This window comes from Mercenaria mercenaria, chromosome 2, assembly GCF_021730395.1.
Source record: "Mercenaria mercenaria strain notata chromosome 2, MADL_Memer_1, whole genome shotgun sequence".
Classification (NCBI taxonomy): Eukaryota; Metazoa; Mollusca; class Bivalvia; order Venerida; family Veneridae; genus Mercenaria; species Mercenaria mercenaria.
Window position 1 is genome coordinate 45,883,855 of NC_069362.1, and position 110,212 is coordinate 45,994,066.

A 110,212-nucleotide genomic window follows, 5' to 3' on the forward strand; every position below is an offset into this window, starting at 1 on the left:
TAGCCTCAAACCTTTGACTCTAAGTTGTGACCTTGACATTGAGCCGACATGGCTGACTCATGGGTTCTGCACATCTTCTTGATGAGGTGATCATTTGATTCATGTTTCATGATTATCCTTCAAGGGGTTTAGGAGATACAGAGCGGACACGAAATGGAAGGCTCAAACCTTTGACCTTGAGTTGTGACCTTGACCTTGAGCCGACATGGCTGACTCATGGGTTCTGCACATTGTCTTGATGAGGTGGAATATCTGACAGTATACATATAGCTGAAGTACATTTCAAAACTCGTTTTGTCGAGAATATTTTCAGCAAAGATATCAACATACTACTCATTTTGCCACTTATTTCTTTAAAAAATCAAATTATCACGCGTCACGGTCACAATTACATATTCAGAATATTTTAAATGACGTTGCCATGTAGGCTAGACATTTTAAAAATCTTTTTTCTTTATGTGTGTTATAATTTTTTAAAATGTGTGTCTGTAGCTAAATAATGTGAACATAAATTTGTTTGTATATATGTAGGCCTACGGAATGATATAAAACGCATACATGTGGCATTTTCCCGCCGAAATAAAACGCCGTCGATTATATTTTATATTCAGTTTATATATCAACAAAATCGTACAAGCATGTCCATAATAAATTCATTTTCAATACAGGCTTTTGAAATTCAATACTGGTTCAGTGCCTAAATCCGGACGGTGCTTAATAATTCGGACACCGTTTAAAAATGCTTTACGATCATGATTTTTTACTGAAATGAACAGGATCGACGCAAACGAAAGCTTTGATGACCAGCTGTCAACAACAATGTACGAATGTAACCTTTTTCAGAGAAAACTACCTTTAAATATCCGCACCGCATAAAGTAAACATTGTGTGTGTTGGGGGATGACGTCATAAAGCGCGCGCCGGTTCTTTGAGGTGCGACGAGGTACTGATTAATAAAAAATATTCTGCCTATTGCAGACGACTCTTTTTGTTTGCTGATCGAAACTGATGTAAAAAAACATATTATAGAATTCTGTACTACTCTCAGTATTTATTTAAAAGATTTAACCAATTTCTGTTATATATCAATTAATTCAATAGAAAAAAAATGCCAGCATTTTGCAGACAAGGGAAGCAATTCATTATATAAAATCGTCGCAGTGTCATTATAGTGATCCCCGTAGTTGTGTCAAAATGTAAAACAACAGCGACAGAATCTGCATGTAAGAAAGAATAATTAATTAACATTAATTTTTGCTCTAATAAATTTTATCATATTATTGTTATAGGCCTATTTGGCAATTATATAAAGTTAGAAACTAGTCCATATGATCACGTAATGAACAGGTAATAAAATTTTATTCGGACGGAGATGTATGTATATATTCACAGGACTGTATTTGACTGCTTTATTTTAAACGAAGCCGTGTTTATTGTTATTTTTGGGTGCACATATTCGTTGCATTTTATACCCAAATAGTGTCCGAATATTTAAGCACTCTGGACGTCAATTTTGACAGCTTTTACTGGCCCTGGCCCAATTCTGATGACATTTTTATGATGAAATCAGCAATATACGATTTTGTTGTTTTGCAAAGAGATTTATAAAGAACCTAAAATTATACAGTTAAAATTTTATGCACGCATGGTTTCATAATGCAAAGTTACTTTCAAAAACCCACCAAAAGTGTCCGGATTTAGGCAAAGGACCAGTATATAATATGATGAATGTTATCATTTGAGCTATATAACGTCTACATCAGGAATATAAAATACCTATTTTTATTTAGGGGCACAGCCTGTCAAAAATAAATATTTTACATTATGGGCACTTTCTCCAACAATTTATGGACCCAGTCCAAAATCTAGAGGCTGTGGGGTACTTGACCCTTGCTAATTTATATCCCTGTGCAGAGTACCAAAGGAACGTTGACAGAGGGATTCTGCAGATGATGACGAAATAATGCTATTCTAGAAATAAATATTTATGTATCGAGAAATATGCACGAGTTCTAAAGAACGAGCGCATGTTGCTCGATGCAAAGCCATTATTTTTATTACATAAATATTTACACAATTAGGTGTGGCGAAATCTGATCTTGACTTGCTTATCCATTTCTGTCAAGTGTTATTTTGTACTAATTGTCCGTATAATAGTTATATATTAAATTCTGGCCAAATTTCACTTGTCTATACAGGCTTTGGGACAACCTGGGCAATACCCTATATACGGACAACTGAATTTGCCACCCCTTGCAGCACTCGTGCATATTTCTCGATAAATCTAATAACCTATGATTATTGACTTTTCCAGTTCCACTGCAACTTAACGAAGTAGATCAACATGTTTAAAAGCTCAAAGACATGATGCCTAATTTCACTTTCATTAATATTTCTCAAAGGTTTGAATATTGCTGAATATACCAGAATGTTTTATTGAATCTATTGTTTTTAATCCCTTTGTGTGATTAACCATAACAGTTGAGTTCATTTGCAAAATTGCAATATTAAATGTAGTGCTTCTATACCATGTAAGTGGTCATAACATCTATCTGAAAAGCTGTATCATCTGGGTTTTCTTTTTTAAATAAAGCATTATGGACTTTTAATAACATGGAAGCTTCAAAACATATCCAGTCACTCATAACGAGCTAGATACATCAAGCTAGTTTGTAAATCTTAGGCATTTTAATAATGGGCTGAATTTGTAGATTGAAAAACGTCATTGACCAGTTAGAGTACAAGATGTAACTTCACGCTGCTATACCGCTAGACTGCTCAGGCCCGGATCCAGAAATTTTTGACTGGGGGTGCACCAGTCTAGAACGAAGATGTCACCGCCGAGGTGCATAGCGAGGTATTGGAGGGGATGCCCTTGCCCATGTTAGGGGTGGGTGGGTTGCGGGGTATGAAATGGTGTCCTCTGGTGCATTTATTGGTGGGTGTACTCCCCCATCTCCCCTGGAAATCTTTGAAATACAGGCATGAAATGGTGGCCCCTGGTGCAATTTTTGGTCTTATATTTGAGGTAATGGCGGGGTTACTCCCCTCTTGATGGGTGGGGGGTCAGGGGGCTCTCCCCTGGACAATTTTGAAAAACAGGTGTGAAATGGTGGCCTCTGGTATGTTTCTGGGTCTAAATTGTGAGAAAAAAAATATTTCTTTGCCAAAATAGTAGTCTTTGATGAGTAATATGAGTATAGGTCACTTCTCAGCCAACTTCGGGGTTGAGGGGGAGGGGGGGGGGGGGGAGGTACTGGATCCGGGCTTGCTGCTAACATCACGCTGCTAGGCCGCTAATTTCATGTTGCTAGGCGTCTTACTGGTTATTTCGCGCACATATTCTTGCATCAAGATATACCAACAGTATCTAATACAGTAGATATCTCTACCTGCATGCTCTGTCTTGGTTTTGTCATCTTCCAAAACAAAACCACAAATCGTGAAACCCCCGTTAGACGACCCTATCATTAGATTACAGCAACTGTTTAAATCTATACTAGATCTAATTAAATCAAATGATTTTCCTTATTTCTACGACCTCATAATTAACTATTGTTGATGTTTAATAAAAACATTTTCTACTCGCCTTCTGTCATCTATTGAAATCCTCCTGCCTTTGCCAATGCAAAAAAAAAATCTTCAACCAACGCAAGCATTGACTGTGACGTCACTTTTAAAACACGTGAATTACATCATATATTTTCTCTCGGTTGGTTAGTTAGGGTTTAGGGTTAGGGTTTAGATATTCCGATAATCACTGGAGTTAGGGTTAGGGTTTACATAGTCCGATAATCAGTTTTCGGAATTTATGTGTTGATGTAATAAAAATGTTTGTCAACTACTGTAGATTCTACTGGCACGGAGAAAAGTATGATACAATGACACTAAAGTAAAAAATAAAAGCCCTGAAAGCATTGATAGACAGTACATATTTAGTGATATTTCAGGGTCAGGGTTAGGGTTTCCTAGGATATGGCGCAACATTATGCTGTTAACCAATCAAAAAGATCAAAGCGCACGGAATTTATTTATTACTTTGGCGGTACATAAATTTATCAGAAATGCTAATCGTTTCCAGTGAGAATAGCGACGACTTGTTATTTCTAACAACACCTAACATTTTAATATTTATTATTAATCAAACCTCAATTTATCTAAAACTGATAGTTACTCCTGCCCCCGCCTAGCTTCTGGGAAACAGATCCATGAGGAAAAAATAGCAATATCAACATCATATCTAACATTAAACTAATTATATTTATCCTTTTGTTTAGTTTCAGTCATACTTTGGTCTTTTCTTCATTCTTTTGTAATACATGTTATAATTGTTTATTTCGTAAAAGTAGTTAATTTTATCTAATAGTTAATTTTCAAGGGAAGGGCCGTTTCCTAATGTTGGCAGAACTTGTGGCCCGACCCTGTTGCTATAATTCAATTAATTGTTAATACCTATATGTTGCTGTAATGATATATATACATGTATTATAAGCAATAAAATATGTTTAAACTTAAATTTATTTATCCGTGTAACTGTTCAACTGTTGCATTATAGCAGCATATTAATGCGCGAGACGAGAGTGGGTTCATGTAAAAAAAAAACTGACAAAAGACAGACTGAGCAGAGTGCTTCCGAATATTTCGAATGTGAATATAAAGATCATAATTATTCTAGAATCCGTTGCTGCTTGTTTCTGTTGTTTAAAACAGTAGACCTCAGTTGATAACACGCTCACACAATACCAAGATTATAAAAATGAATACGGGATTATTTTTACACGTCTACAGCTCTACTTGTTTTATATATAATAAATGAAATGAAATAGAATATAATGTGCGCAATTGATCTTGACGGACAAACAATGTGTAATATTGTAAAGTTGAATAATAACGAAGCATTGGGTAAATTCGGGTAGCTGAGGCACCCGGGTAACTGATTCAATACCGCTTATAGTATATACCCGAGTTTTTTCGATAACGGTTGTTTCTCCTATGTAATAGGGAATCTATCCTGTTGTTTTTTATTCCAAAATCTATCTTTAAATTGATACAAACGCATATTTTCTGGGAAAGCTGATGGACTGTAACAATATCCGATTGCCCGATTGAGGCATTGTATTTAAGTCCAAATGGATATATTAGTTTATTATTCTTCATCTTAGTCCACATGATAAAGGTGGCTCAGTTATCATAACTATGTTGGGTTACTGAGCCATTTTGGACAATTCATCACATTGCGTTTTCCGAAAACATCAAAATAGTATTTCGGGTACTTTTGCCCGAAATGTGATATTAACGTGTATCCAATAACTGAAACAATAATATTTGAGAGATGCTGCCATTTATTTGCAAGAAACAAGCTTCATAGTTCATGAAACTACTATTTCATAAAGTCATATTGGACCAGTAAACTTTTAAGCAATTTAAATGATTAAAAAAAAAAAGAACTGCATGCTTTGAAATTGCTTTGAAAGGTAATTGTTGAACCATCTGGAAATTTTGTTTTAGAAATCATATAGCAGGGCAATGTTAAAAAGTGTTTTAGACAGGCAATTCAATATAAATTGAATAATGAGCTTCCCAATCGGGAAGTTAAATTTATATACCCGGTGTTCTACGGAAACAAGCTTTTACAAGACTTTCTATGTAAGTTGAGACTGCCTTGATCTTGATTTTAGTGCATTTTATTTGTTGTTGAAGCGATACAACCAGCGAATTGCCGATTATAAGAAGTTGAACAAGGATTGCATCTTCCCCTTTAATCAAACATATTCATATATTCATGTATTTTGTAAAAATGAAATCTTACAAACCAGAACCGGTATGGGAATTTATAAGTGACATGTACATGTAGTACCATGCTACTATGAACAGACCAGTTATGATAATGGTATTCTTGCCAAGTTTAATTGCCAGATAACAAACCAGTACCAAGATATTAACCTGACCGGAAATTCCATCTATTCAACAAGAGGGCCGTCATGGCCCACTATCGCTCACATTCTCGTGAGTAATACTACACTAAACATGTGATTAAATCTGCGATTTTTGGAGTCATAACTCTAAGACACATTGCGTGATGTGGCTATTCTTCGAGAAAAGAATCAAATATCATAATGATATATAATTTCAATGCAAGTTTGGTCAAAATCAAATAATAAATGTGATGTCATGTTGACAATGCTGGAGTCAGCAAATTTTGTCATTTTTGTGCTAAAACTGCAGGACAAATGGTGCTATATAGCTGGTTTTCGCAAGGAACCGATATGTTATAGATATCGTATAACTTCTATACAAGTTTGGTCAAAATGAAATTATAAATATGGTCTCTATTGTATTCACAAGACTGAAATAACATAACATAACATGACATTTTCAGCCATAACTCGGATATAAATGGCGCAATATGGCTGGTTTAAAAGGAAATGAGATCCTATATAAGTTTTATAAAAATTGTCTTAAAGAGTTATGACCCCAAAAATATAGTCTCCACTGTGTTGACAAGGATACAATCAGCATTTTTTGCCAATTCAGGGGCTGTAATTCCAAGTCAAATGGTGCAATACGGTTGTTTTTGAAAGGAATCGAAATCTTATTAGTTATATAAGTTGTGTGCAAGTTTAGTCAAAATTAACAAAAAATGTGGTCTCTATCGCGTTCACACACATGATACAAATGCGATCTGTCACGAATGTGGTCCTACAGCGTTCTTTACAGAATTTTCCGATACACATGTGCAGAAGAAAGTAATTACTGAACAAGACTTAGTGCTATAATATAACAATGTCCTGAAAGCATGTTCAATAGAGTGACATCGGTCATAACTGGCGCGCTAAAATAGCAATCAACATGACATGTAAACTGGACAATAAAGTTTTTTATTACAAAATCTAGTGCATGATCTTAGGTTTCTGTTCTCTGTGTAACAAGAACGAAATGCAGCAAGCTGCGCTCTTAACCCTATACCCTGCTAAATTTCTATAATGAACTTGTCCATCTTTCAACTTGGACAGTACCATTAACTGTTAAAAGGGGCGCTTACAAAAAGATACAGACTGAATGGCGAACAGTGCAGACCATGATCTGACTGCACGGACGTGCAGGCATGCAGATCTTGGCATGCACTAGTCGCAAAAGCAGAAGCACTTGTCACAATCAGGGTAAAGGTTGAAACAGAAGAAAGGCATTATACATATATGTACTAGGTATTACCAGACGTTACACGTTAACGATTCTATAGGGACAAAACTTTCAGTTGTATTTTGACAAGATACTGCATGTAGTTTTGAATAAATATTGCCGAGTCAGTGATTTTTTGGCCATTTTTAGTGCAGAATATGGGCTGTTTCCCCTTGCATTTTTCCCAAAAATTGATCATTATTTCTCAAATATATTTCACATTTCCCCTTCTGATGGACATTGTTTTCAATCAAAATTCATAAAGTCTTTATCACAAAGTGAAAACGAGTCAGTCAAGAACTAACTAGTCTATTAATTCGTCTTACAGATATTTCAGTAGAAAAGGCAAACAAAAAAAAAAACACCAACAACCTAAGAAAAAAACAAGCTTGCCATTATTTTCCCAATTTCTGGATTTGTCGCGCTTATTTTCCCATTTCCATGGGCACAGGTAGTTTAATTATTTCCAAAAAAAAATCACTGCGAGTTTGTTTTCTAACAACTGAAAGCAAAATTGGTAAACGAACCTTATAGTTCAATGTGGAAGACAACATCGATAATAAGCGGTATTTTCCGCTTTTGAAAAAAAAAAATCTGCCATGACCGACATACGAAGACCAGATACATCAATTCAAAATAAATACATGAAACCAGCTGTGTTGTATTTTGTCGAGATAAAAATAAATTATACACATGTCGATCTTCAGACAGTTCAGACCTAATGTAAATAGATTTAAGTGTATATGCTGCGTAGGTATGTATATACCGGTATTATTGTAATGATTGTGCAGGATTACCTACGGGCTTCTTTGTTCCGATGAGGTCTATAAACACCTTATAGACCGCTTTAGAGGTCTATAACAATTTCCAGACCAGTCCTACTTCTACTGTCTACACAAACATCTCAAGTGCCTGTAGTGGGAATCGAACCCGAGTCGCTCCGATGCTAGTCCAATGCTCTAACCACTGAGCCAAATTGCCGACACACGTATGCTCTTGTCAAAGATTAAATTTAAAGTTATGCGTAAGCGACCGAAACAATGAAGTTGAATCATGAGAAGTCCGTGCATGACATTTGCGGTGAACGCGTAACTGACTCTGTAAATAGTATTAATTGTTTCAAAAAAGTACGTTTTTAAGTGAAAAAATCCGACCAGTTTTACATATCTTGAAATTTGATCTAAACATGACTTAACTGTAAAGTTTTAACATTCAAATCTGAACAGGTGATATTTGTCTGAAAGTTACTTAATACGGGCATACTCTTACGTCAGAGTGGAGAATACTTCATGAAGCAGGACATTTTATTTTACAAAGAAAAATATTGACAATGATATAATTGCAAAGAAATTTAAACTACTGTACACAAATTTCCTCCAAGTTGATTAATAATCTGCTAAAGAAAATTGTAACGATTTCTGTACAATTAACATGGAACATAAGTACCGAAGTTTATTTTTGAAAATAACCCAGTAAAATTATTGTGATACATTCCGAGCGTGTCTGAAATAAGCTGTCAGTTGGCAGTTTTTAGGTAGTGGTAATTGTTAGGAAACTTGTTTTAAAGTACATTTCTTTTATTCTGAAAAATGTTCTAATTTTGCTGAATGTCGTTAACTCATATCGAATTAACAGTTGACATTTTTATGTCTTTTAAATATTATTAGATATTTTGCACTGTACAAGGTTTCATTCTACACATGTATTGACATCCACAAGTATCATAGCAACTTCTTCACGTGAATCAGGGGTGGAGAACCAAAACGACATTAAACTAATATATAATGTTTATTCAAGTCGTTGCCATGTCAATCAAAACAGAGGCCTCGAACTACAAACCTCTTAATTAGTTGTACTCTTTACTTTCATTGTCAAGAAAACTAAAGCTTTTTATATCTTCTCGATGGTTTTAAGCACATTCCGTTGTGTCTTCTTGGCGTGTGCCAAAATAAGGGTATATTATGATACGCATTTCTTGTGATAATGTAATGATAAATCTATATCAATAGTTTTTATACGGCAATGTATATTTAAGGAGGTAGGTTACCTTCATATTTGTATGTGCGCATGTCCAACCGGAAGCTAATGTGACGATTTACGACGACATTTACGACAAACTAAATGTGTTTGTATATTCATTCTTCTGAAAACAAATCATGAACTTGTCTTCGATCTGATGCTTTATGGTTTAATAATGCAGAAATAATGAATAAATTGCCGCAGAAACGCTTCAAAACAATGTTGCCTTAAAATGACGTCATTGACGTCATGTCGTTACGTGTCAGTTACCGCGCAAAATTAATAGCTTTTATCTTGAAAGTACGTAATTCTGTACATTTTCTTTATTTTAACTATTTTCAAATAACCATTATTTGCTGAAATATTTTTTATGAGTCTTTTGCTCTGAATAATACTCAATATTTTGCTTCTTTTATGTAGTTATATTGAAATGTTATGCGGAATGTAAGAAAATAGATGATGGCAACCAATGTTATTTGGAATATGGTTGGGTGAAAGGTTACTTGTTACGGCCATTTTCAAATAAAAAGTCTAGCAGTTTGATTTGTAATACCTATTTTTCAGGTTCCATTGATAATTTGTTACTTACATACTGAAACTAAGATCTAAAATTGTTCAAATTTCAGTAGAAAATTGTGGTTTCTTGAATTGAATTGATGTTACCATGGAAACGAAGCCCGTGACCTATGTATCTAAATGTAAAATCCAAAAGCGTTGACACTGGTCTATTTAAGAAACACAGCTTCGGCTTTTTATTTTCATTTCAACACTATCCATGAGAATAATAGCAGCACGCTGAACGATTTTTCCATGCAAAATGACAGACGAGGGGTACTGCTGTACGTATTCTAAGCTGTGAAATTTGTTTGAATAAATGCAAATAACACGAAAATGTAACCTACGTTAGAAATAATATGTTTTAAAGCTACATCAACTAGAAAGATAATCTTATTCAATATTTTTTTTAAAGAAATTACGACAAACAGCAAGATATAAGCTATTTTAAACATCTCTGTTACCATGGTTACTTTAAAATTTAAGAAAAATAGAGTACCATGTAAGTGTTCTATTTTGCTAATAATATTACCCAAATATTTGGAGTTGTATTAAAGATGGCACTGATAGCCGTCGAATCGTATTTGTTATCATAGTTTTTAAAATGAGAGAAAATGCGTTACCATGGAAACACGAGCCGCGAAATATTTTAAGCTTTATATTGAGAAAGATAACGTGCATACCATAAAATTACAATTATGCAGAACTTCTTCGGATATCAATGAAACTAAAATACACTGAAAATGTTAAATATCCGTATTTTCCTTTTCTTTCATATGAAATACTCTGGAGGGTCATGTTCTTCAACCTGGATAAAAATTGAACTTGAAGGGACAGAGACGAACGAAATTGAGATTGTGCGCATGCGCGAATGATCTCGGTTTACGTAAAGTCGAAAATTTTAAGTGTGCTCGTATACATTGCCATTAAATCTGATCAAAATTGTTACGAAAATGTTCAAACTAGAGCGTTAAAATTGTCAAATATTGCAACTTTTTATATAACAGGGACAGATAACTTGGATTGTAGTTGAAAATGTCTGAATCTAGTCTTGCAAGACCTATGGCGTACCATGTTTTTTAGACAATTTTCTATTTATTCAAGATTTCTTTAAATAAATATACAGTTGTAAAAAATGGGTAATATTGCTATTTTTTACTATATCGGGGCGAATTACTCTTGATATATGGTCGGATCATCCATAATGCAAACATTCCAGATTATGTAGCCATGCATATTGTTTTTTACTTTGATGAAGATGTTATAGTAATATTCATGCTGGAGTGTTAACAATGCTATATAATTCATACTTTAACTTAAAAAAGTGGGTGGGGTAATTTACATCTTTTTTTATGATGAAATGTCAATGTAAATGGTTTGGAACTATTTTTGTATTAAATTATGTTTTGCACGCATGTTCATATTGTTTAGGCGCTTTTTTTTCATGAAATATTTGTTGTTATAGCTTATTTGCCAGTAAACCCAATATTCTAAATTTTGGTACTTTCATGATAAAATACAGAATTCTCTCTTATATGTCCGGTGACCCCCAATTTTTACCCTTATTTTGAAGCAATTTGAGACCATATATACAAAAAGTATTTCAAAATCTTAATTGTAGAAATAATGTTATGCTATCTTAGACTGATCAGTACTGGTCCCATGGAAAAAAGTGGTGGGTAATCTATATGCCTTGTGAAATGGTAACAGTTTATGTGAAATCATTAAAATTTCATACTGACTTCATAGCATATTCAAACTGAATTGTTAGAAATATAATTATTTTACAACTGATAAAGATAGTTTGTGTTTTGAAATGTACCCCCAATTTTTCCAGGTTTTTCAAATTTCACTTTTGTCTTGACAGTGTGTGTAGAAAATGGCCGATATAATGAAAAGGAGTTCGGTGACCTACCGTTTTTTTGCTTGTTATATGAAATAGATACTAAAGGTCTTCAAATGCAAAGTATTAAAAAATTCTTAATTGTAGAACAATTGGCCTGAAATGTATTATTCGCGTCAAATTCAGATTAATTGACTAGACACACATGGATGATCTCAGAGAGAGACTATTTCCCAAATGTGCACGGATTTTTCATGCAATACAAAATGTCATGTTCTAATTGCTGACAAATATATTTACAGGTTCGTAGCAAGTTGGGCATTTTGTTATATAAATAGTACCCGATAAATTGTGACACATATTGGTTGTTCCTTCTTCTATTTGTTTTTATCATATGCACGTTACAAATGTTCTTCAAATCCGAAACAATCTGGCCTATGTAAAAACAAAAATCATGTAGTAAGTCAGTTATCATTTTGGAATAGGTCGCATTGGTTATAGACCTGTAGGAGATTTGAAACCTCGCTCGCTACGCTCCTCGGTTCAACATCATCCCTCACAGGTCTATAAACACATGCAGGCCGATTCTCGAACAATAACTATGACTTATCTGAAATAAACTCCACAAATTTCACTTTTGTAACTAACACTTTACGAGGCCGATAGAATATACGTTTGGCGAGCAAACTATATTAATATTAGATCTACCTCTCAACCGATAGTAGTGACAGCTACGTCTATTTACTACTGCTTGATGCAAACCCATTCGGTGAGCTTTTCTGAAAATTGGCGTATATAACCTGGATGATATGGATCTTACAAAAAGACGGGATTAATGCACAAAAAAAAGCACTTCGGATTAGTGGAACAAATTTAGGCTCTTAATGTGATCTATTTTATGTCATGAAAATCACGAAATATTGTGGGGGACATTTAGTAAATCTACTGGTTACGCAGTGTAGTCTATATAATATTAACAAATTTAATAATAATAAATTATCAGTTAGAAACTTAGAATCTAGATACTTACAACTTATGTAGAGTCTATAAGGCGCCTCGAAAAGATGTTTCTGCTCTGTCGTCATAACACGTGCGATGACGTAGATAAAATGACGTCATCCGGCCCAGCGCTTTCGGCTGCAGATCTTCACCGCCGCCATTTGTCATATAATACAGCTAAGCCTAAGGTAAATTCACCTTTATATTTATGTAAAATCTAAATGTTTTGCGTATTTACACTGTTGTTTAGGCCTAAGAAATTATTTGAATCGATACCGAGCATCTTTGAGTTGATCTTTCGTCTGTTCTGGTTGTAGGCCTACCATTTTGATTAAATATCACTGGTGAAGGAGTTGCTAAAAAAAAATTCAGCCCAGAGATGTTTATATGCTGTTATGAATATCTTAGGGTAGAAATCTAGTGGTAGATTTAATAAATCTAAATAAGTTACAATATATCCCTGTTTCTCGTATTCTCAGGGTTTCTCATTAGTCTAAATAATGAGACCTCGGGTAGACCGATTTTACATTTTGATATTTTACGTTGTCTACCTAGAGGCGGATATCGACAAGTCAAAAAAATATAACGATATCCAACTCTCGAGTACAATTATTTGGACTAGGTTTCTCATATTCTCGTTTCGCGACTTAAAAGTGTCAAATAATTTAATGTTTGTTATTTTCTAAACAGGAACGGTACAAAACTGACACATAATGGTGGCATATTTCTGCATACGATACGGATAATCATAAACTTCTCATGAAAAGTTTATGAACTTTCGCGAAAAAAAAACAATACTTTTCGCGAAAATTTGAACAAACTTAGTACATGTTATATTTATTACACAATGGTAGATTCTGATTCAAATGTTTTAAATTCTACAACTTATTTGTGATGAAAAGTCAAATCTAAATCCACGGGAATACGAGAAACTCTTGGTCCATTTCTGCAGGTAGGGTGGTATCAAATACTGTAACAAAATAACGAAATGGGATAATTTCTGAAACATTTTATGACTCCATCTGAAAGACAAGTGAATTTTGTACAAAATAACACCCAAATATTGTTTATGAAATGGTTAATCTTTTACTGGGAATAAAAACAACCCCTTAGGCCCCCCGAGAATATGAGAAAACAGGATAGTCTATTTATAGTAATAACAAAGGGACGTAATTCAAAAAACAATGGTGCCTCACAGTGGCGAACATTTGTGCCAAGTTAAATCAAAATCCCTCCATGTATGAAGAAGAAATGCTCCGAACAATGTCATTCTTGTATCTGACATTTTGTCTCTATGTGTGACTTTGACCTTATACTTATGGGCCAGGTTCTTGCCAGCGATTCTATTTGCCCTTTTGGGAAAAGGTCCTGTACCGGATAAATTGGGAAAAATAGCGGGGTTTTTACTCAGATTGGGAATTTTTATAGTTAATTTAATGACCTCATTTAGAATGCTTCTTCCTTTAACTCCATGTAAATAGCATCAAACAAACTGTTTAAATGGTTAAATCATGGTGGATGTCAATGTAACTAAGTTTTTCTTCTGCAATCATCAAAATGCAAACTTAAAAAGATTGCATTTTTCAATTGGGAAAAGGTCTTTTTAGGGGTACTTTATAAAGAAGGAAAAAAATCGCTGCTTGCGCATGACACTCTATCTCATGTTGGTGAATATTTGTGCCGAGTAATTTCAAAATCCCTTTAAGGATTGCTGAGTTAGACTGGACAGGAATAAAACCCTTTTGGCTTTTGATTTCCAAGTGTTACAGAGAACAAGAGCTGTCTCCATAGGATGACACATGCCCCCGATGGCACTTTGAATGAATAGTTATGGCCGATGTTAGAGTTTAGGACCTTTGACCTACAGAGCTGGGTCTTGCGCGCGACACGTCTTACTGTGCCACACATTCATGCGTAGTTATTTTAAAATCCATGCATGAATGACAAAGATATGGACCGGACACGCCCATCAATGCACTTTCATGAAAAATGACCTTTAATGTCTAAGTGTGACCTTGACCTTTGAGTTACGGACCTGGGTCTTGCGCGCGACACGTCATCTTACTGTGGTACACATTCATGCCAAGTTATTTGAAAATCCATCCATGGATGACAAAGATATGGACCGGAAACGCCCATCAATGCACTATCCTTTAATGTCTAAGTGTGACCTTGACCTTTGAGCTACAGACCTGGGTCTTGCGCGCGACACGTCATCTTACTGTGGTACACATTCATGCCAAGTTATTTGAAAATCCATCCATTGGATGACAAAGACATGGACCGGACACGCCCATCAATGCACTATCCTTTAACGTCTAAGTGTGACCTTGACCTTTGAGCTACGGACCTGGGTCTTGCGCGCGACACGTTGTCTTACTTTGGTACACATTCTTGCCAAGTTATTTGAAAATCCTTATAAAGAAAATATAAATGACCCGGATAATTATAGAGGTATTGCCCTGATAGAAGTATTCAGTAAATTGTATATTAGTATTTTAACAAAACGAGTAACTTTCTTTGTAAATGCTTTTCATAAAATTACGGAGTCCCAGGCAGGTTTCCGCGCGGGATACTCAACAGTAGATAATGGTTTTGTGTTGTACTCGTTGGTAAACAAATATTTGTCTAAGAAAGGTAGAAAACTTTATGTAGCATTTGTAGATTTTAAAAAAGCGTTCGATTCCGTAAATAGGTCAAATTTATTCTTTGCACTGCGCCAAAAGGGGAATCTTTTAAAATCTATTATGAGTATTTACTGCCAATTTCAGAAAAGCTCGCCGAATGGGCGTTTACATCAAACGCATGTAGTAAATGACGTAGCTGAAGATAATCCTGCATAATGCGTACATACTTGTGCATGACACGTCCGCAGCATATACACATAAAATTATTTAGATTAAAGATTTGAACTGTCTGAGGATTGACACTGATGTACTCTAAACGAAATACAACAAAACTTATTATTTCTTAGTTCGATTCTTTCAAACCAAATCATTCGGAGAAGTAACAACAAACACTGTGATGTATTGAGTAGGTACAGTCTCGTATTGTGTATTATACTTTTAACAATATTTCTTTACAATTATACCTGTAGCAGTGTCACTGTATCGTTAAAAAACAAAGTTTTGTGTAAAATGTTTTCAGTCTGTTAAAAACTAGATCTATGTGTCTTTCAATCTAATCATGTGTCAACATTTTCAATGTTCATTCCAAATGTATTACATAATGATAAGCACAGTTCAAGTATCGAACTTGTAGAATGACAACTCTCCTTATATAGTCCAACATAAACAATTCATCATTTGTTTTCCTAGTTCTTGTAAACGATCACTTCAATCATTTGTAAATTTAATGACTATTAATAAACTTTGATAATGTAGCAGTTGACATCTTTACAATCGACACCGTTTACTTTCAAATACAGGTTGCAATATAGCCCCAAGGTAATTTTATGACGGATATCTTTCAGCACCCTTGGGCTTATCAAGCATACATACAATACTCCAACACCACTCATTGAGTACACTCAAATAAATTGGCTAACGGTCACGCCTTTACTCAGGAAAGATTCCATTTGTATTAATAAAGGTGAGTGACAATCGAGCCAACTCTCAAGAGTGAGTGACTGTTGAGGGAGGTCCTGTGGACCCTTGAGTGTTTCTCAAGGTCTCATAATGTTAGTTTAGATGATAAATTTTCAATATCTAATTGATTTGAACGTAAGATAACAGTGTCATGTTAAAGCGGAAGTTCATATTTGTGCAAGGTATTTTGGAAAAATATAATATGTTCTTTTTTAATACATGTTGTTGAGAACGATGAAAACACAAAAAGGCCCAGCAAATCAAAAGACTATTTGAATATACAATTACGAAACCTAGCCTAACGGGGCTCATCAGTCACTCCCAGAAACACACGACGTAGTAATAAATATTTACATTTCACACGCTTAGATATCCGTTAATTTATATTGAAATACAATGTATATACAATCCGTCAAATTAAATGTCATGAAGAACCTATCATTATTAAATCTCATTGTTTAAATGACAACGGAAACATTTACTTATACAAAAAAATATGAGCCGCGACATGAGAAAACCAACATAGTGCGTCTGTAGTCTGGTCAGGATCTATGCTGTTCGCTTTCAACGCCAATTGTAATTAGAGTAACTATTAGCGAACAGTAAGAATCATGAGCAGAGTGCACCGATGCGCAGGTTGATCTGGATTCATGCAGGTCGCAAACGCACTATTTTGGTTTTCTCATGGTGCGGCTCAATTATGTTTTAACTAATACGTATTTCCTTTCCTACATGGTAAAAAGCTACATATAATGAGATGTAATCCGATTGTCGGTAAAATACAATGTGATGAGGTCACTACTAGTATAATTATGCGTCTATCTGGGTCTGGTGTCTAAATGCTACATGTATTTCGATTTTTCAAAGTTCGACGCCCAGAATTGTCGAAGTTGGACAAGATATGATAGGAAAACTATAGTTATGATTTTAAACTTTCAAAAGCACATGTGACTCTGATTAACTGCATATTGTCAAATGGTACGGTCGTTAAATTCTAGTATTTGTGACAGGCAATTTAACGGTGAATAAAGTCTATGCAAGATCGCCTTTTACAATTCAAATTCTACTATCACAGTTTTAAATGAAATTAAAGATAAAATACTTTTACCGATATTTTCTCTCAAACGAGTCCACTTTTGAGACACGTAAGTTCTGTATATATACGCGTGATATGTAAAATATTAAAACAAAGGATTGTCATCGATTGAAATTTCGTTGGAAAAGTCTTCCTTATCAAAAATTATAAATTTTTCATAGAAATCCGTCAAATTATTACTGCATACAGAAACCATGTAGTATGTGATGTCATGAACATTTTAGTCAAACGGAAAAAATAGATGTAAAAATAAGCTGTTAGTCTTAGAGGGCACGGGTTCGAGCCTTGCTACCGATCACATCTCTTTATCTGAGAAATTTGGACGTTTCTTGCAGAGGTTCTTCCCATGTACCACGGCTATATTTCAGTTAATTCGAGCCAATATTTGGTAGAATCTCAAACCGTGAGGCTCACAGAACTGTTTATTGCCTTTATAGCTTGAGTAACGTATTTAAACAGGCAGTTTATGTTTAAATTAAATATTTTACTTTTTTGACATGAAAAGTGATGCCAATCGGGCTATGATTTACTATTGTAAACTTAGATCTCTGACCAAGTGGTAAAAACACATGTGTAATTTTACATGTATAAACTTTATGCGCTGACTTAATTTGCATTTTGTAGTGAGGCTATAATGGATTAATGATTTTTATCATCGCTGACAGAAAAATTAAGTACTTTTAGATAATGCGACACTAATCGGGACAGTTTTACGTAATTGTAATCAGTCACAGATTGTAAAAAATGTTTGATTTGAAACTGATTCTGAGATACGACTTAAACTGTAATATCATCAAGTTTTAAAACCATAAATACATTGTATGACTGGCAATTTATGTGTTGTTAAAACAAATTAATGGGAAAAACCCACATAACTTGACTCGCGACTTGGGCGGAGTTAATGTAAATGACGGTTACAAAATTAGCCACTCACGATAAGAAATCGATATCAGTCAGTGACTACAAGTGTAGTCGTATGATGCAAACACTGAAACGGCGAGCTATTCTGAAATTGGCAGTATACAACTGTTAAAGCTTGTGTTAGGAACGGCACATGTTTTACAAGTACATTTGATTGTCCAGTTGGTTTACGACAGGGGTGTAAGCTCAGTCCTATATTATTTTCAATCTTTATCAATGAATTAGATAATGTAATTCGTAACTGTGGTACACATGGAGTTCAGCTAACACCTGATGATGTAGAAGTATTTCTGTTAATGTTCGCTGATGATGTAGCCCTGTTGTCTGATACAATTTGGGGGTTACAACGTCAGCTGGACGTTTTACATAAATATTGTTTAGAATGGAAACTCTCTGTAAATATTGGGAAAACAAAAATAGTTGCTTTTAAAAATGGTGGTAATCTATCATCAAGAGAAAGGTGGTATTACGATGGTAAGCAAATTGAAACTGTTAGTGCATTTTCATATGTTGGCTTAAATTTTACTTGTAGATTATCATTATATAAAATGGCTGAGTCTATGGCATTTAAGGCTAAAAAGGTATTAATATCCCTGTTGAATAGTATGTATGAGATGTTACCTATGACTTATAAAACGTTTTTTAAAATATTTGATACTAAAATAAGTCCAGTTTTGCTGTATGGGGCTGAAATCTGGGGTATGGAAAAAATGGAATGCATTGAACGGGTACATATATATGCGTGCAAAAGGTTTATGTGTGCGCCTTTAAATTCATGCAGTGCCGTAATTGTTGGTGATTGCGCCAGATATCCAATGTATATTAACACTTACAAACGTTGTATAAAGTTTTGGATTAGAATTTTGAATATGCCAAGTGATAGATATGTAAAACAATGTTATATTATGCTTAAATGCTTTGATAATCTAGGTTACAAAAATTGGGTTACGGCTGTTTGATTAAATCTCTATAGAAATGGATTTGGTTATATTTGGGAAAGCCAAATTGTGGACAATCCAAAGTTATTTATGATGCAATATGGAAATAGATTAATGGACCAGTACCTACAAATATGGCAAACAGAGTGTTTTGAAAATAGAAAGCTGACTCTATACAGGGGTTTCAAACCTGTTTTTAAATTCGAACCTTATTTAGATTGTATAGATGTCTTAAAATTCCGAAAAAGTATTGTATCCTTACGAGCATCGTCTCACAAATTAATGATTGAAAAAGGCAGACATATTGGTTTAGCCAAAGAATAACGTTTTTGTATACATTGTAATGGAGTTGTAGAAGATGAATATCACTTTACGATGAAGTGTCCACTGTACGATGGTATTCGCAAAAGATATATTCCGCAAAAATATTATGATAACCCAACGACATAGCCAAGATAAAGGGTACCCCTGATGTTGCACATATGGTGAATTTTAAACTCGATCAAAATTTCATATCTTATCATGTGGTTTCAAGGTACATCCTTTGAGCACAAGAATCTATCAGGGTTTTCTTCAATTATGCAAAATAAAAAAGTTACGGATGCTCAAGGAACCACACCTCTTAGGGCCTACGGACTCTACATGCCAAAGCATAACATACCTAGATAACACAGAAAAAGTTATTCATGGTGTTGAAAATAAGTTAAATAGTTGCATTAAGATGTTTTCAATATTGCTTTATGGAATATAAAGTTGACTTTATGAATTTCATAATATAGCCAGAGCTGGATATCAAAGTACCATCAAATGAGACAGTATGCACTGCCTTCCAGTTTACATTCTGAACAGAAAACTAAGAAGAGTATGGCAAGCTTCCTTGAAACCTATTAAGAAATATGTATATAAATAGAACTAAAGGTTTCAGATAATAACTTTAAACACTTTTCTGATACAGAACCCAATACAAATTGATATCAAGGCCTACGGACTCTACATCCATGTATGGTTACTAGTAAAATAGTTGCTGCAGTATAATATTTCATAGTCAGTTTCCAGAATTAGTGATATTTTCTGACAGTCTTATAATTCTTAGATCATTTAAGAGCATTATATAACTAACAATTTTATTATATTTTTTTTTGCATTTTGATTATTTAAACTTTGTAAAGACACAAGTGAACAAACTTTCATCATGAACATGAACATGAAGAACATGAACAAATCATTGAAATGTGTCAGTGTACTTCACTTTTGGTTTTAACAGGAAGATTAATCACATTCTAATATGACTAACAATGCTTTAATCATCACAACGATATTATGTTGATGTCTCGTCGATGTGATATTTAGCGCCATGTACCCATCAAGAAATAGCACTTTCAGATGTCATGAAATATTTAATTTAATAACATGTTTTAAACAAAATGTCACATTGCACAAATGTGTTGATTAATTTACAAACATACTTAGTTATTCGCTTTGCTGAATAATTCACAATAATGATCCGAATTGAACTCTACCGCAAGACGTATTACCATTTCCGGTCCTGGCATGTATAAGGCCTAGAGCAAATAAAGTGTGACATTTTGTCAAAAAAATTATTGTCTTTAAATTAACTTTTTTCAGTTACATTTTATAGCAAAACCATCAAAGTTTATAAAAAATGTTAGGTTTTAGAAAAGTAATTGACCGTTTTGAAAAAAAACAACAAGGATATTGTCAAAATAATACAAAAATTAAAGAATAATTGGTAAAGTTACATTGAAAAAGCTCACAAAGTGAGTGATGATTGACAGCAAATACACTTATTCTGGGGCGCATATGATTTGAACAAATGGATTTCTGTGTTTTACATGTGCCATGTTTGCTCTCCAGTATTTTTTTTTTCCAGAATATTTCAGAAAATGAATAGGAGAAAGTCAGTAATGAGAAATAGAAATTTTATTTTGAGTAATTATGAACATGTAAAATAAAAACTAACAGCTTAACACATATAACAATGCAACATCTAGGTATGTGTCGAGTTTCATTATTCTAATATGAACCACCCAAAAGATATTAGTTTCTGAAATTAGCCAGTATTTTCAATTTAACTGTTAGGGTTGGGACAAATTATGTGCATGTGAATTTATGAAATGACTAGTGTTATAAGTAATTAGATTTCATCAGAACTAAAAGTACTCACATAATACAGGGAAACTTAAATCAACAAACACAAAGAATATTACAGTCTTGGACCCGATTTTAATTTATTACTGCTACATGTATTTATCAAGAAAATATCTAATGTTTTAAGTTTACTAATAACAAAAGGCTTAAAACACTGTTGTTCACATTTTAGTGTCTCTGACATAACTTTGGGGGAACAGTCAATCAATACAGCAGTCAAAATATATTCTCCACTTTACCTTTCTAAGAAAAAATCACAAAATGAGGGATTCCTCAAAAAAATGTTAGGGTTGGGACATTTTTCAGTAAGGTAAAAATGCTGCTTTTAAGTGGTTGGATTTGTCTGAAGCATTCACTGTACAGTAATATTGTTTCACAACTCACTGATAAATGATCCTTCATAAATCTAATTCAAGTAAGTTGCCAAATATGATCTTTCTTGTCAGAAATCTTACACTATAAGGAAGTTTTAAAATGAACCGTTTTCATTAGTTTTAAGAAATGTCACAAGAATGAACAAAAGTACCAACATAACTTACGAACATAACAATGCAAATTTAAAACATACTTTAGTATAGTTATTAGTACCCCAGTATTCATTTTTCACACTTTTTTTATGAAGATATAGCCTTTATAGCGTTAGGGTTGGGACATAGTGTTTTATGTTCAACAAATGAGAACTAAAAACTTGCAAACTGTAACAATGTCTTGACTTATTCACTGATCTCAAAGGTATTGTCAATTCCAAAATGTAAACAATACAATGTACTTTCTTAGCACTCTTAGATTTTACAGTAAACACTGGTTATACAGCTTCGGATATACCGGTAACTAATATATTTGTTGGCCTGGTCTAATACTTTTTTTATTTAATGTACATGTAACCAGTTATAACAAATCTTTAGATATAAGGAACAGTATATTTCTGTCAGAAAATGAAGACTGGACAATATTGTACTGTTTATAAAGATCTGTATGATACTCTTTAGTATCAATGTTTGAAAAGATTATGTTAATTGTTTTGGATTTTTCTTTTGTCATCTGCATCATATTTTTCTCTGCCAGTCTTGCATAAATGAAAATTGCCTGCACTTATATTATTATGACAAATAAAAAACACCAAAAATACATACATGTATAACATTCTGCAATACTTGTGTGATTAAAATTTGATTCTTAATAAAAGTGAGCAATTATATAATGTATGTAGATAAACTCTTTTCAAGGATATAACTGCCTTACCATGTAACCAGAAAACAGATTTATTGTGAAGGTAAAATGGTTTGAGTTTACAAGATGTTTTTTTCTAGCTAAGATATGTAAGATAAAATCAAATTTTCTTGAATTGAAATAATAAAGACAGTCATGTGTTCAGTTACTTGCTCATTTATAAATAAAAAACAGAATATGGAGGGGAAATATAAAACTACAACATTGGAAAATAAGTTTGAAATTGGTGGTCACCAATTTTATCATATCTGACTTGATAATTCTTGTTTGATGTATTCCTTTTTTACAGTATACATATATCATACATTTATAGGAAATCATTTGTTATGTGGATATAAAAAAATCTGGATGTAAGGATCACATTTGAAAGGTCCCCAGGAGTTTGTAATAAGAAGAGTTTACTGTACATTATTTTCGGCTCATTTCAATTTCATTGTCTTTAAATTTTACGTATGTCACAGCTTTTGATTTGCTTTTACTTTTACTTTCTTTGCTAAATGATTTTTTTCCATGTTAACTTTGTTAATTTCAGTTTAATACTTAATACTCCTTTCTGGCTTTGAAAACACACCATTAATTCAGCAGCTGTCATTAAAGCCAAAAAAGTGTCCCAACCCTAACGGTACTGACTGTAAGGCTGAAAGTGACTTACTGATGGCTATATTCTTAAATAAATGTATTGAAATGCACTGTTTCAACAGTTACAGTTAGGATTAACTAGATTTAGTTTAATATCAGAAACACTTTCCTTATTTTTTTCATTCCATGTACCTGACTTTTCCTTTCCTGAAATTTTCAGCTTATATGATGCGAAAAAGTAGAAGGACTTGTACAAGAACATTGAAGTGAAATTTTATATGAAAAAGCTTGAATATGTTGTTGTAAATAATGTCTCTAAAACCTTTTATCATTAATCCTGTTACAGTAAACAAGTTAAAAAAAGCATGTTAGGGTTGGGACAAAAAAGCGTTAGGGTTGGGACAAAAATTAAGGATGCCCTGATAGTGGGTATAGTAGAAACACAGCCATAACTGAAATATTAGTGCAAACAATAAGCCTTAAGGAACATGATGAGACAAGACAGGTATGCAAGACTCATTAAAACAACATTATGCATACAAAGGAACAAGCTAACTGTAAAACCGTTAGGGTTGGGACAAAAAACAAGCATAAAAGGATACTTAATGTGTGATGACATGCAAATGTAATGTAAAAACTGAAATGTTTGTATTAAAGTATACTGTATTAGCTATCAAAAAGAACATTTTATTTTCTAATATGTTAACTTATTTTGTTTTAACATATGTATATATGAGAAAGGTATAAATTAAAGTGTTTGGCTTCATTTGGGTACTTTTCAAAATACGTTCAAAAAAATTTTTGAAACTAAATCTGAATATTTCAGTAGTTAAAATTTATAGATTTGTTGTCAGCACATTGTATAAACATGGTAAATGTGTAAAACAGTTGATACAGAATATTTTCTAAATGAAACAATAAAACAAAAAAAGTTATGTCACACGAAAATAGCTATTTTTGGAGAAATTCTGTAACTTCAAATGTTCATAAATTTTTAACCAATCAACCGATTTGCCTGAAATTTGAAACATAGATGGTTTAAGACTGCCTTATCAAAAAAGTCAACTGTTAATCTATATTTGTGCAAAGACTGTTCTTTCATACTAACCTTATTTTTTGCTTCAATAAAATGTACCCTTATTTGCTTTAGGCCATAAACAAAGACCTACTATTGGCGCCATGCTTGCGCGAAGAAACAGTTCCATTATGATTATATTTGATATAAATTTTACAATAAAGAAATTATTAGAATCAAAATAATTTATAGCAAAACAGTGCTTTATCAATATCACTATTTATACACTCGGGTGGTTATACGCCGTCCGAAATAATTTCACTCGGCATGTGCCCTCGTAAAATTAATATGTCTGACGTATAACCACCCATTGTGTATAAATAGTGATAAAGCACTGTTTTGCTATAAATTATTTCTTAAATAAAACATGTTTAAACATAGAAAAGAAGTTCCTGAATTCAAGTATAGAATGGTTGTATATTTAAAATACAGACTAATATAGGGCTACGGACTCTACACAATATGTTTCATCCCTGGCTGCTTCAGTCAACAGTACACAAAATTATGCAAAAAAATTGCTTTCTTCAGCTATTTGGTTCCTTGTTACAGGTCTCATGTTTGATATGTTTGTTTCTTAACATTATCTGGAAATAGATTGGTAAATGTAACAGAAACGGGACTCGTTATGGAAGTGTAGAGTCCGTAGACCCCTTGTATAATATTTTAACTTGTATTTATTATCAATATATAAATACTTTGTTAATACAATTTTTATTATAAGTCTGATACAGTGTATCCTTAACCATACTTTATGATACTAAACAAACATCAATATGCATTAGATCTGTAAGATTAGTGAGGGAAATTGGCAAAAATATAATTAATTTATTACAATTATATATTTTTTCCCATTATACTGTTTACTGTCAACATCTTAGATGTTTGAAAGAATGAAGCTCTTTTGTTACATCATAAATGAGAAAAATTATTAGTATTAGATGTGATTATTGCATAAGAAATTCTGATTTAGTTGCATGAATATGGTGGGGCTACGGACTCTACAGGGCTACGGACAACCATTTTTTGTTCAAAACTTTTTTCTGCTTCTTCTTTGAAGAAATGTCTTTTCTGTAGTTAGTATGTGGGATAACCCGAAAATAATCAAAGGTTCATTTTTATATTGCTCTTGTTTTTGTGCAAGCAGTACACTGTTGAAAATGGGGCTACGGACTCTACATAAAAATATCAAGATTCAGCTATCATTTTTCAGAAAATAATGTTGTGCAAATCAATATCTTGCCTTTAGATGCTGGCAAATGTGTTTCTTTTTCATGATTATAATGATTATACCTGCCAGTTTAAAAAATAACTTTGGTATTCCCTTTGTAGAAACAGAGCAGGTAAAAACCATCAACGCATAACGAAGTGATGGATTTAGTTATTTATAAATATCTTGAATATTTTCGGACCAATTTCAAATCTGTAAAAAGTATGTCTTACCTGAAAGTCATTTGAAGTTTGAAAACTTAAAATAAAAACTGTAACAAACTAACATAGTAATTAAATAAATGGTCAAAAAGTAATGAATTTTCCGTGCAACAGCATAACGATTAAAAATGAGCCATTTTTCGACTCTCCAACCCTTGTAAATAAAAAATACTGAACATAAGTATGATAAACCATACATCACCAGAAAGCCCTTATAAATATCTTTTTAAAAAAGAATAAGATGATATTGTATTCCTTAAATATTGTCAGAAATCAACATATAACACAGAGGAATATGAAAGTGCCCATTTATCTTGGCTTTGCCGCCAAGCCTTAATAATTTTTTTCTGTTGATGTCATGTAGGAATGAAAACACAATGAAGCTGCATTTATCTATCATGCCTTTGAACTAAGAAAAGAAATTATAATCTAGTTACCTTTTGAAATGTATATTGAAAACGTTTGCTAAATTAACTTTTGATTTTTATGTAGATTAACATGAAATTAATGTGTAATTAAATTGTAATTGTTACTGTACATGTTACATGACTAGTGTTAAAATATGCTATTTCTATGTACATATTGTGTCATGATGATGTATATGATGTAAGCTATTGATATGTATATATGTTATGTGTATGGGCCGGAGGCCTTAATGCAAATAAATAAATAAACTGTATATTACAGAAAATTTAAATCCTGAACTCCTGAAAATGAATGTTGCCTCTCGTCGGGCTTATCATCCAAAACAATGATTGTAAAAAAAACAACGTTAATATAATTCATCAATCATGATAAAGATATAATTTTCTTTTCATTTTTTTCCTTAGTTTTGAAGTAAATGAAATTAAGAGATTCATACATCTCCAAATGGGGAAATTTGTAAATATCACAGTCAATTATTCTTACGTACAGCACCTATGTAAGAATACTTGACAGTGATATTTACAAATATTGAGCGATTTCAATTCAACGCCGATTTTTCTAGTTAATTATCGTTATAATACATCAAAATGATATATTTATGTTTGAAATATATTATAAATATTCATAATCTACGAAGATTTGATCATTCCTATCAGGATTTGGGAAAGATCTGGGTAAGATTTGGGTAGATTTGGGTATTTCGTGCCGCCGATTGATAACTTCAACTTGCGCGTTAAATATTTTACACGGAACCAGTCGAGTAATACCCAACACAACTAAAAATAAACACTGGAATTCCACAAACTGTTCATGTTTAAACTACTTTCGGATTGATTGCTTGTAAGTTCGCTGTCATTTTGATTTAGAACATTTTAGCATCTTCCTGGTCGGCAATTTGGTTGCGTGAAAATATCACAAGGATCCACAGAGTTGTGAAACGTTCACCTCAGTGATACCAATTTACCAAATGTATAAGCTCTTGGCTTCTTGGTTTTAGACTAGATAATATTTTCAAATCTTTTCCAACATAAGTGTATGTAAAAGAAGTGATTTTAAGAACAGCTTGAAATATCTTGGTAGAAGCATCTTGGTAGAGGGTCACCTCACAAACATTTCTGGACAGGTTTTGTTTAAACAATTCATGCCTAGCAATCTGCAAATAAGGACTTTGGCAAACGCTGAAGACCAACCTCAGACGCAACAGAATGTGATGTATGATTAGGGACTTCACTGTTTGCATGAAGGATTCACTTGTTCTAAGTAAATCAAGACCCGACACCCCCATACAAGTTTGCACATACAACATTTTATTTCATAACCAGTGTGTTTGCAGTTACCGTGAAACTATTGTATCTGTATCACATTACGTGAAAATGTTAATGTAAACTATTATTTATTGTAGTTCTTCAATATTCACATAAAACCTGAACAACAGTAACAAGTTTTCTCCTTGTTTGGTGTTTAAATTACAGACCATAATGTCACAAATAATATTTTTTTCAAATTGAGACTAACAGGAAAAGCTACTGGGAAACTATTGTATGTGCTAGAGGCAGATACAATAGTTTCCCGGTCAAAGAACTTTTAAGAAGTTGATGGTTGCAGATACAATATTTTCACATTATTAAAAAAAGAACAAGAAATTATTGGAAAGTTTTTATAATATTTTTGCAGTAGATGTATGACAATAAAAGGCTTAAGAAAATGCAATAAAACCATTTTTGGTCAAAATGTCAGATACAATAGTTTCCCGGTCAGCCCTCGATATGGAGAATTTATAGCATTGGTTGAAATATTGAAAATGTAATTCTTTTTTCTTGCATGCCGGACAGGATTTTCCCGTGCTTTTTCGGTGCTAGAAAAACTCACCTTACACCCAGGGGTGTAAAATGAGTCACGTGCTATAATTTATGAATGAATGCGTAAATTCATATGCTACTATAACAAAACAGCGCCTTAAAGAAAAACCTTCGTTTTACTTTATATCTTATACAAATTGAAGAATAAGGCATGCAAGAAAAAGAATCAATCACTGGCAGCGGATAAAGATGGGAATATCTGGCACTCGGGTAACTGTTTAGGCGGATAATCCCATCTTTACCCTCAACCAGTGAAAGATTCTTATATTAATAAACTAATTATTGGTACGTACAATATTTCTAGAGTTAGACAACTCGTTACAAAAATAAATACAACTTATATCTTTTATTTACATTTTATTATTATATAAATACATGTCGCTGTAATCGCTGTGATACATGTAAATTTCAAAATATAATATTGCAAAAAATAAACACAGAATAATTGTTTTCAGGCATAAACAACATGCTGCGAAAAGTATTGGTTTATGCTTGTTAATGAACTTATATCAAAATAGTTTAAATTAGTGAGTTTATGCATAATTTATTGTTTTGAACTTTTACACCAAGACCGTGTAATCGAACTAGTGCTTTGGCTGACCATATGGGTTGACCACGAAGTTGTGATCTTTATGAGACATTTTATCACAGTGACTATTATAGCGGCCGAGAACAAGCTAATGTTCTGTTCAGTTTCATATTGCTGACGTATTCATAGGGTACGAGACATGGCTCAACTACTTGGTCACACATATTGGTTCTGAATGTGTTTAAAATTGCAAACGAAGCTTAGACATGCCAGCGGCAGATATTTAAAGTCTTGGTTCAATATTTCTGCGTTTTATGTAGTACTACAAAGACCACTTCTAATCACAACAAGTCATTGCTAATGTAGGAAAAGACTCAAATACTATTACCCAACAAATATAAAAAGCTAAAATGTATGTTAAATAAAAGTTTTATGTTCAGAAACAAAGTAAAGAAAAAACGTGTATGGTATGAACGTAGAGAGAGCTTTGAATTCCGCGACTACATTAAAAACTTTTATTAGTCAGGTAAAATCCATTTTGAAGTTGAAAGTATTACTGTGCATGTTCTCAGATTAATTCAGTTAGCATCGAGCTGGAATAAAATGATATTGTCAACTATATTCTTTTCAAAATTTAACAAGACACTGCTCTGTAGACGAAGATATGAAAATTATCGCGGTATATACTGGGGTGCGATATATACTTTCAGGATATTCAGTTAACAAAAAAACAACATTTCTATATAAATATTTTGGTAAAGTTTCTTCGAAATTGTGATTTTGCTAGAATTTCGCGAAGTGAAAAGTAAATTTTTTGGCAATGAAACCGACATTATCAAAGATATCGTAGCAATTCATAAAAGATCCTACGAACACATTTAAAGACTTTTAGATGATGTATAGTTTAAATCCAAGTCTTGTAAAGAAGCAAATCACATAAAATACCTGTTATGAACAATATTTTCCAAAATGCATATTTTGCATAGCCTGCACGAACCCAATTCTACAGTTATACCCTTCTTTATATTCGATTTATATCTAAAATGCTTAAATGAAATAAATTGCTATTTATTTCAAAGGAAACTCGAAGTGCTGGTATTCTAAATTGAATAAAATAACACAAAACACGTGATTATCTCAACAGTCTGTAACTGCAATCTGCAATTTAATTTGCAACATGCCGAAATAGTAACAATTTAATCTATTTATTTCTCTTTGATACCAGTTAATGACTTCCTTTTCTGAAATAAGCAATAATTCAATTGTGCGAATGTTGTGATTAATACCTATCAAACAATTGTAAAGTTAAAACTGCTATCAAATGTTTTCTTTTTCAAATAACTATAATTTCGGAGAGGAAAAACACTTTCAAATTGCTGCTCCGTTCACTTCTTGATAATTTGCAGGTGTTTACCAGTTTAAATAAACTCCTACGTACGAGTAGACGTAACAAACCGCTGCTCCAAAGTACGATTTTTTACCTCCCACGTAGGACATAATGACTTATAAATACATATGACTTACCAGCTCCTACGTAGAACATAATTACTTTTCAATACGTATGACTTACAAACTCCTATTTATGACATAATAATTTATAAATACGTAAAGTACGTATGACGTACTAACGCCTCGTATTTCAATCTTTGTTTGAAGGAACAGTCACAGTTCCGTAAACGTGCTGCGTTTAAAACTCGCTTTTACCTCCCTTTTCATTAAGCTATTGAAATCATTACAAAAACGAAATTAATAACTTACGTTGCAGATTCCACATCTATTTATTGTTTAATATTAGAAGTCATGGTTCCGAAATGCGAAATCAAAATGCCATATGATATTGATACGTGTTAAGTATTGTCTTCGATTGTCTTTGGTTTATATTAAATAGCCATCTTTATAGCGACGTCGTATATAAAAGAATATAAAAAGTGGAAAACCACAGGCTGGCCGCATAACACGACATTTTATTGAGCCTGTTCATGGACGGTAGTGGAAATGCAAGCTACCATCAACGCCCTCGAGCCCCGAGTTGAGCAGAACTCAACATTTATACATACCATATTACAAACATGAAATTTAGAGACATCTTCAGATGTATTCATTCGGCGATGTTCATGGATCTGTCAATGATACACAGTGTGCTATTCCGTAAAAAGCGACGTATGATCTCAAATTAGAATAACTGGTTTACCCATAACGAGAAAACAATGTGCAAAACTTAGAAAGCTGGCATTTAGAGAGTGGGTCTTGTTATGCAATGCGTGCCTTTAGCGTGACAGCGCTCAATTCAAAACTTTTCTTCCTACATACAAATTTGCATTTCCTGTTATCAAACTTTATCCATGATTATCGCATTCCTTTGTTTCCATTTCTGTCTCATTTCGAACAAATCCCTTGATTTGCTGTTGCTAAAACTGAATTACAAAAGGAAAAAAATCAGTATTACCCCATTTAGCTGTATCAGCAATCTGCTGTTTAATTTACACCAAACCAAAAACGGAAACAGTTTAATCTATAAGCTGCAATACTGCTTAATGATTTCCGTTTTCTGAAATAAACAATCATTACAAGGTGCACATGCCGTGATAAGATTGTATTGTCAGAACCCAATTTAGTGTTATCAAGTTTCTCCTAAAGTATCTTAATACCATTTGTATAAAAATATTTCTGAAAAGCACAACAGCGTTAGTTGCATTCTTTCAGATCACTTTCTGAATATTTTCATGTGCTGGATTGTTCAACGATTGGTTTTGTGAAAATAGCTCGTTCTAGTTTGTGTTCTCATCCTTTTAATTTGGTAATAGGAAATCGGGATCGATCCCTCTACGGTAACATGCGATACATACCGAATGAGTTATACTATCATCGAATTAAAAAATGTGATCTCCCGGCACGTGCACCGAGCGTCTGACTTCGGTTGTTATTTTTTTTTATTTATTTATTTTTTTTTTTTTTGAAGAAGAAGAAGAAGAAGAAGAATACGCTTTTTCCTTGTGCGTAATAAGCGCCGACATAACTTGTCCGACCCGCAACGTCTTGTTGCACATTAGTACAAAATTGGTTTTTGTATTCCAAAATCTACCTTTAAATTGATACAAATGCATATTTCTGGGTAAGCTGATGGACAGTAACGATTCCCGATAGAGGCATTGCCTTATTTCATATCATTTTTCCATTGGTATTTGCAAATATTACTTCTGTTTGTCAATAAAGATTCATTGACAGAGCTCGTACCATGAGTAATTCCAACGGTAATTAACATTGCCATTGGTTACTTATGGCAATACTCTAATCATATATATTATTTTTGTGAGGCAATGATAATTACCAGTACATAGTAAGATTCCATGTATCATTCTTAATCATGTCGTATGAAATATACAAAACTGCTTCACAAGTTTAGAACTAATTACTTGGTTGCTGATGGTTCTACATGTTTGTATTTATGGCCGGCGATGTCCTTGCAATTCTTGACCTTACCCCATAACAAGCTATTCCTGTACAAATTTTGTCATTGAATTTCAGAAAAAATCTCTCCTTTGTTCATTTTAACGTTCAAAGCTATTATCACATAAAGGAAATATTTGAACGGGCACTGCTGCGTTTTGATAATCCGTCATTCACTGAAGCCTGGCTTAGTGATGCCATTGATACCGGGTCCATAACTTTTGAACATTTTTCTCCACATTTCGGAAAGGCTTAGTCAATATTAATCAAAACAGAGATAGTACATGTACCTAAAATGTTCTAGATTATGAAAAACATATAAAAAGTAATGCAGGTTGGTTATAACATTTCAAGACCAAGTATAATATTTAAGTCTTGAGTTGATCATTTTGGGACATGTTTTTAAGATTTTCAGAAGCTTCCTATTAGTATCTGATTTCCATATAGCCGCTCAAGCAGATAGTCCTACCTATCAAGCAATTGATATTATAACTGGGTTATTGCAGGAAGAACTCATCTAAAAAATAATTGTCAGATACATGCTTATTGTATGACATCAGAAATGTTTAAGTCGATTAAAATATCTTCAGGTCCACTATTTAAGCTGAAGTTTAGATAAAAAATGTTATGTAAACCATATCACATATAATTATATAAAAACTCTTCAGTATTTACCATGAAAATTGACATTACATTGAATTGAGTTATCATAAAGTTCTTTAACATACAGTTACTTCATTTTTCCTTCTACTTTTTGTCATGCAGGTGTAAAGGTGAATGCAAGAAAGGATCATATTATTTGTGTCATTGCTTGATCTCTTGAACTGGAGAAATAATTTATGTCAAGAATCACACTACTGCTGATGATAGTATTTATAAATGATTTTGTTTTACGGATCAATTATATTTTTCGACTAATTGCGCATGAAACCGGTCTTAAGATAACTGATGATAATCCAGTAGTTGTAGCTGTCACTTCAGAAAGTATTGAAATTGAGTTTACGAATGGCTGGTTGCTTTAAATAACCCAAACAAACTGAATCATTTCTTTTATCTCATAAGTCAACAAGACCATTCAATCCTCTGTTTAAAATGAGTAATGTAACATACTCTTCTAAGTTGACACATATTAACATTTTGAATTAAACTTTTCTTATGATGGAACATGGCATCAATATATCGGAACACAGAAAGCATGGCAACGGATAAACATTGTGAGGAAACTTAGAATCACAATTTACAGAAAATGTTTGGAAACTATTTACATATCTATTATAGGAATAGTAGTGTTCAAAGGCCACTTTGCGAATGCGACATAATTGAAGACAGTTATCACTGTTAACTTGCTTGCCAATTTCTTGATTGTCTCAAACGAATAACAACTTTTAAAAAAATTTACATTGTAATTAATACTGTAGCGATAACAATTAAGAACCTGACATAAGTAACCTCATTTTCAAGCATATCCAAAATATATCAAGAAAACAAAATGGTTCACTGAGTACTTACGTATAAATGCCATTGACCAATACATTTACACTAAAATAATGAAATTAAATATAAAATCGATTGCAAACCTGCTTTATTCACAGTTAGAATGTGACCAACTCCTCACATCCTAAGAGATGTTGTCATTGATAAAAAATAAAAGAAAAGTACTCTAAATGTAGTATTTTCACTATCTGTATCGCAATAATTACCGTTATAGATATTTTTTTTTTTACATAATTATGTCTGATTTTCTACTATTTGCTGCTTTATTACCTGGTTAGACCTACTGCTTACAACATAAGACGTCTACTACTTTGCAATACAATTTAGAGAAATGTTTTGTTATATAAAATATTTATTTGTTGATATACAGGAAGGCGGTTTGAAGCTATGACATTAATGTATGTTTGTTATCTAATGCATATTTGGAAATAAGTACTGCTTACACCAAGACTTGTTATTTATTTTAACCGTCTTGTCGACTTGAATCATGTTTTTTTACAGGAAGATATTTTGGTTGTTATCGAAACTATCGAAGTCGAACATTTGAAATATGTGTATGACTGACAGCGATAAAACACTTGAATTCTAAGCAGCATTTCAATTTCATTTTTGTACGTCAGCTCCCTAAAAGTGGGGAAGTCTTTCAAAAAGCAAACACGAGCGTATGTTGTACTCGTTTCCTATCATTCCGACTTTGAATAATTTTTATCTTATCTTATCTTATCTCGCCACAATTTACTAAGAATAATTTAACAGAATCATAGAATCCAATTTCATTAGTTAGTTAAACTCCGCAATAACATAGCTAAAATGCTTTTAGACAACTTCCGTGCGGACGAAAGCAAAGTTTAAGATTGAATTTCACTGTCAGGTGTGTTGATGTGTCAGTTATCTTCTTTTTTTGTAGCAGTGTAGGACTGGTACTCTATGATAATATAGCAGAGTTAGAACTTTTGTAAACTTCAAATTATTCTAATACTTTTAATATATCTTTTAATTTATATACATGTACACTGCTATCGAAGATTTATATTAATATATAAAAAATATTCGTTCAAAGATACAACTTGATCAACGGAATATAACTGCAGTATGTCTTCTTCTTGTGAAGTGTTTCCCTTCTCTCCCTTCGATTTATGGCCAAATCGTTTTCAATGCCTAATATCTTTTTTTATTAAAAGGACAAGGTTTGCTTAATGTAGTTCTGCACGTTTGGTTAAAAACATTAGCTCCATATAACCTAGAATTATACGTGGTACAGGTAGCATAAACTTTGTTGGGATTCTTTTTTATCCCGTGCATGAAATGATACACAGTTAACGACAATGTCTTTCTTTATATATATATATTATATATATATATATATATATATATATATATATATATTGATGATCTTTATGAACTAGGTAATATTTGATTTTGTCAATTACAGCCAGAAATCAGTGTGGGTACGGCTTTGTCCTATGCTTTTGCAAATCTAAGATATTTATTTTATTAGAAGCACTGCTTGTAAACAGACACACTATGCTGCCGACTCGTTTATCTACTTCAGGACGTTTGCAAGAGATGCCGCAAAACAATTTTCCAGTGTGGGTATAGTTGTTATAAGCCATTTATTTTAATTTCTTTATTCAGATTTCTACTATTAAAGCCGAGAGAGGTTTTGTCTGCCTTTAAGTAATATTGATGTAATATTGTTCATGTAGACGGGCCAGCTCAGATCTTTAGAGACTTCAATTCATGCTTTTTACGAGAACCACCGATGATTTTAATTCAGTGCCGTGTAGATGCGTTTAAAAATAATGCTCTTTTTTGCGATTAACAACACTTCACTCACGATCGTCTTAAAATAAATTATGTAAAAACTAAAGTTCTAAAACATAGCAAACCTACATCATAAAATCAAACCATTGTAATTGTCAACAATCAATTATTAGCTCCCGTTTAAATACGTTTTAGTCCTTTTCAAAACTGTTTCTATGCATTCCATTTTTTTCTCTTTCACTGAATACACCGTAAAAGTAACTCAAAGGATATTATATACATATATATATTTCCTTTAAGATTTACGTCCGAACAAAATAGATGTAAGTAATGCTCATTGATCATTTTCTATTTGTTTTATTTTTCTTAAGTAACGCATGTAGAAAAGCATACAGTCAATAAGTCTCAAACAGCTAGACATCTACAATATTCTTTTACCATAACAAATTCTATTTGAGTACAAAAAATGACAACAATCGAAGTAGGTTTGTTCCTTTAATCAACAAAGAAAAGGGGAGCAGTGGTCTAGTGGATTAAGTGTCGGCCGCCCAATCCAGGGGTCGTTGGCTCGAGCCCCACTCATATGACACCAGTACTAGTTTTTCTAGGAAGCGGACTCGAGAGTGGTTCCAATAAGCTTGAAGATTTCTTCACAATCGAGCTAAAACAAATTAGTATATACCTATCAACAACGATCTATAACAAATCTCTACATAAATTAGTTTTCGCTTTTAGGAGCCAATTCTAAAAAATTTTATTGAGCCGACAGCTGAAATCCTAACTACTACATAAATTATGCATGTATTAAGCAGTGGAACTAAAAATACAAACTTCTAGAAGGAACTATCTCTTTTAGATATATGTATAGATAACTGCATCAAAGTACAAGAACTGAAAAAAATAATATATCAATTTCTGAGAAAGAGGTATTTGAGCTGAAAAAAAAATGATCCCGGGTAAAATATTTGGAAAAACTGGAGACAACTCCGCTAAGACTTTATGGTAGGCTTAGTTGGCTATTGACCTAGAACCTCATGCAAACTATGCACCTTTTACCTCAAATGAGGGAAAACGCATGCGTAATAGCCACATGACTTTGCAATCTGAATAGAAAACTATGTAAAGATCTAATAAGAAAATGCCCTTGTGAAAGGGGGACATTTTCTGTGGTGAAATTTGTCAACAAACAAACGATTTGTTTCAAAAAGTCAAAACCCAAAGAATTTCATAAGGTGAAATATGTTGAAAAGGCTACTGTTGGAAAGAGAACAATCTCAACTACCCATACATATGCATCAAAGTAACGGAAAAATATCTAGAAATATGAGGAAATCGAAAAGATCAATTTCAGGTCTGCTAGATGCATAACTGTGTAATCATGCATAGCATTTAACATAGATGGTTTACTTTTCCTTTGCACTGATATAACATGGACAGGATGAGGATTAACAAACGGTGTTCACTCAGCAATTTCTTTATATAAACGGATTGTTTCCCTCGTGTAAAGAAGGCTTAGTGTAAGTCTCTACATGTATTACAAATAAAATGATATAGCTTCATTAATCCCGACATCTATTCATTAAATATTCATTTATTCTTTTTTCGTCACTTTTGGGAATTATTAGATCATTTATACACATACCCTGTAACTTAATATTGCTTTCAATGTGGCTCTTTTTCAGTGGTAGAAATGCATGTGCACTGAACAAACCTTCTTATGCATCACTTTTTTATGCCATTATAACAAATCGTCCTGAATTCAGTCCACCTATATTTCAATATAATAAAATTAACATTTTAATCGTAACTGTATGATGTTATTATAAATTATTTTCATTTTATGCCTCTACAAATTTTAAAATGTCACAAAAATATACTTAATTTAAATTTGGCTAATTTCACAGAATTTGTCTAAGTCATTCAAATTTATTTTTGTAACATACCATTTATACATTTGATATATAAAATGGTAAAAATTTGGTAAAAAGTTCAAAATTAAATAAATGAATTATCTATCCAAATAAGACTGTTATGATCTAACAACAGGTCTTAAAACACCATTGTTAACAGTTGTATTTGACTGTGTCGTTTTTGTATGCTAAATTTTATCATCGTGTCGCTATTCCTGGCATCATATTTTCTTCCATCATAACCGTTTCCTGAAAATAGTAAGGCAACCCTGAAGTATGGTTTATGATACTGTACATCAATTATCAGGATACAATGTACCTGCTCTTGCTTACAAATGTCCGTTATACATATCAAATATCAAGATACAATGTACCTACTCTTGTTAAGAAATGTACGTTTTTGTTTGTATATCAAATATCAGGATACAATGTTCCTACTCTTGTTTAGATGTTTCATTTGATATCAACCTATTAGCATGTGTGTATAACTTTTTTCTTTTCAAGGTACCACTTTAATTTCTTTTTTAAAAATAAAGTAACGTCTAAGAATAAGTGAAAAACAAAATAAAATAAGCACTATGTGTCTTATATGTACTACTTAAAATCGTTTGTTATTTTTTAATGTACTGCATTCTACATCAAGGTTTATACTTTTTAATTTGTCAGTGTCGCTATAAACAAGAAGCTTAAATGAGAAGAAAGCAGAATAACAACTTGTTTTCAATAGATCTATGTGTGAGTGTGTTCAGGTTCAACGTTTTTTTCAACAATTTTTCAGTCATATAAACGACTGTCAATAGATCTGATCATTTGGAATAAAATCCAAAAGGGTTGGTAAGTATGTAACTATGCGATTCTGCTTTATTGGCTGTTTTGAATATTTTGAAATTTCGCATGTTGTATTTAGTATTTGTATCAACAGTGCGTAACATTTGTTAATATTTACGATGGTGGCATACCAGTTTACTTTAGATATATGAGCCGTGCCATGAGAAAACCAACATAGTGGGTTTGCGACCAGCATGGATCCAGACCAGCCTGCGCATCCGCGCAGTCTGGTCAGGCTCCATGCTGTTCGCTTTTAAAGCCTATTGGAATTGGAGAAACTGTTAGCGAACAGCATGGATCCTGACCAGACTGCGCGGATGCGCAGGCTGGTCTGGATCCATGCTGGTCGCAAAGCCACTATGTTGGTTTTCCCATGGCACGGCTCATATGTATAGAATGAATAGATATCGAATCAATAGAGCATATTCAGAATGAGCTGTTCAAATGCTTAGAAAGCAAGTCAATAGAATGAGGAAAACAGTAAAAACAATGTTAATTGAAAGATTTTGTTCATACCTGATGTTACAAGTTCGGATTTGGGAATATGTAGAACCCGCATTCTTGTGTCATCCAAAACATCAATTTGAGCTCCTATAAAACAAACAAAATAAGTTTGGAAGGTCTAACTTGACCGGTCAATATTTGAAACATTTTGATATGTAATTTTATATGTATAGACTACATTACATTCAAGTTTTAGTCATCGACGATATTGCATGTATATACATGTTAGAGTAGGCAAGGTAATACAACTTGTGACGTGCCGTACGATCTGTTTATAAATGAGATATTTTGATCAAACATATATTGTGTTTCATAATCAGAAGAAATTATCTTAGTAGTGATAATTACTTAGAAATTAGTTTTTGTTTATTTTCTCAAGTGTGGTCTCCCTTTGACCGTAACCTAAAGAATTTATGCATTGATGCCTGATCAGATAGGTCACACTATGCATAAAAAACGTATCTGAGGCAAGATTTGTCTGCAATTACGGTTTTAACAAAGTTCTTAAAAGCTCCATTTATTAAAATAAGAAGACTTTGACAAAGTACACATTTGTAAAAGAGTTTATTTTTAGAAATCAGTTTTGAAACTTATCATCATTTTTTTTTTAAAAAACTTTAATTCGTGTCTAGTAGTTAGATCTAATGTTTGCAAATGAAACAGCCAAAGAAGTGAATGTATGCACGACATTATCAAAATGCATAAAAAGTGATATAAATGTTATGGACGTGCTGGTATAAAAGTCAATTATTATAACCGCACTATATAGTTAACTGAATGATGCGTCTTTGAAGAAAATAACTATTGTTTATTAGCATATGCGTAAACAATACTTTCTTTCACATTTATCGAATTATAAATGTATTTGATATCAAAATGATGTTCTTCAAAACATTGTCAGAAATTTATTAATGCTTTAAAGAGAATTGGAATGTTGCAGGGATATAAAGGAAAAGGTAGATACTAATCATCAAACAAAAGTTGCAACTGTGTAAACACATACCGTTTTGCCCTGCCTCTGTGTTTGCCCCTAGTACACGCCATGTTGGTTTGCTACTTGAACACTCTAAAAAAAAGAGAGAAATAATAAATTATTATTTAAAAGTAATTTCAGTCCCAGTCAAGTTAGCATTCATAACTGCTACCGTGAATTTGTTTGATTCTTACTAAAACGTTTACTTTCACCATTTTCACTACGGAATATTTCAAACAAAGGACTTAAAGGCCTACGCTAGAATCCCTTGATATGAGATGGGCGAACACTTTCCCAATAACAGAATTTCTTTAAACTTTTGATATTGAAGGACAATCATCTAAGAAACAAACATATGCAATAAAAATCATAGGTCATCGGTACTGAAAATGAGTTATCTGCCCTTGAAAACGTCATTTTTGGGGAAAATTCCGTTTTCAAGGGCAGATAACTCTTTTTTCATAACGGTGATCTATGATTTTTATTGCATTTTATGTTTCTTAGATGATTGTCCTTCAATATCCTAAGTTTGAAGAAATTCTTTATTGGCAAAACTTTCGCCCCAAATTCTAGCAGTAACTAATAATTGCAGACTTCCTTATAAGAGAATTACCCTAAGCTTTTTTTACACAAGGGGAACAATCCGTTTATATAGTGAAATTGTTGAGTGAATCAATTATTTGATCTTTATATAGTTTTGTGTTCAGGCTGCTAATCCATGTGGCAAGTATGCATGCTTTTTTTTCATGATTAGAGGTAAAAAGTGCATAGTTTGCATGAGGTTCTAGGTCAATAATCATCTAAGTGTCATAAAGTCTTTGCGGAGTTGTCTCCATTTTTTCCAAATATTTCATCCAGGATCATTTTTTTCAGATGAAATAACTCTTTTCCAGGAAATGATATTTTAATAATTTTTTCAGTCCTTGTATTTTGACTACATATATTTAATATAGATAGCTCCTACTTGAAGTTTGTATTTTCAGTTACAATGCCTATTCCTTAGTTTGTATTTTAACTTTAAAGTAATAAATAAGTGAAAGACAATAATAAATGATTAATAATATGCCAAATATAATGTTTATATGTGTTTTTGTGTTTTTATTATTATTATTATTATTATACCAGATTTATATAGCGCCCTTTTCATGATCAATTTCACGTTCAAATGCGCTTTCCATAGTTCAAATGCAGCCACACAGGGCGCATAATTCATCCTCTACTAGTACAGACACAGAGCGATCTGACCAGAGGGACAGAGTGAGACAAAGCCCCCACGACAGAGAGATCAGAAATCAGATACAGGCTTGTCCGGCTAACTAAGCCTAGCTCGTTGCGAATAGACAGCCTGGTTCTTTAACGTGCCCAGTGTATAGCACTGATACACGCAAGGATTGCCTGGGTTCCTGACCAGTACACCTCTAGTTGGGTGGGGAACACTGAAAAGCGTTTCTGAAAATGCCCGAGTAGCTGCCGGGGATCGAACCTCCGACCTCAGGATTGGAAGGCCAGTGTGCAAACCACTGAGCTATCAGTCCACCATAGTATGGAATAAACCTTCTGTAAACAAAACTAGTCAAAAACGTTTTATCTCATTCATGAGCGTTCTCACGGATGTAAAGTTCTACAAAATAGAAAGGTTGTTTATTAAATTACATAGAGATTTATAAATAATTCTCGAAAATCCCGCAGATTTATCAACAAATTTGTGATAGAAATGTGTTTTATCAGGAAAAAACAGGTATCCTGTCTTGAAAAAGTTAGATAACATCAACGTTCTTAAAATGAAATATTTAAAGGTAGTAAGGCCGGGAATCTTCAGACTGTATTATAAAATGTTTAAATCTTGTACACGTTTAAAATATAAACGCAAATAAGCGACAGCGGAACATCTCCACTTTGGAATATTTGCATTTTTGAAACATTTACAGGTAAAACGTTTTCTTACTATCGCTTTACCGTGAAAAACACGGATTTAATACGTTTAAAACTAAAATATACGTATCATATGAAATCATATTTGATTTTTTTTTTTCATTATAAAATACTAAGGTATTACTCTTCAATCGCTCCGTGCGCGGACTACGTTTTTCTCAATGAACTGGAATCTTTCGCATCAGATAAATGTTACAGTAAAGTCTCCATTTCGGTTTGAATTTTACCACATAATTTACATTTTCGTGAATTATATGGACGAATGATTAAAGTTAAAAGACGTGTAGTTTTATGTTAAAAAAAGGTCAAAAAGACTGTAAAAAATAAATTTTGAAAATTACATGCAAAATACATGACATAAAATTGAGTTTGAAATTATTTTATGGAAACTTATCATCTTGTAAAAGTGTGTATTTAGTAGTGTGTCCAAAATAATATGAAATAGGGCAATGCCTCAAGCGGGAATCGTTACAGTCCATCAGTTTGCCCAGAAATATGCGTCTGTATCAATTTAAAGGTAGATTTTGGAATAAAAAACAATATTGTCCATATTTGTACTAATGTGCAAGACGTTGAGGTTCGGACGATTTACATGTATGTGGACGCTTATTACTCACACGGAGACGCGTAGTCTTCCAAAGAAATCCGAGGTCAGACGCTCTGTGCACGTGCCGGAAGACACCATTTTCTTAATTCGATAGCATATCTCATTCGGTATATATCGCATGTTACCGTAGAAGGATCGATCCCGATTTTAGTAGCTTAGCGACGAAAACCGCTAGGATCGATTCCCTATTATTTCTCGAAGATGAATGTTCTCACAAGTTCGACTGTAAGAAACATGATAAATTAGGATTTTCCGAAATATAAATATGAAAATTTGTATACAGAACTTCACACTTACCACATGTTTTAAGATATACCTGTAATTTCAAGATAGAAAAGTGACTTCTTTATCAAGAAAATACGCCTCAAGTCTGGCAAAATGTAGATAACATAAACATTCTACGTCTTTCTCACGAACAAAATCTTTGTGACTGGAAGGATCCTTATTAAAGAAGTTAAAACTTGAATAATATGTAATAATTTAACGCGAATAGGTGATGACGAAAGTCAACTTCTGCTTTGGGATACTTGTGCCTATGATATCCTTAGTGGTAAGTTTTCTTACAATTATTATACAGTAAGCAAGATACTTATAGGTTAAATGCTTTTAAAATTCATAGATATTTAAAACTCACAATATCAATTGATTAACTGAAAATATGAAATATTATTTTAAAGACTCATTTTCAAAGATATTAAATATTTGATTAACATACGTTTGCCTACATATACTATAGGAGACAGTGCCTTGGCCTGCCGACACCATGCAGGGGTTTTTACGCATTGATAATGAATTTTATAAAATGTTTTAAAATCACAAATACAAAACTACTAAAAACTTGACACATATTTTCTCTTTACCAGTAGTAAATCTAACACTCTAGTAACTGGTCGAGACAGATATGGTTAAAGAGTGCATTATCTATTTATTTATCTATTTATTTAGGTTTTACGACGCACCAGCACAGTATAGGTTATATGGCGCCAAACAGGACTACAAATTTTGGTTCCACATCTCATTTACATCGAAATAAAAACATGAGGTATGGAATCAAAATTTGCATACCTGCTGGAATCACAGAGTTACTGCAAAACCAAGTGTTAAGACCCTATTAGTCGCCTCTTGCGATCATGCAAGGGTAAGGCAGTGGTTTCAATTCTTTCCATACACAGATCATCCCAGAACCACATGCGGCTTAAAAAGTGCAAAATCAGTTACTGGTGAAACTTCTAACAGCTGGATTAAACCGTGAAAAATGTATGATAAAGAGATAAATTGCTTGATGGGTTTTTCATACAACTTGAAATTGTACTAAATATATTCTTATATTTTGAACTCCGCAATAATGAGCATTTGCTATATTTAGATCAGACATAAAAGATTAATGAAAATGATTTTTTAATTAATCACACATAAATATTTTTAAAAACAAAATGATTTTAGGGGCCTCCGTGGCCGAGTGGTTAAGGTCGTTGACGTCAAATCACTTGTCATTACCGATGTGGGCTCGAGCCTCACTGGAGGCGCAGAATTCTTCATGTGATGAATCCATCCAGCTGGCTTATGGAAGGTCGGTGGTTCTACCCAGGTGCTCGCTTGTGATGAAATAATACATGGCGGGGCATCTAGGGTCTTCCTTCAACATCAAAACTGCAAAGTCGCCGTATGACCTTTTACTGTGTCGGTGCAATATTTACCCCCCCCCCCCCCCCCCCCCCCCCCACACACACACACACACACACACACACACACACACACACACACATACGAAAAAAACACTAGAAAACTAAACGAAATGTTTTTAACTTCTTTGTATATGCCGCAGCCATTGCATAAATAAATGTCATGCTAAATAGTATACAAATCTCAGAACTTCTCTCTAATTTTGTTATCAATGGATACAGTTTTCTACGTTGCAATCTCATCACAGAAGAAATTTGATGATTTTAGAGGTGTACAATTTCTAGGGTTTAAAGAGATAGGCAATTTTGTTCTTGTGTTAATTCCGACTGCTAGGATTCCTTAAATCATTTACAGAAGTATGGTGGACAAATTTTTAAAAATCTTTCAGCGTTATGAAACGGTTGAGAATGGTTTTCGTATAAAATTAACTTACTTTCAGGTTTTCCTTGCCTTTTAAGAGTTTATCTCCCAGAGATGAGAGGTTCCCTCCATACAAAGTTTGAGAGATATTTTTATCAACCAGGTTTAGACAGTTTAAGCTGTATTTAATCTTGCATAACATTTAACTAGAGACAACCATTCAATGGCATTAATGTAGAGATTGACCAATGAATTTTCAAAGATACCAAAACACGGAATAAAAACTGGATTTGCTCTCTAAGTCAAGCCAACCAAAAGCTAACCAAAAGTCGTTTGACAAACGTATATAAAAATATGAGAGGTTTTTTATCACTAAATGAAGTTTTGAAATAATTTGTTTACCTTTTTATTGTAAAGATAGGTAACTCGTGCGGGTATTTCTCAGGTACTTATTAGCATATCAACTAGTTTACTTCCCTTACATTGTTACAATCAATATAATAACTTGTTTTCGGAACAAAGACAGTATAGGTTATATTCGTCCTTGTATGACTTACATCTGGTTCACTGCATTACTGGTGGCTTCCTCACAGAAAACACCTCAAGCAGGGTTTCTAACTCACATCGGTCAGGGACACGCCATTCGGAAGTCAGCGACCTTATTCACTTTGCTACGGAGCTTCACACCCCACACCCCACCCCTTGAATATACACATACAGTATATGTTAAGATTGATTTAATAAAGTTGAATGTAACCATGTGTAGAGACAAGTGGACGTATATGGAAGATGCTATTCAATCTTAAGTCTGACAGTCTTTGCAAAATTTGCACAAAAAAAGTGTAATTAATAAGAACAATTTTCAATGTATACAAAGCTAGTAACAATACAACATTACACACATATGAGCCGCGCCATGAGAAAACCAACACAGTGGGTTTGCGACCAGCATGAATCCAGACCAGCTTGCGCATCCGCGCAATCTGGTCAGGATCCATGCTGTTTGCTAACAGTTTCTTGTAATAGGCTTTGACAGACAGCGAACAGCATGGATCCTGACCAGACTGCGCGGATGCGCAGGCTGTCTGGATCCATGCTGGTCGCAAACCCACTATGTTGGTTTTCTCATGGCGAGGCTCAATTATGTTTGGTAATTTTGTGTGTATAAACTCCTTGAATGTATTGTATTCTAATTACAATGTATTTTAGTTATTCCCAACACTGAGAAAGATATTTGACATAGATGTTTTCAACAATTATTCAGACTAAAATCCGAAGTACTTTGAATAATTCTTAAAACTTTTGTTGGCGAATCATGTGGTAGATAATATAAATGTATGGATGGTACATGTGTAGTCACTGGCGAAAATATACGGAATTTTTCATTTTCAATTTACAATTTGAGGACATATTGACAGTGTTAATCATGTCAATTATTTTTCAATTTTATACACACTAATTATAACTCAAGTGCCTTTTAAAGCATTTACTAAGTTCACAATTTCATTTACTATATTTACTAACTACGATTAAAAACATGTGTACATGTTACGGTGTTCCGTTTGGACAATCGTGACTTTTTATTTAATACTAAACCGCGGTGCACGATGGTACGATGACGAAAACGCGATAGCGCGATGGCACGATGATGAAACAACGATGGTACGATGGCGAAAACGCGATGGCACGATGATGAAATCGCGATGGTGCGAAAGTACGATGGTGAAATGTCGATGTAATACCGCGTTTTCATCATCGTACCATCGCGTTTTCACCATCGCACCATCTTGCCATCGCGTTTTCATCATCGTGCCATCGCGTTTTCATCATCGTGCCATCGCGTTTTCATCATCGTGCCATCATGTTTTCGCCATCGTGCCATCGCGTTATCATCATCGTACCATCGTGGTTTCACCATCTTACCATTGGGTTTTCACCATCGTACCATCGCGTATTCACCATCGTATCATCGCCTTCCGGTTAGAAATACGTTGTCCCGTGCACTTGTATTTTTGTCAACAATATATGAATGTATCTCAATGTATTTTGTGAGAAGAAATTAACCATTTAGATTCTTCTGTTTTGCAAAATGTTTTACAAAATGTTCAGTGCTCAGTTCATTAAAACTGTAAAATCTTCAAGGCCACGTCCTTTGTATTTTATGTATGCATGAAAGTAAATAAAAAGCTGGGTGTAATAATCTCATGGTATTATTCAAACTCAGCTTATTCTTGTTAGGATGTAGAAGGTACATGATGCAATGTGAAAATGAGATTGTATCAAGCCTGTATTTCACTGACACATATATTGTACCATTGCGCATGACCACCGGAAGGCGATAGTACGATGGTGAAAACGCGATGGTACGATGGTAATTACGCGATGGCACGATGGTGAAAACGCGGTGGCGCGATGGTACGATGGTGAAATCACGATTACACGAAGGTACGATGATGTAAACGCGATGGCATTATGGTACGATGGTGAAAACGCGATATTACATCGACATTTCACCATCGTACCATCGCAGCATCGCGATTTCATCATCGTGCCATCGCATTTTCACCATCGTAACATCTTTGTCTCGTCATCATGCCATCGCGCCATCGTACCATCGTACATCGCCATTTAGTATTAATTAAGTAACGATTGTCCAAACGGATCACCGTAACATGTAGCATACTGTTTCGTTTGATAAGTACAAATGTGTATAATAAGCATGTTTGGTTAAAATCTTCTTCAAAAGCAAAGGAATTATTCGCACCACCATTAAGAATGTATAATTCATGATGTAAACACATAAAAGAATTTTATCTATAATAATTGCCATTTTGCAAATTTAAAAATACATTCAAAATGATTGGGGAATTGTGTATAATCTGTGCTGTGAGTGTTAATACAAAGTCAAAAATTACAGTTTATACAAATAATATTACGAGTATAGTTTGATTTTGACGTTTGAAAGTTCAATTTATATACTCGTCTGCTGTTTGGAAGTCAGCAGCCCCTTATTATGGTTCATTTACTAGTTGTTTTGCATATTTATTATATGCAGTTCATTTCCTTTTGTTTTGTTTTTTTCTTTATCGAAATTAAAAATGAAAATTTCCAGTTTCTGAATGGTTCTGAGTGCAACTATGGAAATTCATTTCAGACATTCTGTTTCAAAAGCAGATGCAATATGTTTTATTAATTCAAAGTTAATGAGATCTTAGTCAATAAAATCAATGACAAATGTTTTTTTGTTTCCCTGTTGGCATGAAATTGACTTAACAGGGCATCAACATAAAATTATATACAATCAGGTAATCTTACCCATCTTTAATTCTTTATCATATAAAAACTTGGCTTTGCATTCGAGACAAAAATCAACTGGATAAGTACATCACTACACATCTTATAATGCAGGTATTTACATTGAATTGTGAAACCCGAAACAAAAGTGTTTGCAAGAAATATGCTGAAATTCATTCTGATAATTCTGTCGATTAGCCAATAATAAGTTCATATCAATGTTTTCTTTTCTAGTTAAGTGTTAAAAGTTTATCGACCTGAACAGGAGCGGCTTGCTAAGATCTTAAGCATCTCTTGCAAAGATTGCGTTAAATTAATGACTGAATGAAATCATTACCATGATTACTGTCTTTCAAAAAAGTTAAAGCGATTTCACAAGGAAGGTATTTGAAAGATAGATATTATATTTCTGATATTTTGCTTCTTTAATTATTGAGTTCTTGTCCTCATTCATGTTGTAAATGTTGCCCTTTTTCTCGGAAGATTTATAGTTTTGACGAAAGGAAAACTTATGGTGAATACGATGGATGATACAGGATTATGCGGAGTTTTATCATAATCCTATAACAATAAAATATACTTAAAGGAAATTAAAATTGGCGTGAATTTGTCCGTTAATTCATGTTTTTTTATTCAATGGAGCAGTTCCTCATTAATCTGAACATTTTCTGAATTTGTATGAAAACCCATTCTTTGCTCATTTCTGAATACTTGCTTACATTCGCACAATTCAGTATGAATTCAGAAAAATTCAGATAAATTCAGAAAGAAATCTTAAATGTTCAGACATCAAATCAGAAATGTTCAGACATAGTTCAGAAATATTCAGACATCAATTCAGAAGTATTCAGATATAATTCAGAAACATTCAGACATCAGTTCAAACACATTCAGAAAATCTCAGACAGCAATTCAGAAATAATCAGAAAATGTTCAGAAATTTACAGAAATATATGTTTAAGTGAAACCTTACTTGCAAATATTTTGTGATGCAGAAGCCCACTCTGATAAAAGGGTGACAAAAAGGATCTACTATTCAACTTAGTAAAGCCAAAAATTTAGAAATATTCAGCCTTTTCCTTTCTGAAATATTCAGATGAGCTTTGACATCAATTCAGAAATATTCAGCAAATTTTGTTCAGGTTAAATAGGCAAAATTTTAAACCAATTTGGATTGACTGAAAGCCCACACATAGGCTTATTGTCAATGTTAGTCATTAAATTTCATTAATTATTGCAACATCAAACTGCCAAGTAACTTAGCTAAATTCTTGGTTTCATTATTTATCTTTTATCTTTGAAATTGACGTGCCTCAACGTGTTTTCAAACTAACAAATGAAGATGCAACTACTGCTGCTAACCTTGTACTTAAGTTTTGCAAATGACTGCATCATCAAGCAGTTTGCCTTAAAGGTTGTATTATATAAAATGTGCTGCTATCTGCATGTATCATTTAAGCAACTGTTTTGAAACTAAAATAAAGCTTACCTGCAGCTTATAACATGGACAATGGGATTAATCATACTTACTTAACACACTAGGTGTAACGTATAACATGCCCTTATGACACCAAGGAAATTAATATTATGGAGTATTGTTTGTCAATAAAAAAGACCAGTCCTATAAATTTGGCATTTCTTTTTCAAAATATGTTTTAATAAGTGATGCACGCGAAATTATGATTTTTTTCTAAATATTTCTGAAAACTTCTGAATCTTTTCTTAACATGTGTTGAAACGTGTCTGAACATTCATTAATATTTCAACATTTTACTTTTATTTTAAAATCTCCATAAGTAATCAGTACACTTTATCAAAGAATTTTTGTTTGGATTTAAATAACAATGTTTTCTATTTTTCTAGTTCAGTACCATGATGAAATAATTCAGAAGTAACTTTTAGGAGTATCAAATGTATCCTATACCAATAATACATACTTGTATGTCCATTGAGAGAGCCAACAGACATATTTAGTATTTAGGTCACGCTTGGCCACTACGTTTAAATATATATTATATGATAACTGTATTTCATATAGTGCATGACAAACATGTTCAAAGGCACTTTATATAAAAGGACATCCACACACGGTGCAATCCAACAGAGCAATCTGACCAGATGGCCACAGCTAGAGAAAGCCCAGAGAAGTCCATTTGATACAGGCCTGTTTGGCTAACAGCCTACCTTTTGTGAATGGGCAGCCTGGTTCTTAAACATTCCTGGTGCACCCATACACGGGATGTTTTCTTTCCTAGAGAGAACCAATGCGGGTTTCTAAGGTGGGAGATACATCTTGGAAATTTCCAATGCCTGGGTGTAGTTGACCATAGCATAATGCCTTTGTTTATATTGTGACTGCTACATTTTTGTTATGAATATTAAGTGCGTTAAAGCCACTCGGTCACAGTTTGGAGATGTTCATTTCCACCAAGTTTGGCATAGAATGTTTATATAATACTGAAAAATGATGAAATGGATGAATATAAAAGTTAGATATTGGTAGAAATGCAAGAAGAATGTAAATGTTCTGCATTGTTTCAAAAGCATTGTGACAGTATACTTCTTTCTGCACAATATGTTTGGCTATTTATAAGAATATGTTTCAAAAAGCATATGTCTATAAGCTTGTACTACTAGTCACTTTCACATTTAATAGATTTTTGAGAGAAATGATTATTCGCCTAAAATGTGTGGGTTACTCCCTTTAATGAAAATGATAGAATTTTTCTGTTCATTGTTGGAGTCTATATAAACAAGAGGGTCATAATGATCCTGAATCGCTCACCTGAGTAATATGAGCCACATGTTTCAAATGGCAAAGTGATGCTAGATTATTAAGTAAGTCAGTAGGTTACAGTCATGGTCACTGAAAGTCAGTTTAAAGATCGGTATGCAAAACTGTATATGTCATCCAATTTTCAAAGCTGTATCTTAAAAAGCAAGAAAGTAGGTCAGTAGGTCAAGGTCACTGTATGGTGACCTGTAATCACTTTGGGTCATCATGTAATTATAATAAAACAGTCTAGGAAATATGATCTGATAATGTTTGAAGTATTTTTTCCTATATAACTCATATAACAAGTGACCCACAGGGCGGGGTCTCTTTTCACCCCAGGGGCATAATTTGAACAATCTTGTTAAAGGCCCACTAGGCAATGCTACATACCAAATATCAAAGGCCTAGGCCTTGAACATTCAGACAAGAAGATTTTTTAGTTTTTCCTATATATAAGTCTATGTTATCCTTGGGACCCAAGGGCAGGGCCTCTTTTCGCCCAAGGGTAATAATTTGAACAATATTGGTAGAGAAATACAAGGCAATGCAACACACCAAACATCAAAAGCCTAGACCTTGTCGTTTCAGACAAGGAGTGTTTTTTAAGTTTTCTCCTATATGTTTATGTAAAACTTGGGACCCGCTGGGCGGGGCCTCTTTTCAATCCAGGGGCACAATTTTAACAATCTTCATAGAGGACCAAAAGGCAATGCTACATACCAGAATATTTTTATTTTTTCCCTATATATGGTTAACTTGGTGCCTCAGGGCAGGGCCCCTTTTCACCCAATGGTAATAATTTGAACAATTATGGTAGAGGACCTCAAGGCAATGCAACACACCAAATATCAAAAGCCTAGGTCATGCAGTTTCAGACTAAAAGATTTTTAAATTGTTTTCCTATATAAGTCTATGTAAAACTTGAGACTCCCGGGGCAGGGCCGCTTTAAATTTCATCCTAGGGTAATAATTTGAAGACTTTTGGTAGAGGACCTCAAGGCAATGCTACATACCAAATATCAAAGCCTAGGTCTTGTCGTTTTAGTCAAGAAGATTTTTAAAGTTTCCTCATATATAAGTCTATGTAAAACTTGAGACCCCCGGGGCAGTGCCTCTTTTCATCCTAGGGTAATAATTTGAAGAATTTTTGTAGAGGACCACAAGAAAATAATACATATCAAATATATAAGGCCTAGGTCTTGTGGTTTTAGACATGACATTTTTAAAGTTTTCTCATATATAAGTCTAACATGTAAAACTTGAGACCCCCGGCGAGGGGCCTCTCTTCACCACAGGGGAACAATCCTTATAGAGGACCAGTAGATGATGTCAATATCAAGGCTCTACGCCTTGCAGTTTTGGACAAGAAGATTTTTTTAAGTTTTCCCTTTCGTTTGCCATGGCAACCAGAGTTCTGCAGGAAATTCAATTCTTTGAAAAAATTTGAAAGGGGCTATTCAAGGATCATTCCTTTGAAGTTTGGTGTAATTTTGCCCACTGGCTTTCAAGAAGAAGATTTTTTTAGAAAATGTTGACGGACACACGACTCACGACGCACAACGCACAATGCACGACAGACACTGAGCGGTCACAAAAGCTCACCATGAGCCTTTGGCTCAGGTGAGCTAAAAAGACAGTGAATATCGTTTTTGAAAAAGTCTAAATGAAAGGCTGTAGCATATAAGAATCAGTCGTGGACATATAATGTATATGTACATGTATTAGATTTTTTTTAAATTGTTTAAAAATGAATTTATGAGAAAAATATGTATATTTTGTTGTTGATAAAAATATTTTTGAAATTCCGAATTCAGAAAAAATCATAACATGAAATATTTTGATTTTATTTCTGATATTCATTTTGGTGGAAATGTAGAAAATAACTTCATGTAAAATATTTTGAATTTACTTCTGAATCTTTCAGGAAGTTTAGAAAAGACAGCTTGTGAAACAATCGGAATTCATTTCTGAATCTTTCAGAAACATTTCAGTAAAAGTTTAGAAACAAATCAGAAATGTTCAGAAATAAACTAACTGTTTAGAAAGATTCAGCTAAATATTGTGCAGATAGGGCTCAGTCTATGTACAGATATATTCAGACATGTTTCAGAAATATTCAGAAAAAGTAACTTCATGAGGGGTCTGTTTGCGATTTAGTTGGCTGTATGACCAAACAAGCTCATATTTAACAATGTTTATGACATAAGTTGGTAACTATGTTAAAGAACAGTTCTTAAACACTTTTGGTAATTTATCAGGAACCATTTTATCAACAACGTTTTAATAGCAGTATATGAATGTTTTCAAATTGTAAAAGAACAAATATGAAGATATAACGTGCCTAAGGTCTTTTTGGAACTATTTACCCTTGCTGGCGGCAAGGGATTCTTCCTTTACGACCAGTGCAGACCAAGATCACGGTCTGTATTGTTCACTATTCAGTCAGTAAATTTTTCAGTGAAGAATCCTTTTCATAATGAATGGTACTGCTGAAAATTTAGCAGGTAAATGTTTAAGATATATTAATATAACACAGATCCAAGGGCTGAAAATGTTTTAATCATGATCAAACTTCTTGAATAAGTTCCAGAACAACATAAAATTTTTCAGAACAGTGTAGGAAGGTCAAAATTACAAATATGTTCTTCACAGGTTAGATAAAATTTTAAGAACAGTATAGTACCATACGTTATTTTCTTCAAAAAGAAGCCTTAATGTTTTTATGATAACTAAACATTGCTTTTTTACTGTAATGTTAACTCTGGCTAAAACTCATCATCACATAAAAGCAGAGAATTGTCTGTAAAGTAACCAAAGCTACTATTGTGCTTAACAATATAGTTTATCTTGATCCTTACTTGTATTATACTTTCAAGATCTTTATATTCTAAGTGATAAGGCTTAAGATAACAAGAATATTATTTAGCTAAGTTTTAAAAGCAGCAGGTTTTGGGTTGCAATGTTTGAATGTTAAAATCTTCTAGCAATTATTGAGACACAATCCAAAGAACATTAAAACTGAGTAACTGATGAACTGTTTTTTGACAGATAAAGTTAAGCCCATATTAAGTTAATGGATATTTACTTTGTTAAATCTTTTTAAAACAATATTAAAGAGTTTCTTCATATAGATAGAAGAAATTATTTGTATCTTTTATTGCATTGTTTGGCAAGTGCAATAGTGAATGTTGAGCATCAGATCTGTGTTTAACAGCTTTAAATAAATCAAACGTTAAGTCATTTATACGTCATGATGTTCTTGTCAATTTTGCTAAACTAAAGGATATGTTAACAAAATGATTAAGGCGTTCCATATAAATTGTACTCGGGATATTCATATTTGATAGACGGTCAACTAAGGATTTTCAAAGTTTTCACTATAGCTGCTAATAAGAAAAACGTGCTCGGCCCATCTTTTAACGTAACTGAATGGTCTAAAAGAGAATTTAGAAGAATGATCACTCAAAGAATATTTGTTTGAAATTATTTCAAAATCGTCTGCTGATAGCGGCTGCTGATAAGATTTTTTAAGGTTTTCAAAAAGCCATATAGAGAAAATATAGATCCTGTCCCCGTGTGGACCATATTTGTAAACAAATCAAATAAGAAAGAAACTGGGATAAAGGTCTCCCAAGAAACAGTGATGCAATATTTTTTTGAATAAACAGAGGTTTCTTGTGAAGATTTGTGTGTTCTTCTTAAGTTTTGGGGGGCACTTAGATTTGGCATTATTTGTACGTCTGTCCGGCTGTCCGAATTTGTATCTTGCATATCTTAAAAGGTATTTACCTACGAGTCAACAAACTTCACAGAATTGTCATTCAGCATGTGAATTTGTGTCCCTGTTGTTTGTTTTAACTGGAAATTTACACAATCAGACCAGAAGAATGGTCTTTAAAATAGTCAAAACTATGCATAAAAAGGACCTTAAAATTTGTGGTGCATGTGTATAAAAAAGTATTGGACCACGGATTATGATACATTTTAGTTATATTATTCAGCATAAGAGTTGTGAACCTGGGTTTTGTTTGGGATTACACTCAGCCAGTCCAAAGGTATGGCCTTTGACTAAGTCAAAAGTATGCAGAAAAAGACATAGATAATTTTGTCGCAATTGTCTTAAAACTTACTTGACATATTGCAAATTAACCTAAGAGGAATATTATATAGCATGTGAAGTTGAGCACCTGGATTTTTGATTCTATAGGACAGATTTATGGTCCTTGATTTATTTTAAAAAAAAATATGCATAAAGGTCATATAAGGTTGTATCGCAAGTATCTCAGACATGTTTGACTTAGAGTTATAAAATATTAGAGGATTGTTATATAGCATGTGAAGTTGTGCACCTATTCACGCTGTCATGAAATCATGTACAGTGACAAGAAAAGGGGCACAAATGTCGAATGAAAACACATCTAGTATAAATAAAGTACTTGCATATCAACATATCTATGAATATCAAATTCTGTATGAACAAAATGTGATTTCACTTAGCAAGACCACAGTTATGGCCTTTGACATTGTCAAAATTATGCAATAAGGGCATACAAGTTTGTGTTCTATATATCTAAAAAACATATTTGACCTGGAATCATAAGACTTCACAGAAATGTTTTATAGTATGAGATAGTGTGCGCCTATTCGCACAGAGTCGTGAAACCATGTACAGTAGCAAAAAATGGGCACCAGTGTCGTATGAAAACTCATCTAGTTTAAATTTTATACACACTAATTAAAGTACTTGCATATGTGGGAAACAATATTGTCATATTTGTGCAAAGGTGAAAAAATAGAAGTATTTTGTTGACAACTTCATCTAAAGTAATGTACATTCATAGAATCTATAATAATGTGTAAGACTTGATGTACACTAATGTCTATCTTGCCATTTAAAAGCGAATATATGCAAAATAATTAGTTAACTGTGTATAACCATGCTTGGAGCTTACCTACTAAACATTTAAAATCTCAAAATTAGACTTTACACAGATAATATCAAGAATAACAAATGTTTATAATTTTATACATAAGCAGGAAAAAAGCGTTCTTGTTTCACACATGCATAACAAAATAATTTGCTTATACATAAGATTTCTTCAAACGATGTTGATTATTATGCTTCTGTTACAATTAAATTTTATCTAGGTGCAGGTAGACACTTAACAGTAAATATGTTAGTACAAAATGTATCAACTTAATTACTTTATTTACGACCAAATTGTCAATTTTGAAATCATTTTCGTTTGAGCAATTCGTTGTCCTTTTAAATTATTTGTATTTGCAATCGTGTCAAATTTCATTCTAATGCAACAGAACATTTCATAAACTACTTTGCAGAAGACTGAAATGTTTTGAAACATGCTTTGATCATCAGCCATGAGCCGTTGTGCACAACTTGAGCAGCCCGTCAACATTTAAAAAATGCTTATTTTAGTTAGAACCAGTATGAAGAAGAAACATTATAATTTATTTTCAAATTCTTAAACATAACTTGAAATAACTGAAACCAACTGAAATACTTAAAATGTCTCCACCATGAAATTGTTCTTAGTTCCACGCCTTTATCAGAATATTTGTTACTCTTTGAGAATCTGAAAAATGTAGAGCTTACTTACACGAATTTCGTTATAAATGACTTTATAAATTTTGAGGGTCAATAAACAAGCTCTTGGGGTACTAATTTAGAAATACTATTTAATATACTGTAATATTTTTCAGATTAGGATGTAGAAATAAAACTGTTTACATATTAAATTTTGTAAATAAACATTCAAAATGATTGTATGTAGTATACATTTGTAACACATTGCTGACACACAGGATGAGTATGTTTACATACAAAAGTGTTGAAACAACATTCTTCATTAACTGCTTTTTGGTGCCAGCTGAAATTGATAGTTTGATTTTCATAAATAGTTGTGTACATAAGATGTTCATTCATAATCTTAATATTCAATTCATTAATCTATTTTATATATAATCACTAAATGAAAGAGTACAACACTCGTTCTTGTTTTGTTTTGTTTTGTTTTTTTATTTTGCTCTTTTTTCTGTTTTTTGTTGGGCTAAACATCGCACCGACACAAATTTAAGTCATATAGCGACATTCCCGTTTTGATGGCGCAGGAAGACCCCAGGTGCCCCTCCGTGCATTATTTTATCACGAGCGAGCACCTGGGTAGAACCACCGACCTTCTACAAGCCAGTTTGATGGCTTCCTTACACTCGTTGTATAGGTAAATATACATTACATTTCCTTATTTCACGCATTTTGTTTCAACTACAAGAAGGCTTTCCTTACAAAAGAAATCGAAAGTATAAACTGACATAAAATTAATTAACATAGTCTCGTTATTAGCGTTAGGTAAGCAAAGTCAACATCAATCATTTAAATGCTGATTTTGTTAAAAACGAGAGTTATTTAACATAAAATAATTTACAATCAAGTAGGCTTAATTACCCATGCTTGCAATTCTTTCTTGATGTTTGTTTGGGCTTCCTCAAAAACGGTCTCAACAAATATGTATTTTACACTAATGACCTAATCGAATAATAAAACACGGAAAGTGCTTGATTGTCAGTCTTGTGCAGCTTTTAGAACATAAATGAAAATGCTCAATAAACTAGACTCGTTGTCAAACATAAACTAACAATTCAATAAAACTTTCTATATTACTGTCGGATCGCCAGTATTGTAATATCAGCAGCTTGTATTTTCAAAAATCTGGCGTCCAAAATAAACACCAGGTATGCAACGCCTGAAATAGCATAGTTTTGCTGGGTCCTAAGCATTCCATTCATTACAAATCTGAGCTATAAAAAGAACAATTCCAGAAAAAGAAAATTGAACTGAATTTATTGAATAAAGATTTTCCTGTCATATTTTTGTCAATGCTTTCATTTATTAATACACCACTGATTTAAATATGTTTGTAAATGGGCAGCAATACTTGTAGAACTTAGCTTGTTGCTTCCTGTTGCCAGAATGACTTCAACAAGAAGCTAATCAAAAGAAATACATAGTTCTGAGTCTTTTTTTTTTTTCAAATTATCTTGAAAACGGACTTATGTTCTAAATGTCACCTTATTTGTAAAATGAATTTTACAGCACTTAAACTGGCATGAATATGCAGTTCGTTCGGGTTTTCTCCTGTTTGGTTACAACAAAGTGTTGCGAATTTGCATTGTTAAGCAAAGAATAAATGACAAAACTGACATGTAGGTTAGAAAATTCGACACGAGTATGCTAATATAGAAACAATGCCTCATTTACATTTAACCCATACTGTTTCTTAGAATATGTTCAGTTTTCATATTATGACATTCACTTGTTAAGGGTTTCTTCTCATACTCTGGTCTGCAGGTTAACGCTAGTCGGGAACTTGAACATCAAGTAATTAAGTAATAACACCGCTATATCATGTCTGCAATCTTTCAATGGATTAGGTATAATCTTTGAATATACAGTATATACTGATTTGAGAAACAATTACTTCTAATCAAATTTAAAAGATATGAAAATATTTAAATTTATAGATTTGTTAAAAAACGACAACTGCTTAGTCATTAGAAAATAAAGAACTCATGTATTTACACAACTGTAATATGGAACTAAACAATGGATCATTTTTTATATTTCACTCCCGTTTAAAATGTTCCAGATGAGGCTACTTTCTTTGAATTCGATTTTTAAATTATATTTTCCCAGTATAAATCTGTCTATATCCATGTAACAAAGCATCATTAAAACATTTATATAGAAAATATTATGAAGTAGACATTTATTTGTTTCTTGAAGTATAAATGTATGAAATCATATATCAAATCATGAAAAAAAAATTAAACGGGATCTGCCATCATTCTGTTTGGATGCATTCTACACTTCGAAAGCATCTTCTTATAGATTTTGATAACTATAACATCAGTAAACTTTAATTAGGACTAAAATAAATGTGATTAATATGTTAGAGAAGGTAATGTTGGTATTAAAATTCTGACCAAGGCAAACTGCACCTTTATGTTCAATCCTAAAGATATGGTTTTCTATATTCAAGAAAGAGTTATAGTTCTTTGGCTTATTTATGTTTATTGCCTTACAATTCTTGAAAAAAAGTACAACGGGCAGATAACTATATCATTATACAGCTGAGGGCAGATGTATGGTAAATGCGTCTTTCAATTCCTCTTAATGACATGTAATAACATCTAATGTCATTCTATGAGAAAATTAGATAAAATTGCAAAAGAGAGACTTTTTTGTATAAATCCAAGAACGGGGCTTCTTATGTTCACTTATCTTTCAAGATGTAATGTCATTTTAAATTCTCTTCAATAAAGCCAAGAATATATTTCATAAATTTAAAAAATAGGCTTCAAAAAAGGAGATGACTATTTCATTGTTCAGGGCACGGTTATAGTTATTGTGTATTTCAGTTTCTCCTCACAATATTTGATTAATTTCCTTTGGTTGACTAAAGTTATTCTTTTAAATATAAACATGTGAAACATTAAATACAAATGGAGCGAAAAGCAGTCAGAGTTATGGGACTAGTTATATCAACTTCCTCATTAGCTAAACTTCCAAAACAATACTTCAATTGGTTTCAGAGCTGTATGATAAAAACACTAATTTTGACAATAACACTTTTGAAAGTCCAAAAGCGGGAGTTCATATAGAATTGGACCATAACTGTGTATTGTTGCATTATGATCTTACATTGTAAAGCAAAAAGCACTTTACGGATATTTTAGTTCCATATCTATTTAAGAAAAACTTTAATTTTGCCAAAAGTCCAAAAGGGGTAGTAATTTTGTCAAGTAAAACTGAAACATTAGAGTTTATATTGAACTTGATTTAAAGTATGTATTATTATCCCCCGACGAAAGTCGGAGGGATATAGTTTTGGCGTTGTCCGTCCGTCCTTCCGTCCATCTTTCCGTCCGTCCGTCCGGAGCCATATCTAGGAAATGGTTGGGAATATTTATTTAAAACTTCATATACATGTTCACCACTATGAGTTCGTGCGGCCCGTCAAGTTTCAGTTAGATTGCCCAAGTAACACTAGAGTTATGGCCCTTAGAAATTTCTAGTGTTAACTATATAGGGTACTATAAATATGGCAATTTCTGCATCATAATTTTTTATATATTTGACCTAGAACTATGAAACTTAAACAGAATTTAGATCACCATAATGTGGTTGTGTACACACAATTTCGTTCGGATTTATTTGTAAATTAAGAGTTATTGCCCTTTAATTGTATAAAAATCCACATATTTGTACATAACAAACTTACCATTTGGTAGAATTTCATTAAATTTCTTTCATTCTTTTCCATGAAAATTTATTGTAAACATGTGAAGTTGTGTACCCACATCTGGTCACCCCCTTACCTTGATTACATCCCTCCCTATCCCCCGCCCCCCCCCCCCCCCCCCCCCCACCAATTTAAAAAATTCCTTATTTAAATTTTTTTAAACAAACTTCATATACATGTTCACCACTATGAGGTTATGGGGCCCATCAAGTTTCAGACAGATTGCCCAAGTAACGCCAGAGTTATGGCCCTTAGAAGTTTCCAGTGTTAACTATATCGGGTACTATAGATCTATAGATATGGCAATTTCTGCATCATAACTTTTGATATATTTGACCTTGAACTATGAAACTTAATCAGAATTTAGAGCACTATAATGTGGTTGTGCACACAAAATGTCGAACGGGTTTCTTTTGTATTGCCCTTTAATTTTCTAAAAATCCACATATTTGTACATAACAAATTTACCATTTGGCAGAATTTCATTAAATTTCTTTCGTTCCTTTCTGTGAACATTTATTATAAACATGTGAAGTTGCGCACCCACACCTGGTCACCCACAAACCTTCCATAATTATTTATCAACATGCAAGTTGTACCATTCCCCCACCTCACTCCTCCACCCAGTCATGCCCACCACTGATCATGCATCCTCTGCCCCCCTCCCCCCAACTTCACCCTTTTACCCTTTTTTTTTTTCATTTTTAATTTTTCATCAATATTTATAATCAACATGTGAAATTTTGTTTCCTCTCCCGTTCCCCCGCACCCCCACCCCCTAAAAAAAAATAAATATATTAAGTTGTGACTGCACAAACCTTGTCCTCAGCCATGTTCAAGATATCTTACCTGTGTTCTCTTAAGAACATCTGTTCTTTTAAGTTCAAATGTACATGTTAAACAGCAACACCTGGTGCCAAACCACTCAAAGACAATATTTCGTTCCAGTTAAACTTCAAGCTCACATTTCAATTAACTGCATTTAATTTTAAAAGATAAGCTTACTACAGTAAGCATATCCCATTCAAAATAAATTCTTTAGTCAGGATCAAAGTATCATACATTTATTATGTACTCTTTTATTAAACATTTGTTTTCTGTTAAATTGATTTTGACTAATGAAATTATTTGCTTCTTATTAACATCCTTAACTTTTTGCCGGATATATTTTTTTGCCATTCCTCACCACAAACCCTTTCGGCGGGGGATACCAATTCATCGAATTTACTTGTTACATAAGGTTTTGAAAACTGAAACAGAACTTTAAAAACACTTTCAAAGTGCAAAATTAAACGGGAAGTTACCTTGTTAAAAATATAGCCAGAATTATGGGACTTTGGACAAGAACTTGCCTTAAAATCCTTACAACATGTTCCTTCATCAGTTTGAGAGAATAGTTCAAGATATCAACAAGTTTGTTATATTTTCTTAGCAAAAGGGGGAATAAGTTTGTCAAAATAAAACTACAAAATTATGGAAGATGAAATGTAAACTAAGAATTCTGTTCTGAAGTTTCCAGTATATGCATGGATATCAAATGTTAAATTGCCCATTTTCAAAATGAAATAGGGAAATAGTTATACAAAATAAATATCACAGTTTTGGGACTTGATACGTGAACTTGACTTATGATCTTTTAAACTTGTTTTCAAGTTCCAATCTAATCATTCCATTTGTTAAAAAGAACATTTTTGTAAAATATTGTCATAGGGGCAATAATTTTATCAAAATAAGAACTTAGTGTGTAAACTTACATTGTGAAAGTTAAAGGACAAGAAAAGCCTCAAAACAAATTAATCTTATATGAAAGCTATCTTCAAGCCTTTCATAACGATAAAAGAATTTTCAAAATCGGACCACTATTGAAACATGAAGCTGATTATGGAGGCATCCATTTTAGTGTGTTTATGACGTCATTTACACACTGCTGAATTCTTTATTTAACGAATAACCTTTTAAATAGATTAATTTTATGTGATTCTTGAGTGTTAAAACTTGATACTCCCTTTCATGATAGCTTGAAAAGGTAGAGAACTTATTTTACAGAAATAAGTATATACAGTTCAAATATATATCTAGAAATTTAATAATCAGCCATTTTGTTTTGTTTTTTGTTGCCATGGAAACAAAATGGCCACTATTTTGATCAAATATCTAAATGCTGATCACAATCTCATTCCTACGCCCATTTTAAAAATTCTTTAACTTCTGTAAATGAAATAAGACATCCTAGCATACGGGTTAACATAAGAACAACATTTCTTTTCCCTTTAAATTATATAATAATCCTACAAATATGTTATAAGTTTCAATTTGATATCTGTACTTGTTCCCAAGAAGAAACGGAACTTGACGGGACAAAAGGATTCCTACATAAAAATTGATTGGGATATAAAACTTAACATTATGATCGCAAATTTGTGTGAAATTTCAATCAAATGCATGATGAGGTTTCAGAAGTATTGAAAGAACGGTACATTTTGAGAAATTTCCACGTGAAAAGTGCGGATCATTTTGTTTAAAGTCAGAATAATAGTACCTAGTATGTGAACTTGTCTTATGATCCTATAAATATAGTGTAGGTTTCAACTTAATATCTGTACTGGTTTCCTAAAAGGGACAGGACAGGCAGGGACGGAAGGGACAAAATTATTCTTATATGGGCTCCCCACTTCCCCTATTCAAAGCAATATTTTGTTGGAGCATAAAAATACCCAGTGACGATCGTAACAATTATCTTTTTACATGGGCTCGGGGTTGTTTATGTTCTGGTCCATTGTAATCATTGAGTGCAGTCAATGTTTCTGAATAATAGATTTCCGCTAAAGTCGATGCTAGGGACGTGAGAGATGTTGCGCATTTCATTACCTTTCACGAACAGACTCGAAATCGTGTTTTATTGTTTTGCTAGGTTGCGTTCTATGTTTCCAAAGAAATTTCTTGGATTTTATCAAATATATTTTCGCTTTCTAATACTGGAATGTATTGGCCATTTTATCATTTGATTCAATGTTATAATCTGTACCCTACGTTAACCCAGTTTTGTTGAATAAACTTTTATGAAGGTATTTTCACTTGTTCATATGATTCATGGTCATTTCCCCATACGCTTTAAGCATATTAGAGTTGAATTGATCAAACTTTATACTTTTAATGTTGTATAAACATTTTGGAGTCGATTTCACGAGGAATGTCATTGACAAATAATTCTTCACCGCTTTTACAATTAATATTGATAAATTTTATACACATTTGAACAGGTATAAAGTAAAATGATTGTTTGATATTTTGTTTCTTTTTTTTTTTTTTTTGCTATTTTCTTATAATAAGTTAATTCTCTATTTTTTAAGTAAGGAATTAAAAAAAAATGTTTGATTGTGCAAACTTATACACTCGGCCTTTTCACTTCCTTTTTATATTATTATAACACTTAACTCTTAATACACAAATATTACTACGTGATCAATCTCTTGGCATTTATAAATCTTAAAAATGAAAGCTGTAAGTTTGACGTTGTTGGTTTTCCCTATGGTATGGTACAATTCAATTCAATTCAATTCAAATTTATTCAGGCATAAGATCATAAAACATTAAATAAAACTAATGCATTAAGATATATGTATACAATAGCCCATATCGATTGAAAGATGTTTTGATTAGAATATAATATACATGTTAAAACAGATTTCTAATTCATAATTGGTACATGAAAGATTACGTCAGTATATTTTATGATTTACTAAATAGAAAAAGGTATGATCTTAATACCTGGGATGACCCATCAAAGTAAAATTGACCATTACAAATAAATTGGTAAGAAATTCGTATATAATTAAAACACATAACGTTGTCTAAATAACGTATGACCCGAATATTATCACAGTAATGATTTCAATATTTAAAAATTAGAATAGGTAAAATACAGATATTTATATTCAGGAATGTCTCAGTACGAAATGGTATCAGAGGTTTCTCTTAAACGTGCACACTTGATAATGCTTCCTCACTTCCTGTTTAAAGCTATGCTTATTTGTCTTCGCCTTAATAAAATCGGGAAGATTATTCCAATCTTGAATTGCGTTGAAATAAAAAGTATCAGCACCAAAACTTTTTACTTTTGGAACAACAACGTTAAATTTACTAATCTGATACGGTTGTGAATTGATGAAACTTTGCAAATCTTTTCTTTGTTGTTACATAGAATGTGATCGATAAGTGATGAAGAATTCTGTGAGACCCGAGTGGCATCGATAATAATTTGATCTAGATTAAACAAATTCAAAATATTGGAATATGTTTTATATAAAATACTTCGTTTCTGGAAAAAACAAATGTTAGTCACCTAAAATTATTGTTTCACAATCTGAGCGGAGATTTAACAAGTTTTCCTCAAATCTATCTGTAAAATTATTTTGCTTAGGAGACCTATAACATGTTCCAACAACAATTGGTTTTGTTTTCGGTAAAAACAGTTCTATCCATAAAAATTCATCAGACTGTTCACGTACATCGTTTCGAACATTAAATGCGTAATCATTTCGGATATACATGCATACCCCGCCTCCATTGCGGTTCCTGTCATTCCGAACAATGCAGTATCCGTCAATAGCAACCTCTCCATCTGAAATTAAATTATCTAGCAATGTCTCTGTAAGTGAAATAATTGCAGCTTTACTTTTTTGTGCAATAAATTTAATTTCAGACATTTTTTGTATCAACGATCTAACGTTCAAGTGGATAAAATGCAAGCCTTTCCTACCGAAACACTGAAAGTTGTCATAATTTGTATTTGAAGGTAAAGTAGTGAAGTTCTGATCTTCTGAATTTATGTCATTGAATATATTTTCTCCTGGAAGGCACTTAAATAAACACATATCGCAGTTAAAACATAAATCAGTATTTTTCCTCGGCAGTCTATCAAGGTCTTTTGGTGTGATGTATCCAGTGCACTTTATATGGGTCTTCGACTGGCAAGAATTACAAGACACCGCTTTGCTGGTAGCTATGACTCCCTTCTTGCAGACAGTGCATGGATACTTTGCTTGCCGCTGTCTATAAGAAGTAACGGTTTCCGCTGCAGGTCCTGGGTTTGACTGTATGTCACCACATTGGAGAAGGCACAGAACAAAAATACTACTTATATTTGGACGAAAGCTAGCGTAAAGTTTCACGGAGCGTACATCTTGATCATAGTGATGTCGATCTATGGTATTATGTTGATATTGTGTGATCAGTAGTCCACTAACTGAAAGATACTCACAATGTTTGCTACAATTTATTACAAACGCTCCAGCATCTATTTGATTACGACAGTGTTGACCAAACATGAAACTGTTTACAACATGGCAAATAAAAATAAGTTCCGTACAAGCGATGAGCACTGATTTGACTATAGCAATTTTCAGAATTTATGAATATGTCCCAGATGCGCTTCCGTAGTTTTTCTTTTCGCACAGTAGCAGTATATATAGAGCAGAATTCACGTGCAAATATACCAATATAGAGAACGATGGATTGTGTTACGGGTAGTGAACACGAATGTCCAATATACATGTGTTAATTAAAAATATTATCAGTTTAAAACTACTTTATCGAAAGTTAAAAGACAGTTTTTGTACCATGGTATAATAGTCCATTGTAATTTCCAATTTCCAGCACTTTTGAAGTTACGAATAATCACTATTTTATTATTTAAACTTTAATTTTACATCACTCAAATTCTATCCTGGTGTAGCCGTAAACGAGTCGGTAAGATTCAAATGAAAACTGTATTCAAATCAACAAAACCAAAATAAGCTTTCAAATACTGGTTTATACTCATATTTACTTATAGAGGCCAAACTTTATTTGAAGAAGAGTGATGTTTAGATTCTAAGACACTTTTTCATTGAAAAATGCTTGACCGAATATATTGATTTAAATAGAGCATAATCAAAATAAACCAAACATGAACCTCCTTACAATATACGCATTTCCATTTGATGCTAATGATGTATATGAAGTTTTGAATTGGATGAAAACTGTATGAGGAATTGAGTACGCAAGATACAAATGTAGTAGTACTGTCATAACTAAAATATTAAGACATATGTGTTCCAGTAATACCCATAAAGTTCCAGTAATACCCATAAATACACTCTATGCTCTTGATGTTTCATTTGAATTAGATAAAAGCTGTATGAGGAGATGGGTGCATAATTTACAGATACAGTTGTGATGTTGTAAAGTCCAAGAAATTGGCAAAATACAAGTATCTGAGTGTATTATTATCATATATTTTATTCATCATTTCATCTAAGTCGGTACAAAATAAAACTTAAACAAAACTTTAGCTTATTTTTTAAATTATCTTAAGGACCATCCGATGTTTTGAATGGATTATCTAGATAAAGATCTCAGAAACACAATCAAAGCAAATGTCAAGAATTGAATACTTCTTTAAAACAAGACTTTTAGTGTTAAAAGTATATGTAGTAAGAAGCAAATGTGTGTTTCCAAACACATTAACCTCTTAAAAAGCCTCTTTCTGTTTTAAACAATTTTGTATTACATTTTGAGTCACAGAGGTCTAAAGCCCGCCCGCTTAGCTCAATAGGGAGAGCGCAGACTACATATCAAGGGGTCGGGAGTTTGAGCCCTGAGCGAGGCGTATGTTCTCTATGACGATTTGATAAAAGTCACTGTGTCTCAAATCATTCGTCCTCCACCTCTGATTGATGTGGAAAAGTTGGCAGTTACTTGCGTAGAAAAGGTTTGTACTGGTAAAGAATCCGGGAACACTGGTTATGTTAACTGCCCGCCGTTACATAACTGATACTGCTGAAAAACGGCATTAAACCCAAAACAAACACAGAGGTCTATAAAGCCAATTGTACTTCATGTGTGGGTAGACAAAATACCACCTTGCATGATCCTAATAGAAATGTGAAATGTGCCGCTATTTAGATATATAAAATATCAAATGTTTACCAAAATTAAAAAAAAAAACATTTCATTATTACATCTGTTCATTCCTACGTTGCAAAACCTAAAAAGAATCGTACATAAATTAAACCATATGAGAAGTTCGGTACAAAAAGTACCAAGAAAGAACAAGAAATAGCATTACATGCCCATGCCCATTTTATGGATCTGGGGGATGTAATATTTACAAATATCTTATTTACATCTTAGTGTAGACAGACTTGAACCTGTTTCTCAAGACATTTTAAGAACATGTAATATTTTGGGAACCTTCCATCCAGAGAGATTTTAATTTGGCATTTTACATTATTATGAATATATGTAGCAAACTGAAAAGAAGTAAGAAGTACTTTCTACAGAGGTTATTGTGCATTGAAATATTTACTGTGCTATGTTTTACACTTATTTATAATATTTTTTCTTAATTCATAATATAACTTTATTCCGACATTTATTTTGTTTCTTGTCATTTCAACTTATTATTCTGGAATGTTCAGAATAAAGTAAAACTAACGTTGTCTCTATCAAAACTTTGATGTATAAATGGCTACAGTTTACAGTGGATGGCAAATACTCAAACACTTGATTGTGAAAAAAGACTATTTCGAATTTTCTAAAACATTTAACAACGTAGGAACGTTAAACAGCAGTAACATTTCTAATACCTGTATATCTGGGACAAAATTGCAAGACGTTACTTGAATCATAATACAATCTTTATATGATAAACAGAAAATGCCAGAACAGTATATTTATTTAATTTGTGTACATGAGTAAAACCTATTTTTCACTCAAGGAGAACAGACTGATAGTTTCGTTTGTGTCTAAGTAACTTGATATAAACCTATCATTAAACAAGGATATCTACAAAAGTAGTACAGCTTCTTTTTCTGAATGCATAACGTATATTGAGAACGAGTCCAAAAAGCATAACATCAAAGCTAGATCTCTTCCATAGAAAAGATTGTAATCTAACATAAATTTGTGCGAAAATTCATGAAATAGCGGCACTGTAAAAAGAAAACACATAACTTGTTCGAAGCAGTTTATTACACCAATTCCTAGGTTATCAGTGTATAAACAAGTGTACGAAAAGTCATAAATATGCTGAAATAAATTAACAGTGTCGGTCCTGTTATGCCTAAGAAACGTCTGTTTCGGGTAACCCGCCGACCTTAGCGTTTTTTTCACGATTCTGTTACGAAAATTTTATTCGTCAGCCGGAAAAAAGCGGCACTTTTCTATATTCTCGACCCGTTTCGGGTAAGAGGTCATTTCGTATTTAAACCATGTCACATGACCGGATCCAATATGGCAGCGCCCATGATTTACGGTTTTTTCCCAAGTAATCTAAGTTTTTCTTAATATTCGCGGCAGTCTGGCCTAGTTTCTGAAGATGTGGCTGTATTTGGAAAATATGAATAAGCCTCAACCGGAGCCAAAGCAAACTGACGGTCATCATGGTATATGATAACAGTCATACAGAGTCTTGAAAAGGTTTACAATTTTAATCTCTCTATGTGTAGGGTTACAAAACACTTTCAATATGCTGGGCCAATAAAAAGTGTACTGGGCCCCTAAATTTGAAAAGTTAGGAGCCCAGGTGCCCCTGGATCAAAACAAGTTATTACTTTTCTCTGGAATGTCAAAACCCTACCTAGTGATTTCTGGGCCGTTACACTGAACTTTTTTTCGGCCTTACCAGTACTAATATTGAGCTCCCACTTCAATGAGTATATGACGCAGTAAATCAGACGCATCTAACTATACATGCAAATGTAAACACTACACTTACACATGACATATGTAAACATCAGAAACAGTATTCGACTGATTACAAATTTGCATAATACTGAAATGTGTGTATATTTTGAGGTCTCGTACGTATAATGCTTTTTGGAACGAAATTATACACTCTATATGGAATATTTTTAGACCTTGTCGCTTTTTGTTGTTGTTTTCGGTTTTGTTATTCAGCTGGTGGGCAAAGTTTAAAAGAAGAGCACTAAACCCGAAAAGATGCACAAACTGTATTGGCTAGCATATGAGCAGCTCTAAAATATTGCCTTTAAATACATTTTATACGATATTAACAATATTACATTACATTTTAAGACTAAAACTAGCATTATTTATTGTTTCCGAAATGTATGATTCTGTTTAAAGAACAGGCACAGATTATGATGAGAACCAAACATTTTACTTAAACCGGATTGTATAATTTCTTGTTAAATGTTGTAAATGTTGTAAAACCAATTTAACTAGATAAAATCGTCTTTTTCTCCGCCTATAATTTGCATCAATAAAAATGCACATGATAAATTATCCACGTCCCGTCCATGTTAGACGAGTAAATATAGAAATCAATCCAGGTAAAAATTCTCGTGATAGATTCCCTGTGGATCACAAAGGACCAAAGGTCCTTACATTTTCCCGCAAGAGACCTATCATTTCTTTTCTGTCATTGTGGGATTTATTAGTAATTATTGCTGTGTTTAAAAAGTACAGATGCTTGCCACAATACTTAGTAAGGTTTCTTTGTGTCTATATTAGTAAAATGCAATAAGAATGTAAATTTGTCTGCGTTATTTCAAGAGCGATGCAACGATTTACCACCTTCTGAATAATGTTTATATCAGTAAGTTTGTACCACTTGTTTCTAAAAGTTTCAAAGTACGCACTTTTATGGATTTTTGAAAGAAAATATCTTCGCCCGAAATGTGTTGACGAATACCTTCAAAAATAACGACTGAAAATACTTTCCCTCGATACGCGTAACATCTGGAAATCGATATTGATTAACGCGTTGTTGTCAAGAAGGATTCCGAATATTCTATATTAGATATGCAAACCGAGAATTATTTGGATTATCATATTAAGGTTTGAGTGTTTTATCAATTGTCATTTTGCTATAATCAACGCTGATGGTTTTATTTTCTTTATTCATTTGTCGTTAAATAACATACATTTACTACAAACAAGACAAGTTTTAAACTCTAAATAAAAGTTGACACTTGCCTAAAGGTAAGGGAGTTAAAAATTTTAATCATTTTCTTGCATTCGTTTTTGTTACTTCCCTTATACAGAGAGGTTTTGTCTGTAAGATATCAATTTTTGAAATCACTTCCTTACGCAATAGATATTTCAAAACTTTTTAGATTATTGCAGTTTTCACCCACAAGAGATAGTGTCATTTGATATATGAACTTAAGCCAAAATAGTTCCTTCCATATGTTATCTTATATATTTATTGAAAATGATAAAAATGTAAGAATATTAATGATTTTAGTTTGTTATGTCACGAAACGCTAGATCTGACCTCACATTTTTATTTTTGGACTTTTTTAAATTACCGCAAAAGTAACTCAGTTGTACAAGATGTCAATAAACTTTCTCAAAGTTATATTATTAAAAACATAATGCAAATTTTTGATATCTCCTTTTCTTTTTAGCTCACCTGTCACGTAGTAACAAGGTGAGCTTTTGTGACCGCCCTTCGTCCGTCGTCCGTCGTCCGTTCACAATTTCTTGTGAACCCGATAGAGACCACATTTTGCAATCAGCCTTAATCAAACTTGCACACAACTTGTATTGGCATAATATCTCGGTTCCCCTCGAAAACTGGCCAGATTCCATCATGGATTTCAGAGTTATGACCCCTTAAAGGGCCAAAATTTACCATTTATGGCTTGTGAACACGATAGAGACAACATTTTGCAATCAACTTTAATCAAACTTGCACACTACTTGTATTTGCATAATATCTCGGTTCCTTTCGAAAACTGGCCAGATCCCATCATGGGTTTCAGAGTTATGGCCCCTTAAAGGGCCAAAATTTGCTATTTTTGGCTTGTGAACACGACAGAGACAACATTTTATAACAACTTTAAGCAAACTTGAACACAACTTGTATTGGCATAATACCTCGGTTCCTTTCGAAAACTGGCCAGATCCCATCATGGGTTCCAGAGTTATGGCCCCTTAAAGGTCCAAAATTTGCTATTTTGGCATTTGCAGTCATTTAGAGACTTCATTTATGGTTTGCTCTGATACAAACCTGCAAAATATCTTCAACAGCAATAAATCTTGGATTCTATGATGAATCTGTCAGAATCTGTTCCGGAGTTATTTTATATCTGATTACCTCCTCTGATTTCAATCAAATTGATTTATATCAGTAAGTACCTATAGGACTAATTTGAAATTTCATTATTGTCATTACTTGGACTGAGACAATCAGGGTAGATAACTATGGACTGATTTTATGTTAAATTACATCCCTTTATTTCAAATTAAAATGGGTATATCTAACTAATGAAGATACAGATCTGAAATTTCATTTATGCCATCAGATGGACTTAAACAATCAGTGAAGATACATATTGACTGAATTTGTGACAAATTACCTCCCATTATTTTTTTATGTAAATCAATATACCTAGCAGCTTCCCATGAGATTGGTTTGAAACGTTATTTATGTCTTCCATGGTAAGAAATTTCTACTTTTACTTACTTTTCTAATATATTGTTGTAAAGGCTTGTACTCTGTATCTTCTACATGCATATACCAATGCATCATTACCTCCCTTGATTTTAATAAAAATGGATTTATCACAGTAAGTATTTATAGGACTCATTTGAAATTTCATTATTGTCATAAGTTGGACTGAGACAATCTTGGTAGATAACTATGGACCGGTTTATGTCAAATTACCTCCCTTTGTTTCAAATTAAAATGGGTATATCTCCGTAACTAATGAAGATACTGATCTGAAATTTCATTAATGCCATCACATGGACTTAGAAATTTAGTTTAGATACATATTGACTCAGTTTATGACAAATTACCTCCCTTTATTTTTATGTAAATGAATATACGTTATCAGCTTCTAATGAGATTGGTTTTAAATGTTGTTTAAGTCTTCCGGGGTAAGGAATAGCCATGCTAGTACAAAAATGCAGCATTTCAGTCTAGGACCCTCAAACTTGGTATAGAGATTGGTTCTGACTAGTACGTGACCTATAGGTCAAAAGGGACTGTTACAAGAAAATATTTATCCTGATGATATTTAATGTGTATGCCTATGTGATCTATATCAAAACTTGATCTTATCATTAAGAACAATGGTACTCAGGTGAGCGATATAGGGCCATCATTGCCCTCTTGTCAAACTTGCACACAACTTGTATGGGCATAATATCTCGGTTCCTTTCGAAAACTGGCCAGATCCCATCATGGGTTCCAGAGTTATGTCCCCTTAAAGGGCCAAAATTTACCATTTTTGGCTTGGAACATGATAGAGGCCACATTTTGCAATCAGCTTTAATAAAACTTGCACACAACTTGTATTGGCATAATGTCTCGGTTCCTTTCGAAAACTGGCCAGATCCCTTCATTTGTTGCAGAGTTATGGCCCCTTAAAGGTCCAAAATTTGCTATTTTGTCTTTTGCAGTCATTTATAGACTTCATTTATGGTTTGATTTGATACAAACTTGCAAAATATCTTCAACAACAAATCTGGGATTCCATGATGAATCTGTTAGATCCAATCATAGGTTCTAGAGTTATTTCATATCTGATTACCTACCCTGATTTTAATCAAAATGGATTTATATCAGTAAGTACTTATAGGACTCATTTGAAATTTCATTATTGTCATTAGTTGGACTCAGACAATCAGGGTAGATAACTATGGACTGATTCTATGTCAAATTACATCCCTTTATTTCAAATTAAAATGGGTATATCTCCGTAACTAATGAAGATACTGATCTGAAATTTCATTTATGCCATCAGATGAACTTGGACAATCAGTGAAGATACATATTGACTGAATTTATGACAAATTACCTCCCTTTATTTTCTATGTTAATCAATATACCTAGCAGCTTCTAATGAGATTGGTTTGAAACGTTATTAATGTCTTCCATGGTAAGAAATTTCTACTTACTTTTCTAATATATTGTTGAAAAGACATGTACTCTTTATCTTCTACATGCATATACCAATGCATGATTACCTCCCTGATTTTAATAAAAATGGATTTATCACAGTTAGTAATTTATAGGACTCATTTGAAATTTCATTATTGTCATAAGTTGGACTGAGACAATCAGGGTAGATAACTATGGACCGGTTTTATGTCAAATTACCATCCCTTTGTTTCAAATTAAAATGGTATATCTCCGTAACTAATGAAGATACTGATCTGAAATTTCATTAATGCCATCACATGGACTTAGAAATTAGTTTAGATACATATTGACTCAATTTATGACAAATTACCTCCCTTTATTTTTATGTAAATGAATATACGTTATCAGCTTCTAATGAGATTGGTTTTAAATGTTGTTTAAGTCTTCCGGGTAAGGAATAGCCATGCTAGTACAAAAATGCAGCATTTCAGTCTAGGACCCTCAAACTTGGTATAGAGATTGGTTCTGACAGTACGTGACCTATAGGTCAAAAGGGACTGTTACAAGAAAATATTTATCCTGATGATATGTAATGTGTATGCCTATGTGATCTATATCAAAACTTGATCTTATCATTAAGAACAATGGTACTCAGGTGAGCGATATAGGGCCATCATTGCCCTCTTGTCAAACTTGCACACAACTTGTATGGGCATAATATCTCGGTTCCTTTCGAAACTGGCCAGATCCCATCATGGGTTCCAGAGTTATGTCCCCTTAAAGGGCCAAAATTTACCATTTTTGGCTTGGAACATGATAGAGGCCACATTTTGCAATCAGCTTTAATAAAACTTGCACACAACTTGTATTGGCATAATGTCTCGGTTCCTTTCGAAAACTGGCCAGATCCCTTCATTTGTTGCAGAGTTATGGCCCCTAAAGGTCCAAAATTTGCTATTTTGTCTTTTGCAGTCATTTATAGACTTCATTTATGGTTTGATTTGATACAAACTTGCAAAATATCTTCAACAACAAATCTGGGATTCCATGATGAATCTGTTAGATCCAATCATAGGTTCTAGAGTTATTTCATATCTGATTACCTACCCTGATTTTAATCAAAATGGATTTATATCAGTAAGTACTTATAGGACTCATTTGAAATTTCATTATTGTCATTAGTTGGACTCAGACAATCAGGGTAGATAACTATGGACTGATTCTATGTCAAATTACATCCCTTTATTTCAAATTAAAATGGGTATATCTCCGTAACTAATGAAGATACTGATCTGAAATTTCATTTATGCCATCAGATGAACTTGGACAATCAGTGAAGATACATATTGACTGAATTTATGACAAATTACCTCCCTTTATTTTCTATGTTAATCAATATACCTAGCAGCTTCTAATGAGATTGGGTTGAAACGTTATTAATGTCTTCCATGGTAAGAAATTTCTACTTACTTTTCTAATATATTGTTGTAAAGACATGTACTCTTTATCTTCTACATGCATATACCAATGCATGATTACCTCCCCTGATTTTAATAAAAATGGATTTATCACAGTTAGTATTTATAGGACTCATTTGAAATTTCATTATTGTCATAAGTTGGACTGAGACAATCAGGGTAGATAACTATGGACCGGTTTATGTCAAATTACCTCCCTTTGTTTCAAATTAAAATGGGTATATCTCCGTAACTAATGAAGATACTGATCTGAAATTTCATTAATGCCATCACATGGACTTAGAAATTTAGTTTAGATACATATTGACTCAATTTATGACAAATTACCTCCCTTTATTTTTATGTAAATGAATATACGTTATCAGCTTCTAATGAGATTGGTTTTAAATGTTGTTTAAGTCTTCCGGGGTAAGGAATAGCCATGCTAGTACAAAAATGCAGCATTTCAGTCTAGGACCCTCAAACTTGGTATAGAGATTGGTTCTGACTAGTACGTGACCTATAGGTCAAAAGGGACTGTTACAAGAAAATATTTATCCTGATGATATTAATGTGTATGCTATGTGATCTATATCAAAACTGATCTTATCATTAAGAACAATGGTACTCAGGTGAGCGATATAGGGCCATCATTGCCCTCTGTCAAACTTGCACACAACTTGTATGGGCATAATATCTCGGTTCCTTTCGAAACTGGCCAGATCCCATCATGGGTTCCAGAGTTATGTCCCCTTAAAGGGCCAAAATTTACCATTTTTGGCTTGGAACATGATAGAGGCCACATTTTGCAATCAGCTTTAATAAACTTGCACACAACTTGTATTGGCATAATTCTCGGTTCCTTTCGAAAACTGGCCAGATCCCTTCATTTGTTGCAGAGTTATGGCCCCTTAAAGGTCCAAAATTTGCTATTTTGTCTTTTGCAGTCATTTATAGACTTCATTTATGGTTTGATTTGATACAAACTTGCAAAATATCTTCAACAACAAATCTGGGATTCCATGATGAATCTGTTAGATCCAATCATAGTTCTAGAGTTATTTCATATCTGATTACCTACCCTGATTTTAATCAAAATGGATTATATCAGTAAGTACTTATAGGACTCATTTGAAATTTCATTATTGTCATTAGTTGGACTCAGACAATCAGGGTAGATAACTATGGACTGATTCTATGTCAAATTGCATCCCTTTATTTCAAATTAAAATGGGTATATCTCCGTAACTAATGAAGATACTGATCTGAAATTTCATTTATGCCATCAGATGAACTTGGACAATCATGAAGATACATATTGACTGAATTTATGACAAATTACCTCCCTTTATTTCTATGTTAATCAATATACCTAGCAGCTTCTAATGAGATTGGTTGAAACGTTATTAATGTCTTCCATGGTAAGAAATTTCTACTTACTTTTCTAAATATTGTTGTAAAGACATGTACTCTTTATCTTCTACATGCATATACCAATGCATGATTACCTCCCCTGATTTTAGTAAAAATGGATTTATCACAGTTAGTATTTATAGGATTCATTTGAAATTTCATTATTGTCATAAGTTGGACTGAGACAATCAGGGTAGATAACTATGGACTGATTTTATGTTAAATTACATCCCTTTATTTCAAATTAAAATGGGTATATCTAACTAATGAAGATACTGATCTGAAATTTCATTAATGCCATCACATGGACTTAGAAATTTAGTTTAGATACTATTGACTCATTTATGACAAATTACCTCCCTTTATTTTATGTAAATGAATAACGTATCAGCTTCTAATGAGATTGTTTTAAATGTTGTTTAAGTCTTCCGGGTAAGGAATAGCCATGCTAGTACAAAAATGCAGCATTTCAGTCTAGGACTCTCAAACTTGGTATAGAGATTGGTTCTGACTAGTACGTGACCTATAGGTCAAAAGGGACTGTTACAAGAAAATATTTATCCTGATGATATTTAATGTGTATGTCTATGTGATCTATATCAAAACTTGATCTTATCATTAAGAACAATGGTACTCAGGTGAGCGATATAGGGCCATCATTGCCCTCTTGTCAAACTTGCACACAACTTGTATGGGCATAATATCTCGGTTCCTTTCGAACTGGCCAGATCCCATCATGGTTCCAGAGTTATGTCCCCTTAAAGGCCAAAATTTACCATTTTTGGCTTGGAACATGATAGAGGCCACATTTTGCAATCAGCTTTAATAAAACTTGCACACAACTTGTATTGGCATAATGTCTCGGTTCCTTTCGAAAACTGGCCAGATCCCTTCATTTGTTGCAGAGCTATGGCCCCTTAAAGGTCCAAAATTTGCTATTTTGTCTTTTGCAGTCATTTATAGACTTCATTTATGGTTTGATTTGGTACAAACTTGCAAAATATCTTCAACAACAAATCTGGGATTCCATGATGAATCTGTTAGATCCAATCATAGGTTCTAGAGTTATTTAATATCTGATTACCTACCCTGATTTTAATCAAAATGGATTTATATCAGTAAGTACTTATAGGACTCATTTGAAATTTCATTATTGTCATTAGTTGGACTCAGACAATCAGGGTAGATAACTATGGACTGATTCTATGTCAAATTACATCCCTTTATTTCAAATTAAAATGGGTATATCTCCGTAACTAATGAAGATACTGATCTGAAATTTCATTTATGCCATCAGATGAACTTGGACAATCAGTGAAGATACATATTGACTGAATTTATGACAAATTACCTCCCTTTATTTTCTATGTTAATCAATATACCTAGCAGCTTCTAATGAGATTGGTTTGAAACATTATTAATGTCTTCCATGGTAAGAAATTTCTACTTACTTTTCTAAAATATTGTTGTAAAGACATGTACTCTTTATCTTCTACATGCATATACCAATGCATGATTACCTCCCCTGATTTTAATAAAGATGGATTTATCTCAGTAAGTATTTATAGGACTCGTTTGAAATTTCATTATTGTCATTGGTTGGACTGAGACAATCAGGGTAGATAACTATGGACTAGTTTTATGTCAAATTACTTCCCTTCGTTTCAAATAGAAATGGTTGTATCTCAGTAACCAATGAAAATACTCATTTGAAATTTCATTTATGCCATCAAATGGACTCGGACAATCAGGGTAGATAACTTTTGACTGAATTTATGACAAATAACCTCTCTTTATTTTATGTAAATGATATACCTCAGCTGCATATAATGAGATTTTTTTTAATGTTATTTAAGTCTTCCATGGTAAGGAATAGTCATGCTAGTACAAAAAATGCAGCATTTGAGCCTAGGACCTTGGCCCTGACTAGTATGTGACCCATAGGTCAAAGGGACTGTTACAAGAAAATATTAATCCTGATGATATTTAATATGTATGCCCCTGTGATGTATGTCAAAACTTGATCTTATCATTAAGAGCAATGGTACTCAGGTGAGCGATATAGGGCCATTATGGCCCTCTTGTTTATGTTGGACTTTGATTAACCACAAGTCTTTCTTAAAACTTTTTCAAGTCAGAAGATAGCTATATTACAGTGGTATGTTAAGGAAACGGACTTTGACCATCTCGGGCGCTCTCTTAAGCTCGAGATAAGATTCAAGATTTATTGCTAACAATTAAACCAAGCAGTTTTAAAAATATATAGAGTTTTTTATTGAACGCCACACCTGTCTTATGTCGGGAAATTTCATGCTATCATGTCATAACAAGACGTTAACTTGTCAAAACAGTGTCTTATTATGTTAAAAAGTTCTGTTATTATGTAAAATTGTGGTGTTAACTTGTCGAAACAGTGTTCTATTATGTTAACTTGCCTTGTTATCTTGTCAGTGCGTGGTGTTAACTTGTTGAAACAGCGTCTTATTATGCTAAAAAGCTGTGTTATCATGGCAAAGTATAATCTTGTTTGTAGAGTGTATTATTATGTTAAAAGGCTATGCAATCTTATTAAAGTATCGTATGATCTTTTCTACAGAGCATGTTATAATGTTACAATTCTATGTTATCTTGTTAAAGTACCGTGTGATTTTGTCTACCGAGCGTGCTTTTATGTTAAAGAGCTATGTTGTCTTGTCAAAGTGTTGTGTTAACTTGTCAAAACTGTGTCTTATTATGTTAAAATACTATCATGTCAAAGCGCACTGTTATCATGTCAAAATGTGGTGTTGACTTGTCAAAACAGTGTTAAGTTCTATGTTATTATGTCAAAGTACCATGTGATCTTGTCTACAGAGTGTGTTATTATGTAAAAAAAAGTAATATTATCATGCCAAAGTACTGTGTGATCTTGTCTACTGAGCATGCTAGTATGTTAAAAAGCTATGATATTATGTTAAAGTGTGGTGTTAACTTGTCAAAACTGTGTCTTATTATGTTAAAATACTATCACGTCAAAGTGCAATGTTATCATGTCAAAATGTGGTGTTGACTTGTCGAAACAGTGTTAAGTTCTATGTTATTATGTCAAAGTACCATGTGATCTTGTCTACAGAGCGTGTTATTATGTAAAAAAAGTCATATTAGCATGCCAAAGTACCGTGCGATCTTGTCTACTTAGCATGCTAGTATGTTATAAAGCTATGTTATTATGTTAAAGTGTGGTGTTAACTTGTCAAAACAGTGTTTTATTATGTTAATACGTTATATTATTATGTGAAAGTGTGATGTTAACTTGTCAAGATAGTGTCTTATTATGTTAACTAGGCATGTTATCTTGTCAAAAGGTGGTGTTAACTTGTCAAAACAATGTCTTATTTTGTTAAATGATCTGTTATATTGTGAAAATACCATGTGATCTTGTCTACCGAGCGTGCTATTATGTTAAAAAGCTATGTTATCTTGTCAAAATATGGTGTATCGTATATAACAATATGCTGCGTTATTATTTCAAAGGGTGATGTTATCTTGTCCAAATAGTGTCTTATTATGTTAACTAGTTATGTTATCATGTCAAAGTGTGGTGCTTCTTTGTCAAAACAGTGTCTTATTATGTCACACAGCTACATGTATGCTATCTTGTTAAAGTATCATTTGATCTTGTCTAGCTTTTTTAATATAATAACACTTCTTTACTTCACAAAGTAATTCGTAAAAAAATATGATTTCATCAGTCGTAAAAATATTAATGACATTTTTGTCAATATTTTTGGAAAAAAAGAACATTGTTGTTTTCAGTTTCAAAAAGAAGACTTTATCCTCGTCTCCGATGTAGTTTTTTATTCAGACGTTTTGTTTTTTCAGTCGTTCCCTTTAATTTTTATTCAGACACGTACGAGTTTTCGCTAAAATCATCGTTTTTGCTTCACCGTAAATTTTATAATTCAGAATCCTATAAATTCTAATTCATTTTCAAAATATGGTAATATGATTTATTCATATAATGTTATTTAATGTTTTTGTATATCAACCTAAAATAGGATACCGTTTTGTGGTATATTTTCGATTATTCAATTTATTAATGTTTCCATTATTTCCATGCGCGTAGTGTAGCAACTCGGTTACCCGGCTGAGTATCATTTAAGATCCAAAAATAAAAAAGGGTAAAAACTCCATAGAAGCAATAAAAAACTGATCAGGAGTGGGTATGGAGGTATGGACAATGTAAAAGCATATGCGTATGCTGTTGTCTTGGTCCTTGACTTCGTTATAATTTTTTGTGACGGCAGACTGCTATTGCTCTTTTATCAAAATTTCTATCAAAATATCTAAATTTTGTTTTTTCTTGCTCCACTTGCACTTGTTATTGTAAATACTTATTTAAATCTAAATATATTTAAAATTCTAAATACACATATGATTTCAGATGCATATATACTATAGCTGCTATTGACCATAAGAACAATTTGCTGAATGGCAATTGTCCATCACTAGTAAAATTTAGAAAGATAAACAACTATGTCTGTAACAGCTATGAATTCCCAAGTATTCTAACATGGCTCGATTTGATTTCCAGTTAAACAAAGGAGGAAGTGTTGTGATTTATTGTCTAATTTACCACGGTTCAGATGCTTCAGTTTTTACGCCTTCGCGGTTCAATTCCTACGCATCTGAACTCTGAACCGTGGTAAATTAGACGATAAATCACTCGAAGGCCTTGATTACTTGTTAATTATTTCCTATTACGCTACGCTCAAACAAATAATAATTATCTATTCCATAATCAAAGAGAATCAACGGGAGCAAAAAGAACAAATTCATAAATTAACATTTAGGCTTTGTTATCCGCATTGCCATAGTATAACACTCAACATTAGTCATACCAATTCAGTACCAATTCATTAATTTCTACCTTATGAATATACTTTCTGTGTCATTATGCTAAGAGGCACCTACTCATCCCTACTTCACCCAGTCGTGGAAAGGGGGAGTATAGAGAAACAAAGTTTCAACTCCAGTCACCTTCTTCTTAAGCCCTGACACCCATTTCCCAAAATTTATTGCCGGAAAAATACATCAATCAAAATTATTTAACGCATGAAATAATTATGCATCCTACACCTCAATACATTTGAAATACGGTAATACCTCGATTTCTTTAAACCTAGGATACAGATATGTAATAAATGCTCATAACCAGCATTTACGGTAAATTCTCTTTAAAATATTGCAGTTAAAGAATAATGTTGTAAGCATTATATTGATTTCTAGACCAAGGTTATTTTAGCCATCTGTTGCATGTTTAAAATGTTTACAAGTTACATGTTGCATTTTAATATAACAATCGTCCTTGCAATGAACACTGGTTTTCAAAAAACGTATCTCTACATCCTGGGAAATCAAGTAAATAATGACAAAGAGACAAAAGTCTTGTGACAGATGTTTAGGCTGAAATATTAAATCCAAGTTCACGAAACGATAATAAAGGAAATGTGTAAACAACATTAGTAATTAAATATTTGTACTTGAAGAATGAAATAAGAATCGATTGAAATAGCTTCATCATTTTTTTTCTGTTTTGAAATTGTGCATAAGTCAAAGTTTGTCCTCAGCAGTCTAATCAGTTCCTAGGCAGTTTATATGCAAGGTGATTTGCATATATTCCGTTGTAACACGTATGCATACATGTGCACTTTATTTAAGAATTGAATGCTATTTTCTGGGACGCCTTGAAAATTCATGAATCGCTCTAGCGATTCTATTGATTGATTGGCAAGAAGCCTTCCAGTGTGGTTCATGCCCATATAAACGCACAAAATACCATTTAATTTTACGACAGCTTGCTACAAAAATAACTGATTTGCTTTCCAGGAGTATCAGAAAATAAAAATAAATAACAAGATATCGAGCTTTTAGTCACAGTAAAAAAGACCTGCCCACGTTCAACTATAATTCGCCTTCCGATAAAAATACAGTTCCTGGTTTTTATTTAAAATATGTTTAACTCCAGTGATAATTTATACAGTCATATCATTCAGTTGTGATCTTTGACGTCAGAAAAATTAGTTAAAGCTATAATTAGATGTTCTTTTTGAATGTTTTGGCGTCCAATTTTGAAAGGATGTTTGGAACGAGGCCATTTTGTTCATGTTTTTGGTGAAGGACGTCAGATTACGCGTGCAATCTCGCGGAAAGGGCCGTCATTGATATTATTACTGCAATGTTTAACGCTTTTGTCTTTCCATAGTAAAATGTATAGTGAATGCAAATTTTGTATACAACAAATAAGTTTGGAAAAAGAGCTCATGTTGCTTAATTTGTGAATAACAAATTTCGTCCTGAATAAATAAACAGCCTAGTTCAAGTCCTTCCAAAATGCCAGCCCCATCCCTCTCACCGAACCCGATTTGTAACGTTCATCAACTTATATAGACCTTTCTTTACATTCCGAGCCGTTCGTGAATATTTTGTTCAGAACTGAGGAAGCATAGTTTTGGTGAGAAAAGTCAACAGAAGCCACCCTGCTTTCTCTAGGTTTGCTCTAAAGTTGCCACGGGGGAGGCTTCCCGGACCCAGCTGGAGGAGGGGATTCCTCTCCCCCACGCTTCCCTTGAGTAACATCTAAACTGATCACGCTACGCCCCTGCTTTCTCTCCTTCTCCTTCCTTCATTCATTCCTCCATATCTTACACTAGAAAAACAGAATAAAAATTATTAGCGTACCTTTCTGTTGACGTTAATCCTATTAGCTTAACATACGGTGAAACATCTGTGTTGGTAATATCTAATATGTACCCGTAAATATAACTGTTTATACGTATTAGCTTTAGGTAGTTCTGCACGTTTGGATCAATTGTTTTCTACAATGTAGAATTTATTTAAACCCTGATTTCAGAATATAATTAGAAACTTCAGCAAATAAAAACATAGGGCCATGAACTTGATTTTTAGATGGACTGAATTGAAAAATTTGAACCTCACACACGTTTTTATAATAGAAGTCTATAGAAAAATCACAATTTTGATAACATTTTCGCAAATAGAAATTTGATACAGTGTATATTTTAATGAAACATCTATAATATGATAAAATAAAATGTACATTTTCGTATGATTGTCTTTGAGATATATGCACTGATAAAAGAGATTCGCACATTTCAAGCTGATTTTAAGACATGAGTTGGACTTCTTTAACGCGTCAAACGTGTTTTAACATATTTTATTTGTAAGAAATTAGTAACGTTGCCGTTTTAATAACTTGCTCATGGGTTGCCTATTGGCCAGTTTTTCAACTCTAGCACTAAGAAAGGCTTAAACTAGTATTAGTTAAGCCATCGCTCAACCTTGTTTTCTAACGGATTTTTATTAATACTCGGCGGGTATATTTTCAATGTATTAGCTAAGCCTTGGTCACACACTATGAACATGTAGATACAGTTATCGGACAGTTTCGCTGTATTTTTACATATATAAAACGTGTTACTTTGGTGATTTACTACTTTCGAAAATGAAATTCTCATAGAAATCATAGAAAAATACAAAGACACATTAAAACACAAAAGCACTAGCGCCCGTCTAATGAATGAAAAAAAAATGCTGGGAAAAGGTGAATTTAATTCAAGGTAAGACAACAAGCATTTCTATGTTTGCTCATTGTCTTATTGTTTTCATTATTCCTAAATGTTCCACCTTTCATGTACAAAACACGTGCAATATGCACTTGTAATTAGGAATGCATTTGTAAATTTAAATTAATATTTTAGGTACTCAAACTGCACATGCAAATGCATGAATTTCAAAATCCACACGTCATTGAAAGGAGACATGTATATGTAGACGTGCGTATCCATATATAAATATGTTCAATTACATTTTTTTGCGTTACATGTAATTATAATTAATACATGCACTTATATATTTATGCTAGCACATATATTTTGAAACGTGTACAAACGTAGCGAATTTAGTAAAGTTAAAATTGAAGAGTTGAATCTGTTACATTTTTAGCTCGACTTTTCGAATAAAAAATAGAGCTTTTGCAATCGCCCCAGCGTCGGCATCGGCGTCGGCGTCGGCGTTGGTTTAAGTTTTTTGTATAAAGTAAAACATCTCTAATACTAGCCTTACTGAGACGAAATCTATCCAACAGTCCAAATCGTCGTACATAACAAAAGGGTTTGCTCAGTCCCGTATCATTCCCTCCCTCCTCAACATTTCTGCTTTAACTACATGCTGGAAATTTAAGTCCATGTCTAAATATTCCGCCTCCATCTTTTCTTAAACCACCTATGCCCCAGGGTTAAAATAACAATAGAAAGATAAGCCATTGCTGACACCGCTCAAAGTAGAAAAATCCAATCGAAGGTTTAACTTTTGTCGAGCCCTGTTATTCACGTGCTGACTTAAGCGTTGTAAATATATCCGACACGGCTTAAGTCGGAGCTTAAGTCTTTACTTAATAGTTGAAAAACTGGCCATATAATTCATAGAATCGGTTTCATATGGTGAATCCAGGCTTTATTCTATCACTGTGGGGAATCACATGATCAAAATAATCTCTAAAACCAAAATAAATCTATGAATAATATGGGATAATATTGAAGCAACTTTTGCTGTAAATCAAAGATATAGCCTAAAAACTATATAGATTTCAATCACAATCACCTTCTAATTATCTGGAACACTTCAAGAAACTGAGACATCTTATATTCCTTAGTTTTTGTAATTAAAGGATATCTATCATTATGGTCAACTACATAATAATTTAACAATTTTTATCAGTCATATGTTAGGCTATGTTTAAATTTCATATCTTATCACGGTTGGAAATTTATTCATGTTCTTCAAAAGATAACTTTAGTTTAGAGATTATTTTGATCATGTGATTCCCCACAATGTTCTATGTTATCTACGACATTACTTCCTGTTATCAAACGTGCAGAACTACCTTAAGTGGCTTACTCCACACTACTTATCTTTTTTCGTAATAGAGGAATCTTTATACGTTATCATCAAAATCTTATACGATATATTGAAATCTCTTTTCGTTATTATTTATATCGAAATCTTATTTCATCATAACAAGATTTATTTCGTTTTAACGAAATACCATTTCTTTAGCAGTACGAATTGGTTAAAACGATAACTTATTTCGTATCGAGATATGTTATCTCCATGTTGTTTAAAGATTAAGATGTTTCTTTTGATCGTAGGTCTACAGAATCAGTGAAGCTGTCAAATTGCTCTGGCCATGACACTGATTTTTATGTTCGGCCAATGGGTCTAAATCTTCTTATATTGATTGATTTTGACAAAAATCTCAAGCTTGGTGTTTCAAATTAAGTATGAGTTAGTGGTCCGGTACCAAGTTTGTTCAAGTTGTCCCCTAGACAAAATTTGATGCCTCAACAGAGACACTGGCACGCTTGAAATTCGTCAGTTAAGCGCCGTGCGTGTGTGCGTACTTGCGTGCATACGTCTATATATGTGTGCATGCGCTTGTATGTGTGCGTGTGCGTGCTGTGAGATGCGATTTATGGAGGCTGCGTTTTTGGCACATGGCATCCCCTGTTGGATATTTATCTTTTTTGTAACCATAACCCCAACCCAAAGACACTAATCTTGGAGGTACGGACCTAATGATAACACAAAACTCCTATTATGCTCGACATTGGTGTTAAGTTTCATAAGAAGCCAATGTAACGTTTTAAAATTATATATGTGTTTACTAAGTTTAAACAATGCGTCCTTACCTGAGACCCAAACCTTGGACGTAGGTAAGCGAGACACCTTCACATCATGCTTTACGAACTAATTAACGTACAGAGAGACAACTTGTGCTCTTGGGATTTTCTAAATAGGCCAAACTTAAATAAATTTGGTAAGATATCAATGGCAAATGTTAAAGTATCCTTTGTATAAACATTGATCTCTCTCTTAAGGTTCCAAAATGTTTATATTTTTAGCTCACCTGTCACATAGTGACAAGGTGAGCTTTTGTGATCGCGCAGCGTCCGTCGTCCGTCCGTGCGTCCGTGCGTGCGTCCGTAAACTTTTGCTTGTGACCACTCTAGAGGTCACATTTTTTGTGGGATCTTTATGAAAGTTGGTCAGAATGTTCATCTTGATGATATCTAGGTCAAGTTCGAAACTGGGTCACGTGCCTTCAAAAACTAGGTCAGTAGGTCTAAAAATAGAAAAACCTTGTGACCTCTCTAGAGGCCATATATTGCATAAGATCTTCATGAAAATTGGTCAGAACGTTCACCTTGATGATATCTAGGTCAAGTTCGAAAGTGGGTCACGTGCCTTTAAAAACTAGGTCAGTAGGTCAAATAATAGAAAAACATTGTGACCTCTCTAAAGGCCATATTTTTCATGGGATCTGTATGAAAGTTGGTCTGAATGTTCATCTTGATGATATCTAGGTAAAGTTTGAAACTGGGTCACGTGCAGTCAAAAACTAGGTAAATAGGTCTAAAAATAGGAAAACCTTGTGACCTCTCTAGAGACCATATATATCATGAGATCTTCATGAAAATTGGTCAGAACGTTCACCTTGATGATATCTAGGTCAAGGTCGAAACTGGGTCACGTGCCTTCAAAAACTAGGTCAGTAGGTCTAAAATTAGAAAAACCTTGTGACCTCTCTAGAGGCCATATATTTCACAAGATCTTCATGAAAATTGGTCAGAACGTTCACCTTGATGATATCTAGGTCAAGTTCGAAACTGGGTCATGTGCCATCAAAAACTAGGTCAGTAGGTCAAATAATAGAAAAACCTTGTGACCCCTCTAAAGGCCATATTTTTCATGGGATCTGTATGAAAGTTGGTCTGAATGTTCATCTTGATGATATCTAGGTCAAGTTTGAAACTGGGTCACGTGCGGTCAAAAACTAGGTCAGTAGGTCTAAAAATAGAAAAACCTTGTGACCTCTCTAGAGGCCATATATTTCATGAGATCTTCATGAAAATTGGTCAGAACGTTCACCTTGATGATACCTAGGTCAGGTTTGAAAGTGGGTCACGTGCCCTCAAAAACTAGGTCAGTAGGTCAAATAATAGAAAAACCTTGTGACCTCTTTAAAGGCCATATTTATCATGGGATCTGTATGAAAGTTGGTGTGAATGTTCGTCTTAATGATATCTAGGTCAAGTTCGAAACAGGGTCATGTGCGGTCAAAAACTAGGTCATTAGGTCTAAAAATAGAAAAACCTTGTGACCTCTCTAGAGGCCATACTTGTGAATGGATCTCCATAAAAGTTGGTTTGAATGTTTATCTTGATGATATCTAGGTCAAGTTCGAAAGTGGGTCACGTGCCGCCAAAAATTAGGTCAGTAGGTCAAATAATGAAAAAAACGTTGTGACCTCTCTAGAGGCCAAATTTTTCATGGGATCTGTATGAAAGTTGGTCTGAATGTTTACCTTGATGATATAGAGGTCAAGTTTGAAACTGGGTCAACTGCGATCAAAAGCTAGGTAAGTAGGTCTTGAAATAGAAAAACCTTGTGACCTCTCTAGAAGCCATACCCTTGAATGGATCTTCATTAAAATTGGTCAGAATGTTCACCTTGATGATATCTAGGTCAATTTTGAAACTGGGTCACGTGCCTTAAAAATCTAGGTCAGTAGGTCAAATAATAAGAAAACCTTGTGACCTCTTTAGAGGCCATACTTTTCATGGGATCTGTATGAAAGTTGGTCTGAATGTTCATCTTGATGATATCTAGGTCAAGTTTGAAACTGGATCAACTGCGATCAAAAACTAGGTCAGTAGGCCTAAAATTATTAAAATCTTTTGACCTCTCTAGAGGCCATATTTTTCATGGATCTTCATGAAAATTGATCTGAATGTTCACCTTGATGATATCTAGGTCAGGTTCGAAACTGGGTCACGTGCGGTCAAAAACTAGGCCAGTAGGTATAAAAATAGAAAAACCTTGTGACCTCTCTAGAGGCCATATTTTTCATGAAATCTTCATGAAAATTAGTAAGAATGTTCACCTTGATGATATCTAGATAAAATTCAAAACAGGGTCACGTACCTTCGAAAACTAGGTCAATAGGTCAAATAATAGAAAAACCTTGTGACCTCTCTAGAGACCATATTTTTCAATGGATCTTCATGAAAATTGGTCAGAATTTTTATCTTTATAATATCTAGGTGAAATTCAAAACTGGGTCACATGAGCTCAAAAACTAGGTCACTATGTCAAATAATAGAAAAAACGACGTCATACTCAAAACTGGGTCATGTTGGAAGAGGTGAGCGATTCAGGACCATCATGGTCCTCTTGTTCATATAAATATTTAGTTAAGAAAAACTTCCAGTTTCTTACTTGTAATTTAAAGACCCACCACAACTACTTTTTCCTACTACATGAACTTCGTGAAAATCATTCTGATAATACTGGTATAATGCAGCTATATTTCAACTTGATAGATTGTCAATTTTAGGCCCTCCTAGAATAAATGGGTTTTCACAAATACATATGCAAACTAATTCAGTCAACTCTTTTCAGTATAGTTTTTAAAAACATAGAGAAACAAGCAAGTTCGATTAAATATTATCCCCGCCGAATGGGTTTGAGGTGAAGAATGGCAAAGAAATATATGCGGCAAAAAGTTAAGGATGTTTTTCCTTAAGAGAAAATAATCAATTAAGAAATAAGTAAGCCCACCATCTTAGCCCAATAGGGAGCCCGCGGATATCGGGGTCGTCAGTTCGAATCCCGGGCGAGGTGTATGATCTCCGTGACGATTTGATAAAAGACATTTTGTTTTGAAATCATTCATCCTCCACCTTTCATTCATATGGGGAAGTTGGCACTTACTTGCGGAGAACAGGTATATACTGATACAGAATCCAGGAACAGTGGTAAGGTGTTTCTGTAAAAAAAGGCGTTAAACCCAAAACAAACAAACAAGAAGTGGTAGATTTATGAATATTTCATGAAGAAACATACATGAAAGCATCGTTTTGAACGTAATGATCAGGATTTTGTGTCTCAGATTTCATGATTTAAATAATTTATATCTAGACTTTTATCTTCTAAACAAGAATTGATTCTTTCAAACTAATTCGTTTTAGCGCTGATAAATTGAAGAAAGTCACAACAAATGACTTTATTACATATTTACAAATTTCTGTTGTATTTTACTTACGAATACAAGACACTGTATTCAGCTCCAGTAATTTAAGACCCAGATGAAATTCAATCAGCTATGACGTAATGATAACGTCTCGACGTCCCACGTGTAAAAAGGTCGGAGGGTCTCCATGGCCGAGTGGCTAATCGCTGACTTCAAATCACTTGCACCCCCGCCGATGTGGGTTCGAACCTGACTCGTGGGCGTTGATATCTTCATGTGAGAAAAGCATTCATCTGACTTAACGAAGATTTGTGGTTCTACCAAGGTACCCGCTCGTGATGAAACAAGTTACCGAGTATTGCAAAGGCAATACAGAAGTCCCAACCGGTGAAAACTTTCAATAGTGACCTTGTGAGCTTGATCTTTAATCGACAAGCATAGGTCATGTGTTGACACATTGTCTCATCATTGGAAACCTTTCTGTGTAGCACTAAGATAATCCATAAATGCATATAAAAGTTATGGAGCGGAATCAGTTTAACTTGACCTTGAATAGTAACCTTGACTGTTGATCTACAAGCATAAGTCATGTTTATGCACACTGCCCTCTATTCACATAACAAGTTTCATGAACTTAGCTTAAATATTTTTGAGTAATTGCAGGATCAAGATTTGCTGACGGACAGACGAACAGACACACGGCCGACGGACGAACAGACGGACGGATAGATTGGCACCTGGGGTCTTTCTTAACCATCAAAGCTGGAACGTCGCCATATGACCTATGATTGTGTCAGTGTGGAGTTAACCCTCTAACCCTTCCCTCTCCCTCCCCCCCCCCCCCCCCCCCCCCCAACACACCCATCCCTCTAAAAATGAAATAAAATAGGATAAAATGGTCGCCGTTTTAAACGACTTTGCGGTCTTTAAATAGTCTTTGCAAATCAATGTACTGTTTTAATAACTACACAATGTAGTAATTGGTTATAGTTAATCAGGTTCGGTTGCCATTAGTCTATAATGCACCATACTATATAAAAGCATATAGCTCTTTTCATTCTCTGTGAAAAAGTTTGTTATACTGCACCTGTCTTACTCTAGGTGTTTATATATATAATTTAGATTATCCGCAAAAATTGATGTAATAAAATACAAATAAACGTGAATTGTATCGACCGATGCATACCGCTTAATGTATAGTACAGCACAATCTTCTTAGAAGTTATATAACAAACTTTTTTATATTATGCTAAGCAATTCATTTAATTATTTCTTTTCACAGTTTGATAAGTTTAGCAATGCAAACAGAAGCCATGCGTTACTTGTAATGACTCATGTACAACTTTTTGTACAAAAAAATAAGTTGTTATTTATTTGTATATTGTATATTATAAAAAAGAAGCAGATATATTTATTAATATATGTATTTAATAAGGAGTCTGGACCAAAATAATTTAATGTTGCAAAAACAAAAAGAAAATGAAATGAGGAACTTCATTTAGATGTACAAATCAACTGGAAATACAAATATGAAATACTGTTAAAAAACGGCATTAAACCCAAAACAAACAAACAAACAAAATAGATTTCCCTTCAAAACTACAATGGATTCAAAATTACAGTGCATTAAGTTAGAAATTAATCATTGGAGACAGCAAAACATTAAGAACTCTGCTCCAAGTATTCAACTTGGGGAGGGATGTAGCTAATGTTGTTAAAACTTGTACGCGACCCATTTGCACTATATATATGTATACATATGTATTGTAACCATTCATGTTATTGAAATAGTTGCAATAAAATATTATTAAACAAAGTATTTAACTATTCAAAACACACTGTGAAGTTAATGTATTTTTACTGACTGAAATGTACAATACAAAATAGAAAATAATGCAGAAAATGGAGTGCACAAGTAATTATTTAGAAGCTTGATTTGCCTAATACTGCGGTCCATGTGTTATTGTTAGTACATTCCTGTATAAGTTAAGGTTTTTGATAACCATCAACTCAACTCAAGTTCCATATTGACATAGAACTTTTTTATTCTATGTTTATTTTTTCCCTTTTTTGTCAAACCAACTGACTAATTAGTGATTACAAGAAGAATTACTACAGTTGAAAAGAAATGATAAGAACTATGGGTTTCCCCCCCCCCCCCCCCCCCCCCCCCTTCATTGATATCATCTTTGTCTTGGCTGCATTCGTATGTTCTTTTCCTTTCTTGAAAGACATGTTAGTATAAACAAAACAAATTATTAAGATGTGTTCGTTATAATTATATACAAACAAAACTGCATCACTCCTTTTTGAAAACTTTGTACAACAGGTAAATATTTTCTACTGGACTTGTGTGTTATTCTGCCTGGAACATATGCTATGTGTGCTAAATTACATTGGTGTCATTGATGCGTATAAATGTACATCATATAGAATTTCTATTGCAAATAAATGCACTGAAATGTTCCTTGATTGGCTCAATACCTAGGCTGAAATAACCATTAGCATTCATACAATGCCTAGCAGAGGCATAACTAAGGTTTTCCTATATGGAAAACTTTGAAAATCTTCTCTAAATCTCTTTCTAAGTAAATGTTACACAATAGGTCACTTGGTTAACTCATTTATAAATGATGGATGGATGGATGGATAAATAGATGGTTGAAATACTGTACAAGACCTTCAAAAAGCTTTTATGAATGGATGGACGGATGGATGGATGGACAGAAAGATAAATAAATGGTGGATATACGGTACAAGGCCTTCAATAAGCTTTTTGTTTTAATACGGAGGAATGTACTGTTTAAGCATCTTCATATATCATTATATATTTCAGTAACACAGTCATGTCACCCACGTTGGAAACATACAAAACGCCAGTAGAGTACCAGTTCATGTTCAAAAGCCAAAACTATCGAAAAATCAAAGGAAGATATGAAAGAAAATCATAGCTAGAATGGTTATAGTAGACGCAAAACGGAAGAACCTGGTCACAATCAAAACTTCAGGGGCACTTTTAAATGAAGATAGCACAACAACTATTACTGATGACGGTGCAAGGGCAAAAAATGCACTAGTGAGCAAGCACTGGAGTACAATATCCGAATATACAAATATAGATAATAACAACGGTATTAATCTTAATAACGCTACTATCTGATGCACAACGCTTATTTTAGAAGCATGAAGACACTCTGATGGCAAATCCGATAGGTTGCTTCCTCCATAGCTTCTTGGCACTGGTTTAGTTACATTACATTATACTGTAATAGGAATGTCACAATTGTTAAGGGCATATTATTCTAGTGTGATGCATTCCAACTTTATGCTAGTCTTTAAAGCTAAATGTGCATTTGTTCCATGAGAAGGACCCGGCTTGATTCGAACACCTGCAAAATAATGGGAGAGCTAAGAATCGCATGATATCAAATGAATTTCATTCAGACTGAGAGCAACAAAAATCATTCCATAAGAATCGATACAGAGACATGCCTCTATTGTAATTTATCTTCCAAAAGACATTTCGACGTTCAAGTCATCGGAACGTATTTCGACAAGCCATTAAATCAAACACAGTTCGTTTAAGAAAATGACTTGGATGACTTGGACTTACTCTAGTTCGGAAGATCTTCAGTTAAATAATAATGTATCGAAGGTTGTACATAAATGTTCGAATACTGCTTAAGTCGGTGCTTTGGGGGGCGTGGGCAGTGTTGCATTTTCCATTACTGCTCAGGAACAGACTCAATCAAACTCAATTTTCACTGTTTTCCTTGTTCTCGGTGCTTCCGAGGGATCTATTTTCCAGATTTTATTTACTTCACAACAGCGGGTGTTAAGTGCTGTATGGCCGTAAAAAGGTCGCCCCGACTTCATCTCAGTGTTGTTATATTTTCTGGTCCTTCGGGATCATTGGTTTCAACTCATTTAGATTAGAAGATTGAATACTGCTTAGTCCAGTACTAGGGGTCGAGGGCAGTGTTGAATTTTCCATTACTGCTTATGAACAGACTCAAAACCGAGTCTGCAATTTTCACTGTTTGCCTTGTTCTCGGTGCTTCCGAGGGATCTACTTTCCAGATTTTATCTCACGTCCATCACTGAATATGTAACTAATCTCAAACGAAATCCAAGAAAGACCGCACACAATGACCTTCCAACTCTTCAAAATGTATGCATTTTCAACATATTGAGGTAATGACTGTGAAAACTCAAATACTTGATTGTTTTTTACAGAAATAAAAAATTATGCTTCCTGGGCAGCAAGACATTAATTACTTCAATACTTCCGTTCAAGATAGCAAAACAGTAAGTAAATATGTAACTTTAGGACTGATGAAAGGATCATAACAAACGCCTCATCTACATAATTGTCATTGTAGACCGCTTGGAATGTACACAAGAAAACCTCGAACAGTTTATAATCGTACATTATCTTTCATTTGAAAGGTATGGTCAGCCTGTTATTCTAAATGAACACTCTGAACATGTTTGACCCTGTCGCTAACATGATAAAATGCAGTCTAAATGCAAAAGCAGATATAATACTTATTTCGAATTATTAATAATTTCCTCTATACTATCAGCAACTTCTCTTTCAATACGAAAACGTGTTATTTCAATAGGGTTTTACCGGCGATGGCTTTCGTATTTTATTCAGTTTCGCATTTTATAGCCTTTATTAAAGGCAAGTCGTGGTTACTTGCAAACAAACTCTATCACAAAGGCATCACATTTACTTAATTATTTCATTTTCAGGTTGGTAGGATGGAGCAGAGTCAAATGAGTGTGACAATATTTTATGAGTAATTCAGGAACTTTGCAATTCCTTAATTTACAAGTCATTTGGTAAAAACTGTATTGCCTTCAACAAAGACATGGCACATGGCATCGAAATTAATACTACCTTGATCGTCTAGAATCAGAGCAACACGGGAATAAACTCGCACTTGTGATTACAGTCCGTTATAGGACATTTATAATTTGCCTACATGGTCATAAAACTTGGGCAATTTTGGAGACGCATTCAGGACTACACTCTCAAACAACGTTATTCATTGATGTAAGGGACTTAGGTCATACCTTGTTCTTCGGCGAAGACAGTTTTTGTACACTGTTCAGTGGAGACCGATTTTATATTGTTAGATGTTCAATGAAATCATATTTGCTCAACGTTTTAAAGATTTTTATGAAAACCTGAAAATGTATTATTCTTACCATTTAAAGGACATTTGAATTTATACACAGCCATGGCACAACTTTTCATAGTGCATATGACTTTAAAAGATATAGGTCACCAAATATTGTTTAACGCGACGCGAATTTATTAATTTTAAAGTATTACAGCTAGGAGTATCCTCCCCTACTCCACCCCTACATCCAAATTTTTAACTGCCTGATGTGCAGTCTCTCTGTCAACTTGGGACATTCACATAAATAGAGAACATATAATGGGCAGATTTTGTGATAAATACCTATCAAACACTTCTAGATTTAAAACTGAAATAGACACTGTCACTCGTTTTTCTTTCCAATAACTATAACCTCGGGGAAAAAACATTTCCAATTGCTGTCTAGAAAGTTTAGTCATTCCAATGTGTGATACATTCATATAACATTTTCAGAATTATAAATAAAAAATACTCAAATGGCTTGCGTGTTCTTGTTCCAAGATGATTTAAGATATTATAAAGTCCAATGTTTCAATACGTTATCATCGGGACACATTTTATATAACGCCAGCAGAGAGCACATTCTACGTACGACCTATTAATTCTACGTACGACCTACTAACTCCTACGTACGATTTATTAACTCCTATAAAGGACATATTAAATGCTACGCAGACTTAACTTAGTCCTTTGCTTGACATAATGATTTCTAAATGTGTATGACTTACTTACTCTTCAGTACGATATATAACTTCTGCATACGAATATGTGATTCGTAAGTAGGAACAAATAAGTCATACGTAGTGTTAGAAATCGTGCAAAAGGCTTACCACACATCTCTCTGCTGGCACCTGGACACTTCCATATTTTTTCGTAAATTACTAAGTGTCCTTTGACGTGATATTTTCACTATTTTACAGAACACACCCAAGAAGGCTAATCAGTATCTAGAACGTCGCTGACTCTTACTTTACACCGCTATAGGTGGAAGGTCCGTACAAGTGTGTCTTTGCATTCCTCTTTACAAATACGATGAAAGAATATTTTGAATGCAACCAAGCAAAATAGTAACAGACTATGAGAGGTAGATAAAGTTGCAGTAACCGTCACGCACCGAATTAAACGGATAGTATTACACAGATATTGAAAGAACACTGTGATCCCAAATGACCAGAAAATATAACACTAAATCTTAGTACATTATACGGCTTCTACACGACACTTTAAGACTACTGTTGTGATAGTTAATAAAATCTTTACGAAGAGCATTTGGAAGCATAAAATGCAAACAAGCAAGATAATTACAGACTTGGTTTGATAGGTAATGAGCATTGCAACATCCTCACACAGCCTAGCAACGACTTAAACGAAATTTTGTTACACAGGTACAGATTGGACGCCACTCTATTAAACAACTTTAATGTGGACAAAAGAAAAATGTAAGGTTTAATAATACTGTCAGGTTTTATAAAGAAAAGATGTTGATGTTTTCAGTTTACTTTTTTGGTGTGGCAGTGCTTGCTACATGTTCCTAGCAACCATAATGTCGTATCTTTAGAAGGTTTGTAAATTTCTTATTATTTTGAATTTTTTAAGTTATTTTAAATTTATATGCACGTACAGCGGATTTATATACATACAAACATACAAGAATACAATGTTCAAGGTACATCAATGCAGTTTGTCTTTTTCCTTCATAGTACCTGCTTTCTCTCCCTTGTGTTTATGGCCAATATGCAACACTGTTTCTATAAGAGGAATAGAGCATATTGCTCTTGGTTTTTTGGGGTTCTTTGTTTATCTTTTATTAGTAGTAACCAAGAGCATCTGAACTTGTTTATGAACACGGGTCATGCGTTGCTATCAACTGTTAAGAGATTATACACTTACTATGAAAAGTTTTAAGGATGGATTTTATGTGAAAATATACGATTTGTTTTTGGTGAGTTTTTTTTTTTTTTTTTTTTTTTTTTTTTTTTCAATTTCTAAATGACTAGGGTCACTTAAGGTAGCTCTGCACAATTCGTTAACCGGGAGTGAAGGATTAAAATCATTTATTCGGACAACTAGAATAATGTCAATTAGCCGTTACACGGGTAGCATATATATTGTCTCCCTTGTAGGTAATATTAAACAGTCAACGCTTATGTCTTTCTGAAGGTTAATTTTGACCATAGGTAGGTTTTGATGTAAAAGTTTCAAAATAATAACATAGAATAAGTTGCCGCAGTGTATTGACTGTCAACTTATATTAAGCACATTGTGATAAATTAAGCACGACGGGCCTATACATTGTTTTAAGTCATGTGATTGAAAATAGGTAAATATTAAATGCTGAAAAGTTTCATTTAAGTCTAAATTGTGGATCTGTTTCTATACGCGAAAATGTAATCGGCAGCGCGTTTCTCTCACAGAAGTCCATTGTGAAAATTGACCGGAGAACAAATGTAAACGGTTAAACAAGAACTCAAGCGCACGAATCTATCTTTTATTTGTTTAATTTTCTTCAAATACAATTATGTTTTTGAAAAGATATGGTGTAATACAATTCTACCTTGTAGAAGAAGATTTGTTCCAATCGAGCAAAACAGCCTCAATCCTTTTACGAGGGGTGTTCTGAAAGTTAAGATACAAGTCTAATAACTTTATTATAACAGACAGAAATCATGTGTCATATACACCATTTCAAAGGTCTGGTTTTAACCTTTCAAATGACACAAATAGCAGATATGCATCTCTCTCGCTTTCTCTGTTGGTCAAATTCATCAGTGTCATATGATACGGGTGCTGATGTGGAGCAACTGTCAAAAGTTTGAATCAAATCCATTCAGAAATAACCAAGATATAGTGACAGTGCTTTATGGTCCTTATGTTATATTATACGGGCGATGATGAGGAACAATTAATTAAAGTTTGAATTAGATTCATTATGTAACAACAGAGACAGGAAGAAACGCATCAAAACGTTAACTTGAAATTCTAAATGAAAAGGGGGGCATAATTTATGAAATATTGGTGACAGTGTTAAGGCCTTTGTGTCATTCAATACGGGTGATGATGAGAAATAACTATTTAAGAGTGTAGCAAATCCATCATGTGATTACATAGATAAAGAGAAAGTGCATCAAAACTTTAACTCGGTTGTGGACGCGAAACGGACGCCGACGCAGACGCCGACCACAGGTCTAGTAGGAGAGCTATCCATGTACTTAGTATAGTCGAGCTAGAAAGGACGAGAACTGAAATTCAAATGTTATTTCTAAAATACCTATTTTGACCAAATTAAAAATAGAACTGAACTTCTTGTACATATCTACTAACCCGATTGCGCATATCTGATCACACTCTTGAATACTGATATAAATTTTATTGACATAACATGAACAATCATGTGGACGTTCTGGCCCCGTGTTCACAAACTATTTTTCGATCTCAGCTGTGTTTGAGTTTGAAGTTTTAATATCAATTTTAGGAAATCTTCAAGGTTAAATTCCAACTGAAACTGACCATGAATACTAAATAGCCACTTAAAAATAGTTATTAACTTGAAATTCAGTTTAACACATGCTATTTAGATAGAAATGACATATTAAGTTTCATAATCAAAATGTTTTGTAAACACGGGGGCTGGCTTTAAGACACTGAGTCATATCTAGCAATGCTTGATGTACAACGTGTCATTTTTTGCGCAAATCTTAGATAAATTCCCTGTCGTCGTTTAATAGGGGTTAACGGGAAATGCGTTTCATAAAACATTTAATAATTTACAGAAGCTGACAAAAACATGATCAATATAAAACACTCGTCAGGATTCAACAGCCATTCTGTATCTTTACATCCTCTGCTAGTACAGACATAGAAGGATCTGGCAACAGGACTGAGCGAGAGAAAACCAACAGAATAGAGAGGGAGAAGTATATTAGATACAGGCATGTCCTGCTAACTTAGACTAGCTCTTTGCGAATACTCAGCTTTTCTTTAAAGTGCACGTTTTGTAGGACTAATACAAGCGAATAAAATCTGTAAAAATATTCTTTGGAAACAAAGAATGCAACCAAGAAGAATAATAGCAGACTCGGTTTGATCAGAGGTAATGAAATGTGCAACACCTCTCACGCCCACTGGCACCGGCTTAAGCTGTATTTCCTGAGAAGAACCATTAATGTGGTAAAACTAAGTGGGAGACAAGAGTAACTGCCTGGATCGGGATTATAACCCTCAAACTTCTGGCTTATCTATCAAGCGTTTTAACCGGTACACGTTCTGTCTGCTGCACACGAACGCTCATTAACAATAGTTTAAAGTTATTATTCGAATTTAATTGATATACAACTTAATGCTTAATGCTCGAAATAACACGACGTAAAACTTATAAATGGTATTTAATATTAAAGATATCTTCATATTGTTTATCAAGGTAGGTATGCCAGCAACAGCTGGTTATTATCAGGTTCAACATTTTATTAAAGTCTAATCTTTGTGCACATTTATATAATACATACATATAATATCTATATCATAATTGTACCACAAAGTCAATCTGTAAAGATTTGCAAGAGATAATAATGTTCATTTGTTAAAAACATTGCACAATAGTCTAAAATACATATTATCTTACACTTTGCAATCAATATAATATATTAGTGTTTCAGTTTTGTACCATATTCTTTACTTTGTTGCTACACAATGCGATGGTATCGATATTCATACTCGTCTAAATAGGATCACTATCGGTCCTTTTATTGTGACAATTTTCATATACTTGGACTGTCGTATTTGTTTTTTATCAAGGACATTAAAGAGCCGCTGTACATGATAGTGATACTTGCGATGCTTGCGATTTCTGAAAAACAAAAACAATTTTTTTTTAAATCTATCTTAATCTGAAAATGCGCTAATTTAAACCCGCGCGAAACTGTCTTTTTTGCCGTTTGCGCGAAATTTCATGCCAGCGAATTTAAATGATTTCACAGTAAAGGAAATGGACATTTATACAAGAATCAGACTGATAAGCGGTACCAAAAACGACATAATTGACAAAATGAATTCTGAATTTCGTTTCAATAAGTCTGAATTGTTTGTGCCATGTATGCTATTTGTGGTTATCGTCATTCTAAATATTTCATCACGGGAACGCGTACGCTTTGGAAAACTAATGCTCAAACTTATCAAAACCATGATTGCATGCGATGCATCAAAGGAACGTTATCAAACTACAATGAAATCAGAAGTATCACAAAGTATCCACTCAACCACTTACATATCTCCGATAACATCGAAAGAGAATTTTGCGAAGTGAACATGAAGCCCATTTTTAAAGAAACTCACAGATCCGTTGAATTTAGTCCAACCCGTTGCGTAATTATCACTTTCATTTCATTTCAGTTTGATATTTCTGTGGACGGACTGTCAGGGGAGGTAACTAGAGTCACGAACTGGGACTACGTTGAATGCAACATCAATGACAAACAAATGTCAAGACTGTGGACCTTTATTTTATAAATAAATATTTGAAATTAACTTACGCGTATTGATTACTTTATCAGTTATAAACAATAATGGGAAATAGTAATTTATAGATGACAGTCAATATCGTGATTTTAGAAAAGAAAAGTTATTATAAATTGTATTTAGCAAAATCAAAGCTTAAAGTCTTATATATTTCTTTGTTCATGGCAGATATTCTATATCATAAAGGGCTGAATAGATGTAATACTAACTGCTTCAAGACAATTTTTTATTTAACATTTTCAAAAAGTTTGTATAATTTTTATTTCATCTTTGAACAGATATGAGCATATACTTTTAAGAAATTTTAAGTCTTTATAATTTTGAAGGACTTTTCCAAACATGAAGATGTTTATATACTTTCAGATAGTAATAAAAAGATACAAACTTTCGAAAAATTAGGCGAATATAATTTTAAACCACCCGAAATTTACAAAAATGCAGAATAATTAGTATTGATAGTTTAGATATGTTACACGAGTTAATTAAACCATTGGTCTATATTGTCTTCAATGACACATAAGAATAACCCTGTGTTATACCAATGTATGTATATTTATATGTTTTAATTGACAAGTATAATAATATGATAGTCATCTTTTTGCGCTTAACGTAATTCTTACGTTATTTTAGTTAATAACATTGCACATTCGTATCATTTATGACAAAGGCAAATCATATTTAATCTATTATAATGAATATGAAATGATACAATTTAGATATTGACTGTTAAAATATGAAAAAACAAATATAGCGTTGTGTTAGTGTTTTATAAAATCAAGGAGGTAGTCAGGGGTTTGAGTGTGATCAGGAATCTGTAATCTGTTACAATTAGGTGTTATAAGAGAATCTGGAAGAAAGGAAATGCATTGACGTAACGTACGGGCACGCTGTTAAGTATGTTTTTAATAGAGTAACTCTGTTAATTTATTTGTTATATAGCTACACATGGTTTTACCCGTAACATGTTATATCCATAATTATAACACTCTTGAGATTTTCTTTTGTATAAACAAAGAAGGATTTTACCGTGTATTGTCTTATCAATTAAATCGCGTTTCGCAAAATTCCCTACTTTTGGCTATTCCGGTTAGCTCAGTCCATTTATGTCTAAAAAGGATTCCAGATTAGTATCCCTTCCTAGTTAATTCGAACATGTTAGAATGGAAATAAATTTTAGTTTTGCGTGCTCTGTTGGCAAATAGAACACTATTTTCGTTCAGATGCGTCGTAATTAATCACTCAGGTCATCTGAACTCAAAACCGTGCTTTATTTACCTTCTTGATTAGATTACTACGCATCTGAACTCAAAACCATGTTTTTTTTTTTGCCAACAAAGCACGCATAACTAAAATCTATTTCCAAAGTCTACGTAAAAAATCTGTATGAAAAGGATATATCTCAGTTTTACAGCGAATTAAACAGTGAACATGGTACCTGAAAAAAACAACATTATGAAAGATTACACGTATTGCTGTACTAGAGGAAATCTTACAGGAAATGTCGCATGCGTCAACTGGAGTATACATATGCAAAATTGATGGTGAAGATAATGGTTAACCGAAATTCTTTTATAAATTTTATTACAACGTAAAATATTTATTGATATAACTATTATTTTTACGACGTTGTCGTATAACAGCCTGTATTTGCAATGATGACATACATAAATAATAACATTTTTTTCTTAGATGCAAATCTTTCTTATCAGAGGATAGGATGTTTAACAAGTCATGTATATCCTGTAATTCATAGATAAAATAATGTATTTATCCTTCATTCAGTGTGATTAAAGAATGTTCAACAAGTAGAAAATACTAGCATACTGTAAGAAGTTGTACGCCGAGAAAGCACTAGGGTGAGACAGCTTTTCCCGTAGGCTGATGCATCATTAATTTTTCATCATTATCATATTCACCAATTATTAATATTTTAGCTTAAAACCTTGTATATTCATGTTTGTCGATTTCACACTATTTGAATTATTGACATTTGTTTATTTATTATGTATTATTGTGTCAGATATTTTGTACATGTATACAGAGTTTATTAAGAAAAGTTCCTTGTTTTAAATTGAAATGGATTTCACTCCTTTGTTCAGCTTTTTTATCTAAAATTAAATGTAATTTATTTTCCCCACTTAGATTTCTTGTGAAAGTTGTAATGATTCGTTCGTCCGTCTTTCTCGTCATTTGAACATCGTCATCTTCCTCAGCTCACTGGAACACTATAATATTTTAAATACCGGTAAGGGCCGCTGTTTTCGTCTCTGTAATGTCATGACGTACTTCCTGTTTACGGACGTAAAGTTCCCGCGCTTTGTTAATACGCTACTATAAGAAAAAAAAGTGCTATAAGAAAATCATTTGTTTGAATCTATTTTTTACTCTTCTTCGTCAATATGGTATGCAAGAAAAAGATTCTATAACTGGCTGTAGGTGCAGATGGGAATATCCTGTTTACGCGGTTACTCGGCTGGAGCCTCGTAACCGCCTAAACAGTTACCCTCGAGACCGGTAATATCCATCTGCTCCTACAACCAGTGAAAGAAGCTTATAATCTATCAATTGCTATTGTGGTGATACTCAAACAAAATGTCGTGGTTCCCATCTTTTACTTTTGTAAATGAACCCAAATTTAAAAACAATTTGCACAGTATATGAGTGTCCCTTAAGATAAACGTCTGTCAATAATGAAATTGTTCCTGCTTACAATCGGCTTCTTACAATCGGCTTCTTGATTGATGTACACTTCAGATATGCCGTTTGAACCATCTTCACATTTTTTGGTTATTATTAGTGGAAGTATGCTATACGTACCCTCTGAGCAATGAATAAATATACGTATATGGGTATAAAATGGCCTAAGCAGTGTTCCCGGAATTCGTCCTTTTCTCAACGACTTCATTTTATTCAGAAGTTGATAACGAATGTCCATACATGTAGTTTATCAGTCAGTCTTTAAGAAGAACATACGCGTTGCCGGGGATTAGAACCTACTGAAGACAACCGTGAGCTTTACGTTTGGGGAACTTTGCGAACAGAAGATTAAAGACTGTTTCTTCAAAAACATGAATTCTGGCATCTGTGACCACTTCGATAATTACATTCTCCACTCCTTTAAGAATTCTTCTGACTAAACGTATCATTTTATGAAGCCAACGATCATATAAACACACAAAACGCTTCAAATAACATTGCAATTTTAGCTGTCGTAGATGCACATGTGAAGGGATTGAATAATTTCAGAATTTAATTAGATTTTAATCAAGCATATATCTATACGTACACACTGGAATTTAAATACAAACTTCAATACGCACTTTAAGCGTATGTGTAGTTAGCAACACCAAACTTATCTATTTGAAATGAAAACTAAAGGAGGAGTTATTTGAGCCGACACTATGAGATTGGGTAAGCATAAAATGCTGTCATAAAATGGAAGCAACTCCGCTGAACAGTGTAATGAAACGCCTAAGGTATAATACTGAGACTGCTTTACAATGTTGCGCTTCTTTTTGAAACCATATAGAATTCAGACGTTCAAACTTGAAAATGGATCCATTTATACAACTGATTTTATATCAATATTAAATAGTGAGCCTATTTTCATTTAACCATAACAAGGACTTTTCTTGAGACCAGACAAAAGGTAACACCGTTTATTGTCCCTGTCACGGGCGAAAGAGGGACGGGATTTACCCACTATTCACCTTACAAGTAAATACATTTGCATTTTACACATATAGATAATAATGATATCATAACAGAGACATATATATTCCTTCATAGGCTAGATTTTATGTCACATGGAATCCGTTCGCTGATATTTTGTACATACTCCCATACATGTTCATATTTGGTATGCCGAATTCTGAATTAGATCAAAAAGTCGATATTCAAGCATATAGATATCTTGCTTGTTTCCACTTCGCCGAACATCCCACCTCTTTATCTACCCTTACTTATTTTTGGTATTTTGTGTAAAATAAAGATGTACCTGTTGTTGGATTTTTTAAGGAAACCGTCTACTATATCTTTCCACTACAGTTTATTTTTGTTATGAGTCTGCTTTGCGATGTATGGCTCTCTCTGGCTGTGGTTAGGGTGAGATGTGCTTCCGGGTAATCTATCCTAATCTTTTTTGCATTGTCACTTCTTGGCAATATTTGTTCCATATAGGAATACTCACGCAAACCAAAGGTCATGATTAGTCAATGTTTTAAACAAGAGGCCTTTGAATTTAAACTCTATATGAAACAGTGCTATCTCTCCTCATATGGAAGATGCTCACAGAAACGAATATTTGTTTATAATCAATATAGTCATATCCATTCTACAGCTTCAGCTATACTCAACAATTTTTTTAACACCACACCAGGTTATTTTTGGTTTTATCTGTGCCAAATATTGACATACTTCAATGAAACTTGGACACATCGTTTAATGATCAGTTCAGTTAAGTATAACATAACACCAATATCAAGTGTAAGTATATTCGTTGAGCTATGACAGTTGCAAGAAGGTAACCTAAAATTAAAAGGTCACAAAATGAATGCAACTTAGTGCTGGTGTCTTTGTGGCAAGTAGTGCCATCGGCGGGATTAAACAATTTTGCGAAAAATACTACAATTTTCAAAGAATAGAATATGATCTTATCCTGAGGATACTGTTCTGCATGTGTGCATTAATAGATTATCAGATTTATATTGAGAAATATGCACGAGTTCTGTAGTTTGAGATTTTGCGCTACATTAGTGGAGCAGTATTAATCCGCAGTACCGAAAACGCGAGTGCATATTTTTCGATATAAAGCTTATCATCATTTTTTTGCATATTCATTTAACTCATAGAATCATACAAATTTTGCTTGTTTGGCTGAGAAAATCTGAAAATTATTTAGGTAAATGTACTTTTTGTTCCACATCATCCATTAATGTGGTGTCATCAGTAACGTCACAAACCTGATATGAAACTAACATGTTGATCTTCAAAATACTGACGGATATTCCATTTCAACTAAACAGAGTTGAACATTCAGTATATAATAATTTGAATTTCATCAAATTCATAGGTTCAAAATGTACTGCTGTGATTTGGAATTTACTAATTATTTGACTTTTGATTTAATTGTTACCTTATTGTTACCCTTACGGTTAAATGAGTTTACTTCAGACTATTAACGTTGTTATATTTCATTACAGTAAAAAAATCATTAAACATTGTGTACAAATTTCATTCAAATTTGTCAAAATTTGGCAGAGATAAAAATAAAAACCAGGTACGGAGTTAGAAAAGTTGTTGAGTATATTTTATATACAATGCATGAGTTGATCAACATCTGTACAACAGTAACAGGCCTACCAGCAACTAAAGTCTGTCTCACCTAATTTTGGACCTCCAGTTATTTATTTATATATCGTTTAATTTTATCCCCCAAAAAAGCACCATAAATACGGGAAGGTCAATATCTCTAGGCATGTTTTTCAATTTTTTTTATCTTTTTTTTTTTTTGGAGAAAAAGTAAAAAAAGAATGATTTTTTGTGTTTTTCCCATGGACTTACGTTGTGAAATGACCTGACGTCCATCCCAAGATGGCGACGTCCATACGAACGTCATTTGTGGGTTTGCTCAAAGCTGATGACGTCAGCAAATATGTTACTGTAACACCCGTAGGTGCTAAGTCAGTAATGGCTGGCGGAAGAAATTAAAGTCAACACAGATTTAAGTTCATTGTTGTAATGAGCAATATAGATTGCTAGAGATTGTTAATAAACTTTCTAACTGATTTCAATCTAGTCCATAACAATACATCACAAATTAACAATTCTGATGTAATACAGTTCCAAGAGTCAATCTGACTAAAGTACTTGATCTAAACGAAGATCTGAGAACGACCCATTCACATTCGTCTTCTGTATATTTTGGATTTCCATTATTGCTATTTTTATGTTATCCATTCAGGCGACTTGTTCGATTGTCAAAGAGTAAGAAAAATATGCAGTTATTCCAGGACTCGAACCCGGGACCCCTCGCTTACAAAGCAAGTGGCCTACCGACTGAGCTAACCGGCTATCTGATACATTACGACATAAGAATTGTAAATATCAAAAGTCAATGCTAGAGGTAGATTTGCAAGATGTTGTAAGCTAGGCTCTGATTGGCTAGTGAAAGGGCCGTCAGAACGAGGCAATGAATAGGTCGTTTTCAGATCCTACGCGTAGCGTAATAGGAGATGTACTTTAGTCAGATTGGTTCCAAGTATTCAGATATTCATTACTATTTAAACAACTGTCGATTCTTTTGAACGTTAATAATTAACAGTACATTTCCTATAAGTAGATGTATTAAGTTATCAGGCATACAATATCGTACGACTAAACTTTACTAGTCGCGTAGCAGTTTACAAAGAGTAGTTCTAGTTTTAATATACTTTTTGCGTATTTGCGTAGGCGTGAAGGTTAAGGTTTTTCCAGTGGCTCACTTATATTTATAGAGAAAAAGTCTGGCAAGAAAAGTCTAACACCAATGAAATAACGCGGTCTAAAAATGTAAACCAATGAAATGAGCCGTTACAAGTCAGCATCTCTGGCAAATCTGTCAGAATGCCGCCATCTTGAAAGACATTTCCCAGTTAAAATATCTTTTGTGACAAGATTTAGCTTACCAAAAGGTTCCTTCTAGCACATATAAAATATTCTTTTTAAGGGATATTGTTTTAGCATAATGTTACAAATGTTTAATAATGCAATGAGAAAAATATGTTTTGTCATTTTTTGTGCAAACTTAATTAGATCTATTTAAGAACTAATCTAAGTATTAACAGTTTTATCATAACCCAAAGCTGTTTTTTTTAATATAAGCAAGTGCAGTACATATTATGCTATTGGAAGCATTTGTCTTGCAATCTGTATTTCACTTCCGGATATTTTCATCACGCGACTACACCAGCGAGTACCCGCACACTTAACACAAAGAAATTTCGTACATGCGTTTACGATTCGAAAAACAAATCAGTACGCAAAAGAAATGACTTTCAAATTTGAAACGTTAGAAGCTGAAGGAATCACGTGACCAGGGACAATTTTATTACGTAATTTTTTTGGCGGGGGTCTATTTTTAGATGATGCATATTCATTTCATTAATCTCTATTCTTTACTAGGATATATTCAGTCGAGGAGTTACATGATTTAAACTTTATTATTGTGTCTTCTTGTTCTGTTATTTTACGTAGTTGTATTGCACTATTTAAAGACTGGAATAAAGATTGATTATGCGTAAACACATATTGGGCTAGAGGCTATCTGTAATGAATATGCATGAGTCCAAGATGGCGGCGCTCTACGGGAAATCGGATTCCTTTGACGATACCCTTGTATCCATTACATGCTCAGTCAAGTGTGACATGTTCACCATAAGTGTTCCTTCTCTTGAGAAGGAACAATAAAATACATAAATATAAATAATGGAACGTTATCTATCATGAAACAAATGGATGCTTTGGATTTTAATTATAGGAATTTATCCATGCAAGTTTAGGTTAGTAGAACTGCTTATTTTATTCGATAGAAGGCGAAAGACACATGTCTTTCACGAATGAAGTGAGCGAAAGACAATTTAAAATATGGCGCTCACTCAACTTTTGAGCAGAATCGATCTGAAAACAGCCTATACATTACAGTAAAAGTTAAACTGACAAAAAGATGGTAAAAACCTTACTTAAAAACCTTGAAATAATGATTACTTCAGATTTACTGTAGAATACTGTAAAACTTGCTGGAAAACTCAGCGTAACAGACAACCGGAAGTGAAAGATTCCGCGTTAAATCTCAAAATATTTTTGAGGAAATCTGAAGAAATCATGCATATATCAGTCTAACATCAGACTAAAAAGTGACTAAATTGTCATATAATGATAATGTGACTATTAGACTAAACTGTTTTTCAAATGGAACTTGATTTCAAGAAGATTGTCAAAGTCTTTCAGTTCTATCAAAATGTCTATCAAAATGTCTAGTTTTATCAACTTCCAACATGTGAATAAAGCTTTCTTTATGCCTTAAAAAGTTTATAGTAATAGAATTTCAGGTCTTATAACAAACAAATAAATAACAACTGAAGGTTGTTACACTACTTAGTGATGTTCTGATTAACCACAGGGCCGACAAATCAAAAATAAATCGTCATGAGTACAATTAAGTATTATTGCAGGAATATTATCTATAGCTTTGCAATCGGACAGTACCCACGTTACTTAGAAAATATATTTTACTTTAATCTTTTTTTTTCAGATGCAATCAGATGTCATACTAAAGAAATTGACAATAATACTAGCGGTTTATCAAGATAGCTCTCATTAAACAGAAACGGACATTGATACAAGCATAAAACGGATAAAGTACCGGAGACGGTATTTTTGACAAAATGAATTCTGAACTTCGATTCAATAAACCAAAATTGTTTGTGTCATGTATGTTATTTGTTTTTATCGTCATTATAAATATTTTATCAGTTAAACGTTTAAAAACCTGGATGGCATATGACCTGGATACAATGAAACCAGAATTATCACAAGATATCAGTTTCAAAACGAACATGTCTGTGATAACATCGAAAGACATTTTCAATTGGCAAATGAAGCTAAATGTAATTAAACATATAAGTACATACCTCCGATAACATCAAAAGCTATATTCGAAGTGAAAATAAAGCCAGATTTAATGAAACTTATAAATCCGCCAAATCTAAAATTTGCCCTCACAGTAAATGGATCTTATCTCCTTGAAAATAAGAATCACTGCTCATCTGTGTCAAATTTGACGATTCTTGTTATGGTTTTATCAGCACCAAACAACACACAAAGGAGAATTACAATCAGAGAGACCTGGGCAAATGGAAGCTTTTATTCTTCGTACGAAACAATTAAAGTTATCTTTCTTCTTGGCATCATTGATGATTCTAAAGTTCAAGGCAACATTGAGAAAGAGTTTAAGCACTATGGAGATATTGTACAGGGATCATTTATAGATTCTTATCACAATTTGTCTCTCAAATCTGTTATGGGCTACAAATGGGCAACTGAACGATGTAGAAACGCTAAATACGTTATGAAAACAGACGACGATATGGTGATCAATATGTTCCGATTATTCAAAAGTGCTATCCACGATATGTCCGTTAACCAGAAACATGTGCATTGCTTTCGGCGTGCCCGAGGTCCTATTTCCAGAGGAAAACAAGAAAAAATGTACGTTGAATCGAGTCAGTTTAAAGAATAGAAGTTTTTTCCACCATACTGTCACGGACAATACGTGATGATGCTAAATGTCATAGTCCCATATTTATACGAATCGGCATCGCAAACTCCGCTATTTGGATAGATGATGTGTTTATGTACGGCATTGTTATGTATTGTCTGTTACATTATAGGCTAGTCCACTGGCGAATCACAGCTATCAGATCTACTGATAAGCACCGCCCACTGACCACTCTCTTACTTGTATGTTTGTTGTACATAGAATATTCATTCCTATAGATTAAAGCATAGAAAACAGTTGTGTCTCCTTTATATCCACCAACATTATAACATGGTGTCAGAAGTAAAGTGACTTTATTCTGTGCCTAATTACTGACGGATTAAACAATTAAATATTCTGCGGACTATTGTTTTGTATAAAAAAAACCATTGTTAAGATGGAAACACAAAGCAATCCCAGGATGGATTGGGAATCAAATGACTTGCCAAATGCATTTAAGCGTTTTAAAGAGCATGCCGAATTTATGTTTGGTGGACCCCTAGAAAAGAAAACCGAGGAATCAAAATGCAATTATCTAATGCTTTGGGTAGGGGAAAAAGGACGGCAGATATTCTCAACATGGAACATTGACGCAGAAGCAAAGAAGTTATTGCAAACATATTATGATGGTTTCGCAAACTACTGTGCACCAAAGTCAAACCACATATACAGCAGATACAAGTTTAAATCGCGAATTCAGCAAGAAGAAGAAGTCTTTGAACAGTCTGTAACGGAACTGAAAATCCTTATTAAGGACTGTGGATATCCGACACAATCACTGATGAATGCAGAGATCACATAGTGTTTGGAATACGCTCGCACAAAATACGAGATAAACTCATCAGCGAAGGATCGGGACTTACACTTGAAAAGTGCATGGATATAGCACGGACCTATGAGCTGAGTCAAACTCAGGTCAAGGACATTAATTGTCAATCCCAGTCGGTGGATGCTATCGGACGAACCGCAATGCACAGGGCAGCGCAGAAGAAATCACGGAGTACAATGCAACAGACTTATTCCAGAAACCCCCAAGATCGCCAACAGAGACCATTTCAAGGGAAACAATAAGGTGGACAATATGACACGCATAGGACTAGCAATTTCTGTGACAATTGAGGGAATTCAAAGCATGGATATAATGACATATGTCCCGCTAAAGGGAAATTTTGTGATTATTGTGCCAAACCTAATCATTTTGCCAAAGTATGCAGAAGGAGAAAGCTTGACAACAACAAAATCAATGAGGTAACGCATTTTGATACTACATCTGATCTTGAATATTCCTCCCTTGACACCCCTTCCCATGATGATGATGAATTCTATGTCAATACAGTTGAGTATGATCATATCACAAATCAAGCATTTGCCACAATCACAATTGGTAAAACACCAATTTCCATGAAAATTGATAGCGGTGCACAGGTAAACTGCCTTCCAAGGTCCGTTTATGCATCTCTTAAGATTGCAGGCCCACTAACACCTAATCAGAAGCGTTTAACAGGCTATGACGGAAAGCCGTTAAGGGTGGATGGTATCATCAAATTGCCATTAAAATACAATGGGCAAACATTTTATGAAGAGGTCTATATAGTAGATACCAGGTCACAACCCATAATAGGTTTACAAACATGTTTGAAACTTAATGTCATGAAGTTGGTCCTAGCTGTGGGCTCAGACTAGCATCCAACAAAAGAGTCAGTACTAGGTCAATACCCGGATATATTTCAAGGTATAGGGCAACTACATGGTGAATGTCAAATACATTTACGCGAGGATGCAACTCCAGTTATACATCCTCCACGAAAAGTGCCCATAGCAATTAAGGACAAGCTCAAGGCAGAGCTCGACCATATGGAATCCCAGGACATAATCGCTAAGGTCACAGAGCCAACTGAATGGGTCAACAGTCTTGTCACTGTTGAAAAATCTAATGGATCTTTGAGAATCTGCTTAGACCCGAAAGACCTGAACAATGCCATTAAGAGACCACACTACCCAAACAAGACCGTTGATGACATACTTCCTGAATTGTCACATGCTACAGTGTTCTCTAAATTTGACGCTC

At 33.4% G+C, this 110,212-nt stretch overlaps 2 long non-coding RNA genes across 3 annotated transcripts; one reads left to right on the plus strand and one right to left on the minus strand.

The window, feature by feature from the left end:
* Nucleotides 1–35,489: 35,489 nt before the first annotated feature.
* On the minus strand, nt 35,490–39,447 carry LOC123563874 (uncharacterized). The gene is made up of 3 exons (XR_006688883.2): nt 39,383–39,447; nt 38,392–38,466; nt 35,490–37,296 (listed from the first exon to the last, which is right to left on the minus strand). It is a non-coding gene; the product is annotated as an uncharacterized LOC123563874 (long non-coding RNA).
* A 1,658-nt stretch (nt 39,448–41,105) lies between these two features.
* LOC123563873 (uncharacterized) lies at nt 41,106–93,818 on the plus strand. Of its 2 annotated transcripts, none has more exons than XR_006688882.2 (4): nt 41,106–41,280; nt 91,004–91,298; nt 92,404–92,475; nt 92,926–93,818. It is a non-coding gene; the product is annotated as an uncharacterized LOC123563873 (long non-coding RNA). The 2 variants fall into 2 exon arrangements; XR_006688881.2 differs by lacking the exon at nt 41,106–41,280 and adding an exon at nt 42,262–42,441.
* The last annotated feature ends 16,394 nt before the right edge of the window (nt 93,819–110,212 follow it).